At 43.7% G+C, this 123524-nt stretch overlaps 1 protein-coding gene, 1 non-coding gene and 1 pseudogene across 6 annotated transcripts; 1 reads left to right on the plus strand and 2 right to left on the minus strand.

Moving 5' to 3' along the window:
- Positions 1–515: 515 nt before the first annotated feature.
- On the minus strand, positions 516–97583 carry LOC106565233 (vitamin D3 receptor B). 4 transcript variants are annotated; one of them, XM_082959025.1, is made up of 14 exons: positions 96129–97583; positions 95984–96010; positions 95771–95880; positions 88031–88181; positions 85793–85875; positions 41834–41981; positions 32637–32767; positions 28346–28530; positions 25469–25568; positions 21002–21182; positions 17407–17558; positions 14005–14121; positions 10991–11235; positions 516–4070 (listed from the first exon to the last, which is right to left on the minus strand). In XM_082959025.1, the coding sequence occupies exons 5-14, from the start codon at positions 85857–85859 to the stop codon at positions 4047–4049; spliced, it is 1350 nt and encodes a 449-aa protein (XP_082815151.1). In that variant the 5' UTR covers positions 85860–85875; positions 88031–88181; positions 95771–95880; positions 95984–96010; positions 96129–97583; the 3' UTR covers positions 516–4046. The 4 variants fall into 4 exon arrangements, with proteins under 4 accessions (XP_082815151.1, XP_013987596.1, XP_013987594.1 ...); XM_014132121.3 differs by lacking the exons at positions 88031–88181; positions 95771–95880; positions 95984–96010; positions 96129–97583 and adding an exon at positions 86458–86747; XM_014132119.3 differs by lacking the exons at positions 88031–88181; positions 95771–95880; positions 95984–96010; positions 96129–97583 and adding an exon at positions 86126–86746.
- A 492-nt stretch (positions 97584–98075) lies between these two features.
- Positions 98076–101327, minus strand: LOC106565232 (zinc-binding protein A33-like; annotated as a pseudogene). The gene is made up of 5 exons (XR_014379712.1): positions 100645–101327; positions 100288–100372; positions 98496–100150; positions 98258–98385; positions 98076–98093 (listed from the first exon to the last, which is right to left on the minus strand). The product of XR_014379712.1 is annotated as a zinc-binding protein A33-like (transcript).
- A 15188-nt stretch (positions 101328–116515) lies between these two features.
- Positions 116516–116587, plus strand: trnaq-uug (transfer RNA glutamine (anticodon UUG)). The gene has a single exon. It is a non-coding gene; the product is annotated as a tRNA-Gln (tRNA).
- Positions 116588–123524: the final 6937 nt, after the last annotated feature.

Here is a 123524-nt window from a genome sequence, read left to right on the forward strand (position 1 = left end):
AAAGCTTTGAAAAAAGTTCAATGTATTTTAATGTATTCCAGATATTCTAGATATTTTATGTTTTTAGATAAAGCAACCACATAAGACGTTGTCTGACAGTAATTCAGTCGCCTTGCGGTCTTTCCTACGTCTTCCCACATTAATCTTCGATCAACCAAACACGCATCTCATCCGCTCCAAAAATACTTTACAGCAACCGAAATGTGTGTAATTATATAGACTATTAAATATCAGTTCCCCACATTGTTGTGACATCACCAAAACACTGGATAAAGTTGGTGCCACAAGCTTAGATGCACCACTTGTACAGTATGTTACTCCACCACATGAGCGCAGTTCTGCCCATTCAGTTTATAGATTTCTCTCTGTAATTGTATTTTAGTTATATTGACTAGACTATTCACTCATGCAGCAGTGTCCAAGAACTGTTGAACCAATAAACATAGGTTTTTAATTCATATTAAACCTATCACATAAATGTTATGCATACAATAAAGATCAAACAGAAAACACAACACTATGCACAGTCGTTTATTATTTGATTTGCAAAACATCTGACAAAAATAACATTACATAAACACCCATTTATAATGTCTGTTGTAATAGAAAAAAAAACATCTTAAAAAGAAATAAAAACAAAGAACATACATTGCAAGAAATTAGACAAATTACTTTGATAATTGCAGCCATATAACGCTGACATCGACAGGCAGTAATTGATAGCATATTCATCCAAATGTACGCATTGTGTTACAAACAATACTCTAAGTGCTTTTGTTGTTTCTGTCTTTCCATCGAATGTGATGTGGTGCAGTGTCTTAAAAACAGGATTATTAATTTAACAAGCGAACATTTTACAAATAATTCTTAAACAACTCAATTTTCTTGCCAATAAAGACAGCTCAAGTAGAATCACCGTCTGTTGCTAGAATAATAGGTTATTAAGTAGTATTGACCAATCTTTGAAATAAGCCATCTTGAGAAACAATATATATATATTTTTAATAGTTTTAACATACTTGAAAAAGATAATTGGAAAAGTTTGCTTGCTAACTTTCTAATCCTGCTTCACGAAACACTCCAATCTTCAAAAGGTTCCTATAGGCACTCAACTCAGGCCCTGAAGGGCCACAGTGTCTGCTGGCTGTCAATACCTATAGCTAATCGCTACTAATTCTGAACTCCTTTCACTCCCTGCATTGTTCCCCAAAGTGTAGAGTGAGGAGTACATGGGAGCCAATTCCCCATTTTCTTTGGGAAAAAGGAATTCTTTGTGAATGCAGGTAACTTTAAAGTACTTTTGAGTTAGCTTCTATCGATTTCATGTGTAGCAAGGTCTACATACACTACCGTTCAAAAGTTTGGGGTCACTTAGAAATGTCCTTGTTTTTGACAGAAAAGCTCATTTTTTGTCTAATAAAATAACATCAAATTGATCTGACAGTGTAGACATTGTTAATGCTGTAAATGACTATTGTAGCTGTAAATGGCAGATTCTTTATGGAATATCTACATAGGAGTACAGAGGCCCATTATCAGCAACCATCACTCCTGTGTTCCAATGGCACGTTGTGATAGCTAATCCAAGTTTATAATTTAAAAAAAGGCTAATTGATCATTGTAAAACCCTTTTGCAATTATGTTAACACAGCTGACAACTGGGGTGCTGATTAAAGAAGCAATAAAACTGGCCTTCTTTAGACTAGTTGAGTATCTGGAGCATCAGCGTTTGTGGGTTCGATTACAGGCTCAAAATGGCCAGAAACAAATCACTTTCTTTTGAAACTTGTCCGTCTATTCTTGTTCTGAGAAATGAAGGCTATTCCATACGAGAAATTGCCAAGAACCTGAAGATCTCGTACAACGCTGAGTACTACTCCCTTCAAAGAACAGCGCAAACTGGCTCTAACCAGAATAGAAAGAGGAGTGGGAGGGCCCGGTGCACAACTGAGCAAGAGGACAAGTACATTAGAGTGTCTAGTTTGAGAAACAGACGCCTCACAAGTCCTCAACTGGCAGCTTCATTAAATAATACCCGCAAAACACCAGTCTCAACGTCAACAGTGAAGAGGCAACTCCGGGATGCTGGCCTTCTAGGCAGAGTTGCAAAGAAAAAGCCATATCTCAGACTAGCCAATAAAAATAAAAGATTAAGAACACAGACACTAGACACAGGAAGTTAAGAAAAAAGAGTTATGGACAGACAAATCTAAGTTTGAGGTGTTTGGATCGCAAAGAAGACAATTCTTGAGACGCAGAAAAAATGAAAAGATGCTGGAGGAGTGCTTGATGCCATCTGTCAAGCATGGTGGAGGCTATGTGACGGTCTGGGGGTGCTTTGGCGGTGGTAAAGTGAGAGATTTGTACAGGGTAAAAGGGATCTTGAACAAGGAAGGCTATCACTCCATTTTGCAATTCCATGCCATACCCTGTAGACGGCGCTTAATTGGAGCCATTTTCATCACAGGACAATGACCCAAAGCACAGCTCCAAGCTATGCAAGAACTATTTAGGGAAGAAGCAATCAGCTTGAATTCTGTCTATAATGGTAGTTGCCAGCACACTCACCAGATCTCAACCCTATTGAGCTGTTGTGGGAGTAGCTTGACTGTATGGTACGTAAGAAGTGCCCATCAAGCCAATCCAACTTGTGGGAGGTGCTTCAGGAAGCATGGGGTGAAATCTCTTCAGATTACCTCAACAAATTGACAACTAGAATAACAAAGGTCTGCAAGACTGTAATTGCTGCAAATGGAGGATTCTTTGACGAAAGCAATGTTTGAAGGACACAATTATTATTTCAATTAAAAATCATTATTTATAACCGTGTCAACGTCTTGACTATATTTCCTATTCATTTTGCAACTCATTTCATGTATGCTTTCATGGAAAACAAGGACATTTCTAAGTGAACCCAAACTTTTGAACGGTAGTGTACCTCCAATAGCTAGCATGATGATTGATTATCAAACTGGCAGATTTTTCTAGACACATTTTGTCTTTTCTTATTTAAAGTTCTGTTTGAAAACAAATGGTCAAAATTGAGACAGTTAGTTGGAAAGATAGTAGAGAGCATTGCCAAAAAGTATTCAAAAACAGTACTCAAAGATATTAAAGCAGTTACTCAACATCTTTAATTGGTACTAACTGAGCAATGTCGGGCAGGGCAGAATTGTTTTTGTTTGCCCGCGCTACAGACGGCTATATAGGTCCACTAATACAGGACTTGTAAAGGCCTACCTTTGTTAAAAAAATAAAAAATAAAAAAATGTTTTCATAATGTAATTACGATTTTTCAGGGGGTGCTGCAGCACCCCTACTTCCCGCGGCTATGGTAGCTGGCGATTAATATTACACTGATCAATTAAAGCGGTTTAATCAAAGTTTATAAATGGGCATCTACTTCCTCAAGTCCACATTGTTCAAATAGGAACTTGCCCCATGTGTGCTTTTCTAGAACCAGCTTGTCCTAGCTTCAGACCAACCTAAACTACTCAGCTTTACAAAAACTACACAACACGACACTGTGGCCTCCTATGTCCTGGTTAGCATATTTCTGCTGGGTGATACTCAACCGTGCCAATGGTAGTAAGAATAACAACATTCCCATCAATCTGTGATGTTCTTGATAAAAGCAGCATTAAATGGATACTGAGGGTTGTCCTCTCAGAACTTTTGCCCTTTCCTGAAAATCTGAAGATCTATATGGAATAGTCTACTCTAAAAAGGTGGGTTGGTGCATAAGAGTGGAGAAAATGAGCTGAGAGAAGGAGGGAAGGAGAGAGAGAAGAGATGGATTGGGGAAAGGGGACAGAGTGAGAGACATCTAGTGAGGGCAAAGACCATTCCAACTGTGCCAAGAGGAGCAGACACTCCAACTCTCTGACCGAAACCATATGACTCATGACCTCTCTATACAGAGGTCACAGTTAAGTCTCTGGCTGCGTTTCATTCCAGGATGTTGCTCCCTCCCTTCTGTCCTTCAATGAAAGCCGAATATGGCGGAAACCAGGTGGAGGTATTTCTTACATACAGCTACCCAGTTGTCAGACGTGCGATATGCGAGTGAACTAAGAAAAAAAGGGAGGAAACCACGTATTAGAATGAAACGCAACCCCGGCCAACCCAAACCCAGCCTGGAATCCCATTGGTCAGAATGCAGGCACAATTAAACCACAACCTCTGGTGGGTTTTTGTGCGTTACTTAAAAAATGCAATGCTTTTAGTTGAAAAATACTTTACAAAAAAATAAAAAATACCAATGACTTCATTAGCTGTATAGTCTCCCAGTCTGCATGATGAGACATCTTTGAGGTAATCAAAGTGTTTCATTAGACAGCAATAAATACCAACACATATTACAAAAGTAAAAACAGAGGCAACTGCTTTAATGCTAAAGCATAATCTGTAGCTAAAAGAGGTAGATCATTGTTGTGTACATCCATTGTGGACACTCCTTTTTAATGTTTGAAGAAGAACAAAATAAAAATCTACACGTCGAAATCAACGGTACTGTGTATCAATCCCTGTCACATTCAAAACATTTATTGAAAGGCAATCTCACTCGATCAAAACGATTCGTATAATGTTCTTTAAAGAAAAAAAAAATCTATTTGTGAGTTGAATTTCTAATCATTTTTTAAAACTGGATTTGTAATGGGTAATTGCTTTGTACAACCTTTATACATAAGAACTTCAAATATGAGACTGTTAAGCTAGCTGATGCTGGTGTACCATGGGCTGTAATGTAGGCGTTCACCCTCTGTTTGACATAGAAATATAAACAAGACAAGAAAAGACATAGCCTACTGTATTAACCTCAACATTTCTAGTTGAATTTCGTTTAATAAATGGTTCCTAAAGGTAACTGACAAAATAAAGGAAACGCCAACAAAGTGTCTTAATAGGGCGGTGGGCTGCTACGAGACACCAGAACAGCTTCAATGGTCCTTGGCATAGATTCTACCAGTGTCTGGAACTCTATTGGAGTGATGCGACACCATTCTTCTACGAGAAATTCTGTTGAAGGTGGTGGAAAATGCTGTCTCAGGAGCTGCTCCAGAATCTCCCATTTGGGTTGAGATCTGGTGACTGAGACACACACACCCTTTAAACCCCCTATGCTAATTTGAGACCCCCCCTCTTTCAAAGTCACTGAGATCTCTTCTTCTAGCCATGGTAGCCAAAATAATGGGTAACTGGGCATTTTTATACATGACCCTAAGCACGATGGGATGTTAATTGCTTAAATCATTTAGGAACCACACCTGTGTGGAAGCTCCTGCTTTCAATATACTTTGCATCCCTCATTTGCCCAAGTGTTTCCTTTATTTTGGCAGTTACCTGTATGTTCCAGTTCGGCGTTCAATAAAAATGTCAGAGCTAAAATTGAGACATTCTAAGTCGATGAATGAAAATGAAAAAAATGCTTAATTTGGATTACTGATCAAAAATCTATAGAAATAAACTTAAGAGTTTGCTTGTCCGACCCATTGTTAATGCTATTGAACAGCTTATTAGGTGAAAAGTCAAAAGTTTATATCAATGGTCATAAAGCCACATTAGGCCTTTTCTTCATCAAGCGTTTTGGAATATCCCCTCCGGTTGTTGACTGAATATTGAGCAGCGATAACTGTGCAAACCAGATGCGAGCGAGAGAGACCTCTCCTTACCCTGTACTTCTTTAAAGGGGAGATTTGTGACAACATCCCGCCCTGTGGCACTTACATGATACCCGAGCCTTATACGTACATATCGAAAATCAATACTGTATATCTATATCTCATCAACTGAAAACAATCAACTCTCTTTATGTACACACAGAGATATGCATGTGGAAAGGAAATTAAAAACCAAAGCCGCCCAAAATGCACAAGTCATCTAACAACCGTAAACTCGCAACACACCATAACCTTCACCAAACTGACATGAACACGAGTGGTACTGAGTAAAAGGAATCATGTAGCCTATCATCACCTTAATAAAACACATCCCGAGAAAGAGGAACTTGTCAATCAACAGTATGAACTAAAATAATTCCACGAATCATCAGGTGCCTATGTAAGTGAATTCCTAACACTAGGTATTTAGTGTGTTTTGCAAAACAATATCACTTCATACGACTTATATAGCTTATCGATAAAAATCCATTAAAAAGTCATTTTTCTGCAGTCATTCAACGGAACATTTGCTATGGTGGCTGGGAGGGGACATAACAAAATAATGAATGACTGTCAATAAGGGGGAGAGTGATGGAATAGGCTGTGGTCCACTATCTGACGTCTAATGTTGATGTTGATGTTTTAAAGCAATGACAAGGTTTACTGTATGCTAAGAACACAATGTTCTGATTACGTTCCTTCAACAGTAGGAAGACAGAGTCCTTGTTCTCACCCACGTCCTGCAAAAAGACCACAAAATAGCCCTCTCTGTAGCCTATAGTGATGATGTCATAACTAAGTGCCACAGTAGTTTCTGTTTGGCCAATCACGAGTCCGGTTGAAGCAGAAGTGGCACTCGCGTACAGGGACTGAAGGACAGGATGTACAATAGAGAGCCGTCTACCTCGACTCACGCAATTCATTTACCCTCTTTTTGACAATTTCCCTAGATGATGTCAGTGTCTTAGCTTCGAGGCCACAGCTATAGGCTGACATAATTGGAAGTCAATGTGTCATGCCCATTAAAACAGAAGGAGATACTATAGGCTCCGGGGACAAGTAACCCCTAGGTACAGATCAAGGCTCAGCTTCTTCCTTCCCCAATCCTAAACTTAACCATTAGTAATGGAAATGACCCAATGTCAAAGTCTAAGGGCAACTTCACCATACACCAAGATCTCGCTATAGCCTCTTCGGCCAGTTTCCGGCACACAGATTAGGCTAAGCCTAGTCCTGGACTAAACATGAATTTAATAAAATGTGTCCAGGGAAAGCGGTCCTCAGTGTCCATTCACTTGCTTTACAATATCATATACATGTAGGTCATTTTGAACACTGGAGCAGGTGATATGACATTAAATGTGGTCAACAGGTGCTCCCTAAAAACCTTTAAGGTCTCTGTAGGGTAGCCTTAATAGTTCATAATAAGGGATTGGAATGAAGTGCTTTACATTGTATGGGTGAACTCACCTAATCCACACAGCCAATGTGTTGCCCACCCTTGGGTGACCTTACACACTGTTCGTGCATGGACAGGGGAATGAAGAGATCGAAAGCATATGAGTTGATTCTACTTTACACAAGTACAATAGCACATCTGAGACATAGAAATAAACATATTAGATATATCAATTGTGTATCTACAGCCCAATGAAATCAATAGCTACTAATGAATACGAGCCACATTTCTTTAAACTGGCTTTTTTTGTATTTATCTCCCTCTATATGGCTTATATTAGAGAGCAGCACTGTATATTCAGCTTGTATAACATCCTTTTTCTCCCAAATGACTAACCAAAGTAAAGGCGCCAACCACCCATCGACGACACAACCTTAGCCAACGCGTCAATCAATCACTCACCCACACCCAAAAATATATAGATTCATCTATATAGATATATATATATATATATATATAAGTAGAAAAGTTTGGACACACAGACTCATTCCAGGGGTTTTCTTTATTTTTTTTACTATTTTCTACATTGTAGAACAATAGTGAAGACATCAAAACTATGAAATAACACATATGGAATCATGTAGTAACCAAAAAAGTGTTAAACAAATCAAATATATTTTAGATGTTAGATTCTTCAAAGTAGCCAACCTTTGCCTTGATGACAGCCTTGCACACTCTTGGCATTCTCTCAACCAGCTTCATGAGGTATTCACCTAGAAAGGATTTCAATTAACAGGTGTGCTTTGTTAAAAGTTAATTTGTGGAATTTGTTTGTGAGCCAATCAGTTGTTTGTGACAAGGTAGGGGTGGAATACAGAAGATAGCCCTATTTGGTAAAAGACCAAGTCCATATTATGGCAAGAACAGCTCAAATAAGCAAAGAGAAATGACAGTCCATCATTACTTTAAGACAAGAACTTTGAAAGTTTCTTCAAGTGCAGTCGCAGAAACTGGCTCTCATGAGGACCGCCACAGGAAAGGAAGACCTAAAGTTACCTCTGCTGCAGAAGATACGCTCATTAGAGTTAACTGCACCTCAGATTGCAGCCCAAAATAATGCTTCAAGTAACAGACATCTCAACATCAACTGTTTAGAAGAGACTGCATGAAATCAGGCCTTTATGGTCAATTTGCTGCAAAGAAACCACTACCAAAGAACACCAATAAGAAGAGACTTGCTTGGGCCAAGAAACATGAGCAATGGACATTAGACCGGTGGAAATCTGTTCTTTGGTCTGATGTGGCGAAATTTGAGATTTTTTATTCCAATCGCCGTGTCTTTGTGAGACGTAGAGTAGATGACCGGATGATCTACGCATGTGTGGTTCCCAGAGTGAAGCATGGAGGAGGAGGTGTGATGGTGTGGGAGTGCTTTGCTGGTGACATTGTCAGTGATTTATTTAGAATTCAGGGCACACTTAACCAGCATGGCTACCACAGAATTGTGCAGTGGTACGTCATCCCATCTGGTTTGCGCTTAGGGGACTATCATTCGTTTTTCAACAGGACAATGACCCAAAACACACCTCCAGGCTGTGTAAGGGCAATTTGACCAAGGAGAGTGATGGAGTGTTGCATCAGATGACCCGGCCTCCAGAATCACCTGACCTCAACCTAATTGAGATTGGAATGAGTTGGACCACAGAGTGAAGGAAAAGCAGCCAACGAGTGCTCAGCATATGTTGGAACTCCTTCAAGACTGCTGGAAAAGCATTCCTCATGAAGCTGGTTGAGAGAATGCCAAGAGTGTGCAAAGCTGTCATCAAGGCAAAGAGTGGCTACTTTGAAGAATCTAACATCTAAAATATATTTTCACTTTTTTGGTTACTACATGATTCCATATGTATGATTTCATAGATTTGATGTCTTAACTATTATTCTACGATGTAGAAAATAGTAAAAATAAAGAAAAACCCTTGAATGAGTAGGTATGTCCAAACTTTCACTGGTACTGTATATATATATAAAAAAAAGTTGAGAAAGCATAGTGTTTCAGAGAGAGAAAGTGAGATAAGTCATAAAACACGGTCATCAATATCATGTTTGCATATATAATCCAAGAATATCTTACTAAGCGTTAGTAGTAGTAATATCTATGTAGCCCTATGTACAGCTGCGCGGTCATTGTATCGATACGTAGTATTTACAGGATGCAGCCACTGGAGGGCTGAGCAGCATACAACACCGGAGGACTCAGACGTGTCAAAAAACTAAACAGAAAACGGTCCATCCGAGTCCTCAAGACATTCTTTTCAACTAATTCCACTTCCGAGTTGGAAACGAAAGGGGTGATATCTGTGAAGAAGCAGCTTTGAAACACTCCACCTACTAAAAACTGTACATTTGAGGAAAAAAAATGAACAATTCATGGAATTGTTTTAAGATCCTGTCCAGATAACTTGCATGGTTTGTGGCTATAATACAAAAAGACGTGGACAGTAGAGTAACTGACCTAACTATGCATTTCCAGTCAGAGTTTGGCATTGTAGCCCTTTAAAAACGGTGGTATAACTTAAACATAGACATATATTAATAGATACGCATGAGTACAGGTAGCAGTGTTCGTGATACATAGAAGTTGTAGCTAAGTCTATTTAGAGCTATCATAATCCCCCCCCCCCACCCTAAACAACCAGAGCTCTGGCTTGGTTTGATTGACAGCTTGTTTTAGTGACTAAACAGCCACAGCTCCCACACACTATTCCGACACCAAACTATTTCCAGGTTACAGATAATATTCCGTAGGCTGTATGAATCTATTCAGAGTATACACATTTCCTTCATCAATTCCTAGAGGCTAGTTAGCAAAAGCTAGCGCAAATGGTGAGTGTGCACATAAAAGGCATCATGTGGCTACACTAGAAGCCTGGAAGCTTAGAGAGCGTTGACAATACCTTTGGCAGAGGTGAAGAACGTGCGTTTTGCTGCGTATACGGTACACTCAAACACTTGCCCTTGAGGGAAGCGATTGAGCGGAATAACCGGAGAAAGGATGAGAGAAACATGTGGAAATACTTTGCAGGCACTGTTTTTGCTCCAGGGAGGACGTAGTATGTATTTGCTATCCACGATTGAAATGTTATCATGCATTTTGAAGGTTCTATACTGTGTGTATTTCTGAATACAAAAACTGAGAGGAGAAAATCAGAGGTAGCTCCAACATATTGGCTAACTGTATAAGTGAGTGTCCTTACGTGTGTGTGTATGTGTGTAATCATATGTATGAGTGATCATACACCGCCATGCATAAAAGCAGCACTTGCATGACACACACACAAAAAGCACACGGTGTACTGTATGTACCGGCACACAAGACGCAATACTGTTTGGCAATATACTGTCTCTTAAATACCAAGGTAAGCGTACATGTCAAATATAGGCAGAAGTTCCATGTATGTATGGTTCTGAAGTAAATTCCCTTGTTTGTATCATTCGCTCCCCATCGCTTTGCATGTTCCAGTCAACAGCTCCTCAGGTACCCAGTCCCAGGCCTGACCTACCGAAGCTCCTCACGCACACACGGCAGGGAACTTTCTACACACACACACACACACACACACACACACACACACACACACACACACACACACACACACACACACACACACACACACACACACACACACACACACACACACACACACACACACACACACACACACACACACACACACACACACACACTTCTATTACCCCCCCTCCCCCCTCCCCCCTCCCTCACAAGACACACTTACATTCACACCATCCACAGTCCGTCTAACCACATTCCTCATAGCTCCCACCTCATACTCTCCTCCCACCTCTCCTATGACCCTTCGTCCACCTCATCCACCTCCATCAAAGGTCACCAAAAAGTGTTAATTTAGGAGACCTCGCTGCCGAACACCTCCAGCACCAGCGGGGTCAGCTGCATGCTGTGCTCGGGCTGGAAGGACAGCGAGCGGTACTGCTTGGAGTGCTCTTCGTTCAGGCTGCGCAGGTCCGCCAGCTTCTGGATCATTTTGGCATACACGAGGCGGCCGCCAGGGTGGTGCAGCTGGATGTAGGCCTGCAGCGTCTCCGACAAACGGTCCTGCAGGGTCTCGATGCGCCCGTGATCCTGCACGCCCGGACGGTCTGGAGGGGAGAGAAAGGAGGGAGAGGCGCAAGGAGACACGGACGGTAAGACTTTTAAAGGGCTTCTTCGTATTCAGCATCGTCCAGCGCCATACTAGACAGTGTCTACACATGAAGGGAGGGGGAAGACATGGCTGGTAAGACTTTAAAGGGCTTCTTCATTCTCATTATCTCCTGCACCATACCAGACAGTGTCTACACATGAAGGGAGTGGGAAGACATGGCTGGTAAGACTTTAAAGAGGCTATATAGAACTTTTGCCTCAGAGAGGTGCTCTTGAGCCAAAATGAGTCCGCTAAATGTCCAGAAATGAAGTCCAGAAATTACCTTATTGTATGAAAAGTGGCACACCTCCCCATAGCCATGACCAAAAGCTTATGGTAGCCTAACATCAGCCTAAAACTAAGCATATGTGTGGTTTCATAGGAAAATAAATCAATTAGGTTAATATTATATAATGTACAAATACGCTTGCATGTATATTTTAGCCTACAGTAAACTGGGAAATCTACACTGAGTGTACAAAACATTAAGAACACATAGACTGTCCAGGTGAATCCAGGTGAAAGCTATGATCCCTTATTGATGTCACTTGTTAAATCCACTTCAATCAGTGTAGATGAAGGGGAGGAGACCAGTTAAAGAAGGATTTTTAAGCCTCAAGTCAATTGAGACATGGATTGTGTATGCGTGCCATTCAGAGGGTGAAAAGGCAAGACAAAATATTTAAGTAGCTTTGAACGGCGTATGGTCGTAGGTGCCAAGGCACCTGTTTGAGTGTGTCAAGAACTGCAACACTACTGTGTTTTTCACGCTCAACAGTTTCCTGTGTGTATCAAGAATGGTCCACCACCCAAAGGACATCCAGCAAACTTGACCCATATTGACACAAATTTATGCTGTTCTGAGGGCAAAAGGGGGTGCAACTCAATATTAGTAAGGTGTTCCTAATGTTTTTGTATACTCAGTGTATATACACACATATTATCAGACACTAAGGAATTCATGAGACAAGAAATTGAATAATATTAATTTACAAACACAGGCACGCAGTGCATGCATGTACAGTGCATTCAGAAAGTATTCACACCGCTTGACTTTCTCCATATTTTGATTCGTTACAGCCTTATTCTAAAATGGATTAAAAATAATAATAATCACAAAGCAAAAACAGGTTTTTACACATTTTTGCAAATGTAAAACGGAAATATCACATTTACATAAGTATTCAGACCCTTTACTCAGTACTTGAAGCACCTTTGGCAGCGATTACAGCCAGATTACAGTGTCTTCTTGGGTATGACGCTACAAGCTTGGCACACCTGTATTTGGGGAGTTGCTCCCATTCTTCTCTGCAGATCATCTCAAGCTCTGTCAGGTTGGATGGGAGTGTCGTTACACAGCTTTTTTCAGGTCTCTCCAGAGATGTTTGATTGGGTTCAAGTGCGGGTTCTGGCTGGGCCACTCAAGGTCATTCAAAGACTTGTCCCAAAGCCACTCCTACGTTGTCTTGGCTGTGTGCTTAGGGTCATTGTCCTGTTGGAAGGTGAATCTTCGTCCCAGTCTGAGCACTCTGGAGCAGGTTTTCATCAAGGATCTCTCTGTACTTTGCCTCCGTTCATCTTTCCTGAGATCCTGATTTGTCTCCCAGTACCTGCCGCTGAAAAACATCCCCAAAACTGCCACCACTATGATTCACTGTAGGGATGGTGCCAGATTTACTCCTGACGTGACGCTTGGCATTCAGGCCAAAGTGTTCAATCTTGGTTTCATCAGACCAGAGAATCTTGTTTCTCATGGTCTGAGAGTACTTTAGCTGCCTTTTGGCAAACTCCAAGCGGGCTGTCATGTGCCTTTTACTGAGGAGTGGCTTCCGTCTGGCCACTTTACCATAAAGGCCTGATTGGTGGAGTGCTACAGAGATGGTTGTCCTTCTGGAAGGTTCTCCCATCTCCCCAGAGGAACTCTAGAGCTCTGTCAGAGTTATCATCGGGTTCTTGGTCACTTCACTGACCAAGGCCCTTCTCCCCCGATTGCTCAGTTTGGCCGGGCTTGGTGGTTCTAAACTTCTTTCATTTAAGAATGATGGAGGCCACTGTGCTCTCAGGGACCTTCAATTCCTTTGACCTCATGACTTGGTTTTTGCTCTGACATGCACTGTCAACTGTGGGACCTTATATAGACAAGTGTGTGCCTTTCTAAATCATGTCCAATCAATTGAATTTACCAAAGATGGACTCCAATCAAGTTGTAGAAACATCTCAACCATGATCAATGGAAACAGGATGCACCTGAGCTCAATTTTGAGTCTTATAGGAAAGGTTCTGAATACTTATGTAAATAAGGTATTTCTGTTTTTATTTGTAAGAAATGTACAAACATTCCTAACCACCTGTTATCACTTTGTCATTATGGCATATTGTGTGTAGATTGATGAGGGAAACAATTGATTTAATCCATTTCAGAATAAGGCTGTAACGTAACAAAATGTGGAAAAAGTCAAGGGGTCTGAATACTTTCCGAATGCACTGTATATGCACATGTTATCGTCAACCTCACTGACGAAAATGTACAAAATATACACACACGCACAGGTGTGTGAACTTCAGCACAAAGACACACAACCCCCCCCCCCCCCCCCCCCACACACACACACACAAGCTAACTGATCCTCACAAAAACAAGCAGACTCACATAAACAATTCATGACAGACACACACACTACCCGAACCCCCCCCCCACACACATACACCCAGTGTCAGCGTGTACCTGGGGAGAGTAGGCAGATGGCCATGAGCAGCACGTGTTCCTCCTCGTGGAGGTTGAGTTTTTTCAGGCCCACCTGGAATTTGACCAGAGGCTCCAGCAGCTCCAGAGTGTGGCCCGCTGCAGGACACAACACACACACGCACACGCACACACACACACACACACACACACACACACACACACACACACACACACACACACACACACACACACACACACACCGTCAATCAGATCAGATAACAATCACGATATACAGTACCAGTCAAACGTTTGGACACACCTACTCATTCAAGGGTTTTTCTTTTTATTAAGAGTGTGCAAAGCTGTCATCAAGGCAAAAGGGTGGCTACTTTGAAGAATCTCAAATATAAAATATATTTTGGATTTGTTTAACACTTTTTTGGTTCCGTATGTGTTATTTCATAGTTTTGATGTCTTCACTATTATTATACTATTATTCTGCAGTGTATAAAATAGTAAAAATAGAGAAACACCCTTGAATGAGCAGGTTTGTCCAAACTTTTGAGTGGTACTGTATCTCTCATTATATTGTTTAACACTAAGGATTGGTGTGGTTTTGTGAGATAAGAAATTGATTTATATTATATAATGTATGTGATATATTATACAGTATATCTACACTGAACAAAAAATATAAACACAACATGTAAAGTGTTGGTCCCATGTTTCATGAGCTGAAATGAAATGTCTCTAAAACGTTGTGCACAGATTTGTTTACATCCCTGCTAGTGAGCATTTCTCATTTGCCAAGATAATCCATCCACCTGACAGGTGTAGCATATCAAGAAGCTGATTAAACAGCATGATCATTACACAGGTGCACCTTGTGCTGTGGACAATAAAAGGCCACTCTAAAATGTGCAGTTTTCTCACACAGCACAATGCCACAGATGTCTCAAGTATTGAGGGAGCATGCAATTGGCATGCTGACTGCAGGAATGTCTACTAGAGCTGCTGCCAGAATGTTCATTTCTCTACCATAAGCCAAGCCCAATGTCGTTTTAGAGAATTTGGCAGTACGTCCAACCGGCCCCTCAACTGCAGACCACATGTAACCACGCCCAGGACCTCCACATCCGGCCTCTTAACCTGCGGGATCGTATGAGACCAGCCACATGGACAGCTGATGAAACCATGGGCTTTGCATAAGCGAAGAATTTTTGCACAAACTGTCAGAAACTCATCTGCATGCTCGTCATCCTCACCAGGGTCTTGAGCAGACTGCAGTTCGGTGTCGTAACCGACTTTAATAGGCAAATGCTCATCTTCGATGGCCACTGGCACACTAGAGAAGTGTGCTCTTCACAGATTTATTCCTGTTTCAATTATACTGGGCAGATGGCAGACAGAGTGTATGGTGTCGTGTGGGCGACCGGTTTGCTGATGTCAACGTTGTGAATAGAGTGCGGTAGGGTTATGGTATGGGCGTGAATAAGCTACTGACAACAAACACAATTGCATTTTATTGATGGCAATTTGAATGCACAGAGGTACCGTGACGAGATCCGGAAGCACATTGTTGTGCCATTAATCCGCTGCCATCACCTCATGTTTCAGCATGATATTGCACGGACCCATGACGCAAGGGTCTTTACACAATTTCTTGGAGCTGAAAATGTCCCAGTTCTTCCATGGCCTGCACCAGACATGTCACCCATTGAGCATGTTTGGGACGCTCTTGATCGACGTGTACGACAACGCATTATAGTTCTCATCAATATGCAGCAACTTCGCACATCCATTGGAGAGAAGTGGGACAACAATTCCACAGGCCACACTCAACAGCCTGTTCAACTCTAAACGAAGGAGGCAAATGGTGGTCACACCAGATACTGACTGGTTTTCTGATCCGCACCCCTACCTTTTATTTAAGGTATCTGTGACCAACAGATGCATATCTGTATTCCCAGTCACGTGGAATCCATAGACTAGGGCCTAATGAATTTATTCCAATTGACTGATTTCCTTATATGAACTGTAACTCAGTAAAATCGTTGAAATTGTTGCATGTTGCGTTTATATTTTTGTTCATTGTATGTCTCTTATTCATTATAATTTCAAAGGCCAAACTGATCCTAGTTTAGCACTCCTAGATTACAAGGGCCCAGATAACAAATAACTGTTGATTATGGTTTCCCTAACACTCCTCTCAATGCCATTTTCAAAGATGTATGGGTTTATTTCCAATTATTGATCTTACGGTTTTCACATGGTTTCCCTAACACTGAGGATTTGTGTGGTTTCATGAATAAGAAATGGATTAACTGAATAGCATACAAGTCGTAGCGTTGTCGACGGAAACGTGTAGTTTACCTCAGTTCACTTTAGTTAGGTGGTAAACGCAACTACATGTCTCCTGGTTGTCTACTTTGGAACATAACAAAAGGAAAATGAGAAAAAAGCAAGTTGCCAACTTAACAACCAAAAAAAGTCTACTTGTGCGTTATCAATTGTTGAATGAATTGTTAGTTATTAATTATCTCTATTTACTTCTATTGAATAATACTGCAGCTGGTTAACAATCATAGCCTGCTTATTCAAATCGCCTTGTAACAAAGGAGAATGGAGTGTCGCTAGACAAAAGCTGACAAAGTAACTATAGCTACAGAAGACAACAACAGCATCATTTTGAGTGAAAATACAAAATGGGTACAATGCTTGTTTTCCTTGTTTTCAGGAAAAGTCTGGCTAATTTGCTGTCGAGCCCGACTAAAACTCCAATTGACTGGTCGGCCACAGAGATGCCATGGCTAACTTAGGTTTGTCTTCTAGGACAAAGCCAAATTCGTTCTGTGAGAGACCAGACACTTTGTGAGAGTCTTGGTCTAGAGTGACATTCTTCGGTTGATCTGTAAAAATACCCGAGGCTTCTTTGAAAGGCAAATGAATGCCGTGCCTTGAGGGTCTGCGGATGGGTGTATGGTGTGTGTGAGAGTACGTGTTTATAGGTACACGTGCCAAAGTGTGTTTACACTCCATTTCAGCGTTCCTGGCGGAACTGACACACAGTCATGATAGGAAGGCCACGGGACATGTACTGGAGAGTGTATTGGAGAGTGTGTATCTGTGTGTTTTGTGCCTGCACAAACGCATGCATTTTTGTTACCCTTTCTCGCTCACCTTTAGTGGCAGCAATGGTTGTCAAGTGAGTGTGTGTGGGAGTGTCACATTGACTCGCCTTTTTTTAAAGTGGTGTCCCCCACAGTTTCAGAACACGTCCTCTAAGCGAAATGACTGGTGTTTGTGTGTGTGTGCTAGTGCTAGTGCCATCGTTGACAGAGTACAATGGTTTATGACTGCCTATGTTGTGTGTGTCGATCTCAGGGTCTGTGTTCCGTCCTCACACATACATGTGTGTGCTAGCCTGCCTAAGTCTCGTACCTTTAGTGACGTCGTTGACGCAATACTTGAAGTCGGGCCCTCCGCAGCTCCAGGACATGTCCTCCAGGTTGAAGGACTGGTTGGAGCGCAGCATTATCACCTCGATGGCACTCGATTTGAGCAGGGCAATCTGGTCCTCAGCCGTCAGCTCCCTGGAAGGATTACAACCAGGGGTGTATTCATTAGCGCACACCGCAGAAAAAAAAGATTTTGCAGCGGGAAACAGAAAGGAGCGTTTCTCATTGTTTAAGTCGTTTTTCTTCCGTTTGGTAGTTAATGAACGTGAATCAGGAAGATGGCATCTGTTAAAAGAAGAGGACATAATCAGTCGGCTTACGGTCTTCTTACGGTCAGAAAGAGATTGAGATTTAGGTTGTAGATTGAGATTTAGGAGACGGTTGGTTCCAGCCCACGATATCTGATTGGTCAAAGAAATCAGTCGTTCCAGTCGCACAGTGGGCTAATGGTCAGACAGGGGTTAAGTTAACCTGTTGGGTCTAGGGGGCAGCATTTGCACGTCTGGATAAAAAAAATGTACCCGATTTAATCTGGTTACTAATCCTACCCAGTAACTAGAATATGCATATACTTATTATATATGGATAGAAAACACTCTAAAGTTTCCAAAACTGTTTGAATGGTGTCTGTGAGTATAACAGAACTCATTTGGCAGGCAAAACCCTGAGACATTTTCTGACAGGAAGTGGATACCTGATGTGTTGTATTGATTTTAAACCTATCCCATTGAAAAACACAGGGGTTTAGGAATATTTTGGCACTTCCTATTGCTTCCACTAGATGTCACCAGCCTTTACAAAGTGTTTTGAGTCTTCTGGAGGGAGATCTGACCGAACAAGAGCCATGGAACGGTGATGTCCCATTAGACACCTGGCGCGCTACTTCATGTTGGGTACCCTCGTTCCAATACGTTATAAAAGGCTATGCATTCGTCCACCTTGAATATTATTCATGTTCTGGTTAAAAAAGGCCCTAATGATTTATGCTATACAACGTTTGACATGTTTGAACGAACGGAAATATATTTTTTCCCCTCGTTCATGACGAGAAGTCCGGCTGGCTTACATCATGTGCTAACGAGACGGAGATTTTTGGACATAAATGATGAGCTTTTTTGAACAAAACTACATTCGTTATGGACCTGTGATACCTGGAAGTGACATCTGATGAAGAGAATCAAAGGTAATGGATTATTTACATAGTATTTTCGATTTTAGATCTCCCCAACATGACGTCTAGTCTGTATCGCAACGCGTATTTTTCTGGGCACAGTGCTCAGATTATTGCAAAGTGTGATTTCCCAGTAAGGTTATTTTTAAATCTGGCAAGTTGATTGCGTTCAAAAGATGTAAATCTATAATTCTTTAAATGACAATATAATATTTTACCAATGTTTTCTAATTTTAATTATTTAATTTGTGACGCTGACTTGACTGCCGGTTATTGGAGGGAAACGATTTCCTCAACATCAATGCCATAGTAAAACGCTGTTTTTGTATATAAATATGAACTTGATAGAACTAAAAATGCATGCATTGTCTAACATAATGTCCTAGGAGTGTCATCTGATGGAGATTGTAAAAGGTTAGTGTATCATTTTAGCTGGTTTTATGGTTTTGGTGACCCTGTCTTTGACTTGACAAAACATTACACACAACTCTTGTAAATGTACTGTCCTAACATACTCTAAATTTATGCTTTCGCCGTAAAACCTTTTTGAAATCGTAAAACGTGGTTAGATTAAGGAGATGTTTATCTTTCAAATGGTGTAACATAGTTGTATTTTTGAAAAATTTGAATTTTGACATTTATTTGGATTCAAATTTGCCGCTCTTGAAATGCACCTGCTGTTGATGGAGTGCACCACAGGTGGCACGCTAGCGTCCCACCTAGCCCCAAGAGGTTAAAAGGCTGGGGGATCTAGATCTAGCTATAGGGGGTAAATAGTGGAAGGATCTGGTGACACTTTAGATAGATGGGGCACAAGATAGCTATTGGCTATTCATAACACCTTTATAAACTCCACTCACAAGTGGTGATATAAGGAAGTTCATGTCATGTTCATGTAGGTGGTTTTCCTACCCTGTCATTGAGTTACCAAAGATGTATACCCATTAGTTTGAGCAGTTGTGTTGTGCAATCGAGATAAATAATTGTCTAGAGTTGTAAGGCGCTGTATCTCACACATGCATGCGCGCGTCCACACACACACACACACACACACACACACACACAATGTGTATAATGACGTCCAGGAAAGACAGGCCCTTTTCCATGACCTCCATGACACTGAGCGATGGCCTCTGTTGGCAAACTTGACATGCACCAAAAGGAGCAAACACTGTACGACAACACAAGGTCTGTTGTCGGGTGAAAAAACAACAACCCGTCATATCTGTCACGGCAGAAGTTAAGAGTTTCCGCAGGAACTTCTATGTCATATCCGTCACAAACTCTGTCATATTCGTCACGGCAGGTGTTACGAGTTTCCCCAGAAACTTGTATATCCATTATGGCTAACGAGCTGCAATCAGTAGATATTATAGCCCCTGAGGGGATAAATGAAGTTGTACAGGATTGAATTGAAAATGTTATTTATTTTTGATGATTTGTTTTGTATTCTTTGTACTATTTCAGGGTAAACGTACTGAAGACCCCTAGTTCTTTACTGACGCAATATGACCTTCGACCTAATCAACCAATCACATCTTCAGTGCGATGTTAAAGATGCAAGCTGTAATTTTGACAGCCTGTTTCTGCCACTAGGCTTGCTTTAAGCTGAGGGATGGGGCTTGAGAAAGAACCACTCTCAAATACATAAACAGCGCTATGGATGCATGAACTAGTTTTCAACATATTGAAGCTATACTGTTTGTATAGCTTGTTAACAAAAGACTCAAAAGACAGAAAAAACATTTGACTAATACAACCTTAGATTCAGCTGTAGTAAGACATTCATAATGTGTATTATAGTCTTCGAGAAGCAACGGCTTTCTAACATTAATTGTAGAGCACTGACAAGCCTTTAAGCTCAAAGCTCTTCTTGGGTCAGAAGACAGCTTACGTGATCATGACTAACAATGCCCGTTACTGTGTCCTCGACCTCACTTTACTCTGCCACCCGGGGGGGATGAAGACAGAATGTACACAGTGACGACCACACACACGCCTAAGGTTACTGTGACGACAGCCACTCGTGTCATGTGTAGGACAGATATCAGCTGCTGATAACAAAAGATAACAGAAATAATTGCATGTGTAGGCACATTTGTCCTTGTTTGTAGGAACACTCAGACCCTTAAACGAGTAAACACACAAATAAGGCTTCGTTCACAAGTGGTTTTACTCATATTGGAGTATCACATATACACATTTTTTGGGGCACATTGTAGGAACACACACAAACACATGAACGCACACAATCTCTCTCTCTCTCTCTCTCTCAAAAAAACAAGCACACAATGTAAAGTACAACCCCCCCACACACACACACATTTACCCCCCTTGCTATCCCCTCATCCCCTACCTAATCCACCCACCCACCCACCCCCCTTACCCCACTCAGCCCTCCACCCACCTGAAGCCAGGGATCATCTTGGCGAAGCCGATGACCTTTTGGATGCTGTAGCTGACCAGGTCGGCCAGGTGGGGCAGCATGGAGAGCTTGGAGCCGTCGTCGTCGGAGTCCGGGCTGCCCCCCTGCTCCTGGTACATCATCAGCAGGTTACTGAAGTTCATCAGCTTAGTGTCCACCGACTCTATATGGAGGGAGGGTGGAGGAGAGGGGGGGGCGAGCGAGCGAGAGATTAGATGAGTTAAAAACTCTTCGGAGAAAAACAACATTCCCATCAGATCCTGCTGATAAAGGGAAAGGGGACACGGAGAGAGTGACAGAGAAAGAGTGAAAACATGAAAACACAAGAAAGAAACATAACATCTACGTCAGTCGGATAAAAAAAACCTGGATACTGTGGTAAACCACACACACACACACACACACACACACACACACACACACACACACACACACACACGCACGCACGCACGCACGCACGCACACACACACACCCACCCACCCACTCACATGTAAATCGAATGAATGACTCAACACAGAGCAAGGTTTGTTCCATTGAGGAATGGAACACAGTGACCATCAGAAAACAGCTTAGATAAGAGTAAGAGAGAAACAGAAGTAGAGTGATTGACAAAAAGAGATACGACAAAAGGATGATAGAGAGAGAGAGAGAGATAGAAAGAAACAGAGTAGAGATACAGTTGAAGTCGGAAGTTTACATACACCTTAGCCAAATACATTTAAACTAAGTTTTTCACAATTCCTGACATTTAATCCTAGTAAAAATGTCCTGTCTTAGGTCAGTTAGGATCACCACTTTATTTTAAGAATGTGAAATGTCAGAATAATAGTAGAGAGAATGATTTATTTCAGCTTTTATTTCTTTCATCATATTCCCAGAGGGTCAGAAGTTTACATACACTCAATTAGTATTTGGTAGCATTGCCTTTAAATTGTTTGACTTGGGTCAAACGTTTCAGGCAGCCTTCCACAAGCTTCCACAATAAGTTGGGTGAATTTTGGCCCATTCCTCCTGCCAGAGCTGGTGTAACTGAGTCAGGTTTGTAGGCCTCCTTGCTCGTACACGCTTTTTCAGTTCTACCCACAAATTTTCGATAGGATTGAGGTCAGGGCTTTGTGATGGCCACTCCAATACCTTGACTTGATGTCCTTAAGCAATTTTGCCACAACTTTGGAAGTATGCTTGGGGTCATTGTCCATTTGGAAGACCCATTTGCGACCAAGCTTTAACTTCCTGACTGATGTCTTGAGATGTTGCTTCAATATATCCACATCATTTTCCTCCTCATGATGCCATCTATTTTGTGAAGTGCACCAGTCCCTCCTGCAGCAAAGCATCCACACAACATGATGCTGCCACCCCGATGCGTCACGGGTTGGGATGGTGTTCTTCAGCTTGCAAGCCTCCCTCTTTTTCCTCCAAACATAATGATGGTCATTATGGCCAAACAGTTCTATTTTTGTTTAATCAGACCAGAGGACATTTCTCCAAAAAGTATGATCTTTGTCCCCATGTGTCCCCAAACCGTAGTCTGGCTTTTTTATGCCGGTGTTGGAGCAGTGGCTTCTTCCTTGCTGAGCGGCCTTTCAGGTTATGTTGATATAGGACTCGTTTTACTGTGGATATAGATACTTTTGTACCTGTTTCCTCCAGCGTCTTCACAAGGTCCTTTACTGTTGTTCTGGGTTTGATTTGCACTTTTTGCACCACAGTATGTTCATCTCTAGGAGACAGAACGCGTCTCCTTCCTGAGCGGTATGACAGCTGCGTGGTCCAATGGTGTTTATACTTCCGTAATATTGTTTGTACAGATGAACGTGGTACCTTCAGGCATTTGGAAATTGCTTCCAAGGATGAACCAGACTTGTGGAGGTCTACAACTGTTTTTCTGAGATCTTGGCTGATTTTTTTTGTTGATTTTCCCATGATGTCAAGCAAAGAGGCACTGAGTTTGAAGGTAGGCCTTGAAATGCATCCATAGGTACAACTCCAATTGACTAAAATTATGTCAATTAGCCTATCAGAAGCTTCTAAAGCCATGACATCATTTTCTGGAATTTTCCAAGGTGTTTAAAGGCACAGTCAACTTAGCGTATGTAAATTTCTGACCCACTGGAATTGTGATACAGTGAATGATAAGTGAAATAATCTGTCTGGAAATAATTGTTGGAAAAATTACTTGTGTCACACACAAAGTAGATGTCCTAACTGACAGGCCAAAACTATAGTTTGTTAACAAGAAATGTGTGGAGTGGTTGAAAAACGAGTTTGAATGACTCCAACATAAGTGTATGTAAACCTCCGACTTCAACTGTACATAGAGAGAACGAGAGAGAAAGTGACAGAAATAAAGAATGTGTCACGTTCTGACCAGTAAAGGGGTTATTTGTTATTGTAGTTTGGTCAGGACGTGGCAGGGGGTGTTTGTTTTATGTGGTTCGGGGTTTGTTGGGATATGTGTTTATGTAGAGGGGTGTTTGTTTAGAGTGTTCCGGGGTTTTGGTTAATGTTCTGTTAGTATATTTCTATGTTCTAGTCTAGTCTTTCTATGTTTAGTTGATGGGGTTGACCTTCAATTGGAAGCAGCTGCTCTTCATTGCTTCTAATTGAAGGTCTTATTTAAGAGGGGTGTTTTTGTCATGGGATTTGTGGGAAGTTGTTTTTGCACTGCTGTGTTTAGCCTGTAATACTGTGCGTTTGTTCATTTTCTTGTTTTGTCATTTAAGTGTTCTAATAAACGTTAAAATGAGCACTCAACCCGCTGCGCCTTGGTCCACTATATACGACGACCGTTACAGAATGATAGAGATTTAGAAAGAAAAGGAGAGAGAAAGAAAGATAACGAGCAAGTGAGAAAGAAACAAAGAAATAAGGGGAAATAAAAAAAGGTTGAAAAATACATGTATCATACAATATCCCTGTAACAAGGTAACAACACATCCACCACACTGATCCTCAACACAGGGGACCCTCAGGGGTGCGTGCTCAGTCCCTTCCTGTAATCCCTGTTCACTCATGACTGCACGGCCAGGCATGACTCCAAAACCATCATTAAGTTTGCCGATGACAACAGTGGTAGGCCTGATCACCGACAACGACGAGACAGCCTATAGGGAGGAGGTCAGAGACCTGGCCGTGTGGTGCCAGAACAACAACCTCTCCCTCAACGTGATCAAGACAAAGGAGATGATAACAGGACTACAGGAAAAAGAGGACTGAGCACGCCCCTATTCTTATCGACGGGGCGGTATAGGAGCAGGTTGAGAGCTTCAAGTTCCTTGGTGTCCACATCACCAACAAACTAACATGGTCCAAGCACACCAAGACAGTCGTGAATAGGGCACAACAAAACCTATTCTCCCTCAGGAGACTGAAAAGATTTGGCATGGGTCCTCAGATCCTCAAAAGGTTCTACAGCTTCACCATCGAGAGAATCCTGACTAGTTGCATCACCGCCTGGTATGGCAACTGTTCGGCCTCCAACCGCAAGGCACTACAGCCACCCTAGTCATAGACTGTTCTCTCTGGTACCGCACGGCAAGCGGTACCGGAGCGCCAAGTCTAGGTCCAAGAGGCTTCTAAACAGCTTCTACCCCCAAGCCATAAGACTCCTGAACATCTACTCAAGTGGCTACACTGACTATTTGCATTGACCCCCCCCCCCCTCTTTTACACCGCTGCTACTCTCTGTTGTTTCAATCTATGCATAGTCACTTTAATAACTCTATCTACATGTACATATTACCTCAATTACCTAGACTAACCAGCACATTGACTCTATTTTACTGCTGCTCTTTAATTACTTGTTACTTTTATTTATTTTTCTTATTTGTACTGCATCGTTGGTTAGGGGCTCGTAAGTAAGCATTTCACTGTATTCGGTGCATATGACAAAGAAAATTTGATTTGATTTGCTGTTTTTGAAGCCAGGGAACGCAGGCTGTGAGGGCCATGTCCCTCTGTGAGTTCATTTCATTATGAGCGGATGTGTTAATGGGAGACTGTGGTCTGAAGGTCTACAGGGTGTCCAGAGAAACCCCTGAAGATTCTGAGTAAAACCGCATGAGGGTTTGACACACACACACACACAGGAATCAATCCCTGATGACAACTAACACCAATTGTGTGATCTGCACCATCTGCACCATGTGTCCGCTTCACCATCTCATTCTGAATTGCTCAACTTTTCCCATTTTTTTGTGTGTGTGTGCGCGTGCATGCATGTCTAACGGAGGTAAGAATGTGCCGTAAGCTCACTCCATAGCTAGCTTGAAATGTTGCCAATGGTGTTATCGAAAATAATATTTTTCTATAGCACAACAGGACGGTACGTTGTCAAAACGGGCGGTCACGTGTTTGCCATCAGAGGACCACCGGTTCAAGCCCAGTAAGGGGACAGGGACAGTGGAGGAAGCGACGCTGTTAGAAGCACACTGGCATTTGTTTACCTGGAGAGTGGCTGAAGGAGTCAGATGAGGCATCAGATAGAGAGTGGAGAGAGGCAGCTCTGCTGGCACTGCGTGTCACTGGGCCTTCTCGGACCGGAGGCTAAAGGAAAACACACAAACCATTTAGTATACATTTTTACATGAATATAAAATCAAACCCACAATCCTGGCATTGCAAGCGCCATGCTCTACCAACTAAGGCTGACCGTAATTAGTCGACTGGTCGATTGTTTGGTGGATAGTAGCATATAGTAGTAGTAGCATATATAGTAGCATATATATACAGTTCATTCGGAAAGTAATCAGACCCCTTCCCTAAAATGGATTAAATAAAAAAAAATGTAATTGATTAAATTGTTTTTTTCCCCCTCATCAATCTACAAACAATAGCCCATAATGACAAAGCAAAAACAGGTTTTTACACATTTTTGCTAATTTACTTAAAAAAAAATAACGGAAATATCACATTTACATAAGTATTCAGACCCTTTACTCAGTACTTTGTTGAAGCACCTTGGGCAGCGAGTACAGCCTCAAGTCATCTTGGGTATGACACTACAAGCTTGACACACCTGTATTTGTGGAGTTTCTCCCATTCTTCTCTGCAGATCCTCTCAAGCGCTGTCAGGTTGGATGGGGAGCGTCGCTGCACAGCTATTTTCAGGTCTCTTCAAAGATGTTTAATCAGGTTCATGTCTGGGCTCTGGCTGGGCCACTCAAGGACATTCAAAGACTTGTCCCGAAGCCACTCCTGTGTTGTCTTGGCTGTGTGCTTAGGGTCGCTGTCCTGTTGGAAGGTGAACCTTCACCCCAGTCTGAGGTCCTGAGCGCTCCTGAGCAGGTTTTCATTAAGGATCTCTCTGTACTTTGCTCCGTTCATATTTTTTAGTCCCTGAAACTAAAAAACATCCCCACAGCATGATGCTGCCACCAGTATGCTTCCCTGTAGGGATGGTGCCAGGTTTCCTCCAGACGTGACGCTTGGCATTCAGGCCAAAGAGTTCCATCTTGGTTTTATCAGATCAGTAAAAGGATGTCATGTGCCTTTTACTGAGGAGTGGCTTCCATCTGGCCACTCTACCATAAAGGCCTGATTGGTGGAGGGCTGCAGAGATGGTTGTCCTTCTGGAAGGTTCTCCCATCTCCACAGAGGAACCCTAGAGCTCTGTCAGAGTGACCATCGTGTTCTTGGTCACTTCCATGACCAAGGCACTTCTCCCCCAATTGCTCAGTTTGGCCAGACACCCAGCTCTAGGAAGAGTCTTGGTGGTTCCAAACTTCTTCCATTTAAGAATGATGGAGGCCATTGTGTTCTTGGGGACCTTCAATGCTGCAGAAAGGTTTTGCTACCCTTCCCCAGATCTGTGCCTCAACACAATCTGCGGCAATTCCTTCGACTTCATGGCTTGGTTTTTGCTCTGACATGCACTTTCAACTGTGGGACCTTATATAGACAGATGTGTTCCTTTCCAAATCATGTTCAATCAATTGAATTTACCATAGGTGGACTCCAAGTCTTAGAAACATCACAAGGATGATCAATGAAAACAGGATGCACGTGAGCTCAATTTTGAGTCTCATAGCAAAGGGTCTGAATACTTATGTGAATAAGGTATTTCTGTTGTTAATTTTTTATCCATCTGCAAAAAATTCAAAAGAAATCTGTTTTCACTTTGTCTTTATGGGGTTTTGTGTGTAGAACGTAACAAATTGTGGAAAAGTGAAGGGGTCTGAATACTTTCCGAAGGCACCGTATGTAAAAATACACTTTTAAAAATGTTGACCAATCGATTGCTCGAAAGAACAGACGACTTCCAGTCAATCAATACTTTTTTAGTCGGGGAAAGCCCTACTATCAACTGAGCCATACAAGACCACGGGTACTCAGTATAGTGTGTATCACTGACCATCGGACAATTAAATGCCACACTGCACACTTCGGGATTTCATCCCTGGAGCTATAACCATGACGATCAATTCAATGTAGCTTCCTCCTATATAGGTGTAGGTGTGGGGCGGTGTAGGTGTCTGACTGTTACTGTTGTTTGATTCTTGCTGTATTTACTATGTGATTTGTGTGTGTAATGTGTGAGGTGAGCTAAGATTCTTCTTGTAGGACAATAAACGGCAATCTAATCTGGCAATATTGTGCAGGCAAACAGTCAATTTGTATGACTGTATGCACAGTATACTTCAATCCGTAAGTTCCTTGATAGGGAAATTGTCCTAAGGTAAATAAAAGGCAGAAATTGAGTTATGGAGTGGTCTGACTTCAACGTGAATGACTCTCACTGAGGTGACCGAGTGGGAGTTAAGTCTATGTTATGGGGCGCAGAAGTCCAGATACCAGAGAAGGAGTGGTATTTGCAGGTGGGGGGAGACTGGGAGTGAAGAAATGGAGTGGACACGGACTCTGACATACAGCTTATACATCATTGACACTGACCCTGGAGCAGGAAATGTCTGTTGTATAGAAAGAGATACTGCAGTGGGTGTTGTGTAACATGATGGATGCTGACAGAGTAGCAAATAGTATCAGGGTAGGGCTTATCTGTGGACAATTGAAATAAGAGTGGTGTTAGGAAGTGGAGTATGGTGTTACAGAGTTGACACTAGTGTAACAGAGTTGGCACTGGTGTAATGGAGTGGAGACTGGTGGTAGAGAGTGGAAACTGGTGCTTTAGAGTGAATACTGGTGTTACAGATCAGAGACTAGTGTTATAAAGTGAAGCCAGGTATTAGAGAGTGAAGGCTGGTATTATAGAATTGAGTCTGGTGTTACGGAGTGGAGGCTTGTGTAACGGAGGGGAGGCTGGTGTTACGGAGGGGAGGCTGGTGTTACAGAGGGGAGGCTGGTGTTACAGAGTGGACACGGACCCTGAAGCGGTTGAAGTCGGAGTAGGAGTCGTCGTAGGTCTTGTGGTGAGCCTCCACCAGCGTGGCGATGACCTGGCTCTGCTCCTCGCTCAGCCGGGGTCGCTGCGCCTCCCTCTGCGCCTCCTCATCCTTCCTCCGTTGGATCAGATCCTTCTTCCTCTGCACCTCCTCGTCTGTCAGAATAACTGGGAGAAAGAGGTTTAGAAGGAGAGAGATCAGGGTTATAAAAAAGGATTAGAGCGAGAGAGAGAGAAAGGGTTAAAGAAAAAGAGAATGTGTCCAATGCCGTAGTTTTTATATCAATATAAATCATTTCTGGGTAACAATTAAGTACCTTACTGTAGATTTCCATTAAAATGGCAAAAAAAACGATTTCTCAAGCAATAATTTTGCTAGGACTGTCTAGGAGTGGTATGAGTGGAAAGGAGAAAACTGAAAAGTAGCTGTAATTGGCAGAAATCTCTTTATTGGTCTATTTACCAATTTAACGCATGGTGACGTCATGCTGATTAGACAGTCCCATGTAGATTGTATTTTCACCCAGCAACTATCAGAAAATTACACATCATTTTTTTTTCTCACACTTTTATAGTGTTAGTTTCATCAGATGATGCACTGTACAACATAAAACACAGGAAAAGCTGACTTTTGACTGGGCCTTTAAGGAGTTTAAAAGAGAGAGAGGAGCTCCAAAGAAAAAAGTGGTGTGACAGAAAGTGAGAAATGGAGATATCCCCATGAGTATATCAGACTGAAATGATTGGGACAAGGGCAATATGGCCAAAATATCACATCGCAAAATTATTCTCATTTTTGATGGTATGCTGGTATTTGACTGTATTCAATGTTTCTGAAAAATACAAGTTTTTAATGTGTTTTTATGATTCGTGCATAATCCAAGAATGGCAACAAACTAATTCGAAGTGATTTAAATTATCTTTCTCCATTAAGATGGTTTTACACTGAAACAAACTAGGACAAAACTGACAGTGAAATATCCCAATTTGTAGTACTTTTCATTTAATTTAGCATTGTATCAAAACATCATTATAAACTCAGCAAAAAAAGAAACGTCCCTTTTTCAGGACTCTGTCTTTCAAAAATCCAAATAACTTCACAAATCTTCATTGTAAAGGGTTTAAACACTGTTTCCCATGCTTGTTCAATGAACCATATACAATTAATGAACATGCACCTGTGGAGCGGTCGTTAAGACACTAACAGCTTACAGATAAAGATGCCCAGGGTAGGGTCCTTGCTCATCTGCGGGAAAGTGACTTAGGCATGCTGCAAGGAGGCATGAGGACTGCAGATGTGGCCAGGGCAATAAATTGCAATGTCCGTACTGTGAGACACCAAAGACAGCGCTACAGGGAGACAGGACGGACAGCTGATCGTCCTCGCAGTGGCAGACCATGTGTAACAACACCTGCACAGGATTGGTACATCCGAACATCACACCTGCGGGACAGGTACAGGATGGCAACAACTGCCCGAGTTACACAAGGAACGCACAATCCCTCCATCAGTGCTCAGACTGTCCGCAATAGGCTGAGAGAGGCTGGACTGAGGGCTTGTAGGCCTGTTGTAAGGCAGGTCCTCACCAGACATCACCGGCAACAACGTCGCCTATGGGCACAAACCCACCGTCACTGGACCAGACAGGACTGGCAAAAAGTGCTCTTCTCTGACGAGTCACAGTTTTGTCTCATCAGGGGTGATGGTCGGATTCGCGTTTATCGTCGAAAGAATCAGCGTTACACTGAGGCTTGTACTCTGGAGCGGGATAAATTTGGAGGTGGAGGGTCCGTCATGGTCTGGGGCGGTGTGTCACAGCATCATCGGACTGAGCTTGTCGTCATTGCAGGCAATCTCAACACTGTGCGTTACAGGGAAGACATCCTCCTCCCTCATGTGGTACCCTTCCTGCAGACTCATCCTGACGTGACCCTCCAGCATGACAATGCCATCAGCCATACTGCTCGCTCTGTGCATGATTTCCTGGAAGACAGAAATGTCAGTGTTCTGCCATGGCCAGCAAAGAGCCTGGATCTCAATGCCATTGAGCACATCTGGGACCTGTTGGATCGGAGGGTGAGGGCTAGGGCAATTCCCCCCAGAAATGTCTGGGAACTTGCAGGTGCCTTGGTGCTAGAGTGGGGTAACAGCTCACAGCAAGAACTGGCAAATCTGGTGCAGTCCATGAGGAGGAGATGCACTGCAGTACTTAATGCAGCTGGTGGCCACACCAGACACTGACTGTTACTTTAGATTTTGACCCCCCCTTTGTTCAGGGACACATTATTCCATTTCTGTTAGTCATATGTCTGTGGAACTTGTTCAGTTTATGTCTCAGTTGTTGAATCTTGTTATGTTCATACAAATATTTACACATGTTAAGTTTTCTGAAAATAAATGCAGTTGACAGTGAGAGGACATTTCTTTTTTTGCCGAGTTTAGATGGTTTTGTAAAAATGTCATATAGGTATGTGGATTCATACTGGTAAACCGGTATTCACGATATATCGTCCAGCCCTAATTGGGACATAGGCAAAATAGAGATGTTAACACTGATGCTGTGTGTGTGTCAGAACTAGCGTATGTAAGTGTGTGTGTGTGTGTGTACACACAAGAACAAACCAGCGTGTGCTCTACGACGTGATGAGGCTGCCGCGGCGCCCGCATCGGAAGGGCTTGTTGTTGTCAGGGGGGTGTCCGTGAAAAAGACTCCCTAGTGCTGTCGTCAACACAGCACGCATTGTCTCCGTTCCGTTCCGCCTGTTGTTGCCCCAGCCACTGAATTAGCTCACACTCCGCTCTGCACTACAACATGTTGTTGTCCATGCAGCAGCAGCAGCTCCAAGAGCAACAGCAGCAGCAGTAGCAGCAGCATAAGTGCATTCCAATGGCTCCCATTCATGTACAGTGTTCGGAGCAGTGGCGTCACTCTCCGGGAATTCACTGTTCAATCTCAGGGGGAGAACAACATCCGGAACCAGCCCCTGCTTCAAATACAAAATCTAAACACCCGCCTGGACAATATCCGGATTTCACGGGAAAACAACAGAACGACCAAACCTTCCATTTACGGACTCTGAAAACAAACAGTCCATTGGATTGAAGCGTGGCCAAAACATCAGCAGGTGTCTAAAGTTCAGATGGGAGCATAATGTACAGGCTCTCCCAGAACGATCTAGTACTTCTAGTGGACATTATAAAACAATCTCATGAGGGCAATGGCCTAGAAGGACTTGACCAAGGAATCCCAACGTTGTGTAACACTATCGGTATATAACAAACACTATACGGTGCATGCCTGCCTTGCGCTCTAAAGGCATGATGGCACTGTGGCACCGTAGATGTGTCCAGTGTGTGCGTGTGTTTGTTATTGCTATTGACACGCTAATACATGTTTTAAAGCTGACACGTATTTGCTTCTAAGAGGAAAGGAGCTTTGTTTCGTTTAAATTCCCATTTTCCTCCAAGAGTGGCTGAATTATTTCCTGTTATCAGCGTGTCATTACACACCATCAACAGTTGCCGAACAACAGACTGATAGAAGCACATCTCTCTCTTTAGTGCACTTTCTACTCTTTTCAACACACACATCGTCATGGTTCAAGAGATTGTTCATAATTCAAGAGATCATTCAGCCACTCATGGAGGAAAATGAGTGTATTTGCCTTAGAACCGGCTGAAAAAACATGCTCTTCAGAGTAAAATGCCATTTTTCTTTGTGTGATCATGTGTATATCTGATCTTATACCTCAGTAGGACAACACCACATGATTCAGTGGCTCAAACCTAGTGTTTCTCAGTCCTGGTCCTGGACCCAAATGAGTGCACATTCTTGTTTTTGCCCTAGCACGACACACCTGATTCCACTAATCAAAGGTTTGATGATGAGTTGATTATTTGAATTAGGTGTGTAGTGCTAGGGCAAAAACAAGAATGTGCACCCTTTTGGGTCTCCAGGACCTGGATTAAGAAACACTACTTTAATCTGCAAGGCTATCCTCTATTAGTCAAAAAGAAACCAAGCAATTCTGATGGAAGAGATTAGGAAGAAGGAGTGGGATAAGGTCGCCCCTAGGCAGTGCTCTACGGTCAGTTTTCCATTATACTCCCTAAAAGCTGATGGTAAGATTTGGGAAAAGGGAAGCTGATCTCATACACTCACATTCCTTAATCATGCTGGTCTTAGGTCAGTTTTGCATTATTCCCCCGAATGGCTGACATTAGGATTTACTGAAGCGGAAACTGATCCTGGATCTGTGTACAAGACACTCACACTCTTTCATCATGCCGATGTCCACGCAGCGCTTGAGCCGGCAGGCCTGGCAGTGGCGGCGGTTGTCCTTGGTTATGGTGCAACTGCCGTTGAAGGGACAGGTGAAGCTGGCCTTGCGCTTCATACTGCGTCTGTAGAGGAAGAGGGGGAAGAGGGAGAGATAAGGATAGAGGGAGGGAGAGGGAGGAAGAGCGAGAGAGAGGGAATGTGATGAGAAATAAGGTCCGTATATCTGGTGCTGAATGTGGCGTGACCCTTTCGCCACACTTCACATAGCACGATACTACTTCTGAATGATTTCTTTAAAATCTATAATGCAATAACCTGACTAAATTAACATAACAATAAATAGAAAGATACATTTAGAACATTAATGTGCATCACAGTTTTTTATATTACCCTTAAAACTACTACTACTACTTTGAATGTTATAATTATCAATTGATAACATGCCCATATTAGCAGAGTTGTTTCATTTCAAACTTCACATTTCTCTAGTATTGGCTACTTGTAATTAACAATATCATCATAATGTCCTCGATGAGTGGTCTGTTTGGTTGATGCCGGTAATTTCCGGTTTATCTTCCTGGCTCTACTAACCATCAGTTCGAAGTGGGACCCAAATGTGTAATCATAGTGTAATAGTTACATAAATATTTATGTCCTTCAGCTTTTCACTCTGGATCCTACTCAAAGAAGCACAACCATGAACACATTCCAGTTGAGGCAAAAAGAGAGAGGGGGATGCTTAAAAGCCATGCATAATAACTAACAGAAACGCACATGTAAACATTCGTGACACACACGCGCGCACACGCACGCACACACACGCACACACACGCACACACACACACAATCATCATCATGTCTCTATTTTACCCAATCATTTCAGTCTGACATACAGTACCAGTCAAAAGTTTGGACACACCTACTCAAGACATCAAAACTATGAAATAACACATATGGAATCATGTAGTAACCAACAAAGTGTTAAACAAATTAAAATATATTTTATATTTGAGATTCTTCAAAGTAGCCACTCTTTGCCTTGATGACAGCTTTGCACACACTTGTTAAACACTTTTTTGGTTACTACATGATTCCATATGTGTTATTTCATCGTTTTGATGTCGTTCTACAATGTAGAAAATAGTAAAAATAAACAAAAACCCTGGAATTAGTAGGTGTGTCCAAATGTTTGACTGGTACTGTGTTCATGATGCGACATCTGCATTTCTCACTTTCTGTCGCACCACTTTTTTCTTTGGAACTCCTCCCTCTCTTTTAAACCCCTTAAAGCCTAGTTTCTTCTCCTTCAACAACACATTCTCTCTTTCTTTAATGCATAATTACTGTAAATAAATATTTTTTTCATTTGACACACACACACGCACTTGTCTGTCTGTCTGTGAGAGAGAGAGAGTGTTAAACAACGTGATAAGGCTGAGTCAAATCAAATGGTATTTGTCGCACGCGCCGTGAAATGCTTACTTACAAGCCCTTAACCAACAATGCAGTTCAAGAAATAGAGTTAAGAAAATATTTACAAAAAAAAAAAAAAAAAAAAAACGAACACAACAAAATAACAATAACAAGGCTATATCGAATCAAATGTTATTTGTCACATGTGCCAAAGCCCTAAACCATCAATGCAGTTGAGAAAAAATAAGTGTTAAGAAAGTATTTACTAAATAAACTGAAGTAAATAATAAATAAATACAAATGGGGTAGTGACTAAGCATATAGATAATAAACAGCGAGTAGCAAATATGGGGGGGGGGGGTGCTCCAGTACCGCTTGCTGTGTGGTAGCAGAGAGAACAGGCAATGACTTGGGTGACTGGGGTCTGACAATTCTTTGGGCCTTCCTCTGACACTGTCTAGTATATACAGTGAGGGAAAAAAGTATTCGATCAGCTGCTGATTTTGTATGTTTGCCCACTGACAAAGAAATGATCAGTCTATAATTTTAATGGTAGGTTTATTTGAACAGTGAGAGACAGAATAACAACAACAAAAATCCAGGAAAATTAATGTCAAAAATGTTATAAATTGATTTGCATTTTAATGAAGGAAATAAGTATTTGACCCCCCTGCAAAACATGACTTAGTACTTGGTGACAAAACCCTTGTTGGCAATCAAAGAGTTCAGACGTTTCTTGTAGTTGGCCACCAGGTTTGCACACATGTCAGGAGGGATTTTGTCCCACTCCTCTTTGCAGATCTTCTCCAAGTCATTAAGGTTTCGAGGCTGACGTTTGGCAACTCGAACCTTCAGCTCCCTCCACAGATTTTCTATGGGATTAAGGTCTGGAGACTGGCTAGGCCACTCCAGGACCTTAATGTGCTTCTTCTTGAGCCACTCCTTTGTTGCCTTGGCCTGTGCTTTGGGTCATTGTCATGCTGGAATACCCATCCACGACCCATTTTCAATGCCCTGGCTGAGGGAAGGAGGTTCTCACCCAAGATTTGACGGTACATGGCCCCGTCCATCGTCCCTTTGATACGGTGAAGTTGTCCTGTCCCCTTAGCAGAAAAACACCCCCAAAGCATAATGTTTACACCTCCATGTTTGACGGTGGGGATGGTGTTCTTGGGGTCATAGGCAGCATTACCCCTCCTCCAAACACGGCGAGTTGAGTTGATGCCATTTTGGTCTCATCTGACCAGAACACTTTCACCCAGTTGTCCTCTGAATCAATCAGATGTTCATTGGCAAACTTCAGACGGGCATGTATATGTGCTTTCTTGAGCAGGGGGACCTTGCGGGCGCTGCAGGAATTCAGTCCTTCACGGCGTAGTGTGTTACCAATTGTTTTCTTGGTGACTATGGTCCCAGCTGCCTTGAGATCATTGACAAGATCCTCCCGTGTAGTTCTGGGCTGATTCCTCACCGTTCTTATGATCATTTCAACTCCACGAGGTGAGATCTTGCATGGAGCCCCAGGCCGAGGGATATTGACAGTTATTTTGTGTTTCTTCCATTTGCGAATAATCGCACCAACTGTTGTCACCTTCTCACCAAGCTGCTTGGCGATGGTCTTGTAGCCCATTCCAGCCTTGCGTAGGTCTACAATCTTGTCCCTGACATCCTTGGAGAGCTCTTTGGTCTTGGCCATGGTGGAGAGTTTGGAATCTGAATGATTGATTGATTGATTGCTTCTGTGGACAGGTGTCTTTTATACAGGTAACAAGCTGAGATCAATCTACACCCATAATTCTTTTAGACATTTTTCAGACCCTTTACTCAATACTTTGTTGAATTTTTATTTATTTTATAATTTATTTAACCTTTATTTAACTAGGCAAGTCAGTTAAGAACTAATTCTTATTTACAATTTTTTATTTTTTATTTATTTATTTATTTCACCTTTATTTAACCAGGTAGGCAAGTTGAGAACAAGTTCTCATTTACAATTGCGACCTGGCCAAGATAAAGCAAAACAGTTCGACAACATACAAAAACACAGAGTTACACATGGAGTAAAACAACATACAATCAATGATACAGTAGATAAAAATAAGACTATATACAATGCCGGCCTATCCCGGCCAAAACCTAACCCGGACAATGCTGGGCCAATTGTGCACCGCCCTAAGGGACTCCCAATCACGGCCGGTTGTGATAGTTAGTTGCCTTTTTGGCAAACTCCATTCAGGCTGTCATGTGCCTTTTACTGAGGAGTGGCTTCCGTCTGGCCACTCTACCATAAAGCCTGATTGGTGGAATGCTGCAGAGGTTGTCACCTCCCTGACCAAGGCCCTTCTTTCACAATTGCTCAGTTTGGCTGGGCAGCCAGCTTTAGAAAGAGTCGGTGGTTCCAAACTTCTTCCATTTAAGAATGATGGCGGCCACTGTGTTCTTGGTGACCTTCAATTCTTCAGACATTTTTTGGTACCCTTCCCCAGATCTGTGCCTCGACACAATCCTGTCTCGGAGCTCAACAGACAATTCCTTCGACCTCTTGGCTTGGTTTTTGCTCTGACATGCACTGTCAACTGTGGGTACTTATATAGACAGTTGTGTGCCTTTCCAAATCATGTCCATTCAATTGTATGTACCACTGGTGGACTCAAATCAAGTTGTAGAAACAAGGATGATGTCACGTCCTGGCCAGTATATAAGGTTAATTGTTTTGTAGTTTGGTCAGGACGTGGCAGAGGGTATTTGTTTTATGTGGTTCGGGGTGGTGTGTTTGTGTAAAGGGTGTTTGATTTAGTATTTCCGGGTTTTTGGTTGATGGTCTATGTGTTTGTATTCTATGGTTAGTCTGGTGTGTGTGTTTCTATGTTTGGTTAATTGGGGTTGGGACTCTCAGTTGAAGGCAGGTGTTGTCTATGATTGAGAGTCCCATATATTAGGGTGTGTTTGTGTGTGTGATTTGTGGGTGATTGTTCTGTGTTGAGCTTTGCTTTGCCAGACTGTTTGTTAGTTGTTCGTTTTTCGGTTTTGTTATTTTGTATGTTCATTTTTGAAGATAATTAAAAATCAAGATGAGCATTCACGTACCTGCTGCGTTTTGGTCCTCATTCACCGACAACAACCGTGACAGAATCACCCACCACCAAAGGACCAAGCAGCAGAGGAAGGAGCAGACGGAGTTCGAGTTGGACTGGCGGGAGAAGTGGACTTGGGAGGAAGTTCTGGACGGGGCCGGACCCTGGCATCAGGCTGGGGATTATCGCCGCCCGCAGTGGGAAATTGAGGCAGCCAAGGCAGAGAGGCGGTGGTACGAGGCCAGAGTGGACGCGCTGAAGGAGATGCACGAGAGGCACCCCCAAGAAAATGGGGGGGGGGCACACGGGTAGTTTGGCTAGGCGTAAGAAGAGCCGGAAGCCAGCTACCCGTGGTTATATGGAGGAGCGTATGGGGTGGAGAGCGCTATGTTTCGCTGAGGAGCGCACTATCTCACCCATACGCACGCACAGTCTGGTGCGCGTTATTCCAGCCCCTCGCAGGTGCCGTGCTAGAGCGGGCATCCAACCTGGTAGGAGGATGCCTGCGCAGCGCATCTGGTCGCCGGTACGCCTCCGAGGACCAGGCTACCCAACTCCCGCTCTACGCACGGCTACCATCAGGCCCCTGCACAGCCCAGTCTGCCCTGTACGAGCACCCCGCTCGTACAGGGCTACTAGTTCCATCCAGCCAAGGCGGGTTGTGCAGGAGGTAAGATCTAGACCGACTGTGCGCCTCCATAGCCCTGGGTTTCCAGCTCCTGTCTCTCGTGCGGACCCGGAAGTGCGTCAACCCAGTCCGACTCGTCCTGTTCCCGCTCCCCGCACTAGCCTGGAGGTGCGTGTTCATAAGCTGGTATATCCGGTACCAGCACCACGCACCAGGATTATAGTGCGTCAGCCCGCCAGTCAACAGTCATCATCAGAGCTGCCCGCCAGTCAACAGTCATCATCAGAGCTGCCCGCCAGTCAACAGTCATCATCAGAGCTGCCCGCCAGTCAACAGTCATCATCAGAGCTGCCCGCCAGTCAACAGTCATCATCAGAGCTGCCCGCCAGTCAACAGTCATCATCAGAGCTGCCCGCCAGTCAACAGTCATCATCAGAGCTGCCCACCAGTCAACAGTCATCATCAGAGCTGCCCGCCAGTCAACAGTCGTCAGAGCTGCCCGCCAGTCAACAGTCGTCAGAGCTGCCCGCCAGTCAACAGTCGTCAGACATTCCCGCCAGTCAACAGTCGTCAGAGCTGCCCGCCAGTCAACAGTCATCAGAGCTGCCCGCCAGTCAACAGTCGTCAGAGCTGCCCGCCAGTCAACAGTCGTCAGACTGCCCTGAACTGCCGGAGTGGCCAGACTGCGCTGAACTGCCGGAGTGGCCAGACTGCGCTGAACTGCCGGAGTGGCCAGACTGCGCTGAACTGCCGGAGTGGCCAGACTGCGCTGAACTGCCGGAGTGGCCAGACTGCCCTGAACTGCCGGAGTGGCCAGACTGCCCTGAACTGCCGGAGTGGCCAGACTGCCCTGAACTGCCGGAGTGGCCAGACTGCCCTGAACTGCCGGAGTGGCCAGACTGCCCTGAACTGCCGGAGTGGCCCGAGTGGCCAGACTGTCCCGAATTGCCACACTGCCCAGACTGTCCCGAACTGCCAGACTGCCCAGACTGTCCCGAACTGCCAGACTGCCCAGACTGTCCCCCGGCGATGCCAGACTGGCCCGACTGCCCCTCGGCGATGCCAGAGTGGTCCGACAGCCTGGAACGGCCGGAACCAGAGCCACCTCCAGAAATAGGTGGGTTGGGGAGGGGGGGTGTCGCACAGTGCCGTCGTTGACGGCAGCCACCCTCCCTTCCCTCCCTTTAGAAAAGGGGACTTTTTGTTGGTGTTGCTTGGGGTTATTTTTTGTTAAGGTGCTTCTGGGGTAGCACCTTTAAGGGGGGGGTACTGTCACGTCCTGGCCAGTATATAAGGTTAATTGTTTTGTAGTTTAGTCAGGACGTGGCAGAGGGTATTTGTTTTATGTGGTTTGGGGTGGTGTGTTTGTGTAAAGGGTGTCATCAGAGCTGCCCGCCAGTCAACAGTCGTCAGAGCTGCCCGCCAGTCAACAGTCATCATCAGAGCTGCCCGCAAGTCAACAGTCGTCAGAGCTGCCCGCCAGTCAACAGTCGTCAGAGCTGCCCGCCAGTCAACAGTCGTCAGAGCTTCCCGCCAGTCAACAGTCGTCAGAGCTGCCCGCCAGTCAACAGTCGTCAGAGCTGCCCGCCAGTCAACAGTCGTCAGACTGCCCTGAACTGCCGGAGTGGCCAGACTGCGCTGAACTGCCGGAGTGGCCAGACTGCGCTGAACTGCCGGAGTGGCCAGACTGCGCTGAACTGCCGGAGTGGCCAGACTGCGCTGAACTGCCGGAGTGGCCAGACTGCCCTGAACTGCCGGAGTGGCCAGACTGCCCTGAACTGCCGGAGTGGCCAGACTGCCCTGAACTGCCGGAGTGGCCAGACTGCCCTGAACTGCCGGAGTGGCCAGACTGCCCTGAACTGCCGGAGTGGCCCGAGTGGCCAGACTGTCCCGAATTGCCAGACTGCCCAGACTGTCCCGAATTGCCAGACTGCCCAGACTGTCCCGAACTGCCAGACTGCCCAGACTGTCCCGAACTGCCAGACTGCCCAGACTGTCCCGAACTGCCAGACTGCCCAGACTGCCCAGACTGTCCCCCGGCGATGCCAGACTGGCCCGACTGCCCCTCGGCGATGCCAGAGTGGCCCGACAGCCTGGAAGGGCCGGAACCAGAGCCACCTCCAGAAATAGGTGGGTTGGGGAGGGGGGGTGTCGCACAGTGCCGTCGTTGACGGCAGCCACCCTCCCTTCCCTCCCTTTAGAAAAGGGGACTTTTTGTTGGTGTTGCTTGGGGTTATTTTTTGTTAAGGTGCTTCTGGGGTAGCACCTTTAAGGGGGGGGGTACTGTCACGTCCTGGCCAGTATATAAGGTTAATTGTTTTGTAGTTTAGTCAGGACGTGGCAGAGGGTATTTGTTTTATGTGGTTCGGGGTGGTGTGTTTGTGTAAAGGGTGTTTGATTTAGTATTTCCGGGTTTTTGGTTGATGGTCTATGTGTTTGTATTCTATGGTTAGTCTGGTGTGTGTGTTTCTATGTTTGGTTAATTGGGGTTGGGACTCTCAGTTGAAGGCAGGTGTTGTCTATCTGCCTTTGATTGAGAGTCCCATATATTAGGGTGTGTTTGTGTGTGTGATTTGTGGGTGATTGTTCTGTGTTGAGCTTTGCTTTGCCAGACTGTTTGTTAGTTGTTCGTTTTTCGGTTTTGTTATTTTGTATGTTCATTTTTGAAGATAATTAAAAATCAAGATGAGCATTCACGTACCTGCTGCGTTTTGGTCCTCATTCACCGACAACAACCGTGACAGATGATCGATGGAAACAGGATGCACTTGAGCTCAATTTCGAGTCTCATAGCAAAGGGCCTGAATAATTATGTAAGTAAGGTATATGTCTTTATTTTGAATACATTTGTAAAAAAAACTGTGTAGATTGATGAGGAAAACATGTAATTTTATACATTTTAGAATAAGGCTGTAACAAAATTTGTAAAAAGGGAAGGTGTGTGAATACTTTCCGAATGCACTGTAGGTCCTGGATGGCGGGAAGCTTGGCCGCAGTGATGTACTGGGCCATACACACTAACCTTGCGGTCGGATGCCGAGCAGTTGCCATACCAGGCGGTGATACAAACGGTCAGGATGCTCTCGATGGTACAGCTGTAGAACTTTTTGAGGATCCGGGGAACCATGCCAAATCTTTTCAGTCTCCTGAGGGGGTGCCCTATTCACAACTGTCTTGTGTGTTTGGACCATGATAGTTTGTTAGTGATGTGGACACCAAGGAACTTGAAACTCTCGACCCGCTCCACTACATCCCCATCGATGTGAATGGGGGCGTGTTCGGCCCTCCTCTTCCTGTAGTCTTGCACACGTTGATGGAGAGGTTGTTGTCCCGTCAAGCCTAGGATCCAGTTGCAAAGGGAGGTGTTTAATCCCAGGGTCCTTAGCTTAGTGATGAGCTTTGTGGGTATTATGGTGCTGAATGCAAAGCTGTAGTCAATGAACAGCATTCTTACATATGTGTTCCTTTTGTCCAGGTGGGAAAGGGCAGTGTGGAGTACGATTGAGATTGTGTCATCTGTGGATCTGTTGGGGCGGTATGCGAATTGGAGTGGGTCTAGGGTTTTCGGGATGATGATGTTGACGTGAGCCATGACCAGCCATTCAAAGCACTTTATGGCTACCGACGTGAGTGCTATGGGGCAGTAGTCATTTAGGCAGGTTACCTTCGATTTTTTGGGCACAGGGACTATGGTGGTCTGCTTGAAACATGTTACGTATTACACACTTGGTCAGGATTTTTTTTTTTTTATGTCAGTGAAGACACTTGCCAGCTGGTCCGTGCATGCTCTCAGTACACGTCCTGGTAATCTGTTTGGCCCTGCAGCCTTGTGAATGTTGACCTGTTTAAAGGTCTTGCTCACATCGGCTACGGAGAGCGTGATCACACAGTTGTCCGGAACAGCTGGTGCTCTCATGCATGCTTCAGTCTTGCTTGCCTCGAAGCATAAAAGGCATTTAGCTCGTCTGGTAGGCTTGCGTCACTGGGCAGCTCAAGGCCCACAATGGAGGGTCTTGTTGTTGCCAGGAAATGTGTGCATGTGTGTGTGTGCATGTGTTTACGTCTGTCCATACCTGAAGAAGCCCTTGCAGCCCTCGCAGGTCATGGCATTGAAGTGGAATCCGGAGGCCTTGTCCCCGCACACACCGCAGATCCGTGGCATGTTCCTGTCAAACTCATCATTGGCCAGAGTGGTGGTACTCACAGCCGTAGTCTCCATTACTACAGAGATAGAGAGAGCGAGGAGGAAGAGAGAGAGAGCGAGAGAAAGCATGAGAGAATGAGTGAGGGGGGTGAGATGGAGTGGGAGAGAGGGAGAGAGAAATAGAGAGCGATAGAAGGAGAATGGGGAAAAAAAGGCTCATCAACGACCGTTGACCTGCAATGGACACTGTGGGATTGGTCAGTATGTGATCGGTCCTCTGACCCCCTTCGGACCTATGGCTGAATTGTGGGTCATGTATGTATACTGTTGAATTGTATGGCTGCATAGACTGAAACCATCCTGAAATAGGATACATCTCACACAGACAGAAATATCAGTGTTTGCGTGTGTGTGTGTGTTTGTATCGTGTGTGTGTGTGTGTGTGTGTGCGTGTGTCAGAGAAGAAGGAAGCAAATATTTGCATGTGGAAATTGTTTGACGAAACGAAACGTGACAACATCTTGCCCAAAATCTTATGGTCATTGTAGAACACTGTCGCCTCTCAATAACCCAACCCGTCGTCCAAGTCGTGGGAGGCGGAAACAGGTAAAGTCCGGGATTGCCAGACAGGGCGAAGCATGGTGGGTGGCTCTTCCACCCGGGCCGCTAAGGTTACCATAAAGGCCTGTCTGGAAACACGCTGGCCAACAGGGCTCTGGTAAAGCCAGGTGAACCAATCATCCATTTAGTGGAAAATACAATTTACAGAAACATTCACAAAGAAACTACAGCAAGATTTGGAAAAGGAAGGTGTCTCAAGTCAGACAAGAATAATGCTGCACAACCAAAACCGAAAGGAAGTTGCACAGTTGACCCCCCCTTCAAAAACGGAGAACAATTCAGTGACTTCTGTGCATTCCACAACCTTGCCATTGGAGGGATTGTCTTCCCACGCGAAAGAGTGCACAAGGCCACATAGGTATCTCCAGACCACACCAAGGAAAACCAGATACGTAGATCCTAAACTCAGCAAAAAAGAAACGTCCCTTTTTCAGGACCCTATCTTTCAAAGACAATTCGTAAAAATCCAAATACCTTCACAGATCTTCACTGTAAAGGGTTTAAACACTGTTTTCCATGCTTGTTCAATGAACCATAAACAATTAATGAACATGCACCTGTGAAATGGTCGTTAAGGCACTAACAGCTTACAGACGGTAGGCAATTAAGGTTACAGTTATGAAAACTTAGGACACTAAAGAGGCCTTTCTACTGACTCTGAAAAACACTGAAAGAAAGATGCCCAGGGTCCCTGCTCATCTGCGTGAACGTGCCTTAGGCATGCTGAAAGGAGGCATGAGGACTGCAGATGTGGCCAGGACAATAAATTGCAATGTCCGTACTGTGAGACACCAAAGACAGCGCTACAGGGAGACAGGACGGACAGCTGATCGTCCTCGCAGTGGCAGACCACGTGTAACAAAACCTGCACAGGTTCGGTACATCCGAACATCACACCTGCGGGACAGGTACAATCCCTCCATCAGTGCTCAGACTGTCCGCAATAGGCTGAAAGAGGCTGGACTGAGGGCTTGTAGGCCTGTTGTAAGGCAGGTCCTCACCATACATCACCGGCAACAACGTCGCCTATGGGCACAAACCCACCGCGGCAGGACCAGACAGGACTGGCAAAAAGTGCTCTTCACAGACGAGTTGGGGTTTTGTCTCACTGGGGTGATGGTCGGATTCGCGTTTATCGTCGAAGGAATAAGTGTTACACCGAGGCCTGTACTCTGGAGCTGGATCGATTTGGAGGTGGAGGATCGTCATGGTCTGGGGTGGTGTGTCACAGCATCATCAGACTGAGCTTGTTGTCATTGCAGGCAATCTCAACGCTGTACGTTACAGGGAAGACATCCTCCTCCCTCATGTGGTACCCTTTCTGCAGGCCCATCCTGACATGACCCTCCAGCATGACAATGCCACCAGCCATACTGCTCGTTCTGTGTGTGATTTCTTGCAAGACAGGAATGTCAGTGTTCTGCCATGGCCAGCAAAGAGCCCGGATCTCAAACACATTGAGCACATCTGGGACCTGTTGTATCGGAGGGTGAGGGCTAGGACCATTCCCCCCAGAAATGTCCGGGAACTTGCAGGTGCCTTGGTGGAAGAGTGGGGTAACATCTCACAGCAATAACTGGCAAATCTGGTGCAGTCCATGAGGAGGTGGTGCACCACAGTACTTAATGCAGCTGGTGGCCACACCAGATACTGACTGTTACTTTTGATTTAACCCCCCCTTTGTTCAGGGACACATTATTCCATTTCTGTTAGTCACATGTCTGTGGAACTTGTTCAGTTTATTTCTCAGTTGTTGATTCTTGCTATGTTCATACAAATATTTACACATGTTAAGTTTGCTGAAAATAAACGCAGTTGACAGTGAGAGGACGTTTATTTTTTTGCTGAGTTTATATGCATCAGCAAAATGCAGCATCAGACCACCACTTCATAATAGGACTGCTCATACTGAAACTCAAGAAATTCACAGACACAGCAAGAAAAAACAGTTTAATGTCAGCCTACTCCAAGACCAGAACATAAGAGAGCTACTCCAGATCAACCTTTCAAACAGGTTCAAACCTCTTGATATCTGATGAGGAAGAAGAGAAAACCCTGGACCAGAGGGTCCGAACACCCTATTCAGGTCCATACCAACAAGCCCTGTAAACATTAAATAGAGAAAGCCATCCAAAAATGGAAAAACAGAAAAGCACCAAGACCTGACGGAATACCTCCAAAAGATATCAGAGCAGACCCTGAGAAAGCAACCGAAATGCTGCACCAACTTCTGGGACAGATATTGGATGAAGAAAGAGTACCAACGAAAGGATAGAAGGACACTTGGTAAAGCTTTCCAAAAAGGGCAACCTCAGAGACCGCAATAACTACAGGGGCATAATGCTTTTATCTGTGCCAGGAAAAGTCTTGAGCAGGATCATCCTGGAAATACTTTCAAAAGCACTGGACAAAGAACTCAGAGACCAACAAGCAGGATTCCGACATGATAGATCATGTACCGACCACATTGCCACCATTTGCATCATTGCTGAACAGACCCTGGAATGGAACACATCTCTAGTCCTCACATTCATCGACTTTCAAAAAGCATTCGTCGGTCTGGACCGAGAAACCTTGTGGAAGCTCATGGCACACTATGGCATACCTAAGAAGTTCATCAACATCACCCAACAGTTATATCTATCTACAGTCATCCTGCAGAGTAATACACAATGGACACCTCACTGACAGCTTCCCCATAAACACAGGAGTTCGAAGGGCTGCCTGCTGTCCCCCCTTCTCTTTCTGATGGCAGTCGATAGGATAAAACTTTGGCATACCGTGGACCCAACTAGAAGAACAAGACTTCAAAGACCTCAAAACTGGCTTTTAGGCTTGGGTGGTATACGGTTTATACAGGTATTTGGAAATAGCCACGCGGTGTTTTTCAGTACCGTCAACACCGTTGAAACTATTTCTTTGACGTTTTTCAATACATTTTAATATTTGTAGCTATTTTTTAAGTAAATACCTGCAGTCAACTTGTGCAATGCGTTTAGGAGATAAAGAAGATTGTGTTCTTATTTCACCCGTCAAATTATGAAGCTTACTTAGTTTCCCAGAACCTTTGAGCCGGTCATGTGTGTTTGTTTGTAATTAGCACAACGGGAGAAAGAGGGAGCAAGTGAGGCCAGCTGTGTACTGACAGTGGTCGCGTTTTATATTGAAAGTCAACAGTGTTTATTTTTCTTCAATAGAATGATCAGGGATGTGCAACTATAGTTTTTCTTCACAGAAAATACATTAGTGCAACACATTTGGCATAATATAGCTTAGATTTCATCAGATGACAACTGAAGTACAACATTATTTGGCTGGCAGCCACACAAGTAAATGAGCTTACAATGAAAAGGGTATTTTTTGATAAAACTATGCATGGACATCACATTTCTAATGTTTTGCTTAAAGTTAATCTTGCATTTTACCTGAGAAAAACAGGCTGGCTACACTGAGAAAAGTACAGGAGAAAAGAAGCTACCGACACATTGGAGCGCTGTCTGCTGATAGAACGCCCGTTCTTGAATTCTCATCCAAGTTTAGAATTAGAAGTGCAACTGAAGCACAAAATGAGTCTGATGCTGAGCAGAAATTACAATAAGAAGCATTTTAGATCTGTGTTTACAAAACGCAGCAAAATATTTCAATTGCATTTGATCTTTTTTTTTCTGAGTGAAAAATGCATAATTATTTGTTTAACACGACCCCTCGTTTAACTTGCTATCTAAGGAAGAGGCTGAATTAATAAGGTGACAGGGCATCATACTGTTAGGTTTCTGCCATGTTTGAGAAGGCAAAGCCCTTTGGATGAGTTATTTTCTCCTCTCAGTTCTCAGCCTGTCTGCTCCTCCCCCCTCTTCTCCAAGCAGAGCAGGCAGGCCTGTTGCCCTAGCGACTCCAGACTCCACACAGACAGCCAGTAGACATGCTGCTGGAGAGCCAGCACTGCATGCGTCAAACCTTGTTCATTTGCACAATGTCTCTCGTTCACATTTGCTTGTAAATGTCCAAACTCACCAAGAATGACATTAGGTATATTGGCCAAACATCATAAGGAATGAAAATCTCTGGGAAATCACACAGCAAGAACATATTGACACTCAAATAAAATGCAGGAAATGAGGCTGGATTGGGCACACCTTAAGAAAACTACTCACCAACATGACCAGACAAGCTCTAACCTGGAAAGCATAGGGAAACCAGGAAGACCCAGAAACAGCTGAAGGCCTGTGAAGACAGAACTTAAAGTTGCAGGATCATCCTAGAAAGAAGCAAAGAAAAACCGCCCAACACCGAACCCACTGGAGGAAGTTTGTGAATGACCTATGCTTCCCAAAGAGCAAAAGGATTTAAGTCAAGAACAGTGTCACAGGCCGCCAGTGGCCAATATCCCACAGTCAAGTCACCTTTGAGGACAGCTCTCTTGCTCTCGAGTGAGTCCAAGTCTACAATGAAAAATGTGAAATGAATCTAGACTTACATTGCAAAGAAGAAAGAATGAGGAAAGAGAGCGAAGTATTGCATTGCATTGCATGCAGTTGCCACTGCCTTCTGCCGAGGTGACTGGAAACCAGATAAGCATTTTGCAAACGTGTTTCTGATGGCTCAACCTTCAATACCTTGGCCCTCCACTAAAATGTTTTGAACAAAACTGCATTTCCAGCTTAACATTTTACATATACATTTTAGTCATTTAGCAGACACTTATCCAGAGAGACCTTGTGAGTGCATACATTTTCATATTTTGTTTTCATACTGGTCCCCCGTGTGAATCAAACCCACAACCTGGCGTTGCAAGAGCCATGCTCTACCAACTGAGCTACACGGGACAATATGATTTGTGTGGAGGGACACGGTATGTTTTTCAAAAGTTAAACCTTGCTCCTTTGCCTCGTCCTCCAAATGAAGACTACAAACAGGTAAGAGCCCACTTTATGTAGGCTGTGTCGACATTTTGCCAGTATAACGGTCTGCATCTATACTGCCATCATGGTGGAGTCTTCAATTGACTTAGTGGAGAGGTGAACTCCAGTGGCTTGGAATATTACCCGAAGGATTAAAGTGGAAAAACCCTTGTTCTAGTCCAAATGTCGGGTCTGAGTTACATTTGATTACATAGTACGCAGAGTATCAATTTCACTTAAGAGTGTCTGTGAGGGGGAAAAAAACATGTCACCGCAAGGGTAGCATCCCCATAAACAAACAATCACTATCCTTTACAAAGCCTTTTCCCATTCCTTTCCACTGCCAACGAGTGAAAGGAAAGCAGAGACGGAGGGATGGATGGAGGAGGGATGGAGGGGAGACAAAAGGACGGTGACAGAATCTCAATACTGTACCGACATGAATATAAACAAACTCACAAATCACGAGCAATGGGGTAAGGAGGCAAGTTGAATAATTTAAGCCGTTTTGACAGAGCTCTCCATCATCACTTGCTGCAAACCTGGGTGTCTAAAAACATGGGTGCTAAACGCCTCCAAAACACATCTTGACACATATAGATCTATATGAATCAAGCATGACAGAGTGGGAGTGCTGATATACATTGAGTGTACAAAACATTTCCATGACATAGACTGACCAGATGAATCCATGCGAACGCTATGATCCCTTATTGATGTCACCTGAAGTGCCTTCGAATGGGGTATGGTAGTAGCTGCCAGGTGCCCAGAACTGCATCGCTGCTGGGTTTTTCACACTCAACCGTTTCCATTGCATATTAACTTGACAAAACTGTGGGAAGTATTGGAGTAAACATGGGCCAGCATCCCTGTGGAACACGTTAGACACCTTGTAGTCCATGCCCCGAAGAATTGAGGCGGTTCCTAATGTTTTGTACACTCAGTGTATGACATTTTTGGAAAAGCAAACAAATATTTGCATGACTATGGTTAGCAGATGTCCTGAGCTAGCCTTTGCTATGAAAACCATGGCAAGGAAAGACCCAATGTTGATGAGTAAACACTTTACAGAACCACTCAACTATGAAGCAGATTGTTTTTACAACGAAGAACAGCTGAACAGCTGGAGGCTTGCCTCAACACCGTGACGCAGAATGACAGCTCTACTTAACGGTATAACACAGATTGGGAGATACAGTCAATATCACAGCCCAGAGAGAAAGCAATACTCAATACCACGACACAGTATGAGACTTCTACTCATCAACACCACCAAACAGTGGTGACAGTTTGAATCAACACCGTGACGCAGAATGACAGCTCTACTTAACGGTATAACACAGATTGGGAGATCCAGTCAATATCACAGCCCAGAGAGAAAGCAATACTCAATACCATGACACAGTATGAGACTTCTACTCATCAACACCACCAAACAGTGGTGACAGTTTGAATCAACACCGTGACGGACTTGACAGCTGCACACGACAATTTCACACCACTCATTGCGTCATGAAACGTGGGCGTCGGCTTCTCTCAGCTAAGATGATTGAACAGTCAAGAGTGTCTTATTTTTTACCCAGATTGTTTTACTGTACCCCCCCCACACCGAGCTCACTTACATTAAGTACAATAGTAGCCTAAATCAAAGCATATCATAGGAAAGTAGACAGTAATATAGTAAAGTATAGGCTAGTGTATAGACCTAATATTATCTGGTTACAAAAATGATATTACCGATTCATTATTTGTAGTCTATTATTTGTAGGCTTTGTTTAACATATGGTTAACCCCCAAAACAGGACATTCCCAATGCAAACAGGAAGATAGAATGAAAATACAGTTATGTGCAGACAAAGTTGACCAAGTTTCCTGTTTCTCCCCCAGGTCTCAGCTTTCCAGGTCATTAGTTTCTTAATAACACTGATTTCATGGGAAAATTGCTTATTTTAAGGACAATAAACACTTCTTGCACTGTATGTGAGACACTGAAGGGAGGTCTTCCGATATCTTGCTGAGTTTTTGTGAAGTGAGGCAATTGAAAATATCCTGTAGACTTGCACATCCACAACCTAACATATTTAACTCAGCAAAAAAATAGACGTCCTCTCACTGTCAACTGCGTTTATTTTCAGCAAACTTAACATGTGTAAATATTTGTATGAACATAACAAGATTCAACGACTGACACAAACTGAATAAGTTCCACAGACATGACTAACAGAAATTTAATAATGTGTCCCTGAACAAAGGGGGAGTCAAAATCAAAAGTAACAGTCAGTATCTGGTGTGGCCACCAGCTGCATTAAGTACTGCAGTGCAACTCCTCCTCATGGACTGCACCAGATTTGCCAGTTCTTTCTGTGAGATGTCACCCCAGTCTTCCACGAAGGCACCTGCAAGTTCCCAGACATTTCTGGGGGGAATGGCCCTAGCCCTCACCCTCCAATCCAACAGGTACCAGATGTACTCAATGGGATTGAGATCCGGGCTCTTCGCTGGCCATGGCAGAACACTGACATTCCTGTCTTGCAGGAAACCACGCACAGAACAAGCACTATGGCTGGTGGCATTGTCATGCTGGAGGGTCACGTCAGGATGAGCCTGCAGGAAGGGTACCCCATGAGGGAGGAGGATGTCTTCCCTGTAACGCACAGCATTGAGATTGCCTGCAATGACAACAAGCTCAGTCCGATGATGCTGTGACACACCGCCCCAGACCATGACGGACCATCCACCTCCAAATCGATCCCGCTCCAGAGTACAGGCCTCAGTGTAACGCTCATTCCTTCAACGATAAACGCGAATCCAACCATCACCCCTGGTGAGACAAAACCGTGACTCGTCAGTGAAGAGCATTTTTTGCCAGTCCTGTCTGGTCCAGCGACGGTGGGTTTGTGCCCATAGTCGACGTTGTTGCCGGTGATGTCTGGTGAGGATCTGCCTTACAACAGGCCTACAAGCCCTCAGTCCAGCCTCTCTCAGCGTATTGCGGCCAGTCTGAGCACTGATGGAGGGATTGTGCCTCCCTGTAGCGCTGTCTTAGGCATCTCACAGTACGGACATTGCAATGTATTGCCCTGGCCACATCTGCAGTCCTCATGCCTCCTTGCAGCATGCCTAAGGCACATTCACACAGATGAGCAGGGACCCTGGGCATCTTTCTTTTGGTGTTTTTCAGAGTCAGTAGAAAGGCCTCTTTAGTGTCCTAAGTTTTCATATCTGTAACCTGAATTGCCTACCGTCTGTAAGCTGTTAACGTCTTAATGACCATTCCACAGGTGCATGTTCATTAATTGTTGATGGTTCATTGAACAAGGGGAAACAGTGTTTAAACCCTTTACAATGAAGATCTGTGAAGATATTTGGATGTTAACGAATTATCTTTGAAAGACAGGGTCCTGAAAAAGGGGCGTTTCTTTTTTTTGCTGAGTTTAGGTTAGCCACTCTCGTTCAACCGGTTCATACAAGCGCTATTGGCAAATGTAACACATACAGTGGGGCAAAAAAGTATTTAGTCAGCCACCAATTGTGCAAGTTCTCCCACTTAAAAAGATGAGAGAGACCTGTAATTGTCATCATAGGTACACGTCAACTATGACAGACAAAATGAGAAAAAAAATCCAGAAAATGACATTGTAGGATTATTAATGAATTTATTTGCAAATTATGGTGGAAAATAAGTATTTGGTCACCTACAAACAAGCAAGATTTCTGGCTCTCACAGACCTGTAACTTCTTCTTTAAGAGGCTCCTCTGTCCTCCACTCGTTACCTGTATTAATGGCACCTGTTTGAACTTGTTATCAGTATAAAAGACACCTGTCCACAACCTCAAACAGTCACACTCCAAACTCCACTATGGCCAAGACCAAAGAGCTGTCATAGGACACCAGAAACAAAATTGTTGACCTGCACCAGGCTGGGAAGACTGAATCTGCAATAGGTAAGCAACTTGGTTTGAAGAAATCAACTGTGGGAGCAATTATTATCAAATGGAAGACATACAAGACCACTGATAATCTCCCTCAATCTGGGGCTCCACGCAAGATCTCACCCCGTGGGGTCAAAATGATCACAAGACCTGACCTGCAGAGAGCTGGGACCAAAGTAACAAAGCCTACCATCAGTAACACACTACGCCGCCAGGGACTCAAATCCTGCAGTGCCAGACGTGTCCCCCTGCTTAAGCCAGTACATGTCCAGGCCCGTCTGAAGTTTGCTAGAGAGTATTTGGATGATCCAGAAGAGGATTGGGAGAATGTCATATGGTCAGATGAAACCAAAATATAACTTTTTGGTAAAAACTCAACTCGTCGTGTTTGGAGGACAAAGAATGCTGAGTTGCATCCAAAGAACACCATACCTACTGTGAAGCATGGGGGTGGAAACATCATGCTTTGGGGCTGTTTTTCTGCAAAGGGACCAGGACGACTGATCCGTGTAAAGGAAAGAATGAATGGGGCCATGTATCGTGAGATTTTGAGTGAAAACCTCCTTCCATCGGCAAGGGCATTGAAGATGAAACGTTGCTGGGTCTTTCAGCATGACAATGATCCCAAACACACCGCCCGGGCAACGAAGGAGTGGCTTCATAAGAAGCATTTCAAGGTCCTGGAGTGGCCTAGCCAGTCTCCAGATCTCAACCCCATAGAAAATCTTTGGAGGGAGTTGAAAGTCCAGCGACAGCCCCAAAACATCACTGCTCTAGAGGAGATCTGCATGGAGGAATGGGCCAAAATACCAGCAACAGTGTGTGAAAACCTTGTGAAGACTTACAGAAAACGTTTGACCTGTGTCATTGCCAACAAAGGGTATTTAACAAAGTATTGAGATAAACTTTTGTTATTGACCAAATACTTATTTTCCACCATAATTTGCAAATAAATTCATTAAAAATCCTACAATGTGATTTTCTGGATTTTATTTCTCATTTTGTCTGTCATAGTTGAAGTGTACCTATGATGAAAATTACAGGCCTCTCTCATCTTTTTAAGTGGGAGAACTTGCACAATTGGTGGCTGACTAAATACTTTTTTGCCCCACTGTAGATGTGTAGGCCTATACTACATTGGCAATTTGGCACTACTGCTGCACAACCATACAATAAACAACACATAGGCTACAGAAGAGCACCCATCGGCAACAACCACATACTTACATACAACACATACGTATCAGCACATTCAAGGCCGAGGTCCAACTTTCTGACTCACCCCAACTTTGGCAAATCAGTGAACAGACACTTATTATGAAAACATTATTAATTACTTTTTCTATATCGTTCCACTCTATCAGAGAAAGTCGATCCATTGTGATTCAACTCGGCCCTGACAACCCATTAGACTAAACTCACAACAGCATACAGTGGAGCTCTAAATAATGAATGAGTCTATTACAGCAGACCTGCTGCCACTAGTGCCCAACACGGAAGAGGGGAAACGGTAAATAATAATAAGAAAAACCTGTGCCCCCATCCCAGTATTGATGAATTAATATTCAGACAATGTATGGTCCTGGTCAGATGTGGGAGCAGTATCAATCAAGTTGCCAATATATGTTTATGCAGTGGCTTTTGTTTACACGACTACTGCTAATTCACAAACAGGTCGAGGCAGTACAGTATGACATGTAACGTAGGTTAACTATAAGAGGAGACTACCTGCTCCGTTTACATTACAAAGCCTTATGGGATGTCCCTTTGACAATGGGAGAAAAAAGGGTATGTTTATGCCAACGAAAGAGAAAATCCCACCGGATCCGATGTTGAACCGTTAACGGAATGGAAGTGTATGTCCGTAACGCTGATATGCTCCCAGTCCCGACTGAGACACAATCAGACATGGACGTTTCAATCCCCATTGGAATCATGGTCAGGATGTTGATATGCGCTAGTGTTTGCATAAATACTGCAATGCACCGTTTTATCATGGGATAGAGTTCGCTGGCTACTTAGTGCTGCCTGGTGGAAAGCCCCTCTTCCACATGGGATAAGAAGCAGTCAATCTACGCCAAGCCATAAAACAATGGGAGATCGATAGTTCAGGGTAGCAATGAAAATACACGTTTATCGTGGTGGTACAAAGACGGAGAGGAGAGCATTCCTCGGGTTTAGTTAGCGGGGCGTTGCGTAATTGTGTTCTTGAATGTTACATTGCAGAGATGCATAGAAAGTGACACACTTAAAGCAACTCTCTGGGATCTTGGCTTGAATCTAGGCCAAGGAGCTACAAGGGATAACGCGGCCTTACTATCATCTATATAAAGTGTGTCACGTTCACTTTGCATTACACATTTTCTATTTGATTGGCGAGCTGCTCGTGGTAAGCTCAGGTATCTCTACAGTACGTGACCACTGAGTCGGTTCAAGACTAGAACTGACTCTAATCCGGTGTGATAACAGTGCTAAAGACACAATCTTTGAGATTTGATTACCATACAAGAGTTGGGCCAGGGCCCACCAACAAAACCCTAAACCAGGGTATCCCAGCTGGCGTCCGGTGATTTTATTTCCCCCCCCCCCCCCCCCGCAAGTAAAAATAAATATACTAAGTACACAAAATTTTAGGACCACCTTCCTAATATTGACCATCCTTTATACACACAGGCAGTGTTGGAAAAAGTACCCAATTGTCATTCTTGAGTAAAAGTAAAGATACTTAATAGAAAATGACTCAAGTAAAAATGAAAGTCACCCAGTAAAATACTACTTTATTAAAAATAATTTTTAAAAGTATATGGTTTTAAATATACTTAATTATCAAAAGTAAGAGTATAAATCATTTCAAATTCCTTACATTAAGCAAACCAGATAGCACCAGTTTCTTATTGTTTTTTACTTACGGATAGCTAGGGGTACACTCCAACACATCATTTACAAAGAATGAATGTGTGCTTAGTGAGTCCGCCCGATCAGAGGCAGTACGGATGACAACCAGGGATGTTGTCTTGATTATTGTGTGAATTGGACCATTTTCCGGTCATGCTTAGCATTCAAAATGTAACAGTACTTTTGGGTGTCTAGGGAAAATATACGGAGTAAAAAGTACATTACTTTCTTTAGGAATGTAGTGAAGTAAAAGTAAAAGTAGTCAAAAATATAAATAGTAAAGTACAAATACCCCTTTAGTACTTTAAAGTATTTTTACTTAAGTAATTTACACCACTAAACACGGGAAACTGTTGACCGTAAAAACCAAATCAGCATTGCAGTTTTTTACACAAACAGGTGCAACTGGCGTTGAGTATAATCGATGCGGTGCCTGTTAATTTCTCATTGAATCACAGCCTACTTCGACAAACGGGTGTTGATTTAACAAGCGCATTTGCGAAAAAAAGCACTGTCGTTGCACCAATGTACCTAACCATAAACATCAATGCCTTTCTTTAAAACCAATACACAAGTATATATTTTTAAACCTGCATATTTAGTTAATATTAATTGCTAACATGAAATTGTGTCACTTATCTTGCGTTCATTGCACGCAGTCAGGGTATATGCAACAGTTTGGGCCGCCTGGCTCGTTGCGAACTAATTTGCCAGAATTTTACATAATTATGACATAACATTGAAGGTTGTGCAATGTAACAGGAATATTTAGACTTAGGGATGCAACCCGTTAGATGAAATACGGAACAGTTCCGTATTTCACTGAAAGAAAAAACTTTTGTTTTCGAGATGATAGTTTCCGGATTCGACCATATTAATGACCTAAGACTCGTATTTCTGTGTGTTATTATGTTCTAATGAAGTCTATGATTTGATATTTGATAGAGCAGTCTGACTGAGCGGTGGTAGGCACCAGCAGGCTCGTAAGCATTCATTCAAACAACACTTTCGTGCGTTTTGCCAGCAGCTCTTCGCTGTGCTTCAAGCTGTTTATGACTTCAAGCCGGGTGGGTATAATTTGTGGAACGTTCCAACAGGAATCTATTCCAAAAACTTCGTAAATAACAAGGTTGCCAAAAAACAACGCATACAAAGTTGTATAGCCGCAGAATAAGATACCGGGTAGGGAGTGGTCTATTTCATTGCGTTTTTCACTCCTCAAGTTTATTCCGAAAAATGTCTGTCCTCACTCTGGTTGCCTATGGACAAACATTAAGAATAAGCTACATGGCGAGTTGATGCCTATTCGGCAGCTAGTTAGCTAGGTTTTTATGCGTTGCTACTTTGTATGCGTAGTCGTTGGCAACCTTTTACTTTACGTTTTTTGGAACAGATTCCTGTTGGAATGTTCCACAAATTATACCCACCCCTTCAAGCCTATCAACTCCCAAGATTAGGCTGGTGTAACCGATGTGAAATGGCTAACGAGTTAGCCGGGTGCGCGCTAATAGCGTTTCAAACGTCACTCGCTCTGAGACTTGGAGTAGTCTTTCCCCTTGCTCTGCATGGGTAACGCTGCTTCGAGGTTGGTTGTTGTCGATGTGTTCCTGGTTCGAGCCCAGGTAGGAGCGAGGAGAGGGACGGAAGCTATACTGTTACACTGGCAATACTAAAGTTCCTATAAGAACATCCAATAGTCAAAGGTATATGAAATACAAATCGTATAGAGAGAAATAGTCCTATAATTCCTATAATAACTACAACCTAAAACTTCTTACCTGGGAATATTGAAGACTCGTGTTAAAAGGAATCACCAGCTTTCATATGTTCCCATGTTCTGAGCAAGGCACTTAAACGTTAGCTTTCTTACATGGCACATATTGCAATTTTACTTTCTTCTCCAACACTTTGTTTTGCATTATTTAAACCAAATTGAACATGTTTCATTATTTATTTGAGGCTAAATTGATTTTATTGATGTATTATATTAAGTTAAAATAAGTGTTCATTCAGTATTGTTGTAATTGTCATTATTACAAATAAATACACTTTACAAAATCGGCCGATTAATCGGTATCGGCTTTTTCTGGTCCTCCAATAATCGGTATCGGCGTTGAAAAATCATAATCGGTCGACCTCTACTTAAAAGTCTTTCTTTAACCTGTCTCTTCCCCTTCACCTACACTGATTGAAGTGGATTTAACAAGTGACATCAATAATGGATCATAACTTTCACCTGGATTCACCTGGTCAGTCTGTCATGGAAAGAGCAGGTGTTCTTAATGTTTTGTATACTCATATGTGTATGTTATTTCTTATTTATATTTTTGTTGGACATAATCGACTGTAAAAACACTAGCAAATCAGCTCCAACTGATTTGAATGTTGGAAAATCTGTCCCAAAGTATTCCCAAGCATAATAGAGAGATTTTTGTGATCGTATACAAATGTAAGCAAGGTTTGAAATTATTATATTAGTTTCGGACCCCTGACCATCCGCTCAAGAAAATAATCGGCCCATGGCTGAATCTAATTGATGATCCCTGCAATGGAAACAATATTTCAAGGTACATTCGTAATCAGTAAAAAAAAATTCTGCCTCATAGATTTGCAATATGTGGTTGGTTGGGCTTCTGAACACACTAGAAGAATCCTATTTGAAAAACAGCTGTGATGGTTTCTCTTAAGCGACCAAAAGAGAACATCTTGGAATCAATCACTATTTTTCACATGAATATTCACTCTCATGAATACGTTTCCCTCCGTGCGGTGTGGTCAAAGAAGAGCGGCCAACGTGGCATACATCAACATTTGGGACTCAGACCTTGTTGTTATCTTGGAATCTTGGATGCTTCACATTTTGGGTAGCCATCTCCTGCGGCCCCCTTGAGCTTGACACTAGGAATTCCTGCCACACATGAACTGCATTGATTCAAATGTTCATTAATACTTATTTCCTCTTGAATCCCTTAATCTAATTACCAAATTAATTGTGAATGAGACACAGGGCAATTGTGCTCCTCCTGACAACTATACTATTGCTTCAATGAGATATGAGTCACGACTTTAGGGTGTACGTCCCAAACGGCACCCTATTTCTTATATGGTGCTCTACTTTTGACCAGGGCTCTGGTCAAAAGTAGGGCACTATATAGGGAATAGGGTGCCATTTGGGATGCTGGCAGGCACTGTTGCTTCTCTACAGGGACTATTAGCCTGAACCCTCCGCTGCTGCCCTCTAAATGGCCTCTCGCTGTTGACAGCCAGGGAGAGGAAGTGGCAGCCCACGGGCTGCAGAGCTAGCGTAGGAGGGAGGGAGCGAGAGATGGAGGGAGGGACAGACAGAGAGAGAGAGAAAGAGAGAAAACTATGGAGAGTATGAAACAGAGTAAGAGAGGGAGCTAAAGAGAGGGAGCTAGAGAGAGGTCCGAATAAGAGAAGGGAAGAAAGCTCATCAGAAACCACGACAAACCGAGAAAGAATAGTGTGTCAGAAATCAGCAAACAGAGCGAAAGTGACAAAGATGGATTAAAATAGATAGAGATGGAAGGCGAGAAAAATCTGAATCAGAGAGAGAAATGAACAGCGAGAGAATGAGGGAGCGGTGGCGGTGGTGACCTCCTTGTCTCAGTGACATTGTGTGTCACAAAGCCCCAGTGTGCCTGATGCGGATACGAAGCAGGAGTTGGAGGCAGCCCAGGAAAGGACCAGTGGGCCAACAGCATGAGGGAACAGAGTAGTGAAGAGGACAAACAGACTGTTTTTCTGTTATTCAAACGGCGGCTAAAAATATAGCTATCTACACACAGAGTGCCGGGTAAAATTGCTAAAAATAAAACACAACACATCTCTCGACAACTATTTATCTTCTTTAGATCTATCAGCGATAAAATGAAAAAGGGTGAGGCCTGCGTTTGTATTCCGGAATGCGGAATGGCCTAATAGCTAGTGGTGTGATGTGTGGGACTTGTCTTGCGGTGTGTGTCTAATGTGTGTGATGTGTGTTGACGGAGTGCGAGGGAGATGGAGGACCCTTTTTTCCACATCCTGGCCAATCGGGCCATTGTATACATTGACTGTACAGGAAGGAGTGCGCCGATCTATGGCAGACAGGGGCCACGAAAGTGGGCGGGGTGACATGTTACAAACTGACTGGAGCAGTATCTGACACGCCCCCTCACGCCATGGGTCAGGGGGTCAAAGGTCCCTCACTGTACAGTGTCACTATAGGGTCTCAGCTGCCGGGATCTCATTGGTTGGAGGAACAAGTGCCTGTTTCACACTATAGGTCCAAACCAAGCCAAACAGAGCTGTACTGAGCTGGCCTGGTTACTCCTCCACCATAGATGCTGGAACCATGCTGGTAAGGGCAATTTGAATTGAAAATATCCTGGCCTGCACAGTAGGGTCAGTTTTTGTATCACTGTAAGGTTAAGGTTGAGGGTAGGGTAATCTTAATTCAAACTTGGTAACCAAGTGTGTGAAATGTCTGGCCAATCAATGATTTTACCTGATCAATCAAGTGTTAAGGAGAAAGGAAAACCTGTAATACAGCAGTCATCACACAGCCCTGGTCTAGTGAAATAACTCATGAGAGAGATATGAAGTGGTGGTTAAGATGAGAAAGCGGCGAGGCGCGCTATAATTACACGCTAGGCCACAAAATCGAGTACGACGTGCCATTTCAAGTGGGTGATGATAGCTACGAAATGAGCCATACCCATTTGAGAAAAAACATGGGCCTGTTCAGAAGGGTGCAAAAACATAACAAAACATTCAGATGGAAATACGTTTTGTAGAACGGATGTGATTTTCCGTCTTACCAGGTCTATTTGACACATGCATGAGCGCACGCACGCACCCACACAAACACACCGTCAATCAGATCAGATAACAATTACGATATATCTCTCAATATATCGTTTGCCTAACACTAAGGATTTGTGTGGTTTTGCAAGATAAGAAATATATTTATATGATATAATATTTGTGATATACAGTGCCTTCAGAAAGTAATCACACCTCTTGACATATTCCACATTTTCAAAATTGATTAAATCAAATTTTTTCTCACCCATCTACACACAATACCCCATAATGACAAAGTGAAAACCTGTTTTGAATTTTTTTTTGCTAATTTATTGAAAATGAAATACAGAAATATCCAATTTACATAAATATTCCATTAAACCATTAAAAACAGCTTATAACAAATTCCCAAAACACCATTCCTTGTGTTTCGATGTGTAACATATGCAAAACTTTCTAGCCTATTGTTTTATTGTTTTTTACTTTCCTAAAACAATAATTTTCCACATCACGATTCAGCTGTCGGAGATTTGAGCACTAAATGTCCTAAATCAGGGGAATTGCATGCATAGGCCTATAGGCTTCCACTGTATGATATTAACATTTTAAAAAATCAATACAAAAAGGAAGAGAAGCTTAGGCTTAGCCCCAGAGAGATAGAGAGATATGCCGGCAGCATGCTACGACACCGTCATGCATTTCTTTATCCTTGTCAGATAGGCTACTGCGTCTGCTACACAGATATAGGCATACAGAAGAGGCTAACTCGTGAATTTTCTATCAGAATATATTTTTATAAAGATAAGCATTATATTGTTACATTATAGGAGTAAGTCTGCTAGGCATAAAACATTCTTCCTCACCTCAAGTTCAACTGTCCGAGTCATTAGGAGAGCCAGTGCGCACTGCCTTCATATCATAGCCCTGCAGTAGCTAAAGCTTAATAATAGCCACACCAAACCTTAACAAAAGTTCCTAAACTTTATTAGGGTAATATAAAAATAGATCAAGACATTGATTATAGTGAAAATACTAACAGACTATTATATTGCAGCAAACACAACACTACAGTTAGAACGTAATTAAACAAAACACTTCACAAAAAAATGTAAACAGGCTATATTGCAGCAATTACCAAGAAAGGCTAGTGCCTACCATACCCAACAAATAACAGCAATAGGCTAATGATTTTTATTTTTATTTTTTACAACATCTTAAACTAATTTATCCAACAAAAATGTTTCAACAGAATGAAAGAAAACACACATCTAAAGAACTGGTAAAGATTAGTAAATAAGCCTACAATATTAACAATTATATACAATAATAATAATAATAATAATAGGCTACCTGGGGCGACAGGTAGTGGTTAGAGCGTTGGGCCAGTAACCGAAAGGTTGCTGGATCGAATCCCCAAGCTAACAAGGTAAAAATCTGTTGTTCTGCCCCTGAACAAGACTGTTCTTAACTGACTTGCCTAGTTAAATAAAGGTTACATTTAAAAATAAACTTACTTTCATTTTACTTCAATGAAAAAGGCCTCCATCTTCCTGAAAATTTGTCCGGCTACAATTGTATTTATCAGTTTTTCTTTTTTTTGGTGGGGTCAAAAGCCAGCAATTACCAGCTAAAGGAAACCCTGCTTAGATTAGTAGTGTTTCTGGGGGGGCTTCCTACTCTGCTGGAGGAATTAAAGGGATAGTTCATCCATAAATCTACATTTCTTTTATATTTTCATACCTCAAGAAAGGGTCCAGAAAATACATTATTTGCACCATCAGTTATTTAGGCTAGGTCCTGCATACATGTCTTATTCCAGAACAAATGAGAAAGATTGGCACCATCCAATTACATACAGCAAATTATATGGTGCCAACCATTCCCATTACTTTAGTTTTTCTTTCTCCTCATGCATATAGCATGATCATATAGGCCTACACAACAGATGTCATTGAATAGGTGAAGCATTCAGCTTCACCTAGGACCACTTTTGTAAACATCCACCAAACTTTGACTAATGGGTGACATAAGATGGCATCGACAGAGATGGTCGCCTCGCTTCACGTTCTTAGGAAACTATGCAGTCATTTGTTTTTTTTAATGTATTATTTCTTACATTGTTAGCCCAGTTAATCTCAAGTGTTATTAAATACAGCCAGGAAGAACTTTTGGATATAAGAGCGATGTCAATTTACCAACATTACGACCGGAAAACGACTTTCCCGAAGCGGATCCTTTGTTTGGACTTCCACCCTGGACATTGGATCTAATCCCAGAGGCTGACCCAAAACAACATCATCGCCGCAGGAGAGGCAGACGGAGTGGCCTCCTGGTCAGACTTAGAAGGCGAGCACACCATCCACCGCTTCCGAGCATATTACTCGCCAATGTCCAGTCTCTAGACATAGACAACAAGGTGGACGAAATTAGGGCACGAGTTGTAATCCAGAGAGACACCAGAGAATGTAACATTCTCTGTTTCACGGAAACATGGCTCACTCGGGATATGTTGTCAGAGTCGGTACAGCCACCGGGTTTCTTCATGCGTTGCGCCGACAGAAGCGAACATCTCTCCGGTAAGAAGAAGGGTGGGGGGTGTATGCCTCATGATTAATGACTCATGGTGTAATCATAACAACATACAGGAACTCAAGTCCTTTTGTTCACCTGACAGACAATTCCTTACAATCAAATTCCGACCGCATTATCTCCCAAGAGAATACTCTTTGATTATAGTCACAGCCGTGTATATTCCCCCCCAAGCAGACACCTTGAAGGCCCTGAAAGAACTTCACTGGATTCTATGTAAACTGGAAACCATATATCCTGAGGCTGCATTAAGTGTAGCTGGTGATTTTAACAAAGCTAATTTGAGAACAAGGCAACCTAAATTCTACCAGCACATTGATTGTTGTACCCACTCGAGTGAAACATTGGACCACTGCTACTCTAACTTCCGCGATGCATACAAGGCCCTCCCCCGCCCTCCCTTCGGCAAATCTGACCATGACTCCATCTTGTTGCTCCCCTCCTATAGGCAGATACTAAAACAGGAAGCGCACGTGCTTAGGTCTATCAAACGCTGGTCTGACCAATCGGATTACATGCTTCGATTGCTTTGATCACGTGAACTGGGATATGTTCCGGGTAGCCTCAGACAATAACATTGACGTATACGCTGACTCGCTGAGTGAGATGATTAGGAAGTGCATTGGAGATTTTGTACCCACTGTGACTATTATAACCTTCCCTAACAAGAAACCATGGATTGATGGCAGCATTTGCGCAAAACTGAAAGCACGAACCACCGCATTAAATCCTGGCAAGGCGATTGGAAACGCGACAGAATTCAAAACAGTGTAGTTATTCCCTCCGTAAGGCAATGAAACAAGCAAAGCGTCAATATAGAGACAAAGTAGAGTCACAATTCAATGGCTCAAACACGAGACGTTGTCACGGTTGTCGTAGGAAGGAGCGGACCAAAGTGCAGCGTGTGTGTCGTTCCACATTTTATTTTCACTGTGAAACTAAGCAATACATACAAAATAAACTGACTGAACAAAAACAACAAACCGCGAGGAAGAGTTAACATGCACATACTCCAAATCAATCTCCCACAAACCCAGGTGGGAAAAACACCTACTTAGGTATGATCTCCAATTAGAGACAACGATGACCAGCTGCCTCTAATTGGAGATCATCCCAAACAAAACCCAACATAGAAATACAATGACTATCACCCCGTAGCACTCACATTTGTCATCATGAAGTGCTTTGAGAGACCAGTCAAGGATCATATCGCCCCACCCTACTTGACACCCTAGACCCACTCCAATTTTCTTACCACCCCAATAAGTCCACAGATGATGCAATCGCCATCACACAGCACACTGCTATCTGGACAAGAGAAATACCTACCTAAGAATGCTGTTCATTGACTACAGCTCAGCATTCAACACCATAGTACCTTCCAAATTCGTCATTAAGCTTGAGACCCTGGGTCTCAACCCCGTCCTGTGAAACTGGGTCCTGGACTTTGTCGGGCCGCCCCCAAGTGGTGAAGGTAGGAAACAACATCTCCTCCCAGCTGATCCTCAACACTGGGGCCCCACAAGGGTGCGTTCTCAGCCCTCTCCTGTACTCACTGTTCACCCATGACTACGTGGCCAAGCACGCCTCCAACTTAATCATCAAGTTTGCAGATGACACTACAGTGGTATAGTCTTGATTACCAACAACGACGAGACAGCTTACAGGGAGGAGGGTGAGAGCCCTCGGAGTGTGGTGTCAGGAAAATAATCTCTCACTCAACGTCAACAAAACAAAGGAGATGATCGTGGACTTCAGGAAACAGCAAAGGGAACATCCCCTATCCACATCAATGGGACAGCAGTGGAGAATGTGGAAAGTTTTAAGTTCCTTGGCGTACACATCACGAACAAATGGTCCACCCACACAGACAGCATGGCGAAGAAGGCGCAACAACGCCTCTTCAACCTCAGGAGGCTGAAGAAATTTGGCTTGTCACCTAAAACCCACAAACGTTTACAGATGCACAATCGAGAGCATCTTGTCGGGCTGTATCACCGCCTGGTACGGCAACTGCAACTGCACCTGCACCGCCCACAACCACAAGGCTCTCCAGAGGGTAGTGCGGTCTGCACAACGCATCACTGTGGGCAAACTACCTGCCCTCCAGGACACCCACACCACCCGATGTCACAGGAAGGCCAAAAAGATCATCAAGGAAAACAACCACCCAAGCCACTGCCTGTTCACCCCGCTAACATCCAGAAGGCGAGGTCAGTACAGGTGCATCAAAGCTGGGACCAAGAGATGGAAAACAGCTTCTATCTCAAAGCCATCAGACTGTTAAACAGCCATTTTACATTTACATTTCAGAAATTTAGCAGACGCTCTTATCCAGAGCGACTTACAGTAGTGAATGCATACATTTCATTAAAAAAAAAAAATTACGTACTAGTCCCCCGTGGGAATTGAACCCACAACCCTGGCATTGCAAACACCATGCTCTACCAACTGAGCCATCACCAACAAAGACAGGCTGCGCCAACATACAGACTCAAATCACTGGCCACTGTAATAAATGGATTTAATAAAGGTATCACTAGTCACTTTAAATAATGCCACTTTAATAATGTTTACATATCCTACATTACTCATCTCATATGTATATACTGTATTTTATACCATCTATTGCATCTTGCTTATGCCGCACAGCCATCGCACATCCATATATTTACATGTACATATTTTGATTCCATCCCCTTACATTGTGTGTATAAGGTAGTCGTTGTGAATTTGTTACATTACTTGTTAGATATTACTGCACTGTCGGAACTAGAAGCACAAGCATTTAGCTACACTCGCATTAACATCTGCTAACCATGTGTATGTGACCAATACAATTTGATTTGAACTATCCCTTTAAAACTAATGCAATCCCTTTAAAATGGTGTACTAATATAATATAAGCTTGGTGTTGGATGAATGCACATGAAGACATTCAATGAAAGGGTACAGGTACATGCACTCCCACAATTCCATCCAATTTAACAGAGTCAATAAATCAGGAGTACATGGTGGTTAGAATTTTGTACCGAGGTGTATACATTTCCACACCTTGTTGCGGCATGCTGTATCTCCTATCCTCTACCCACAGTCAGTTGGCACTGTTACAAGCTCCTATTGCAAAGAGGACAGAGGTGCAGTTGTGGTACGTCCACAAACTGACCTTGGTAGTGTTCCAACCCTCACAAAATACCTCCTTTCCTTGCTTCCTTTTTGTTACTCACCATATAAAAGTGGACAGGTAGGGAAACTAAACGTTGGTTTCACCTATCCAGTTGTTTCGGGCTTGTGGTGAGGCAAAAAAGGAGACAAGGAAACCGGTGGGCCAATGCAAAATGTTTTGAACTCGATTTCCATGAACGCCATTAGAGGCCGGGCTTCCCACCAACCTGATTAGGTGGTGATGTTAGAAACCTAGCATTACGTCTAAGTAAAGGGTGATTATGGAATACCGTAAAAGAGGGAGGGGAAGAAGGTTAGGAGGGGGGAAGGAGGATGCAGACGGGATTTTCTAAAAGGGATAATTTGCCTTAACTGCGCACAGACACGCAAGAAAGTGGAAGAAAAGAAGAAAAAAAAAACGTCTCGGCATCATGCCTCAAGAATGTCAGCAATGAGCTTACAGACCACATCCCTGACACACAAGAGTCGGAGCCGGAATCACATCCAGACCTATAACAAAGCTGGAAAAATGAGAGGGGATGGAACGTCGGTGGAGCGAGAGAGAAGGGGGCCTTCTCCAAAACGACAGAGCCCAATGAGCGGCTCCCTACCGCATCACATGACGCAATCCTAGAAATGGCTTGGAAATCACTCCCGACTGCCAAGATTTTCCCGAAAGGAAAAAAAAAGAGAGAGAGGAGAAAACACAAGGCGATGTGTTTTACTGCATACCTCTGGCTGGGTCACTACGAGTACAGAACAGACATAAAACAAATCAGACCTGGAATGACCCTCGCCAGAGAGAGAGAGAGAAAAAGAGAGAGAGAGAGAGAGAGAGAGAGAGAGAGAGATAGATAGATAGAGAGGGATAGAGAGAAAGAGGGATAGAGAGAGCGAGAGAGAGATAGAGAGGGATAGAGAGTGAGAGAGAGAGGGGATAGAGAGCGAGAGAGAGGGATAGAGAGAGAGCAAGAGCGAGAAAGAGAGGGACAGAGAGTGAGAGAGAGGGATAGAGTGTGTGAGAGAGAGAGAGAGAGCGCAAGAGAGAGAGAGAGAGAGAGCGCAAGAGAGAGAGAGAGAGAGCGCAAAAGAGAGAGAGAGCAAGAGGGAACTAACTGGCCTATATGGAAATACACTGGCCATACACTCCACATCCACACACAGCAAGATCAACTAAAATCTGCAGAGAGAGGAGGAGGGAGGGAGAAACGAGCAACTTTACGAGGCGAAGAAAAGTGGGGGGAGGAGGGGGAGAAAGGGAGAGAAAGAAAGAGTCAGAAACACAGGCAAACAGAGCGAAAATAAGAAAGGGATATAGAAAAACAGGGAGAGAAGTGTCAGAAGAGATAGGGAACGCATTAATGCAACCCATAAAAGACGGTGATCGACTGGCGGAAAAAAAGAGAACGAAAAGAACAATAGACAGAGAGACAATGGGAGAGAGAGAGAGAGCGAGAGAACGTGGAACAACAGAATAGGCCCCGATAGACAGGAGTGAGTAACTGACAGAGCAGACTAGTCCAGTCCTGTCATTCCATTTGCCTTTCTCTCTCTCCCGCTTTCTTTCCCTCCGTCTTACTCCCTGCCTCGTGTTCTATTTTTTTCTCTGCATTCACAGAGAAGCATGCGGCGGCAGCACATGACGAGGTGACCTGTGCCCCACAGGATGGGCTGGACTGGGGGCGGGGGGGGTGCCATGTTCTGTGACCAATCCCCATGGTCTCCACACAGAACACACACCCCTCTCCAGGCCCCATTGCGAGGGGAGAGAGGCAGTAGTGGCCTGCCCTTTCGCTGGGCCCCTCGCTAGACTCTGGAGAGGGGAGAGAGGACGAGGCAGGGAGAGGCCAGTTTGGACACAAACAGACGAAACACACACAGACAGGCAGCCCCGTCTCTGCAGAGCTCGGCAGCAATTGAGTGCTCTCGCTCTCTCGCAAACACACACACACAGTCACACACTCTGAACTAGCAAGGACAGGAACGAATAGACAACAGACATGTGGGTGATGTGGGTGCGTAAGCACTTAGCTCTGGTCCCAGTTACATAACCTCAACCCAAAAAGTACAAACCTTGGCGACGTGTACTATACTCAAAGTCAATCGTCAAGTCATTAAATTCCAGGAAATAATGCCATGCTGACTTTGTATCATCATTATGGGTGGATAGTAAAGCATTCTATTTCCACACTACTAACTCATAGTAAATCATACCAACTCACTCATACTAACTAAATCATACTAACTCTTAAAGGTCATGAACAGTCAAAATCATGTTTTTCATGAAATGTGATGATATTTAAAGGAAACCAGATCAAAAAATGACTGTTGCTTCTACATTGATAAAGTTCAATCGTAGAGTTACTGGTCGACCTCCCCTATGTCAAACACTTGGATTAATTATTAAGAGGACAAGGTGGCATCACCTTAACGCTCATTTTAATACACCAATTGTAACATGATATTCTTTTACTTCATTTAAATATGTACCGCCTTCTAAGAAAGCGTGTTTGCAGAGGGGCGTGGTTTATATAGCTACAGTGCCTTCAGAAAGTATTCACACACAGACTTTTTACAATTTTGTTACTAAAGTATTGATAATGAAATACAGAATTTACATAAGTATCAACACCCCTGAGTCAATACATGTTAGAATCTCTTTTGGCAGTGATATTTCTGGGTAAGTCTCAGAGCTTTGCACACCTGGATTGTACAATATTTGCACATCATTCTTTTCAAAAATTCTTCAAGCTCTGTCAAAGTTGATTGTTGTTAATCGCTAGACAGTCATTTTCAAGTCTTGCCATAGATTTTCAAGCCAACTATAGTCAAACTAGAACTACGCCACTCGGGAACATTCATTGTCGTCTTGGTAAGCAACACCAGTGTATATCTGGCCTTGCGTTTTAGGATATTTTCCTGCTGAAAGGTGAATTTGTCTCCCAGTGTCTGTTGGAAAGCAAACTGAACCAGGTTTTCCTCTAGGATTTTGCCCGTGCTTAGCTCTATTCCATTTATTTTTATCCTAAAAAACTCCCTAGTCCTTGACGATGACAAGCATACACATAACATGAGGCAACCACTATCATGCTTGAAAATATGAGGAGTGGTACTCAGTGATGTGTTGGATTTGCCCCAAACATAACACTTTGTATTCAGGACATAAAGTTAATTTCTATGCCACATTTTTGGCAGTTTTCCTTTAGTGCCTTATTGCAAACAGAATACATGTTTTGGAATATGTTTTATTGTGTACAGGGTTCCTTCTTTTCACTCTGTCAATTAGGTTAGTATTGTAGAGTAACTACAATGTTGTTGATCCATCCTCAGTTTTCTCCTATCACAGCCATTAAACTCAAACTGTTTTAAAGTCACCATTGGCCTCATAGTGTAATGCCCGAGTGGTTTCCTTCCTCTCCGGCAACTGAGTTAGGAAGGACTCCTGTATCTTTGTAGTGACTGGGTGTATTGATACACCACCCAAAGTGGAATTCATAATTTTGCCATGCTCAAAAGATATTCAATGTCTGCTTTTTACCCATCTACCAATAGGTACCTTTCTTTGCTAGGTATTGGGAAATCTCCTTGTTGTTTGTGGTTGAATCTGTGTTTGAAATTCACTGCTCGGCCAATGAACTTAACAGATAATTGTATGTGTGTGTGTAATTTGTTTTATTCATTTGTCAAAATTTCTAAAAACATAATTCCACTTTGACATTATGGGCTACTGTGTGTAGCAGGCCTGTGACACAAAATCTCAATTTAATCCATTTAAAATTCAAACTGTAACACAACAACATTTAGAAAAAGTCAAGGGTGTGAATACTTTCTGAAGGCTCTGTAGATAAATATTCTACTGGTGCCAAAATTTTACTGGAGGGTGTCAGAAAATACATTTAAACGTTTACCATAATCATCTATGGCAAATGTACTATATGTTTCCCTTCATCTGTGTCTGGTGTTAGCTAGTTACTAACTAGCTAGGTCTTCAGCCAGCATGGAACAAAAGGGGGAGGGGTCGTTCAAAATGCTGATGCAGCTGTCAAGTCAACACATCCGTCAGTGCTGCTGTGAACCACATCACAAGAGACATGCCAAACGGGAGATGTATAAACAGAAACAAAAAACATATCATTGATGCAATTTTAATGTTGTTTGAGTTTCTTTGTGTATCACCACATTTGCTCGAGATGATTTTACTGCAACCCTGCTCACTGCATACAAGTTACTTGACATGGGCGTTTCAAAGAGCTGTCAGTTAAGGCGAGCTAAGCTCCCCGCCCACTCAGCCTGTCTTTTCAAGAGAAAAAGTGTTTTTCAGAATAACTTTTCAGGACCTTTAACAACTAACTAATACTAACTCACTAATACTAATTCCCTCATACTAACTCCCTCATACTAACTCCCTCATACTAACTCCCTCATACTAACCCCCTCATACTAACCCCCTCATACTAACTCCCTCATACTAACACACTCATACTAACTCCCTCATACTAACTCCCTCATACTAACCCCCTCATACTAACACACTCATACTAACTCCCTCATACTAACTCCCTCATACTAACACACTCATACTAACACACTCATGCTAACTCCCTCATACTAACCCCCTCATACTAACTCCCTCATACTAACTCCCTCATACTAACCCCCTCATACTAACACACTCATACTAACTCACTCATACTAACTCCCTCATACTAACTCCCTCATACTAACTCCCTCATACTAACTCACTCATACTAACTCCCTCATACTAACACACTCATACTAACTCCCTCATACTAACACACTCATACTAACTCACTCATACTAACACACTCATACTAACTCCCTCATACTAACTCCCTCATACTAACTCACTCTTACTAACTCACTCTTACTAACTCACTCTTACTAACTCACTCTTACTAACTCTGCCATACTAACTCTGCCATACTAACTCTGCCATACTAACTCCCTCCTACTAACTCATAGTAACTCATTCAGGAACCAAACAAAGCCAGCTGGGTTTCTCCTTTGCTCACGTTCCCAAGAAGTCGTATTATTCTACATGACTACCGCCTGCCTATACTTAAAACAGTAAAAATGATATGTGACGCGTCGAGCGTAAGAACCACCAATCACTGGACGTTTCAACTTGGACCCAAAACTAAAGGGCTATTTATACCCTACGGTGCGTAGCGCAGTGTCACAATGTCGTTTTTTGACACAAAAGGGGCAGCTCTTTGTAGTGCGCTCCGACATTCTATGTACTCTCTTGATTGTAACGCGCCTTATCATTCCTTGAGTAGCCATGGAGGCAGTAAGCAATGAAGTTCGCTTGGTTCCTTGATCTGATCTATAGGCAATGCATCAAAGTAACCTATTTTGCATTGATAAGTAAATATAATCTCAGCGACTGATCAAACAACAAACCAAACAACATTGTAGCCTTATTAGAATCTCCACCAAAATGTATTTTGTTTGGACGTAATAACTATTGATTCCAGGCTATTGGTTAAAACAGCTGCGAGATATGTGCTTTTTCTCTGCGTCCAAAACACGATGACATTCAATTTTAAGCTGATATGGGAGTGAAGACTTTTGAAGCAGCATATCAAATTGGGATAATATTGTAGGTTACACTGGCCAGTATAAGAATATTTGCGAGGGCATATTATTTAATTATAAATCTAATTATTTCACATGGCGATGTGGGAAGCTAATCAACTTCAAAATCACAAACATTGTAGCCTTATTAGAATCTTCCCAAAATATATTTTGTTTAGAAGTGATAACTATTGATTCCAGGCTACTGGTAAAAACAGCTGCGAGATATTTGTTTAGAAGTGCTAACGTTATTCTCGGCTATTTGAAAACATAAAAACATATAGACGTGCTTTCTTTCTCTGTGAATAAAAATTAAGACATTGTATTTTAAGCTGATATGGAGCGAATACACTGAAGCAGCATATCAAATTGGGATCATGTTTTCGGTTACACGAGCAAGTATAAGAATATTTGCCAGGGCATGATATTTAATTAGAAATCGGATTATTTCACATGGCGATGTGGGAAGCGAAAAGGCTAGCTAGCTTGTAGTGTTTTGCCAACTTGCTAGCAAGGGAAGACGAGCGACTCTTCTTTTACTGTAACAATAAATGAGAAGACAACAAGAAAGCCTCTGTCGCCCCCTTGTGAATGTTGCTATTTGGGAGTCTGGATTGGCGAGTTATCATGTTACCCCAAAAAATCTAACTCCCCCAGCGCACGCATGCACATAGGTCTACGCACGTTAAGTGTGTTGAAACCTTAACACGTCATTACTCCCAACAACAACTTCAAATGTGCCCTGTATACGCCTATACGGCACACACTCACACAAAAGCTCATCTTGCGGTGCCTAGTAAAGGGTAGCTCTATAGGAGGCCTATACTGTTACATGTGGGAGAGGAGGAAGCAACCAATTACTGGTCATGGCGGGGGTGGGGTGGGTTGGACGACTGTACTGCTGTCGCAGAGTGGACAAAAAGCTAATGGACTATACCAACACGACTGCTCGGCTCTCGTACACAACCTGCCATTGTTGTAGCAGTGACTGGCCGGAGCTGAACATGAGCCTACATTACAATGCCCTTGGCTACTGTTCTAGGTTCAGCTCTTGTTGTGCAGCTCCTAGTGGGATAGAGTTTGGAGTAATGCGGGAGGGCTGTTCCAAAGTCAGTTGTTAAGGGCACAAAGTAATCACTGTGTGCCAGTGAGGCTCTCCCTCAAAGCTTTCAAATGAATGGCCGAAAGAATAGCTTGGTCTGAAATGAAAACACCCCCCTACGCCTCTAGTGTTTCAGATCGGAAGGAACTGGATAGGTGTAAGAAGAGGTAAGCAATATGGCGGAAGCTCCCCTGAGACCATTGAAAAAGACTAGGTGGAACCGCCACCATCACATTGCTGACTTACACTTAAGACTCAGATCTGAAAACACTGAAGAAGTGGGGGCTAGGGGAAGTGAATATGAGGGGGCTAGGGGAAGTGAATATTTGTTTTCTTTCAACCGAGAAGGACTTCTGCTTTCTTTAGATCGTATCACGTTTATTCAAGTTTTCCAATTCTCTAGACCCAGTGGTGGAAAAATATGTCTCTTTTGCAACTTCTGGATAAAATCTTTACAGCCTTTAACAACAATGAATATGTTCTTGGCATCTTTTTAGTTTTATCCAAAGCTTTTGACACGGTTGATCATGAAATATTACTTTCTAAATTGCATTATTACGTTTTTCATAAATATACACATGAATCAGCAGTGGTGGAAAAAGTACCCAATTGTCATACTTGAGTAAAAGAAAAGATACCTTAATAGAAAATGACTCAAGTAAAAGTCACCTAGTAAAATTCTACTTGATTAAAAGTCAAAAAGTATTTGGTTTAAAATATACTTAAGTATCAAAAGTACATTTAATTGCTGAAATATATTTAAGCATCAAAAGTAAAAGTGTAAATAATTTCAAATCCCTTATATTAAGCAAACCAGACGGCACCATTTTCTTGTTTTTTGTTTTATGGATAGGCAGGGGTACACTCCAACACTCAGACATAATTTACAAACAAAGCATGTTTGTTTAGTGAGTCTGCCAGATCAGAGGCAGTAGGGATGACCAGAGATGTTCTGTTGATAAGTGCATGAATTGGACCATTTTCCTGTCCTACTAAGCATTCAAAACGTAATGAGTGTCAAGGAAAATGAATGGTGTGAAAAGTACATTATTTTATTAAGTAAAAGTAGTTAAAAATATGAACATTAAAGTATGGATACCCCCCAAAAATGACTTAAGTAGTACTTCAAAGTATTTTTACACCACTGACTAGACCAGTGGTTCTCAAACTTGGTCCTGGGGACCCAAATGGGGGCACATTTGAGTTTTTGCCTTAACACTACAGAGCTGGTTCAAATCATCAACTTATCATCAAGCTTTGGTGATTTGAATCAGCTGTGTAGTGTTAAGGCAAAAACAAAAATGTGCAGGACCAGGATTGAGAACCACTGGTCTAGACTCTAGAGGTGAACGCACTGTACGTCAATTCTACAGGCCTCTAAACATGTCCTCTTGGCAACTTGACTTCACCCTTTCTCTCATCGTCCCCTCTTTGGCAGAGGAAGTGTGATTGAGCAAGGGAGTGTGTTGGGGAGAAATTTGGCACCCCGACCAGGTTCATATAATCTTATTACACGGTCTTGTACATAGCAACCAGGAACTGCACGTTCCACAACAAGAGGGACTTAATTAGGGGTGCTGCAGTGTACACTGCAACTTATCAGTACCTTGTCATCTGCTGATAAATGCTCTCGAGTCCCATCTGAGGTGATGGCATCCGGTGGCAGGAGGACCATAACATTAAGACAAGGATGGATCTTTTATTGTCCCTAAGAAGGAAATTGTCTTGGACACACAGTACAGCTGTAGGCTATAAAACAAACACTATACATTACAAACTTGACAAATACATAGTACAGGCCTACATTGCATGTTACCCCTGTCATACACATCATACAGATCTATCCTTAGTGGGTTACATAGTTCTTTGGTCCGCGGTAGGCCAATCCCTTGAATGACGCTACTATAATATTGTGTGTCAAGAAAAAAAAGGGGGGGGGGGGGGGGTTACACTTCACATTACAGTGCTCTTATGACTCTTATGTATTATTGTTCATAGTAAGTGTATACAGTATCCTCAAGTACAGGGTAAACATTATTGTCATGACTTATTGTTACACTGTACTTACACCGTACGTAGGATTAGGATATGGGTTAAGGGTAGGGCTAAGATTTGGTATAGTCTACAATTGTAAAACAGTAGAACAACGAGTAACCCTTATACTCTGTTATACTGCACTTACATGTATATTTACGCAGGAATGAAAACACTGTGGTGTAAAGTGTTAAACAACATGGCTATTCTAATGTAATTGAAGTGGTTTATTGGTCTAAACCTTTTACATTTTTCAATCATCTAGGCCTGAGTAAAGATCTATCAGAGGCAGTATGAGAGGAATAACGTACCAATAACACAGAGAGCACTGATATCAATTCACAATTCTTAATAGCTCGAGAGGACTATCAAATGAACATTTTCCTTGGATTCATTAAAGCCAACCAAAGCATGATTCCTACAATAACATGACCAGTTGCCCCAGGTCACTTATGACAAATCAATGACGTTTAACTCAGCATTGTGAGTAGTGAGTAGCACTGTTTTGTGAGTAGTGAGTAGCACTGTTTTGAATTCTCATCATTCCTAATAGTGAAATCTCATATGCAATCACTCGTCAACACCTTCAGTTACAAAGGCTGCGTAGTAAAACAAAGGACACTCCTCACTTCTAAATGGAAACCGGGTCATGTTCAGTAGGAGCAAATGGTAGAAAAAATGTTCAAGCAGAGAAGGGGCTGCATGTGAACGTGTCTAACAAGAGCACTGATTTGTTTTCTGTTTGACATTGTGTCCTACACGATTAGAAAAAAAGGGTTGTGAAAAGGTTCTCAGGTTGTCCCCATAGGAGAACCCTTTTTGGTTCCCAGTAGAACCCTTTTTGGTTTTGGGTAGAACCCTTTTGGGTTCCATGTAGAATCCTCTGTGGAAAGGGTTCTACATGGAACCCAAAAGGGTTCTACCTGGAACCAAAAAGGGTTCTTCAAAGGGTTCTCCTATGGGGACAGCCGAAGTACCCTTTTAGGTTCTAGATAGTACCTTTTTTTTCGAAAAATGAACATAACTATTGACTAAAATAAGAATGTGAGGTAGCATAAGTTCACTTACGCACAGGGGTGAAAATAAGGCGGTACCGTCCATTACAGCGGCCCGGCAAAAAAAATTGTAGGGGTACGCTGTACCGTTAAAACATGAGCCATATTACACAACTATTTATCCTTACCACATGTCAGAGGCATGAAAAATGAGCGAATTGACTTCGAAAACAGATGATAGCCTATAGCCTACGCTCCAAAATGTGATGTGGTTCGATGAGAACATTGACATTTTGCCAAAGTAGAGATTAGTAGCCGAGACGCGCACTGACAGCAGTGGACACATAAATTCTGGCCTAATGACAATTGCCAAATGTCATTACACTTTTTTTTTTTGTGTAACAGATGTCTCTTTCAATTCACCACTGTTTGGAGGATGGAAATATATTGCGAGTGGATTAATGTGCACGGGTAGCCTAGTAAAGGAAACCTTTGAAGTGATTGTTTGACAAGCGCGTGCACACATAGGAGGTCACATACCGGGACAAAATGTATTCTACTTTCACCCCTGCTTATATGTCACCTATTTCCAGGATAGTTTTATGCATATGGTGCACATTTGTGAATAAAAACAAACTTGATTTGTTTCAAACATACACTATATATATATATATATATATATATATATAAAAGTATGTGGACACCCCTTCAAATTAGTGAATTCGGCTAATTCAGCCACACCCATTCCTGACAAGTGTATAAAATCGAGCACACAGCCACGCAATCTCCATAGGCAGTAGAACGGCCTTACTGAAGAGCTCAGTGATTTTCAACGTGGCACCGTCATAGGATGCCACCATTCCAACAAGTCAGTTTGTCAAATTTCTGCCCTGCTTCAGCTGTCCTGGTCAACTGTAAGTGCTGTTATTGTGAAGTGAAAAACGTCTAGGAGCAACAATGGCTCAGCCGTGAAGTGGTAGGCCACACAAGCTCACAGAACAGGCCCACCGAGTGCTGAAGCTCGTAAAAATCATCTGTCCTCGGTTGCAACACTCACTACCAAGTTCCAAACGCCTTCCGGAAGCAACGTCAGCACAAGAACTGTTCGTCGGGAGCTTCAAGAAATTGATTAATTTGGCCGAGCAGCCACACACTGGTGTAGTGTACAGCTCGCCGCCATTGGACTCTGGGGCAAGGGAAATCGGTCTCTGGAGTGATGAATCACGCTTCACCATCTGGCAGTCCAATGGGTGAATCTGGGTTTGGCTGATGCCAGGAGAACGCTATGTCCCCGAACGCATGTTGCCAACTGTAAAGTTTGATGGAAGAGGAATAATGGTCTGGAGCTGTTTTCATTGGTTCGGACTAGGCCCCTTAGTTCCAGTGAAGGGGAATCTTAACACTACAGCATACAATGACATTCTAGCCGATTCTGTGCTTCCAACTTTGTGGCAACAGTTTGGGGAAGGCCCTTTTCTGTTTCAGCATGACAATGCCCCCGTGCAAAAAGCGAGGTCCATACAGAAATGGTTTGTCGAGATCGGTGTGGAAGAACTTGACTGGCCTGCACAGGGCCCTGACCTCAACCCCATCGAACACCTTTGGGATGAATTGGAACGCCGACTATTAGCCAGGCCTAAATGCCCAACATCAGTGCCCGACCTCACTAATGCTCTTGTAGCTGAATGGAAGCAAGCCACCACAGCAATGTTCCAGTGGAAAGCCTTCCCAGAAGAGTGGAGGCTGTTAAAGCAGCAAAAGGGGGGACCAACTCCATATTAATGCCCATGATTGTGGAATGAGATGTTAGAGCAGGTGTCTATCTACTTTTGGTCATGTGGTGTATATTTGATTTAACCTACGTATTGAACCCATTAAGACGGTAGATGTTCAGAGACAAAAGTTAATGTGAGACATCACAAGAGGCCTATTTTCATAGTTTTATGGTCTAGTAACAGAAGCCTAAAATGTAATTCCTGTTATGTAAAATAGTAGTAGTCTGTCACATTTGGGGCAAGGGTGTCTTCAATTCTCTCAAGCTTTTAATAAGCCTATCGGTCACACTTTATTTGGATAGTCCGGATTATCCAAATAACAGATGGTCACACTATTAACAAACTATCTGTTGATATGCAACTGCTTACTAAGGTTACGGTTAGGTTTAGAATATGGGTTAGAGTAAGGGATAAAGTTAGGGTTAAGTTTAGGGTTGGGGTTAGTAGATAGCTAGTTGAAATGTTATTCGATGGTCTGTAGAGATAAAATAGCAGGAAAATATTCAACCATAGTCGGTAGAGTAGGTATTATCAACTAGATTCAGCCGCAGAATGATTTTTCTGGAGTGGATGGTTACGGGGCCAGAACATTAATTACCAATAATTTGTAGACTGCAAAAAAAAGGCCAAACAAATATAATATTTGATTAAAGCATAATAATTTCAAACCTTGCTTCCATTTGTATACGATCACATCTCTATTATGCCTGTGTCAGGTGCGTCGTAAAAGGTGGACCAAAACGCAGCGGGTGTATGAATACTCATCTTCTTTTATTAGAAGAAAACCCAAAACAAAACACTTATACAAAAACAACGATGAAAAACAGTCCTGTAAGGTACTCTGACTATACATGGAACAACTACCCACAAAACCCATGGAAAAACACCCCAACTCAATAGGACCTTCAATTAGAGGCAACGAGGAACTGCTGCCTCCAATTGAAGGTCAGCCCAATAAACTAAACATAGAAATATAAGAACTAGAACAAACATAGAAATATATTAACATAGAACATAACCCCCCAAAAAACGAAACACACAAAACAAACACACCCCTGCCACGTCCTGACCAACTACAATAACAAAATGACCCCTTTTCTGGTCAGGACGTGACAGTACCCCCCCCCAAAGGTGCAGACACCGAATGCACATTAACCATAAGAAACAAACAAAACCCCACAACTACAGGGAGGGAAGGGAGGGTGGCCACCGTCAACGACGGTTCCTGTGCAAACACCCCCCTTCCCCAATACTCCCCCCTACGGAGGTGGCTCTGGTTCTGGCCCTAGTCCCCAACCTAACCTGTCCACCCCCGCTGAAGGCTCAGGGCTAAGGCGCGTCGCTGGAGACCTCGGGCTGAGGGGCGTCGCTGGCTGCGCCGGACTGGAGGGCGACTCTGACTGCGCCGGACTGGAGGGCGACTCTGACTGCGCCGGACTGGAGGGCGACTCTGGCTGCGCCGGACTGGAGGGCGACTCTGGCTGCGCCGGACTGGAGGGCGACTCTGGCTGCGCCGGACTGGAGGGCGACTCTGGCTGCGCCGGACTGGAGGGCGACTCTGTCGGTTCCGGACTGTAGGACGTCACCGGAAGCACTGGACGGGGAACTGTCGCCGGAAACTCTGGACGGGGAACTGTCGCCGGAAGCTCTGGACGGGGAACTGTCGCCGGAAGCTCTGGACGGGGAACTGTCGCCGGAAGCTCTGGACGGGGAACTGTCGCCGGAAGCTCTGGACGGGGAACTGTCGCCGGAAGCTCTGGACGGGGAACTGTCGCCGGAAGCTCTGGACTGGACAGGCGCACTAAAGGCCTGGTGCATGGGGCTGGCTTTGGAGGCATCAGACTAGGGACACGCACCTCAAGGCTAGTGCAAGGAGCAGGAACAGGACGTACTGGACTGGGCTGATGCACTACAAGCCTGGTGCGTGGGGCTGGCTTTGGAGGCGCCAGACTAGGGACACGCATCTCAAGGCTAGTGCGAGGAGCAGGAACAGGACGTACTGGACTGGGCTGATGCACTGGAGGCCTGATGCGTGGGACTGGCTTTGGAGGCGCCAAACTAGGGACACGCACCTCCAGGCTAGTGCGAGGAGCAGGAACTGGATACACGGGGCCTTGACTACGCACTGGAGGTCAAGAGCGCACAACCTGCACAACCCGTTCTGGCTGGATTGTTACCATAGCTCGGCACTGGCGGAGTGCTGGCCCCTAGCGAACTGGGCTGTGCTGAGGCATGATGGCTGCCATGCGTATTGCCGCATAGCTTGGTGCCTTCATGATCCGTTGCTCACCATAATAAGCACAGGGAGTCTACAACCTGACTTAGCCATACTACCCGTGTGCCCCCCCCCCCCAAACATTTTTTGGGGCTGCTTCTCGGGCTTCCTTGCCAGCCGTGTTCCCATATAACACTCCTGGTCCTCTCCAGCCTTCCTCCATGGTCCTTCTCCAGCTAGTATCTCCTCCCAGGTCCATGACTCCCTATAGCTCCTTTGCTGCTCCTTTCTCCGCTGCTTGGTCCTCGTTTGGTGGGTAGTTCTGTTAGGTGCGTCGTAAAAGGTGGACCAAAACGCAGCGGGTATATGAATACTCATCTTCTTTTATTAGAAGAAAACCCAAAACAAAACACTTATACAAAAACAACTATGAAAAACAGTCCTGTAAGGTACTCTGACTATACATGGAACAACTACCCACAAAACCCATGGAAAAACACCCCAACTCAATAGGACCTTCAATTAGAGGCAACGAGGAACTGCTGCCTCCAATTGAAGGTCAGCCCAATAAACTAAACATAGAAATATAAGAACTAGAACAAACATAGAAATATATTAACATAGAACATAACCCCCCAAAAAACGAAACACACAAAACAAACACACCCCTGCCACGTCCTGACCAACTACAATAACAAAATGACCCCTTTTCTGGTCAGGACGTGACAGTACCCCCCCCCCAAAGGTGCAGACACCGAATGCACATTAACCATAAGAAACAAACAAAACCCCACAACTACAGGGAGGGAAGGGAGGGTGGCCACCGTCAACGACGGTTCCTGTGCAAACACCCCCCTTCCCCAATACTCCCCCCTACGGAGGTGGCTCTGGTTCTGGCCCTAGTCCCCAACCTAACCTGTCCACCCCCGCTGAAGGCTCAGGGCTAAGGCGCGTCGCTGGAGACCTCGGGCTGAGGGGCGTCGCTGGCTGCGCCGGACTGGAGGGCGACTCTGACTGCGCCGGACTGGAGGGCGACTCTGACTGCGCCGGACTGGAGGGCGACTCTGGCTGCGCCGGACTGGAGGGCGACTCTGGCTGCGCCGGACTGGAGGGCGACTCTGGCTGCGCCGGACTGGAGGGCGACTCTGGCTGCGCCGGACTGGAGGGCGACTCTGTCGGTTCCGGACTGTAGGACGTCACCGGAAGCACTGGACGGGGAACTGTCGCCGGAAACTCTGGACGGGGAACTGTCGCCGGAAGCTCTGGACGGGGAACTGTCGCCGGAAGCTCTGGACGGGGAACTGTCGCCGGAAGCTCTGGACTGGACAGGCGCACTAAAGGCCTGGTGCATGGGGCTGGCTTTGGAGGCGTCAGACTAGGGACACGCACCTCAAGGCTAGTGCAAGGAGCAGGAACAGGACGTACTGGACTGGGCTGACGCACTACAAGCCTGGTGCGTGGGGCTGGCTTTGGAGGCGCCAGACTAGGGACACGCATCTCAAGGCTAGTGCGAGGAGCAGGAACAGGACGTACTGGACTGGGCTGATGCACTGGAGGCCTGATGCGTGGGACTGGCTTTGGAGGCGCCAAACTAGGGACACGCACCTCCAGGCTAGTGCGAGGAGCAGGAACTGGATACACGGGGCCTTGACTACGCACTGGAGGTCAAGAGCGCACAACCTGCACAACCCGTTCTGGCTGGATTGTTACCATAGCTCGGCACTGGCGGAGTGCTGGCCCCTAGCGAACTGGGCTGTGCTGAGGCATGATGGCTGCCATGCGTATTGCCGCATAGCTTGGTGCCTTCATGATCCGTTGCTCACCATAATAAGCACAGGGAGTCTACAACCTGACTTAGCCATACTACCCGTGTGCCCCCCCCCCCCCCCCAAACATTTTTTGGGGCTGCTTCTCGGGCTTCCTTGCCAGCCGTGTTCCCATATAACACTCCTGGTCCTCTCCAGCCTTCCTCCATGGTCCTTCTCCAGCTAGTATCTCCTCCCAGGTCCATGACTCCCTATAGCTCCTTTGCTGCTCCTTTCTCCGCTGCTTGGTCCTCGTTTGGTGGGTAGTTCTGTTAGGTGCGTCGTAAAAGGTGGACCAAAACGCAGCGGGTATATGAATACTCATCTTCTTTTATTAGAAGAAAACCCAAAACAAAACACTTTTACAAAAACAACGACGAAAAACAGTCCTGTAAGGTACTCTGACTATACATGGAACAACTACCCACAAAACCCATGGAAAAACACCCCAACTAAATAGGACCTTCAATTAGAGGCAACGAGGAACAGCTGCCTCCAATTGAAGGTCAGCCCAATAAACTAAACATAGAAATAAAAGAACTAGAACAAACATAGAAATATATTAACATTGAACATAACACAAAAAAAACTGAAACACACAAAACAAACACACCCCTGCCACGTCCTGACCAACTACAATAACAAAATGACCCCTTTTCTGGTCAGGATGTGACAGCCTGGGAATACTTTGGAACAAATTTCCAAAATGTATGTGTGAAATCAAACTGTCCACTTAGGAAGCAACACTGATTGACAATAGATTTCACATGCTGTTGTGCAAATGGAATAGACAACAGGTGGAAATTATAGGCAATTAGCAAGACACCCCCAATAAAGGAGTGGTTCGGCAGGTGGTGACCACAGACCACTTCTCAGTTCCTATGCTTCCTGGCTGATGTTTTGGTCACTTTTGAATGCTGGCGGTGCTTTCACTCTAGTGGTAGCATGAGACAGAGTCTACAACCCACACAAGTGGCTCAGGTAGTGCAGCTCATCCAGGATGGCACATCAATGCGAGCTGTGGCAAGAAGGTTTGCTGTGTCTGTCAGCGTAGTGTCCAGAGCATGGAGGCGCTACCAGGAGACAGGCCAGTACATCAGGAGACATGGAGGAGGCCGTAGGAGGGCAACAACCCAGCAGCAGGACCGCTACCTCCGCCTTTGTGCAAGGAGGAGCAGGAGGAGCACTGCCAGAGCCCTGCAAAATGACCTCCAGCAGGCCACAAATGTGCATGTGTCTGCTCAAACGGTCAGAAACAGACACCATGAGGGTGGTATGAGGGCCCGACGTCCACAGGTGGGGGTTGTGCTTACAGCCCAACACTGTGCAGGCTGTTTGGCATTTGCCAGAGAACACCAAGATTGGCAAATTCGCCACTGGCGCCCTGTGCTCTTCACAGATGAAGCAGGTTCACACTGAGCACATGTGACAGACGTGACAGTCTGGAGACGCCGTGGAGAACGTTCTGCTGCCTGCAACATCCTCCAGCATGACCGGTTTGGCGGTGGGTCAGTCATGGTGTGGGGTGGCATTTCTTTGGGGGGCCGCACAGCCCTCCATGTGCTCGCCAGAGGTAGCCTGACTGCCATTAGGTACCGAGATGAGATCCTCAGACCCCTTCTGCGACCATATGCTGGTGCGGTTGGCCCTGGGTTCCTCCTAATGCAAGACAATGCTAGATGTGGCTGGAGTGTGTCAGCAGTTCCTGCAAGAGGAAGGCATTAATGCTATGGACTGGCCCGCCCGTTCCCCAGACCTAAATCCAATTGAGCACATCTGGGACATCATGTCTCGCTCCATCCACCAACGCCACGTTGCACCACAGACTGTCCAGGAGTTGGCGGATGCTTTAGTCCAGGCCTGGGAGGAGATCCCTCAGGAGACCATCCGCCACCTCATCAGGAGCATGCCCAGGCGTTGTAGGGAGGTCATACAGGCACGTGGAGGCCACACACACTACTGAGCCTCATTTTGACTTGTTTTAAGGACATTACATCAAAGTTGGATCAGCCTGTAGTGTGGTATTCCACTTTAATTTTGAGTGTGACTCCAAATCCAGACCTCCATGGGTTGATAAATTGGATTTCCATTGATTATTTTTGTGTGATTTTGTTGTCAGCACATTCAACTATGTAAAGAAAAAAGTATTTAATAAGATTATTTCATTCATTCAGATCTAGGATGTGTTATTTTAGTGTTCCCTTTATTTTTTTGAGCAGTATATATATATATATATATATATATATACACACACATCCTAACAACACAACCGATTGGCTCAAACGAAAGAAATTCCACAAATGAACTTTGAACAAGGCACACCTGTTAACCTTTTCACACGTACCAACAAATGGGTGTGATCATTCTACAGTGGTCCCTTTAGCATACACTCAAACCGGTGTGATTAGAACGCTTATTTAGAATGCTTATTTAGAACGTCTAGTTTCCATTGACGCAACAGTCAGCATTTGAGCTAGCCACACTGTTTCTTCACAGAAACATTTTGCACAAACACTGTCCTTACAAAGTTATGTCTTGAATGTGACTAGTTAATTTTTGGATGCAATGTTCAGACATTCGCAGAAGTAGCTACAGCATAAACAATCATCCAAACCGGAAAATGTAAGCTACATTAGTCCTAGCACTATCTGAAGAAATATTGATGTTACACAAGTGGTCATATTTAGATAACGACAGAAACCACAATATGAATTAGCTAATAGCAATTACTATTGATAATTCATCACATCACAGGTGAGCTCAACATTGATCTAAATAATTGAGTAAAACACTTTCTAGAAATCAAAAGTAATCTGATGGGTAGTTTGTGCGCGCCTCTGTTTGTTTTTTGCATCAACCAAATATAATAAGCAGAGACAAGATGAGTTTGGTCTTTTTTCAGTATGCATGTTGAAGGGGGTGTGTTGTCTACGATCATTCACTTCCCTTCATTCACTTCCGGAAGTTTACCCGAAAGAGGAGTGAATCATTCCTTCACGTCATTATAACGTCTTTGGTCTGACAGACGTTTACGTGACACCCAAAATGCATTGTATGATGTCAACAAACATGGCGCCACACATAGCTGGCAAATAGATTAGCATTACCTCATTATAAATCAGTACAACCTTCAAAAAGGTATTTTACACACATCATAGGTGTCCATTACAATCTATGCAATAATCAGAATGCATTATTCGTCACCAGTACTTGAAAACATGTGAATAAAACTGTTAATACATTATGCTCCATACATAAATACTTCATGCTACAGTAACAACGACAGCATGATATGCAGAAAATAAGGCACTTACTTTGATAGGAACGCACACATGTCCAAAGTTATTATTTGTATTGAAACAACAATGGAGGCATTGGGGAAGGGCTCTCCTCGAAGAGGGAAGTTTGTCCGGCTCAGTAAAGCCTCAAACATAAATTGTCAGCAACACTGAAATGGGCTACTTCTATGTGAATTAACGAGGCGGAACACACCTCAATTCAAACTGTTGTTAGAAAATAAAACTTGTTAGAAAATAATTTGAAATTGACAAGTTGAAACATAGATAATTAGCAGGGAGTGCATGTTAACTGTCCTGTTGTGTAACAATCACATTTTGGAACATTGAGTGCATTCTGACATCACGTGCATAAAACAACTCACACTGGGGCGACTGTTAGAGATATTTGGAACTTACGTATGAAAAGGTTAATTGAAATGCATTCCAGGTGACAACCTCAGGCAGCTGTTTGACAGAATGCCAAGAGTGTGCAAAGCTGTCATCAAGGCAAAGGGTGGCTACTTTGAAGAATCTCAAATACAAAATCTATTTTGATTTGTTTAACACTTTTTTGGTTATTACATGATTCCATATGTGTTAATTCATAGTTTTGAAGTCTTCGCTATTATTTTACAATGTAGAAAATTGTAAAAACAAAGGAAAACCCTGGAATGAATAGGTGTGTCCAAACTTTTAACTGGTACTGTCTTTCAGGACCCTGTCTTTCAAAGATCATTTGTAAAAATCCAAATAACTTCACAGATCTTCATTGTAAAGGGTTTAAACAGTGTTTCCCATACTTGTTCAATGAACCATAAACAATGAACGAACATGCACCTGTGGAACAGTCGTTAAGACACTAACAGCTTACAGACGGTAGGCAATTAAGGTCACAGTGATGAAAAAGTAGGACACTAAAGAGGCCTTTCCACTGACTCTGAAAAACACAGAAAGACGCCCAGGGTCCCTGCTCATCTGCGTGAACGTGCCTGTTGGACAGGTACAGGATGGCAACAACAACTGCCCTAGTTACACAAGGAACGCACAATCCCTCCATCAGTGCTCAGACTGTCCGCAATAGGTTGAGAGAGGCTGGACTGAGGGCTTATAGGCCTGTTGTAAGGCAGGTCCTCACCAAACATCACCGGCAACAACGTCCCCTATGGCCACAAACCCACCGTCGCTGGACCAGACAGGACTGGCAAAAAGTGCTCTTCACTGACGAGTCGCGGATTTGTCTCACCAGGGGTGATGGTCAGTCTCGTGTTCATCGTCGAAGGAATGGAGGGTCCGTCATGGTCTGGGGTGGTGTGTCACAGCATCATCGGACTGAGCTTGTTGTCATTGCAGACAACCTCAACGCTGTGCGTTACAGGGAAGACATCCTCCTCCCTCATGGGTACCCTTCCTGCAGGCTCATCCTGACATGAATCTCCAGCATGACAATGCCACCAGCCATACTGCTCCTTCTGTGCATAATTTCCTGAAAGACAGGAACGTCAGTGTTCTTCCATGGCCAGCGAAGAGCCGGATCTCAATTCCATTGAGCACGTCTGGGACCTGTTGGATCGGAAGGTGAGGGCTAGGGCCATTTCCCCCCAGAAATGTCTGGGAACTTGTAGGTGCCTTGGTGGAAGAGTGGGGTTACATCTCACAGCAAGAACTGGCAAATCTGGTGAAGTCCATGAGGAGATGCACTGCAGTACTTAATGCAGCTGGTGGCCACACCAGATACTGACTGTTAGTTTTGACCCCCCCCCCCCTTTGTTCAGGGACACATTATTCAATTTCTGTTAGTCACGTCTGTGGAACTTGTTCAGTTTATGTCTTGTTGAATCTTATGTTCATACAAATATTTACACATGTTAAGTTTGCTGAAAATAAATGCAGTTGACAGTGAGATTACTTAATTTTTTTGCTGAGATATATATATATATATTACAATTGCTTGGAAAACTGGGAGGGCAAAATCCAGTCTGCTGGTTGGAGAATCCTGCTGTAGAGCATCTATTGATGGACTATCCAAATAAAGTCTATAATAAAGTCTATTATCTATAAATTGTGACAGATAATACATATTTGGACATATACAGCTGAGATTAAATGCATGCATTTTATACAGGTGTAGTTTGGCTATGAATGCAAGGATTTAAAACAGATCAAATTAATTTACCTGAGATTTTGGCATGCCCTTTTTTGTAGATGGGAGATAAAGACTTGGCAACTCTCTTCTTAACCATAAAGATATCTTAAATCCTGAAAAATAAGAAATTGGCTTGATCAATTCGGACCTTGTTTCAAACAGTTTGGTTGTTTGAATAATAGTCTTATCATATATTCTCTGTAAAGAAAAGCATGACAATTATTTGAGCAACATGCGTGCAATGGTTTGATTGTAAAGATTATTTTGGTAAACTGACAGCCTTGTAACGCTGCGTTTGTTTTGAGCTCGAGCCGCAGAATAGTTTCAGCTTTCACATTCCTTCTCTGGATGCGAGTTTCATACCTGCGTACAACTTTTTCCAAGACCAAGTTTCCCTTAATCCGTTTGTCGTCGTCAATCTCTTGAAAATAAATTCATTTCCATGTTGACTTGTGGTATGAGATACTGTGTAATAACTGCGTTATACAAATATCCGCATGTGATCGACTCGAAACGTCAAAACTATCACGCCCAAGGAAGGTTCTAAATGTTGGCTGGCGAGCTGATACTGATAGCTAGCGTGGCTAGATAACCCTAAATTGGTGTATCAAGTTCAGGCGATATATCAACTATATTCAGACCGAACGCGACTGCAATTAACGAATACGGCTAGTAATAATGGTTACGATATTTACCTTGTTCGCTCTACAAACGGCGAATTCTATAGAATAGCTATGAGAAACCCCCTGGCCAGACCCTAAATAGATGGCCATTACTTTTTGGTATGCCCCGCCCCCGGACTTCCACAAAATGGGATATTTTCTCCAAGCTTCTCCAATAACCAATCAAAGGTGCAATCTGCGTGTATCCCGTCTATCCCGTGTTTTGGTTGGTGACGGCTTACACCAGCCCTGCTTTGCTTGGTCAAATCCAATGCTCGTAACGTGTGTGAGCGACTCCCCTTCCCCCAAACACAGGGGTGTGTCATGACGTCAGAGGTAACGAAGAGGTAAACAACTTTGACCGCGTGAGGTTTAAAGCAACATTGTTTCTTCGCAGGAACTGATACAGTGCTACAATAACATTGTAACAACATGATCATAGATGCGCTGAAAAGGAAATTCTATCATTATATATACCACAAGTCTGTGCAACGCACTCTCCTTTGTTATGTGGCCACACCGGTGGCAGCATTGTAATAAAATATGGAGTTACAGAGAGGCACTGAATTAAACATTGTAGCGACATATCGCCGATATTTTCGTGGTCTCGGAGTTTTTATTATTATTATTATTATTTTAAATTTTAGGATTGTGCGTATGCGGAAGCGCGTGTGTGAGAGAGACAGGGAGAACGAAAAGGACAGAGGGGTGTGTCTGCGGTGTGCTGCGGATGGCGTGTCAGCTGCCTAACGTAGCATAAACATGCTTTGTTGCTATGATTGTTATGCAATGTACTTGTGGAACAAACTGTAGAGTACCATGACCCTCCCTTCCTCTCCTTTTAGACACAGACCGGGATACCCACTGAAGAATGGTAAGTGAGGTTAGCTACAAACATTCAAATTTAACATGGGTGATATTGATATTTTACATAGGTGGTTTCAGTTCGGTTCATATGTTTCTGCATGATGTATTGAAGGATTAGTGCATATTGTATGTTGTGTCAGTGACATACACGTTGTGTTGGAATTCATGCCATGGTGTGTGCGTGTGTGTGTGTGTGACAGGATTGGGGGATGGTGGTTTGGGTGAAGGACAGGGGTGTGTCGACAGTGTAAACATAGTAAATGCGACAGAAATGAAGGAAAGATGGAGAGAGGGGGCTCCATCCCGGCCCATACAAAGTCACTGGAAAGGCAGGGAGGGCATGGAATAGGGGACTGCATATTTATTTTGGAATGTTGATTATGTTGCCTTTCAATGACACGTAATTACGTTTATGAAATGCCTGGTCAATGTCACAATAGTAATAAGTTGAAGCTTCCGTGGCCTAATCAAACTGGTTTAATCTTTCTATTCTGGGGGGTATTTTATTTACCTATTCACATATTCTGTTAAATAATCCAGTGCGCCTTCCTATTGTGTGTTTAGACATCAAATTCAATTTATTTTAAGATATATATTTCAAAAAATGCTCAAATTCACTATGCTTGAAGTCAGCGGTAGGTTTTTTTTTACTCCAGAGAGAACAAAATGCAGCGATATCTCCTTTCAAATCTACTCATACCATGTTGTGCTTATCAAATGTATATTGCAGTTTCATCACCTCTCCAGTTATCCCTTGATCGATCCAGCCATCAGTACAAGTTTAGCACAATGCTGGGGGCTGCTCTCTGTCCCCTCCTCTTCTTCTCCCCCTTGCTGTTTCGGCACCACTGACTGAAGGTTCCACTTCCACCCTGAACCTGGGACATTTTCTGCAAAATAACAAATTCCATTAGATTCCACAGTTTCAGCCCCTCATCTGTGTGGTTTAAGTGACTAGACACCACATCAATTCAAATCATACAATGGAATAACTATATTGATAGAATCAATTTACCATATGCCACGTGCAAAATGCCTGTTACAAATAGGAACCGTGTCTAGGCTTACCTATGAATGCATTTTTTTTTTTTTTACCTCATCCAAAACCCTAGAAATACTGCATCTGAGTGTGTTGATATATTGTATTTTATCTCATAATTAAGTGTGAGAGTTAACTTTAGAAGCCAAGGCTGTGTGTAGGGGAGAGTTGATCCTTGTCCTGAGGCTTGGGTCGCCTTCAAACTGGCACCAACTCAGGATCAAGCTGTTCTGTTAATGAGGATTTATTTGGCTCCATGACACCTCTGTCAGATCCGTTTTCCGGCGCGGCCATTTTGTGTCCTCAAATGCTCACCCAGTAGCCAGGTTGGACGGTAACCAGGTTGGCAGAGAGTGATGAAATAAGCACTAGCTGGCCAGAGTTCAGTGAGTGAGTGGGTGGGGATAGGGCTGGGGCACGTGTGGGGGGAAATATAGGCAACGTCAAGAAGTCCGTTTCTATAACTCACTTCATGATCACTTCAAACATCTACAAATATTTGCATAAATGATTCACAGAAAGTAGAAAACTGGTTTCAAAGAGCGGTAAGCATGTGACCACATGAACCATTTTATATCATGTTTTGTTTTCTTCTTATTTTAAAGCCCGTCTAGGGACTGATGCTGGACAGTAACATATGCTCATTTTGGAACGTAATTTTAATCTAAGGACTGAAAAATTTGTATAAAAGCTTGGTGATACGCTATCTTATTATTCAATGTGTCAATGTTTTATTGGATCTGTCCCTATTCAAATACACGCTGTAAATCAATACAGTATTAGGCCTATAGAAGTCATAATATGACATAGTAATATAGAGTTATTCGTTAACATAGGACATGGCAAGTATGAGAATATCGAGCTCTGTGATGTGTTGAGTCTCGTTTCTATAGGTTTACCAATTATACAGAATTGTAAAGCTACAGTACAACCTCGGTCTTGAATTAAACGTTGTCAAACCCTCGGAAGAGGGGAATAATTATTACATTGATGAACTGTATGATTTTAAGATCTCTATCCTCCTCGGCAAGAACATGTCTATGTATTCATTGATCTGTCAACACTTGCGAAAAACATGAGCACATTACTAGGTATCTCTCTAGGCTAATATCATTATGATATATGGATATCTTTCGGGGGAAAAATATTTAAAACGTGACATAGCAGAATGGTAAATGCATACACTGTGTACAAAACATTAGGAACACCTGCTCTTTCCTTGACATAGACTGGACAGGTGAATCCAGGTGAAAGCTGTGATCTCTTATTGATTTAACTTGTTAAATCCACCTCAATCAGTGTAGATGAAGGGGAGGAGACAGGTTAAAGAAGGATTTTTAAGCCTTGAGACAATTGAGACATGGATTGTGTATGTGTGCCATTCAGAGGGTGAATGGGCAAGACAAAATATTTAAGTGCTTTTGAACGGTCTGGTAGTAGGTGCCAGGCGCACTGGTTTGAGTGAACTGCAATGCTAATGGGGTTTTCACGTTCAAGAGTTCCCATGTGTATAAAGAATGGTCCACCACCTAAGGACATCCAGCAAACTTGACACAACTGTGGGAAGCACTGGAGTCAACATACAGTGGGGGAAAAAAGTATTTGATCCCCTGCTGATTTTGTGCGTTTGCCCACTTACTAAGAAATGATCAGTCTATAATTTTAATAGTAGGTTTATTTGAACAGTGAGAGACAGAATAACAACAAAAAATACAGAAAAACGCATGTCAAAAAGGTTATACAATTATTTGCATTTTAATGAGGGAAATAAGTATTTGACCCCTCTGCAAAACATGACTTAGTACTTGGTGGCAAAACCCTTGTTGGCAATCACAGAGGTCAGACGTTTCTTGTAGTTGGCCACCAGGTTTGCACACATGTCAGGAGGGATTTTGTCCCACTCCTCTTTGCAGATCTTCTCCAAGTCATTAAGGTTTCGAGGCTGACGTTTGGCAACTCGAACCTTCAGCTCCCTCCACAGATCTTCTATGGGATTAAGGTCTGGAGACTGGCTAGGCCACTCCAGGACCTTAATGTGCTTCTTCCTGAGCCACTCCTTTGTTGCCTTGGCCGTGTGTTTTGGGTCATTGTCATGCTGGAATACCCATCCACGACCCATTTTCAATGCCCTGGCTGAGGGAAGGAGGTTTTCACCCAAGATTTGACGGTACATGGCCCCGTCCATCGTCCCTTTGATGCAGTGAAGTTGTCCTGTCCCCTTAGCAGAAAAACACCCCCAAAGCATAATGTTTCCACTTCCATGTTTGACGGTGGAGATGGTGTTCTTGGGGTCATAGACAGCATTCCTCCTCCTCCAAACACGGCGAGTTGAGTTGATGTCAAAAAGCTACATTTTGGTCTCATCTGACCACAACACTTTCACCAGTTGTCCTCTGAGTCATTCAGATGTTCATTGGCAGACTTCAGACGGGCCTGTATATGTATTCTTGAGCAGGGGGACCTTGCGGGTGCTGCAGGATTTCAGTCCTTCACGGCGTAGTGTGTTACCAATTGTTTTCTTGGTGATTATGGTCCCAGCTGCCTTGAGATCATTGACAAGATCCTCCCGTGTAGTTCTGGTCTGATTCCTCACCGTTCTCATGATCATTGCAACTCCACGAGGTGAGATCTTGCATGGAGCCCCAGGCCGAGGGATATTGACAGTTCTTTTGTGTTTCTTCCATTTGCGAATAATCGCACCAAATGTTGTCACCTTCTCACCAAGCTGCTTGGCAATGGTCTTGTAGCCCATTCCAGCCTTGTGTAGGTCTACAATCTTGTCCCTGACATCCTTGGAGAGCTCTTTGGTCTTGGCCATGGTGGAGAGTTTGGAATCTGATTGATTGATTGCTTCTGTGGACAGGTGTCTTTTTTACAGGTAACAAGCTGCGGTTAGGAGCACTCCCTTTAAGAGTGTGCTCCTAATCTCAGCTCGTTACCTGTATAAAAGACACCTGGGAGCCAGAAATCTTTCTGATTGAGAGGGGGTCAAATACTTATTTCCCTCATTAAAATGCAAATCAATTTATAACATTTTTGACATGCGTTTTTCTGGATATTTTTGTTGTTATTCTGTCTCTCACTGTTCAAATAAACCTACCATTAAAATTATAGACTGATCCTTTCTTTGTCAGTGGGCAAACGTACAAAATCAGCAGGCGATCAAATACTTTTTTCAACACTTTGTAGTCCATGCCCCGATGAATTGAGGCTGTTCGGATGGCAAAAGGGGGTGCAACTCAATATTAGGAAGGTATTCCAACTATATCATCAACTATGAACAAAAATATAAATGCAACATGCAACAATTTCATTGATTTTACAGTTTATATGAGGAAATCAGTCAATTGAAATAAATTCATTAGGTCCTAATCTATGGATTTCACATGACTGGGAGTACAGAAATGCATCTGTTGGTCATAGATACATAAAAAGAAATGGGTCTCACAATGGTCCTCATCACAGTATTTTTGTTTATTCAAATTGCCATCGATAAAATGCAATTGTGTTTGTTGTCCATAGCTCATGCCTGCCCATATCATATTCCCACCGCCACCATGGGGAACTCTGTTCACAACGTTGACATCAGCAAATCGCTCGTCCACACGACGCCATACAGACGAACCATCAAACAGGAAAAGCGTCAATACAGGACTAAGATTGAATCCTACTACACTGGCTCTGACGCTCTATTACAGACTACAAAGGGAAACCCAGCCACGAGCTACCCAGTGACGTGAGCCTACCAGACGAGCTAAATACCTTTTATTGTCGCTTCGAGGCAAGAAACACTGAAGCATGCATGAGAGCACCAGCTGTTCCGGACAACTGTGTGATCACGCTCAAGACCTTTAAACAGGTCAACATTCACAAAGCCGCGGGGCCAGACGAATTACCAGCATGTGTACTCAAAGTATGCGTGGACCAACTGGCAAGTGTCTTTACTGACATTTTCAACTTCTCTCTGACCGAGTCTGTAATACCTACATGTTTCAAGCAGACCACCATAGTCCCTGTGCCCAAGGAAGCGAAGGTAACCTGCCTAAATGATCACCACCCCGTAGCACTTACATCGGTAGCCATGAAGTGCTTTGAAAGGCTGGTCATGGCTCACATTAACAGCACCATACCCTAGACCCACTCCAATTCGCATACCGCCCCAACAGATCCACAGATGGCGTAATCTCGAACGCACTCCACACTGCCCTTTCCCACCTCGACAAAAGGAACACCTATGCGAGAATGCTGTTCATTGACTACAGCTCAGCGTGCAACACCATAGTGCCCACAAAGCTCATCACTAAGCTAAGGACCCTGGGACTAAACACCTCCCTCTGGATCCTGGACTTCCTGACGGTCACACCCCAGGTGGTAAGGGTAGGCAACAACATGTCTGCCACGCTGATCCTCAACACTGGGACCTCTCAGGGGTGCGTGCTTAGTCACCTCCTGTTCCCCCTGTTCACCCACGATTGCATGACCAAACACAACTCCAACACCATCATTAAGTTTGCTGATGACACAACAGTGGTAGGCCTGATCACCGACAACAATGAGACAGCCTATAGGGAGGAGGTCAGAGACCTGGCAGTGTGGTGCCAGAACAACAACCTCTTCCTCAATGTGAGCAAGACAAAGGGGATCGTGGACTACAGGAAAAAGCGGGCTGAACAGGCCTCCATTAACATCGATGGGGCTGTAGTGGAGCGGGTTGAGAGCTTTAAGTTCCTTGGTGTTCACATCACCAACAAACTATCATGGTCTAAACACCAAGACCGTCATGAAGAGGGCACAACAAAACCGATTCCCCCTCAGGAGACTGAAAATATTTGGCATGGGTCCTCAGATCCTCAAAAGGTTCTACAGCTGCACCATCGCGAGCATCCTGACTGGTTGCATCACTGCCTGGTATGGCAACTGCTCGGCCTCCGATTGCAAGGCACTACAGAGGGTAGTGCGAACAGCCCAGTACATCACTGGAGCCAAGCTTTCTGCCACCCAGTACCTATAAACTAGGCGGTGTCAGAGGAAAGCCCCAAAAATTGTCGAAGACTCCAGTCAAACAAGACATAGACTGTTCTCTCTGCTACCGCACGGCAAGTGGTACCGGAGCACGAAGTCTAGGACCAAAAGGCCCCTTAACAGCTTCTACCCCCAAGCCATAAGACTGCTGAACAATTAATCAAATGGCCACCCGGACTATTTACATTGACATCCCCCCTTTGTTTTTACACTGCTGCTACTCGCTGTTTATTATCAATGCATAGTCACTTTACAAATTACCTCGACTAACCTGTACCCTCGCACATTGACTCTGTACCGACTCTGTATTTGATTCTATTTTTTTTAACTTTAGTTTATTTAGTAAATATTTTCTTAACCCTATTTCTTCAACTGCATTGTTGGTTAAGGTCTTGTTGTATTTGGCGCATGTGACAAATACAATTTGATGGTCTGCGGTTGTGAGACCGGTTGGACGTACTGCCAAATTCTCTAAAACAACATTGGAGGTGGCTTATGGTAGAGAAATGAACATTCAGTTCTCTGGCAACAGATCTGGTGGACATTCCTGCAGTCAGCATGCCAATTGCACGCTCCCTCAACTTGAGACATCTGTGGCATTGTGTTGTGTGACAAAACTGCACATTTTATAGTGGCCTTTTATTGTCCCCAGCAAAAGGTGCACCTGTTTAATCAGCTTCTTGATATGCCACACCTGTCAGGTGGATGGATTATCTTGGCAAAGGTTAAATGCTCACTAACAGGGATATAAACAAGTTTGTGCACCAAATTTGAGAGAAATAAGCTTTTTGTGCATATGCACAATTTCAGAAATATTTTATTTCAGCTCATGAAACATGGGACCAACACTTTAAATGTTGCATTTATATTTTTGTTCAGTGTATGTATGTATATATATATATATTTATTTAAATGCCCTTAAATTTAATAAAATGTATGCACTCTACTGTAAGTCGCTAAATGACTAAAATGTAAATATATATATATATATATATACTAGGAAAACTTGAGGCCCCCCCCCCCAAAAAAAAAGCTGCCAGTTGTGGAACCCTGACATATAGACTTCACAGAAAGGCATAGTCTTCCCTGTCAACATAAAAATGAACTGACACAGCCACAGTATCATACCTCCTTTATTGTGTTGCATGTGTTAAGTGAACTTGGGAGTGAAGACACTTCAACCGCAGATGGAGATAGGAAGGATGTATCTGTAGCCTATTAAGTTTTTTGTTAACTCCTTACATCGGACTTGAACTTGAATTTAGAGTGAAACCAGAGAGACATCTATTTTGTCATAACCTGGCACTTTTTTTTACCTCATTCTGGCAATATCATTGTAGATTTCTTTTACATTTAGCTGTTGAATTAGTAATGATTCGTAATATGCAGTAGTGTAAAGTACTTAAGTAAAATACTTCAAAATACTACTTAAGTAGTTTTTTTGGGTATCTGTACTTTACTATCTATATTTTGAAAGAAAATAATGTACTTTTTACTCCATACATATTCCCTGACACCCAAAAGTACTTGTTACATTTTGAATGCTTTGCAGGAATGGAAAATTGTCCAATTCACATACTTATCAAGAGAACATCCCTGGTCATCCCTACCTCCTCTGATCTGGCGGATTCACTAAACACATGCTTTGTTTGTAAAGGATGTCTGAGTGTTGGAGTGTTGGAGTGTGCCCCTGGCAATCCGTAAATAAAAAAAAAACAAGACAATGGTGCCGTCTGGTTTGCTTAATATAAGGAATTTGAAATGATTTATTTTTTTACTTTTGATACTTAAGTATATTTTAGCTTTTACATTTACTTTTGATACTTAAGTATATTTTAAACCAAATACTTTTAGACTTTTACTCAAGTAGGATTTTACTGGGTGACTTTCACTTTTACTTGAGTCATGCCCATGATTTTGGAATGAGATGTTCGACGAGCAGGTGTCCACACTTTTTAGTGTAAGTTATACTAACCCACTGGGCACAGACGTCAGTTCAATGCCTAGTTTTGATTAACATTTGGTTGTCAACTAACGTGAATTCAACGTGAAATCACCATGTCTTTGGATTTACTGTAGGTTAAAAGTTGGGTGAAAAAAGACAAAATGCTCTTAAATGTATGACTTTTTACAAATCCAATCAGTTTTCCACATTGATTCATCATCACAGCTGTTTAAAGAAAACCGAGCCATGGATTACAATTCCTCATGGTCAATATACTACGTTCAGGGTGAGGAACCATCTAACATAATGTTGTCAAATTCTGAACTTACCCTTTAATGTTTTGTTATTTAACTATACTCAATCGAACATTGAGGTCTGCTTATGCCCTTGTTTTTCAATTTTTTTTGTAAATGAATGTATTATCTTAAGTTAGTAAATTAACGTGTTAATTGTAACATAACTATCATACTCACTGTATTGAGCAAACACACAATTTTCCCACAGAATCAGGTGGTCAAGGTGCTTGGCCACATGGATCAGTGCTCCTGAAACTCTCTCTGGATCCGGCAGTGTGCACTGGGCTCTGGAAGAATATTCAGGAGTCAGTTCAAATGTGGGGTTGGGTTAAGAATAACCTAGGTCAAAAACCAGGCATAAGAGACAGAGACAAGCGGCAGATAACTTACCTTGCTTTCACTGTAGGCCTTATAGTTCTGGAGGAGCACAAAGACCAACTGAGTAATATATCCTCATAATACCTGAGATGAAATCAGTTCATCAATAAATGTATCTCAAATAATGTCTTCTTGTCACAGAACTGTTTGTTCTTACCTGCAAGAATGGGATACCTTCTGCTTTCAGCTCCTCTACGGCTCTGATTGTGTCTGAAGGGAGCAGTATACTTCAGTCTTGTTTAGTCAGGTGTGCTTTCAAATCTCAGTATTGATGCAGTTTTATCTTTCTCTTCGGTGTTGCTATCTTGTAGTCATAAAAAAAGTTTGAATAACTTTGATTCCTATATCGTATCCAATGTCGAACACAGCAGGTAAAATACACCTGTAGCTGATACAAGCTGAATTCTACAGTGTGAGAGCCTTTACCCAGGACAGAATTCACAGTTCTACAAAGTCAGTCACATGTATTGTTTAGTATTTTATGTCTTGATGACTTATCACTTGCCATATACAAACAGATCAAAGGTGGAAATAAACTTTGGGACATTCCAATGGAAAATCCTTGAATTCAGCGCAGTTTGGTTTAGCCAAATATTCTTTATTTACTGAATATTCCTCTCTAATTGAGAGTTATTGGTGACCCTAGCCTGACCCTGGCCAGTGACTCTATCTCCCTCTGCAAGCTGTAGACTTACCTACCACACCGGTCTAAACTGGAAAAGCATACATTTCTGAAGAAACTTTATGTGCTTGCTCCAGCTGTCGAAAAGTATGCTATACTAGTTTGAGAAGATTAAATCGTGGAAGTGGGTTAGGTTAGTGGGTGAATGAAACGTTATGGTAAAACAGCATCAACTTTAAACTGTTTTATTCCACTCTCATAGACAAAACCAAAAACAATAGAATGTATTTGGTTGAATCATGTAATAGGGAATGACAGTTTCCATGCAATTGATCATATACTTAAGGCAATAAGAGCAACTTCACATGATTAACAAAGCAATCTTATATAATACAAATAAGAAACAGGATTATACTCTACTAAATTTGGACTAGGTGTCAGTTCTACTCTCGTGCTTTATCAACAGTTTAAGCATTAAGTTCAAATCAGTCAAGTCTTTATAATGTCAGTAGGTGCTTGATTTAAAGGTGCAAAGTGCAGAAATCGCTCTACCATTTCCTGCTTGCTAAAATTCGAATAGTTCACCTAATTTCAGTTTATGTGACAAAACAAGCAATATACAGTGTAGAGAATAATTGTACCATCTCAACCGCTGTGAAATATATTTTCATAACCAAAAGGAGTGTGTTTTCAGCTGTTTGAAGCTGGTGTACAAGACCGAAAGTAAAAGATACAAAAACTAAACTTAGGAACGGGAAGCATAGAAGTAGGGCACAAAGAACAGATCTACCGTTTCTTAGACTTGCTTTCAATGAGAATTGCAGATCTTACACTCACCTTTCTTTGTGAAGTTGGCCAGGTCACCCAATAGGTTACATATTTCACCTTTAAAGTTGTGATATGAGACATTATAACTTCCTTATCAGCTCTAACTGTGCTGTTCCTAGACAAGAGGCCTATCAGCTCTAACTATGTTGTTCCACTGTTACAGAGGCCATGACAAGATCTTTAGAGGCTGGTGTTTACATCGATTACCAAGGCAGGGAAAGACTCTCTCAGCGAAAGTGTGTGTGAATGTGTGTAGGTGTGAGTTATTTAAAGGGTCATAGAATGACAGCTTTCCTCTGTCCCAGTCCAGCTGCACTCGGATCCTCGGGGGTCTCTGGCCCAACGTGAAGGGAATGGTTGACTTTGGTAGGGAATATGCCCTGTATTCACATGATTTATAATTTAGACCCCAGAGTCCACTGCGTATTCCTCCCTTCCTCCAGACAGTCTCTGTAACCACACCCAGGGTCCAGCCTACACTGTGTCCAACCTCAACATCCCAGATGTGTGTCCCTGAGTTAAAGCCTTCAGAGCCCAGGACCATTCTATTGTTATCAAACCTCTCTGGGTTGTCAGGATGCTTCTGCGTCCCATCACCAAGTCTCACAGTGGTCAGATCATCAGACAAGATGAGAGATGGGTGGGCAGTCTTGGGATCCAGAGTCACAGCAGCTAAACAGAGAGAACAGAGATTCTGTATGGGGTTTTTCAAACTGCACATTTGGGGCTTAGACCAGGGCCAAGCAACATTTCACACTTGCATCAATTAGCATTATGTATTAACTATGGCTAGTAACTGAACAGCTTGTCAATTGCAACAATAAAATTATACTTACTATAGTGAGCAAACACTTCAACAATGTCCTGCATCTTCCCACAAAATCTGTGCAGGTTGTTAAGGTGCTTAGCCACATGGATCCGTGCTCCTGAAACCCTCTCTGGATCCGGCAGTGTGCACTGGGCTCTGGAAGAATATTCAGGAGTTAGTTCAACTGTGGGGTTGGGTGAAGAACAACCTTGGCACCCTAGGTTTAGAACCTCAGAGAAGAGACAGCGAAGAGGCAGATCACTCACCTTTTCACTGTGACCTTGTAGTTCTGCAGAAGAATAAAATACCAAATTAATAATAAATAATGATAATACCTGACATGTAATCCAGCCCGGCCTCAGAGCCAATACGTATGATATGTTACAAATGGTCGGATTATTTAAAACAGACAAGAAAGTGGCATCTTATCTGAATAGCAACTTTAGCTAACCACCATCATAGCGTTTTTCAACTGCTGAACATGTTATCTAACCCTCACCTCTATCCCTTACACCTAACCTAGCTAACCTTAGTGACAAATGCTAAAGCATCAGTGACTGTTGTTTAAGACGTATCATACTGTATCATACGAATTGGAAGGATGTAACAAATTATACATATTGGAGGGACCCCAAAATAACCTGCGAAATCCTACATGTGGTTGTGAGATGACAATGTGAAATCAGTTCATCAATAAATACACTCAGCAAAAAAAATAAACATTCTCTCACTGTCAACTGCATTTATTTTCAACAACTTTAAGATGTGTAAATATTTGTATGAACATAAGATTCAACAACTGAGACATAAACTGAACAGGTTCCACAGACATATGACTCCACCTCCAAATCGATCACGCTCCAGAGTACAGGCCTCGGTGTACCGCTCATTCCTTGACGATAAACGCAAATCCGACCATCACCCCAGGTGAAGAGTACTTTTTGCCAGTCCTGTCTGGTCCAGCGACGGTGGGTTTGTGCCCATAGGCGACGTTGTTGCCGGTGATGTCTGGTGAGGACCTGCCTTACAACAGGCCTACAAGCCCTCAGTCCAGCCTCTCTCAACCTATTGCGGACAGTCTGAGCACTGATGGAGGGATTGTGCGTTCCTGGTGTAACTCAGGCAGTTGTTGTTGCCATCCTGTAGCTGTCCTACAGGTGTGATGTTTGGATGTACCGATCTTGTGCAGGTGTTGTTACACGTGGTCTGCCAATGCGAGGACGATCAGCTGTCCGTCCTGTCTCCCTGTAGCGCTGTCTCACAGTACGGACATTGTAATTTATTGCCCTGGCCACATCTGCAGTCCTCATGCCTCCTTGCAGCACGCCTAAGTCACGTTCACGCAGATGAGCAGGGACCCTGGGCATCTTTCTTTTGGTGTTTTTCAGAGTCAGTAGAAAGGCCTCTTTAGTGTCCTAAGTTTTCATAACTGTAACCTTAATTGCCTACCGTCTGTAAGCTGTTAGTGTCTTAACGACCGTTCCACAGGTGCATGTTCATTAATTGTTGATGGTTCATTGAACAAGGGGAAACAGTGTTTAAACCCTTTACAATGAAGATCTGTGAAGTTATTTGGATTTTTACGAATTATCTTTGAAAGACAGGGTCCTGAAAAAGGGACTTTTTTGTTGTTGTTGCTGAGTTTATATCTCAAATCATTTCTGCTTATTATTGAGTTATTGGTTTTTACCTGAAGGAATGAGATATCTTCTGCTTTCAGCTCCTCCTCTATTGCTTTGATTGTGTCTGAAAGTGATGATAACCCTCTGATCATCTCATCAATCTTCTTCTTCATCAAGTGACTCTTCTGCTCCTCTTCTTCCTTCAGAGTAGCTAATCTGGCCGCTTCATCCTCTCGAAGCAACTGGTGTATCTTCTCAAACTCCCCTTTAATCTGCCTTTCTGTGTCCTCTGCTTATAGCTGCAGACAGTGGGAGGAATATGTGAAATACTATTATTACCACAGCAATTATCACAATTAATCCACAAATGCACATAGGCATTCAGCTACAGTTAAATTGCACTGTGGCATTAGACAACATAAGTCAACATTCTCACCTTAATATGGGTTACTGTTTGATGGCAGGCTATGGAAGATCTCAAACTTCTTCTGTAAGGGCTTCAAAAAAGTCTTGAGTTCCTCCTAGAATATGAAAATTGACACTGCACTGATTATTAGTGTGTAGTTACTTTCAACATCATTAAAAGTGACATAAGAGCCTAGAACAGACATGCAATATACACCTACAGGAGTGGGGAATGAAACACTCACAAATTCTATAATACAAACATGCTGTCCATAAGGACACCAGAGTTTGTAGGTATGACGAGAAAGTAAACACTAACATTGCTTTTTCTTCTGGTGTAAAATGTCAGCAAAATTATGTTGTGGTAATGTTATTATAAGCCCCCTACCTTAAAATCCTGTGCAGCTTCATCCATGGGACAGAAATTGTGGTTTGCATGTTTTTTAGAAGTATGACACACAAAACACACTGGCTGGTTATCATTCAGACAGAATAGTTTGAGTTTTTCGTGGTGCAGAAAGCAGAGCCCCTCAGGCCCTGCTGAATTTCTCTGATTCTTCTCCTCTAAGAAGGCCTCACACAGTTTCTTTAAAATTAGGTTACAAGGAGGTTCTTCCTTTGAGGATATTCTACTGCAAATTGGACATTCCAGAGAATCCTTTTGTTTCCAGAATTCTTTGAGACAGACTTTACAAAAGCTGTGGCTACATGACAGGATTACAGGATCCCAGAAGATGTTACTGTACACTGGACAGGAGAAATCCTTTTCTTGGAGAGAATGTTTGGAAGCCATTTTCTTTAAGATATCGCTGTCACAATCTTCTGTAATGGCTTCTGAAGGGAGCAGTATACTTCAGTTTTGTTTGGTCAGATGTGCTTTCAAAATCTCAGGATGCAGATTCCTCCTGTTCTTCGGAGCTGCTATCTTGTAGTTGTAGAAAGTTAGAACAAGTTTGAATCCTATATTGTATCCAATGTCGAACACAGCAGGTAAATTACACCTGTAGCTGATCCAAGCTGAATACTAGTGTGACGAACTTTACCCAGGACAGAGTTATAAAAAAGCCAGTCTCTCACTCACTCACTCACACACACACACACACACACACACACACACACACACACACACACACACACACACACACACACACAGGAGTGTTATCAAGTTCCATATTAGCCAGTGAGCTGGTCCTCTGTCCTGTGCAACTCCTTATTTATTTATACAAGGGCCAACAGCTTTTTTTCCCCCCAAATCCCAGCTTTAAAAAATCTTTTCATACTGACCATGTAAAAAAGAAGCACCGTGTGTGGGCCTAGTTAGGTGCCAAAAATTCTTTATTTAATAAATATTCCTCTTTGGTTGAGCATTAAAGTAATTATTGGTGACCCGGGCCCTTGACTCTATCTCCCTCTGCAGGCTGTAACCACTTACCTACAACACCAGGATAAACTGGAAAAGGTTGCTGCCTATAGTGAGATTGATTGTCAATTTGAAAAATGTAAAAGTAAATGCTACAGCCCAACTTTAGTGGTTTCATGTGACAGAGCTGAAAATATTGACTTGAAATTTAGAGGAGAAATGTAATATTACTATTATGCCGTTGGCTACTGGACAATGAAAGAAAGTGGAATCCCAATAGAACATGAGAGAAATGCTGGTTTCAATGGCATATGAGGAAGTTTTTATAAAATAAATATGGTCAGATTTTTCTTAGGCAACGTTGAAACAAGGCAAGACTTGGCTCATAAAATGACAAAAAAACATCCAGGTTAAAAAACAGTTTGTTTACATGCTGACTGCCTCTGCTCAGATTGCAAGGTGAGTGATGTTAATGTTAATTATCCTACATTATATTTGTGAAACATGACTGGCGTTTGGCCTATATATATATAATTAAATGTCTCATTAATGTTTGGCTACATTTTCTATCACCTCTCTCATGTCCATAGCATCAGTGTGGTATGGACATGAAAGGCAGTAGCTAATACACATAGTGTGTCACTTACACTTTCTAATCAATTTAATTGGATATTTTGATTAATGGTCTTGGCAGATGATCTTACATTTACATTTTACTAATTTAGCAGACGCTCTTAACCAGAGCGACTTACAGTAGCGAATACATACAATTCATACATTTTTTATTCAGTACTGTCCCCCCGTGGGAATCAAACCCACAATGCTGGCGTTGCAAACACCATGCTCTACCAACTGAGCCACACAGGACCCTGGCAGATTGGGCACCTCTTGAAGGCTAAATGACCATGCCCTTAAAATCACGCAATTCCAGTGCTGCCCGGAACATATCCCATTCTGTACTAGCAAAAGGCTTGTAGCTTCGTGTCTGCTTCATTGGACCACTTTCATACTGAGCACATCACTGGTACTTACTGTTTGAGCTTTTGTTTGTAATCAGGAAGCAGGAGGATAGAGTCTTGGTCTGATTTGCCGAAGGGAGGTCGAGGGAGGACCTTGTATGTGTTTCTGTAGGTAGAATAAAAGTGGTCCATAGTTTTGGGTCCTCTTGTGGCACATGGAGACATGTTGGTAGAAGTTAGGTAGAACGGATCTTAGTCTTTCCTCATAAAAATATCTGCCCAAAAGAAATGCCACCTCTGGGTGTGCGGTTTCTTGTTTGTTTATGGCCCCATACAGTTCATTGAATGACAGGTGGTGTTTGCTTTTTGTGGGATGTAGACAGCAGTGATAATTACGGATGAGAACGATCTTGGTAGATAAAAAGGTCTGCAGTTCACCATGAGGTATTCTATGTCAAGTGAGAAAAATATTGAGATTTCCTTCACACTGGAAGCCAGTTATTGTATACTAAGAGGCACACCTCTCCCCCTGCTCTCTCTGCTCTCTGCTCTCTCTCTCTGTTCTCTCTCTCTGCTTTCCCTGCTCTCTCTGCTCTCTGCTCTCTCGCTCTCTGTTCTCTGCTCTCTCTGCTCTGCTCTCTCTGCGCTCTGTTCTCTGCTCTCTCTCTGCTCTATCTCTGCTCTCTCCTCTTCTCTCTCTCTGCTCTCTGCTTTCCCTGCTCTCTCTGCTCTCTGCTCTCTCTCTCTCTGTTCTCTGCTCTCTCTGCTCTGCTCTCTCTGCGCTCTGTTCTCTGCTCTCTCTCTCTCTGCTCTATCTCTGCTCTCTCCTCTTCTCTCTCTCTGCTCTCTGCTTTCCCTGCTCTCTCTCTGCTCTCTCAGCCTGCTCTCTTCACACTGGAAGCCACTGTCTGATCATGATGCTGCATGGAGAAACCACTGAGTTGTATATCCATAGATTCAGTCAGCTAAGACTCTGTAAAGCATAGAATATTGTAGCTTTCAAGGCTCTTTGATAGGAGACTCCCGAACGAAGCTCATCCATCTTATTCTCGAGTGACTGGACATTTGCCAATAAAACGTAGCGGAGTGCCGTTTGATTTTCTCTCCGTCTCAGTCTCACCAGGACGCCAGCATGCCTTCTGCATCTATGCCTACGGCGCTTCGGTATCCAAAACATTAGGGTAGGATCCGTGTAAGTTTGTACTTCAGGAAGATCACAGGATGGACCACCGCCAGGTAGCGCTCCACACAGATAAAGGACTGGAACACGGGCCGGCCAGTGTAGATGAGACGTAGTCATGTATCGAAGAACATGTCCCAGGACATATTGGTCCAGATAGTACAAGGCCGCACAGAGGCAGTAGAGGATTTCAGACACAGACAGGTTGAGAGCGGAGAAGTCCTGAGGCCCCAAGGCCTTCCCTTCCGGTCATTACCAGCCACAGGAAATAAACATTGTTTGGGACACTTAGAATGATGTTGGTTACTGCATTCACAAGGTAGAGCAATGTGATTTCTGCAAAAGCAGGATCCATAGGGACAGGTTGAAGCAGTAGTGAAGTTATTTGCTTTGGAAGTATTAATTTCCTTGATACGTCTGTGGTTTCAGTGGACACTGCAAAAAGAGACAAAATAAAAATAATAGTCAGGAATTTCCGTTGTAGAGGGAGTAGTTTTGGTACCGGATGACCAAAAACGAAATAGAAAATGTACAATTAATTTCCCAAAGTAACTGAATCAGGCTGGAATTTACATCAACCCTTCAAAGCATACAAGAGAGACCATAATGTTTGAAATCCCAAAATTGGACATTTCTAAAATACAAAGTATTCAGTCTAAAAGAACACTTCACTACATCTGATGGTTGATAACAATTGTTACAATTGCCTAACTTATAAAAAGCTGAAGAATCAGTGCTTTATAAATCTAAACTTCTCTTCCATAAACACATTTTGCATTATGTGATCGTGCACTGAACAAGTGCACGCACCTTTAAGCAAAGGCATTGTGTGCATAATAACATTCTGCTGTCTATTCTCATACACAACATTCATGACCACTCATCAGTCCATTATTACATTTTACATTCTGTTCACACTCAGGTTGTACATTGTCTAGCTAAGGATTCTCCAACCCTGTTCCTGGAGAGCCACTGTCCTGTTGATTTTCACTCCAATCCTAATCTAGCGCACCTGATTCTAATAAATAGCTCGTTGATGAACTGAATCAGGTTAGTTACAACTGGGGTTGGAGCAAAAACCTATAGGAGGGTAATTCTCCAGGAACAGGGATGGAGAACCCTGGTCTAGCTCATCATGTTCTTATTAAATAGATTGCCAAGATACTTTGTAAGTAAACAAAAGTCTATGAGCTAAATGATATTGGAAATATACAAGGATAGAACAGCGGCCTCTGGTAAGACTAAGGGTGACGGTCTATGTATATTTGTAAACAACAGCTGGTGCACGAAATCTAAGGAAGTCTCAAGGTTTTGCTCGCCTAAGGTAGAGTATCTCATGATAAGCTGTAGACCACACTATTTACCAAGAGAGTTTTCATCTCTATTAGCTGATGGTGGTATGTAGCTGTCTACATACCACCAAAAACCGATGCTGGTACTAAGACCACACTCAATGAGCTGTATAGGGTCATAAGTAAACAGGAAAATGCTCACCCAGAGGCAGCGCTCCTAGTGGCCGGGGACTTTAATGCAGGAAAACTCATAAGTTTTACCTCATTTCTACCAGCATGTTAAATGTGCAACCAGAGGGGGAAAAAAACTCTAGACCACCTTTACTCCACACACAGAGACGGTACAAAGCTCTCCCTCGCCCTCCATTTGGCAAATCTGGCCATAATTCTATCCTCCTTTATTCCAGCTTACAAGCAAAAACTAAAGCGGGAAGCACCAGTGACTCGGTCAATAAAAAAGTGGTCAGATGAAGCAGATGCTAAACTACAGGACTGTTTTACTAGCACAGACTGGAATATGTTCTGGGATTCTTCCGATGGCGTTGAGGAGTACACCACATCAGTCACTGGCTTCATCAATAAGTGCATCAATGACGTTGTTCCCACAGTGACAGTACATACATACCCCAACCAGAAGCCGTGGATTACAGGCAAAATCTACAATGAACTAAAGGGTAGAGCTGTCACTTTCAAGGAGCGGGACTCTAACCTGGAAGCTTATAAGAAGTTCCGCTATGCCCTCCGATGAACGTTCAAACAGGCAAAGCGTCAATACAGGACTAAGATTGAATCATACTACACTTGCTCCGACGCTTGTCGGATGTGGCAGAGCTTGCAAACTATTACAGACTACAAAGGGAAGTACAGCCGTGAGCTGCCCAGTGACACGAGCCTACCACACTAGCTAAATTACTTCTATGCTCGCTTTGAGGCAAGCAACACTGAAGCATGCATGAGAGCACCAGCTGTTCCGGACAACTGTGTGATCACGCACTCCGTAGCCGATGTGAGTAAGACCTTTGAACAGGTCAACATTCACAAGGCTGCAGGGCCAGTCGGATTACCAGGACGTGCACTCCGAGCATGCGCTGACCAACTGGCAAGTGTCTTCACTGACATTTTCAACCTCTCCCTGTCTCAGTCTGTAATACCAACATGTTTCAAGCAGACCACCATAGTCCCTGTGCCCAAGAACACTAAGGTAACCTGCCTAAATGACTACCGACCCGTAGCACTCATGTCTGTAGCCATGAAGTGCTTCCAAAATCTGGTCATGGCTCACATCAACACCATTATCCCAGCAACCCTAGACCCACTCCAATTTGCATACTGTCCCAACAGAGCCACAGATGATGCAATCTCTATTGCACTCCACACTGCCCTTTCACACCTGGACAAAAGGAACACCTATGTGAGAATGCTATTCATTGACTACAGCTCAGCGTTCAACACCATAGTGCCCTCAAAGCTCACCACTAAGCTAAGGACCCTGGGACTAAACACCTCCCTCTGCAACTGGATCCTGGACTTCCTGATGGGCCGCTACCAGGTAAAGGTAGGTAACAACACATCCGCCACGCTGATCCTCAACACGGGGGCCCCTCAGGACTGTGTGCTCAGTCCCCTCCTGTAATCCCTGTTCACTCATGACTGCATGGCGAGGCATGACTCCACACCATCATTAAGTTTGCCGATGACAACAGTGGTAGGCCTGATCATGGACAAGACAGCCTATGGGGAGGAGGTTAGAGACCTGGCCGTGTGGTGCCAGGACTACAACCTCTCTCTCAACATGATCAAGACAAAGGAGATGATTGTGGACTACAGGAAAAGGAGGATCGAACACACCCCCATTTTCATTGACGGGGCTGTAGTGGAGCAGGTTGAGCACTTCAAGTTCCTTGGTGTCCACATCACCAACAAACTAACATGGTCCAAGCACACCAAGACAGTTGTGAAGAAGCCACGACAAAACCTATTCCCCCTCAGGAGACTGAAAATAGTAGTCATGGCGCGGACAGAGATGTTCGCCTGGCATCAGGTCCTTAGGAATCTATGCAGTAATATGTTTTTTATGTATTATTTCTTACACTGTTAGCACAGAAAATCTCAAGTGTTATTAAATACAGCCGGGAAGAACTACTGGATATAAAAGTGATGTCAACTTTCCTGAAGCAAATCCTTTGATCGGTCCTCCACCCTGGATATGGGATCTTATTCCAGAGGCTGGCCCAAAACAATGTGGTTGCTGCAGGAGAGGCAGACAGAGTGGCCTCCTGGTCAGACTTAGAAGGCGAGCATACCATCCACCGCTTCCGAGCATATTACTTGCCAATGTCCAATCTCTAGACAACAAGATGGATGAAATTAGGGCACGAGTTTCAATCCAGAGAGACATCCAAGATTGTAACATTCTCTGTTTCACGGAAACATGGCACACTCGGGATATGTTGTCAGAGTCGGTACAGCCAACCGATTTCTTCACGCATCACGCCAACAGAAACTAACATCTCTCTGGTAAGAAGAAGGACGGGGGTGTATCTCTCATGATTTACGACTCATGGTGTAATCATAACAACATACAGGAACTCAAGTCCTTTAATTCACCTGACCTAGAATTCCTTACAATCAAATGCTGACCGCATTATCTCCCAAGAGAATTCTCTTTGATTATAGTCACAGCCGTATATACCCCCCCGCGCCCCCAAGCAGACACGTTGAAGGGCCTGAAAGAACTTCACTGGATTCTATGTAAACTGGAAACAATATATCCTGAGGCTGCATTTATTGTAGCTGGGGATTTTAACAAAGCTAATCTGAGAACAATTCTTCGTAAATTCTATCAGCATATCGAATGCGTGACACTAGCTGGTGGCATTCTGGACCATTGCTACTCTAATTTCTGCGATGCATACAAAGTCCTCCCCGCCCTCCATTCAGCAAATCTGACCATGACTCCATCTTGTTGTTCCCAGCCTATAGACAGAAACTCAAACAGGAAACGCCCATGCTCAGGTCTATCCAATGCTGGTCTGACCAATCGCATTCCACGCTTCAAGATTGCTTCGATCACGTGGACTGGGATATGTTCCGGGTAGCCTCAGACAACAACATTGACATATATGCTGACTCAGTGAGCAAGTTTATTAGCAAGTGCATTGGTGATATTATAGCCACTGTGACTATTAAAACCTTCCCTAACCAGAAACCGTGGATTGATGGCAGCATTCGTGCAAAACTGAAAGCGCGAACCACCGCTTTTAATCATAGCAAGGCGACTGGAAACATGACTGAATACAAACAGTGTAGCTATTCCCTCCACAAGGCAATCACACAAGCAAAGCGTCAGTATAGAGACAAAGTAGAGTCGCAATTCAATGACTCAAACACAAGACATATGTGGCAGGGTCTACAGTCAATCACGGATTGCAAATAGAAAACCAGCCCCGTCGCGGACATCGACGTCATGCTCCCAGACAAATTAAACAACTTCTTTGCTCGCTTTGAGGACAATACAGTGCCACTGACACGACCCGCTACCAAAGCCTGTGGGCTCTCCTTCACCGTGGCTAATGTGAGTAAAACATTTAAACGTGTTTACCCTCGCAAGGCTGCCAGCCTAGACGGCATCCCTAGCCGCGTCCTCAGAGTATGCGCAGACCAGCAGGCTGGTGTGTTTACGGACATATTCAATCAATCAATCTCTATCTCAGTCTGCTGTGCCCGCATGCTTCAAGATGGCCACCATTGTTCCTGTTCCCAAGAAAGCTAAGGTAACTGAGCTAAATGACTATCACCCCGTAGCACTCACTCACATCACCTCCACCCTACTTGATACCATAGACTCACTCCAATTTGCTTACCACCCCAATAGGTCCACAGACGACACAATCACCATCACACTGCACACTACCCTATACCATCTGGACAAGAGGAATACCTATGTAAGAATGCTGTTTATTGATTAAAGCTCAGCATTTAACACCATAGTACCCTCCAAACTCGTCATTAAGCTTGAGACCCTGGGTCTCGACCCCGCCCTGTGCAACTGGGTCCTGGACTTTTTGACCGGTTGCCCCCAGGTGGTGAGGGTAGGAAACATCACCACCCAGCTGATCCTGAACACTGGGGGGTCCCACAAGGGTGCATTCTCAGCCCTTTCCTGTACTCCCTGTTCACCCATGACTGCGTGCCCATGCACACCTCCAACTCAATCATCAAGTTTGCAGACGACACAACAGTGGTAGTCTTGATTACCAACAATGACGAGACGGCCAACATGGAGGTGGTGAGGGCCCTCGGAGTGTGGTGTCAGGAAAACAACCTCTCATGCAACGTCAACAAAACAAAGGAGATGATCATGGACTTCAGGAAACAGCAGAGGAAGCACCCCCCTATCCCCATTGACGGTATAGTACTAGAGAAGGTGGAAAGTTTTAAGTTCCTCAGCGTACACATCACGGACAAACTAAAATGGTCCACCCACACAGACAGTGTGGTGAAGGCGGCGCAATAGCGCCTCTTCAACCTCAGGAGGCTGAAGAAATTTGGCTTGTCACCTAAAACCCTTAAACTTTTACAGATGCACAATCGAGAGCATCCAGTCGGGCTATATCACCGCCTGGTACGGCAACTGCTCCGTCCACAACCGTAAGGCTCTCCAGAGGGTAGTGCGGTCTGCACAATGCATCACCGGGGGCAAACTACCTGTCCTCTAGGACACCCACAGCACCCGATGTCACAGGAAGGCCAAAAAGATCATCAAGGACAACAACCACCCGAGCCACTGCATGTTCACCCGGCTATCATCCAGAAGGTGAGGTCAGTACAGGTGCATCAAAGCTGGGACCAAGAGACTGAAAAACAGCTTCTTTCTCAAGGCCATCAGACTGTTAAACAGCCATCACTAACATTGAGTGGCTGCTGCCAACATACAGACTCAAATCTCTGGCCACTTTAATAAATGTAATAAATGGATTTAGTAAAGGTATCACTAGTCAATTAAATTAACGCCACTTTAATAATGTCTACATATCCTACATTACTCATCTCATTTGTATTTTTACTGTATTCTATACCATCTACTGCATCTTGCCTATGCCGCACGGTCGTCGCTCATCCATATATTTATATGTACATATTCTTATTCCTCCCTTTACATTTGTGTGTATAAGGAAGTCGTTGTGAATTTGTTAGATTACTTGTTAGATATTACTGCACTGTCGGAACTAGAAGCATAAGCATTGCTACAATCGCAATAACATCTGCTAACCATGTGTATGTGACCAATAAAATTTGATTTGATTTGAAATATTTGGCATGGGTCCTCAGATTCTCAAAAGTTTCTATAGCTCCACCATCGAGAGCATCCTGCCTGGTGCATCACTTCCTGGTATTGCAACTGCTCGGCCTCCGACCGTAAGGTACTACAGAGGGAAGTGTGTACAGCCCAGTACGTCACTGGGGCCAACCTTTCTGTCATCCAGGATCTCTATACCAGGCGGGGTCAGAGGAAGGCCCTAAAAATTGTCAAAGACTCCAGCCACCCTAGTCATAGACTGTTCTCTCTGCTACTGCACAGCATAAGGTACCAGAGCGCCAAGTCTAGGTCCAAGAGGCTTCTATACAGCTTCTAACGCCAAGCCATAAGACTCCTGAACTTCTAATCAAATGGCTACCCAGACTATTTGCATTGTCCCCCCCTTTTTACACTGCTGCTACTCTCTGTTTATTATCTATGCATAGTCACTTCAATAACTCTACCTACATATACATATTACCTAAATTACCTCGACTAACCGGTGCCCCTGCACATTGACTATGTACCGGTACCCCCTGTATATAGCCCCGCTATTGTTATTTTACTGCTGCTCTTTAATTATTAGTTACTTTTTAATTTATTTTTTTTAATTGGTATTTTTTTTGTATGTATTTTTTCTTCACACCTCGTTGTTTAAGGGCTTGTAAGCATTTACCTGTTGTATTCAGCGCATTTGACACATTTTTATTTGATTTATTCAGTGCCTGTCTAACAATGCAAATAGTCTGAGTAGCCATTTGATTAGATGTTCAGGAGTCTTATAGCTTGGGGGTAGAAGATGTTGAATAAACACCAAGAGGTCAACTAAAAGGTTTCAGCATTCTGTACATCATTTTGTAAATAAATACAGGCCATCACCTGGAGTACGGCCCAGTATGCAAAATTAGAGTACATCGAGCTTTTAAGCTCTTTTCACACTCAGGTTGTACAATGTATTTGACACAATGAGATGCATCTGAGATTTGTCTGCACAAACATGTTTATGCAACTGTTATTTATTGTCAGTTAGAAAAACAATCTGTTAAAGTATCGAAAGAAGACAACATCGTAAGGAAGAAATACTTATTTTTTTCACACATGACTGTATACAAAGGTGTTTAGCAGACAACTTTCCTCTGCTCACTGATTGGACATTGCATAGTCATTTGCGTGAAAAATTATTGATTTCTATCTCGTACTATGCAATGCAACTGAGATGCAGGCAATTTTTGGGGGGTGACATACAGAGCAACTCAGAACTTTGTTGCAAGTAACTGAAACTGCCTCCAGATTATTACGTGTTCTCGCATACCCCTAGAGCATCGAGCCAGCGGGGTGGTGGCACTGGAATCCTCATCTCTCCCAAGTGGACATTCTCTCTTTCTCCCCTGACCCATCTGTCTATCTCCTCATTTGAATTCCATGCTGTCACAGTTACCAGCCCTTTCAAGCTTAACATCCTTATCATTTATCGCCCTCCAGGTTCCCTTGGAGAGTTCATCAATGAGCTTGACGCCTTGATAAGTTCCTTTCCTGAGGATGGCTCACCTCTCACAGTTCTGGGTGACTTTAACCTCCCCACGTCTACCTTTGACTCATTCCTCTCTGCCTCCTTCTTTCCACTCCTCTCCTCTTTTGACCTCACCCTCTCACCTTCCCCCCCTACTCACAAGGCAGGCAATACGCTTGACCTCATCTTTACTAGATGCTGTTCTTCCACTAATCTCATTGCAACTCCCCTCCAAATCTCCGACCACTACCTTGTATCCTTTTCCCTCTTGCTCTCATCCAACACTTCTCACTCTGCCCCTACTCGGATGGTATTGCGCCATCCCAACCTTCGCTCTCTCTCTCCCGCTACTCTCTCCTCTTCCATCCTATCATCTCTTCCCTCTGCTCAAACCTTCTCCAACCTATCTCCTGATTCTGCCTCCTCAACCCTCCTCTCCTCCCTTTCTGCATCCTTTGATTTTCTCTGTCCCCTATCCTCCAGGCCGGCTCGGTCCTCCCCTCCTGCTCCGTGGCTCGACGACTCACTACGAGCTCACAGAACAGGGCTCCGGGCAGCCGAGCGGAAATGGAGGAAAACTCGCCTCCCTGCGGACCTGGCATCCTTTCACTCCCTCCTCTCTACATTTTCCTCTTCTATCTCTGCTGCTAAAGCCACTTTCTACCACTCTAAATTCCAAGCATCTACCTCTAACCCTAGGAAGCTCTTTGCTACCTTCTCCTCCCTCCTGAATCCTCCTCCCCCTCCCCCCCCCCTCCTCCCTCTCTGCGGATGACTTCGTCAACCATTTTGAAAAGAAGGTTGACGATATCCGATCCTCGTTTGCTAAGTCAAACGACACCGCTGGTCCTGCTCACACTGCCCTACCCTGTGCTTTGACCTCTTTCTCCCCTCTCTCTCCAGATGAAATCTCGCGTCTTGTGACGGCCGGCCGCCCAACAACCTGCCCACTTGACCCTATCCCCTCCTCTCTTCTCCAGACCATTTCCAGAGACCTTCTCACCTCGCTCATCAACTCATCCTTGACCGCTGGCTACGTCCCTTCCGTCTTCAAGAGAGCGAGAGTTGCACCCCTTCTGAAAAAACCTACACTCGATCCCTCCGATGTCAACAACTACAGACCAGTATCCCTTCTTTCTTTTCTCTCCAAAACTCTTGAACGTGCCGTCCTTGGCCAGCTCTCCTGCTATATCTCTCAGAATGACCTTCTTGATCCTAATCAGTCAGGTTTCAAGACTGGGCATTCAACTGAGACTGCTCTTCTCTGTGTCACGGAGGCTCTCCGCACTGCTAAAGCTAACTCTCTCTCCTCTGCTCTCATCCTTCTAGACCTATCTGCTGCCTTTGATACTGTGAACCATCAGATCCTCCTCTCCACCCTCTCCGAGTTGGGCATCTCCGGCGCGGCCCACGATTGGATTGCGTCCTACCTGACAGGTCGCTCCTACCAGGTGGCGTGGCGAGAATCTGTCTCCGCACCATGCGCTCTCACCACTGGTGTCCCCCAGGGCTCTGTTCTAGGCCCTCTCCTATTCTCGCTATATACCAAGTCACTTGGCTCTGTCATATCCTCACATGGTCTCTCCTATCATTGCTATGCAGACGACACACAATTAATCTTCTCCTTTCCCCCTTCTGATAACCAGGCGGCGAATCGCATCTCTGCATGTCTGTCAGAGATATCAGTGTGGATGACGGATCACCACCTCAAGCTGAACCTCGGCAAGACGGAGCTGCTCTTCCTCCCGGAGAAGGACTGCCCGTTCCATGATCTCGCCATCACGGTTGACAACTCCCTTGTGTCCTCCTCCCAGAGTGCTAAGAACCTTGGCGTGATCCTGGACAACACCCTGTCGTTCTCCACTAACATCAAGGCGGTGACCCGATCCTGTAGGTTCATGCTCTACAACATTCGCAGAGTACGACCCTGCCTCACACAGGAAGCGGCGCAGGTCCTAATCCAGGCACTTGTCATCTCCCGTCTGGATTACTGCAACTCGCTGTTGGCTGGGCTCCCTGCCTTAGCCATTAAACCCCTACAACTCATCCAGAACGCCGCAGCCCGTCTGGTGTTCAACCTTCCCAAGTTCTCTCACGTCACCCCGCTCCTCCGCTCTCTCCACTGGCTTCCAGTTGAAGCTCGCATCCGCTACAAGACCATGGTGATTGCCTACGGAGCTGTGAAGGGAACGGCACCTCCATACCTTCAGGCTCTGATCAGGCCCTACACCCAAACAAGGGCACTGCGTTCATCCACCTCTGGCCTGCTGGCCCCCCTACCTCTGAGGAAGCACAGTTCCCGCTCAGCCCAGTCAAAACTGTTCGCTGCTCTGGCACCCCAATGGTGGAATAAGCTCCCTCACGACGCCAGGACAGCGGAGTCAATCACCACCTTCCGGAGACACCTGAAACCCCACCTCTTTAAGGAATACCTAGGATAGGATAAAGTAACCCTTCTAACCCCCCCCCCCCCCCTCCCTTAAAAGATTTAGATGCACTATTGTAAAGTGGTTGTTCCACTGGATATCATAAGGTGAATGCACCAATTTGTAAGTCGCTCTGGATAAGAGCGTCTGCTAAATGACTTAAATGTAAATGTAAAATGTAAATTTCGTGTGATGTCAGTTTAAGGGCTCCTTCAATGTAGTCTTGAGTTCCTCCATGGAATGACAGTGGTCCCGTGTGGCTCAGTTGGTAGAGCATGGTGTTTGCAATGCCAGGGTTGTGGGTTCGATTCCCAGTATGGGAAAAAATAAAATAAATGTATGTATTCACTACTGTAAGTTGCTCTGGATAAGAGTGTCTGCTAAATGACTAAAATGTAAAATGAATGAAACATGACACTTAAATTTGAGGAAAGTCTCTCTATTCCTGCTTTTATTACTTTTGATATTTATACTGCTATAAAATGTATAAGTTTCAGCAAAATTAGGTCGTAGTCATAGATTTATTACCGGTATGTCTTATAAGAGTGGGCTTTGCTTATATTTTATAATCCTGTGCAGCTTCATCTATGGGACAGAACTTGTGGTTTGCATGTTTTTTGTTGTTGTTTGACAACTCACAGGCTGTTTATCATTCGGACAGTACAGTTTGAGTTTTTGTCTGTGTAGAATACAGAGCACCTTAGACCTGCTGAAGCTCTCTGACTCCTCTCGTGAGAAAACCTCACAGTTTCTTTAAAATCAGATTATAAGGAGGTTGTCCTGTTGAGGATCTTCTAGAAATGGGACTGTCCAGAATTCATTGAGACTGGCTTTACAGAAGCTATGGCTACACGACAGGAGGTCAAGATCCCTTAAGATGTCACAGCACACAGTACAGGATAAATCCTTTTCTTGGAGAGAATGTTTGGAAGTCATAAAAAAAAAAATTCTAGTCACAATCCTCTGTAATGGCCTCTGAAGGGAGGAGAAATGCCTAACATTAAGCTACTTCAGGTTTGTTTAGTCAGACGTGCTTTCAAATCTCAGTATTGATGCCATTTCCTCCTACTCTTCGGGGGTTGATTTCTTGTAGTTGTTGGAGTACGTTTGAGTCCTGTATCGTATTCTATGTCGAACATAGATAGCAGGTAAATTACACCTGTAGCTGATACAAGATGAATGTTAGTGTGAGCCGAGGGACTTTATCCTGGAAAGTTGTCACGAGTTCACATAAGTCAGTCACATGAATTGTTAAGTATTATATGTCTTGATGATGACTTATCACTTGCCAGAACCCTCCCCCAACTCTCTCTCTCTCTCGCTCACACACACACACACATATAAAGCATTAATGCACATACACATTTATGGGATTTTCCAGTCAGAACGTACTTTTGTCAATGGGAAAGGATGCAATTAACAAGTCTTTGTTGGGAATGTTCACAAGGGCCAACAAGTCTTTTTATTCACAATTCCCAGCTTTAACAAATCCATAAATACTGCCTAATCCTGGCCCGTAACTCTCTAGCCCCCTCTACAGACTATTTACAATTTAAGCTGCAATATTATAGCCAGGGCTAAGCAATGCCATCGTGTACATGCAGCAAAACCACACTTACAGCAGAGCTAGCTAGCTAAACTAATAGAACGAAAAGGACTGCGATTAGAACGTTTTGCCTGCTATAGTATGTCATGCAAAAACCGAGATTCGTCTTCTACATTTCGGGACCTGCTTGTGGGATTGCCTTTTTGGGTTACATTTAGCTAACTAGCCAACAGCCAGCATAAATATGCTAGCGTTAGCTGGCTAGCTAGCTAGTGACTTTTGCTAGTTAGGACAAATATCAACACCCTCAGCTAGCTGTTGAACGTAGAAGCGAAGACGACAAATACATGCCTATTATCGGTGTTATTATTTGTTAGCAAGCTACGTAAGAAAACACTTCGGGAAAATCTAGCTGCCATGCTGCTCTAATATTTGCAGTACGCTAGCTGTTCAACTAAGCTAGCTAATTAATTAGCTTGTTTGGTAGCTAGCAATGTCTCTTTCTTTTGCCTAGAATTTCGGCTTGCATGTTTTTGCAATTCCACGTTGTAAATGTCTGTTGTCAAAGTTGCTACTGAATTGCATTACCGACGCATTGCATTACTTAACAGCATCTTGTAAAGGGTGTTAGACAGCACGTGCATATACTGGATAAGAACCCTGGTTTTAGCTATTTATGCTATGAGTGGTCCTATGGTGTAATGGTTAGCACTCTGGACTTTGAATCCAGCGATCCGAGTTCAAATCTCGGTAGGACCTCGTCATTTTGATTTAAAATATTCTTAGTTACACAAATATTATGGACAGTGAAATTATTGGTAGTTCTCTCAGATGTGGATTTGTTGTCTCCTGTCAAAAGGTAAAATACTACAGTTGGTGGGTCTCCTGTACTAGGGCCCGCCCAAGTTTTCTGAGCAAAAATATATAATAAAAAGTACTTTTTTAAAGAATTTGTATTTTCATTGTTGGACATAATAGACTAAAACAGGCAATCTACTCCAATTAATTTTAATTTAATAAATCTTCTAAAGTATTCCCACACATAAAGAGACGTGATCGTATACAAACGTAAGCAAGGTTTGAAATGATTATGTTTTAGTCAAACATCTTTTGGGCTCTTGTGGTCAAATTTGCAGTCTCCAAATTATTTGTAATTATGTTCCAGCCCCCGTCCATCCCCTCAAGAAAAAAATAGGCCCGCAGCTGAATCTAGTTGATCCCTGCAATAGATAGTGCCTTCAGAAAGTATTCATACCCCTTGATTTATTCCACATTTTGTGTTACAGCCTGGATTAAATGTATATGTTTTCCTCACCCATCAACACACAATACCCCATAATGATTAAAGTTGAAAAAAAAAACATGTTTTAAGAATACTTAAGTACAGAAATATCTATTTTACATAGGTATTCACACCCCAAGTCAATACGTTAGAATCATCTTTGGCAGCGATTACAGCTGTGAGCTTCTGGGTAAGTCTAAGAAATTTGCAAGTCTGGATTGTACAATATTTGCACATAATAATTTTTTTTTAAATTCTAATAAGCCATTTAAGTCTTGCCATAGATTTTCAGGCTGATTTAAGTCAAAACTGTAACTAGGCCACTCTGGAACATTCAATGTCACCTGGGTAAGCAATTCCAGTGTATATTTGGTCATGTTTTAAGTTATTGTCCTGCTGAAATGTGAATTTGTAACCGTGTCTGTTGGAAAGCAGGTTTTCCTCTAGGATCTTGTCTGTGCTTAGCTCTATTCCTTCCCGATGACAAGCATACCCATAACATTGTGGCCACCACCATGCTTGAAAATATGAAAAGTGGTACTCAGTTATGTGTTGGATTTACCTCCAACATAACTCTTTGTATTCAGGACAAAGTTCATTGCTTTGGCACATTTTTTTTCCAGTTTTACTTTAGTGCCTTTTTGCAAACAGGATGCATGTGTTGGAATATTTTTATTCTGTGCAGGCTTCCTTCTTTTCACTGCCATTTATTTATTTTTTATTTCACCTTTATTTAACCAGGTAGGCAAGTTGAGAACAAGTTCTCATTTACAATTGCGACCTGGCCAAGATAAAGCAAAGCAGTTCGACAACATACTCCATGTGTAACTCTGTGTTTTTGTAAAACATACAATCAATGATGCAGTAGAAAAAAAAAGACTATATACAATGTGAGCAAATGATGTGAGAGAAGGGAGGTAAAGGCAAAAAAATGCCATGATGGCAAAGTAAATAAAGTAAAGCAAGAAAAACACTGGAATGGTAGATTTGTAGTTTGAAGAAAGTTCAAAGTTAAAATATAAATAATATGGTGCAAAGGAGCAAAATAAATAAATACAGTAGGGGAAGAGGTAGTAGTTTGGGCTAAATTATAGATGGGCTATGTACAGGTGCAGTGATCTGTGAGCTGCTCTGACAGCTGGTGCTTAAAGCTAGTGAGGGAGATAAGTGTTTCCAGTTTCAGAGATTTTTGTAGTTCGTTCCAGTCATTGGCAGCAGAGAACTGGAAGGAGAGACGACCAAAGGAGGAGTTGGCTTTAGGGGTGACCAGAGAGATATACCTGCTGGAGCGAGTGCTACAGGTGGGTGCTGCTATGGTGACCAGTGAGCGGAGATAAGGGGGGACTTTACCTAGCAGGGTCTTGTAGATGACCTGGAGCCAATGTGTTTGGCGACGATTATGAAGCGAAGGCCAGCCAACGAGAGCATACAGGTCGCAGTGGTGGGTAGTATATGGGGCTTTGGTGACAAAACGGATGGCACTGTGATAGACTGCATCCAGCTTGTTGAGTAGGGTATTGGAAGCTATTTTGTAAATGACATCGCCGAAGTCGATGGTCAGTTTTACGAGGGTATGTTTGGCAGCATGAGTGAAGGATGCTTTGTTGCGAAATAGGAAGCCAAGTCGAGATTTCACTTTGGATTGGAGATGATTGATGTGAGTCTGGAAGGAGAGTTTACAGTCTAACCAGACACCTAGGTATTTGTAGTTGTCTACAAATTCTAAGTTAGAACCGTCCAGAGAAGTGATGCTGGACAGGCGGGCAGGTGCAGGCAGCGATCGGTTGAAGAGCATGCATTTAGTTTTACTTGTGTTTAGGAGCAGTTGGAGACCACGGAAGGAGAGTTGAATGGCATTGAAGCTCGTCTGGAGGGTTGTTAACACAGTGTCCAAAGAAGGGCCAGAAGTGTACAGAATGTTGTCGTCTGTGTAGAGGTGTATCAGAGATTCACCAGCAGCAAGAGCGACATCATTTATGTATACAGAGAAAAGAGTTGGCCCAAGAATTGAACCCTGTGGTACCCCCATAGAGACTGCCAGAGGTCCAGACAGTAGGCCCTCCGATTTGACACACTGAACTCTGTCAGAGAAGTAGTTGGTGAACCAGGCGACGCAATCGTTTGAGAAACCAAGGCTACTGAGTCTGCCGATGATGATGTGGTGATTAACAGAGTCAAAAGCTTTGGCCAGGTCAATGAATACGGCAGTACAGTATTGTTTCTTATCGAAGGCGGTTACGATGTCGTTTAGGACCTTGAGCGTGGCTGAGGTGCACCCATGACCAGCTCTGAAACCAGATTGCATAGCGGAGAGGGTGCGGTGGGATTCGAAATGGTCGGTAATCTGTTTGTTGACTTGGCTTTCGAAGACCTTAGAAAGGCAGGGTAGGATGGATATAGGTCTGTAGCAATTTGGGTCAAGAGTGTCACCTCCTTTGAAGAGGGGGATGACAGCAGCTGCTTTCCAATCTATGGGAATCTCAGACGACACGAAAGAGAGGTTGAACAGGCTAGTAATGGGGGTTGCAATAATTTCGGCAGATAATTTTAGAAAGAAAGGGTCCAGATTGTCAAGCCCAGCTGATTTGTAGGGGTCCAGATTTTGCAGCTCTTTCAGAACATCAGCTGAATGGATTTGGGAGAAGAAGAAATGGGGGAGGCTTGGGCGAGTAGCTGTGGGGGGTGCAGTGCTGTTGAATGCAGTAGGGGTAGTTAGGTGGAAAGCATGGCCAGCCGTAGAAAAATGCTTATTGAAATTCTCAATTATAGTGGGCTTATCGGTGGTGATAGTTTCCTATCCTCAGTGCAGTGGGCAGTTGGGAGGTGTTCTTATTCTCCATGGACTTTACAATGTCCCAGAACTTTTTAGAGTTGGAGTTGCACGAAGCGAATTTCTGTTTGAAAAAGCTAGCCTTGGCGTTTCTAACTGCCTGTGTGTATTGGTTTCTAACTTCCCTAAAAAGTTGCATATCGCGGGGGCAGTTCGATGCTAATGCAGAACGCCACAGGATATTTTTGTGTTGGTTAAGGGCAGTCAGGTCTGGGGAGAACCAAGGGCTATATCTGTTCCTGGTTCTAAATTTCTTGAAAGGGGCATGCTTATTTAAGATGGAGAGGAAGGCATTTAAAAAAAATGACCAGGCATCCTCTACTGACGGGATGAGGTCAATATCCTTCCAGGATACCAGGGCCAGGTCGATTAGAAAGGCTTGCTCGTTGTAATGTTTCAGGGAGCGTTTGACAGTGATGAGTGGAGGTCGTTTGACCGCTGACCCATTACGGGTGCAGGCAATGAGGCAGTGATCGCTGAGATCTTGGTCGAAAACAGCAGAGGTGTATTTAGAGGGCACGTTGGTTAGGATGATATCTATGAGGGTGCCAGTGTTTGCGGCTTTGGGGTTGTACCTGGTGGGTTCATTAATCATTTGTGTGAGATTGAGGGCATCAAGCTTGGATTGTAGGATGGCTGGGGTGTTAAGCATGTCCCAGTTTAGGTCACCTAGTAGCACGAGCTCTGAAGATAGATGGGGGGCAATCAGTTCACATATGGTGTCCAGAGCACAGCTAGGGGCCGAGGGGGGTCTATAGCAGGCGGCAACGGTGAGAGACTTGTTTTTGGAGAGGTGGATTTTTAAAAGTAGAAGTTCAAATTGTTTGGGTACAGACCTGGATAGCAGGACAGAACTCTGCAGGCTCTCTCTGCAGTAGATTGCAACACCGCCCCCTTTGGTCGTTCTATCTTGTCTGAAAATGTAGGTTAGTATTGTGGAGTAAATACAATGTTGTTGATCCATCCTCAGTTTTTTCCTATCACAGCCATTAAACTCTGTAAATGTTTTAAAATCACCTTTGGCCTCATGGTGAAATCCCTGAGCAGTTTCCTTCCTCTCTGGCAATTGAGTTAAGATGCCTGTATCTTTGTAGGGACTGGATGTATTGATACACCATCCACTAGGTGTCCTCCTTTGCAACTTTAAGAATCAGCTATCTGAGCAGCTTTCCGATCGCTGCAGCTGTACACAGCCCATCTGTAAATAGCCTTTTGTTTATCCATGTGTAACTTGTTTTTTGTCCCACTGCTTTGCATTATTTTGGCCAGGTCGCAGCTGTACAGCTGTCAACAACGCAGCCACTGCTAGCTAGCCTACTCCACCAGCCAGCAGTACTGTATCATTTTAGTCAATAACATTTTTGCAACGTAAGCTTAACTTCCTGAACATTCGAGACGTGTAGTCCACTTGTCACTCCAATCTCATTTGCATTAGCGTAGCCTCTTCTGTAGCTTGTCTACTATGTGTCTGCCTATCCCTGTTCTTTCTCCTCTGCACAGGCCATACAAACGCTCCACACCGCGTGGCCGCTGCCACTCTAACCTGGTGGTCCCAGCGCGCACGACCCACGTGGAGTTCCAGGTCTCCGGCAGCCTCTGGAACTGCCGGTCTGTGGCCAACAAGGCTGAGTTCATCTCAGCCTATGCTACCCTCCAGTCCCTAGACTTCCTGGCGCTGACGGAAACATGGATCACCACAGATAACACTGCTACTCCTACTGCTCTCTCCTCGTCTGACTACGTGTTCTCGCATACCCCTAGAGCATCGAGCCAGCGGGGTGGTGGCACTGGAATCCTCATCTCTCCCAAGTGGACATTCTCTCTTTCTCCCCTGACCCATCTGTCTATCTCCTCATTTGAATTCCATGCTGTCACAGTTACCAGCCCTTTCAAGCTTAACATCCTTATCATTTATCGCCCTCCAGGTTCCCTTGGAGAGTTCATCAATGAGCTTGACGCCTTGATAAGTTCCTTTCCTGAGGATGGCTCACCTCTCACAGTTCTGGGTGACTTTAACCTCCCCACGTCTACCTTCGACTCATTCCTCTCTGCCTCCTTCTTTCCACTCCTCTCTTCTTTCGACCTCACCCTCCCCCCCTACTCACAAGGCAGGCAATACGCTTGACCTCATCTTTACTAGATGCTGTTCTTCCACTAATCTCATTGCAACTCCCCTCCAAGTCTCCGACCACTACCTTGTATCCTTTTCCCTCTCGCTCTCATCCAACACTTCTCACTCTGCCCCTACTCGGATGGTATTGCGCCGTCCCAACCTTCGCTTACTCTCTCCTCTTCCATCCTATCATCTCTTCCCTCTGCTCAAACCTTCTCCAACCTATCTCCTGATTCTGCCTCCTCAACCCTCCTCTCCTCCCTCTCTGCATCCTTTGATTTCCTCTGTCCCCTATCCTCCAGGCCGGCTCGGTCCTCCCCTCCTGCTCCGTGGCTCGACGACTCACTGCGAGCTCACAGAACAGGGCTCCGGGCAGCCGAGCGGAAATGGAGGAAAACTCGCCTCCCTGCGGACCTGGCATCCTTTCACTCCCTCCTCTCTACATTTTCCTCTTCTGTCTCTGCTGCTAAAGCCACTTTCTACCACTCTAAACTCCAAGCATCTGCCTCTAACCCTAGGAAGCTCTTTGCTACCTTCTCCTCCCTCCTGAATCCTCCTCCCCCTCCCCCCCCTCCTCCCTCTCTGCGGATGACTTCGTCAACCATTTTGAAAAGAAGGTTGACGACATCCGATCCTCGTTTGCTAAGTCAAACGACACTGCTGGTCCTGCTCACACTGCCCTACCCTGTGCTTTGACCTCTTTCTCCCCTCTCTCTCCAGATGAAATCTCGCGTCTTGTGACGGCCGGCCGCCCAACAACCTGCCCACTTGACCCTATCCCCTCCTCTCTTCTCCAGACCATTTCCGGAGACCTTCTCCCCTACCTCACCTCACTCATCAACGCATCCTTGACCGCTGGCTACGTCCCTTCCGTCTTCAAGAGAGCGAGAGTTGCACCCTTCTGAAAAAACCTACACTCGATCCCTCCGATGTCAACAACTACAGACCAGTATCCCTTCTTTCCTTTCTCTCCAAAACTCTTGAACGCGCCGTCCTTGGCCAGCTCTCTTGCTATCTCTCTCAGAATGACCTTCTTGATCCTAATCAGTCAGGTTTCAAGACTGGGCATTCAACTGAGACTGCTCTTCTCTGTGTCACGGAGGCTCTCCGCACTGCTAAAGCTAACTCTCTCTCCTCTGCTCTCATCCTTCTAGACCTATCTGCTGCCTTTGATACCGTGAACCATCAGATCCTCCTCTCCACCCTCTCCGAGCTGGGCATCTCCGGCGCCGCCCACGCTTGGATTGCGTCCTACCTGACAGGTCGCTCCTACCAGGTGGCGTGGCGAGAATCTGTCTCCGCACCACGTGCTCTCACCACTGGTGTCCCCCAGGGCTCTGTTCTTGGCCCACTCCTATTCTCGCTATACACCAAGTCACTTGGCTCTGTCATATCCTCACATGGTCTCTCATATCATTGCTATGCAGATGACACACAATTAATCTTCTCCTTTCCCCCTTCTGACAACCAG

Source organism: Salmo salar, chromosome 12 (genome assembly GCF_965601325.2).
Source record: "Salmo salar chromosome 12, fSalSal1, whole genome shotgun sequence".
Lineage (NCBI taxonomy): Eukaryota > Metazoa > Chordata > Actinopteri > Salmoniformes > Salmonidae > Salmo > Salmo salar.

What these genes read in the sequence shown, in the direction of transcription:
- LOC106565233 (XM_082959025.1), bottom strand. Translation starts at nt 85,859, where the DNA reads ATGGTTAAGAAGAGAGTTGCCAAGTCTTTATCTCCCATCTACAAAAAA. An exon ending in CATCGGCATGATGAAAGAGT is followed by an intron (nt 28,531 to 32,636) that starts GTGAGTGTCTTG and finishes TCTTTCTCCCAG; the next exon opens with TTATTCTGACAGACGAGGAG. An exon ending in TGGAGGTGTTCGGCAGCGAG is followed by an intron (nt 4,071 to 10,990) that starts GTCTCCTAAATT and finishes TTTTTTTCTTAG; the next exon opens with TTCACTCGCATATCGCACGT.